Source organism: Enoplosus armatus, chromosome 10, assembly GCF_043641665.1.
Source record: "Enoplosus armatus isolate fEnoArm2 chromosome 10, fEnoArm2.hap1, whole genome shotgun sequence".
Classification (NCBI taxonomy): Eukaryota; Metazoa; Chordata; class Actinopteri; order Centrarchiformes; family Enoplosidae; genus Enoplosus; species Enoplosus armatus.
In genome coordinates, this window is record NC_092189.1 from 16,076,027 (window position 1) to 16,220,205 (window position 144,179).

The window sequence follows — 144,179 nt, forward strand, 5'->3', positions numbered from 1 at the left end:
TCAACAGCAGAGATTACAATGATAATGTGAAAAAATTACAATCAAGCATGATGGAAGAGACACCAGGCTCTACGTAGTTTAGATAAGGTTCCCCACATTTTATAAAATTGAATGTAGTATACATGAACAGTTGGTACTTTCGTGAATCCACTGCCATAAAATGTTCTTCCTCGCAACATAAGTACAATACAGTACAATCTCGTATTGTTTTTTGATGTTACATATCTGCTCGGGAGGCCCGGGATGAGGGACACTCCACATTGGACCCGTACCTCTGCATCTTATGGCATGACCAAAGACAGTGAGTCAGAGTACCAATTTCTGTCTTGCATTTAAGGCACATGGGTGAAAAAGTAGGGCTGAAATGATGTCTACGGTGGGAGGAAATGTGTGTATGATCTTAAGCTGTATTGCTTTGGTACGATTGCAAACTGAAACTGATTTCGCATGTCTCAAGATATCTTTCCACTCTCGTTCATCAGTTGTGACAGATAGCTCCTTCTCACATGTGCCCTTAACGCATAACCTGATAGAATACACTGACAGACATCTGTCCAGAAATAACAATTTCTCAACAGGACATCAGGGTTGTCAATTAACGTTGTGCTGTGCAATATATATTGCCTTATCTGCAAATAACAAAAGAAGTCCTGCCTATGGATACCATATTTCTCAATCATTTGTTCAAATGTCGTTACCGCATTATCAGAAAATAAGTCCCTCAGTCTACTAATGCCACTATTACCCCTCTTTCTGAAACCAGCAGCAAACAACCCAAATCAGGATTGTTCACAATTGGGGTGTCAGCTTTGACCTTCCATCGAGTCGACACACTAATCGCCAGGCCTTAAGTGTATTAAGTGTATTGAGTGTAACAGGGTTGTCACAGCTCAACTTAATAGTTTTAAATTTCTTAAAAGTCATGAAGTGTTTTTGATGCCAGTCATGCCCTCTCGTCTATTTGTTTGCTCTGTTTTTAAGAGACTTTCTGTTATGGAAATGTTTTTTTTCGACACAGCTGATTACCCTCAATTAACAGATCACTGGCATGCAGCGCAGTCTCATTACTGTTTTCTTTTCTTTTCAAATTTGGAAAGAATATGCAGAATTTGTGCCTACAGTCAAAGCTTAGTGCTGCAGCTCTCAAACGTTTCCTCAGTTCATCGAGAACGTTTCTTTTTTTTTTTATGTCTTTTTCTCGTGTGTGAATATATAAATGAAATTTCAATCTCTAATTTATAAGAACTAGAACGAATGAAAGGGTAAAATAAAGACCAAGAAAATCATTAAGATAAGAAAGAATTCTGTTGATAGTGGAAACTCACAGCATGATTTACAACTTATTCATTACATCCCTAATATTGACAGGAATGTGCTGAATGTATGCAGTTCTCCTTCAGAGATTCAAATGATCTGTGAGGCTTACATAAGGGGAGCAAGATAGGAATTAAATTTTCTTGTGTACATTCATGTGTGTGTTTTTGTATGTTTACACAGTTGTCTGGGAGCGCTTATAGCAGCGCTGCAGTGCATTAGCCTCAAGAGTTTATATCACAAGAAGTGAGCAGTTTCCTCTGAGGCTTCTTTGTCGCGGACAGCATTTCCAAAGGCGGTGATAAATGGAGCTTGTTTGGTGTAACTTTTACTCACAGCAAGGCTATCAATTTGCTGTGAAGCAAACAGCTGCTTTCTACTCTGAGCTGAGCTGTACTGAATGAAGGCCAGGAAGAATTAACGTGATGGTGAGAGCACTCGATGGAGACTGAGAGGGTGATTTGGGGGTCCGTGACAAACAGACTCTGCTGCAGTTTCAATTGAGTTTAATGGGTTCATTTTTAAAATATCAATCTCCAAGTCCTGTGTTAGTTTATGTTCTTTCCCAACAATCCCAATTTAAGTTTTATTTGAATATTTAACTTTGGCTTCTGTGAAATACCACATTAAGTGCCACATGGGGCTTTTCAGTGGAAAACATGTAAAAATTGGTGCACAGACAAGAGTGTGAAGACAGAGTGCTCAACACTCACCGCAGACCACCACTTCCTGTTTGCTTGAGTGTCATATATGATAAAGATTCTTATCAAGTCTCAGCTATATCTGTGTACACCGAACCTGACAAGATATGTGTCAGTAAAATTGATCTGTGACACTTTCTGCATATTGTAATAACACCTTAAATGTAGAATTTAAGACTACAAATACCTAGTTGCTTGAGTTAAACTTGCGTGTGATGACTTAGGAGCTTTCCTGTGATCATGATCACTGAGGAGGAGGAGGAGGAGGAGGAGGAGGAGGGGGAGGAATAGAGGATTTTTGGGCCTCTGTGGTGAAGCACTTGCTCATACCTAAACTCAATCGACTTCACAGTTTCAGTTCTTTATACCTCCCACCGGTTGAAGTTGTTTTATGGGACTCTCTACTGCAGGGAGAACAACTCTCCCACAAGTCAGCAGCTTAACTGGCTCACTGACACGGCTAATAGACTCACAATTCACTGTAAATGTGTTAATGGGGCACAAAGAGATGTGAACTTTACTTCTGAACTGCCGTACAGATTTTAATCACCGTGCCAGGCCCATATTGTATGGTCAAAGTCTAAACTAAGTGCATACCTGTCCAACTGTTTACCTACACCTCCAGCACTCCTCCGCCGCTGCAGGAGAAACCCGTCTATCGTCTTTCATGCTGTTTGAGGTGTGGCCCTCTCTTCTCTCCCCTCCCCCCGCTGCAGCCCTGTCCAATCCTTGCCACACGTAGAGCTCACCTGAAAGGATTTGCATTTAGGGCCGATACTTGTCGCTGATTGGCCAGGTGAAAGCGCTCTGCCTCAGGGCTCCCCTACCAATGGCGACAGTGCTACGTGACTCATAGGGAGAGGACAAGTTGCTCCACTACACTTCTCCTTTTTCTGCTTCAAACAGCAGCCATTGCCATTGTCTTTTTTTTTCCTCCTCCTCCTCTCCAGTCTTGTTTTGTCGCTGTGAGAAAGAGGTGTGGGGTTGACCAGTAGTCCACACCTTCAGCCAGCTTTGTCCCCCTCTGAACACACCTTGGATTATTCCCCATTTTCACTTTTGTTGTATATTTTTCTCGATTTTCATTGGTTCCTGTGATCGACACTTGTTCAGTTGCTATTATGGACCTTGTCACCCGAATCCTGTGCCTTTGAGGTTAGTGATGAATAGTTCTCCTCCTCCTCTTCACACTTTACCTATTTTGATGGTTCTTGTTAGTAGAAAAAAATGGCTTGAAATGGGTTTCTGTTAAAGAAGTCTAAATCTACATTACCGTATTTTGTATATTTGGGAGTTGTATTTGTAAGTGGACAGGCAGCTAGGTAGTTCAGTCGCCATAATGTGCACAGTTGGCTTTATTTTAGCGTTTTCATTAGCACACTTGGCATGTTAAGGTTTTCTTAAGGGGGCTTTAACAAGTCACGCAAGTTCAATTGATATTTAGGTACATGTTCTTTTCCCCATCTAACGTCTCCCAAGCCTACTTCTGTATCACATTTCTTTCAAGGAAACAGCAAAACAGTATTCACCGTACTATGAATGCGGGAGTTTTATATATCAAGCTTCTATGTTGGATTGCACGCATCAAACCAGTTTCCTCAAACTCGGGTGACACTTTCTGTGGCTTGACAATGTGTGAGATCAAGTAATAGGTTTAAGTTTCTGTGTTTGTCATTTTAAGAACTAAGACAAATGATCTTTTGCTAATATGTCTGATTGTTGCTTTTCTTATATGAATTGTTGCCTTATATGGTGTGCTGAAGCAAGGGCGGGAACAGTGTTTTGCAAGCCCCTGGACCAAGCCCACATGTATTTTTCATGGTGTAGTATTCAGTAATTACACATCGTGGTGATTTTGATCCATGATGGCTTTCCAAATGTAATACAGTTGTTATTTAAAGTGGTAAATGCTGCATTAATGGACAAAAAACTGTTGTGGCTTTGCAGTTGTTGCTCTCCACGGTCCTGTGCATGGAGGCAGTCATGCAGTGCTTCATGCATCAAAATCTTCACTTCATCAGACCAGAATGTTGCTCATCTTGTAACGTAGTGACACAAACGGTCTTCATTTCAATTCAAAGGGAAGTTTGATCTCACAGCATTTTGTTTCCTCTTTTATGCCCATATTAGTTGACCTTCCCTAAAGAATTTTTCCCATCAATCAGTTAAAAATTATTCTGCTAAATGTTGTTGAGAATCTGTTTCTAAAAGTTGCTCAGTGCAGCAGAGATAAAAGCGCACTTCCTGTTTCACCAGAAATCTACTCTGCACTTTGTGGACCACGCAAGACATTGTGCACATACTATATCATATAGTTTGAGCAACATCAGATTTCACACCCACTTTATTTTACTGAAGCTGTCTTCAAATGCTGTTGCAGTATACTGCACAGAGCACTGTAGCTATCCTAGAAAAGCCCTGAACTAGTGCAGACCTAACATTTTCATCCAATTTTGGTCAGACTTATTTATGTAGTTATATTCATAATACCTAAGCGTGTGATTGTTTCATCGGTTTGGCATTCAGAATTGATTTTGTTGATGTAATGTCTGACGTAACTTGCAGTTGGGGCCCAACACAGGCAACTGAGAACAGATCACTTCAGAGATACCAAATAAATATCTGAATACTGAACTATTATTAGGTTTGGATCAATTGGCCTTGCAGTGGAAGAGCGAGTGTTTGTGTTTAACACCGGCTGTAGATTCAGCACATGACCCGGTGAGTGAATAGCTCTGTTGTGTCGAGCAGGCACGAGTTTGCATTTGACCTAACTTTTTCATCATACTCTGTGCCCACCCTGATTTGGATTGTAAATGAGGCCTCAGAGAATGAACTCATACTGGAGGTGCTGTTTAGTGAAGCTTTATGTGTGTGTGTGTGTGTGTGTGTGTGTGTGTGTGTGTGTGTTTGTCTCATTCAGAGGACATAGAGGCTGATAAAGAAAGGGGAGAGGGGCTAGACAGTCGTGTCAGGTTGGCTCTTCTTTCAATACAAAGTCAACAAGTCTTAGCCTGTAATTAGATCATTAAGCTTGGGCAAGATGACGGAGGCGGTGCAAGAGTAGAGCATGACGAGAGGAGGAGGAGGTAGGGTGGAGATTATTACTACAGTCCCAGCATGAAGAGATATGTAAAAAAAAGCAGGAGGAGGATTTATTCAGTTTCAAGTTACAGGTACATACTTTGAATAGAACAAACTTTATATGGTCAGGTACAAACATTTATTTAACACAAAAAAGGATCAAAAGTATTTCTTTCTCTATATACATTATCTGTTATTATCTGGCAGCTATAACACAAATATAATGCATTTGCACAGGCCAAATATGGATGGAAAGTTAGTGGCACTGACTAGCTTTAGCTCACCCTGTTTGTGGAGAAATGGAGAAATAAGTGACTATTTTAGAAGTTGTAACTGATAAAACAACAAATTAAACCAAAAGGAGACCAGAAAATCATGGTTATCTATAATGGATTTTAAATTGCTATAGCAAGAATAATTTATTTCTCTCTAAGGAGATTTATGATTTTGCTTGAAATATCAGCTTATTCGTTCACTTCTTTTTGTCAGGTGACCATCATTTCTACCACCACCTCTGATTAACTGTCCCATTTATGGAGGGGGATGCGGGAAACCAGTGGACTCACAGTGAAACTAGTGGTATCTTGTTTACTCGTGGCCATTATCTTTTCATAAATCTGGCTGGAAAATGTTAATATGAGAGTTCAAGGATGGATTTGCGTCATGTTTCCATGTCAGTTTCTCCATTTCTTCTTTGCCATTAGAATTTCCATAGCACTCTCTTTTTCTGGAGTGGATGGAGGCCTACACGTTGAAGAAGTTGTGGCTTGTGACGGGAAGTTTGAATTCCTGTGACCAGCTGGGAAAAACTGGGTGGGGAAAGTTAATGTGTAACACTCTCCTCTGCCCTAACGGCTACTGTCAAGGTGCCACTGAGCAAGGCACACATTGTATCTCCAGGTGCAGCAGGCATAGCTCAGCAGGTCAAAGCCACTCAGGAAACCCTCCCTTGATGAATAAAGTTAAATTGATTGAGCAACTGTCTCCCCATGTTGCAACTGTCTCATACTCGGAGCATGCTGGGACTGGCAGCCCGTTGTTCTGAAGTACATGTCGAACCAGAGCTGTGATCAACATCTGAACACAGAGCCCAGAGTCTTTCTCTATCCAGACAGATTTCATTTCAGTCCTGAAAAATGTATCTTGATTTGAAGTGATGTTTTTTTTTCTTCTTGCATCTCTCTCTTCAGACTTCCCGAGAACTGAAAAGGAGGTGATGTAATGCTGGACTTGTGATTATAAAACCCTTAATGTTCCAAAACATTCAAAGGTTGGCTTCGGCCTTTCAGAGATTTTTGTTTTTGCCTTAGTGGGCAAAGAAAGACTTTGAATGCACTCTACAGAGTTTCACATATCACATATAAACTCATTTGCAAATTTTCTCTCTACGTTATCACATCAACACCACCTTAAATACACCAGAAACTGTGAAACACTTGAGCTCCCACCCTCTACTTGTTAACCACTTTGGGGTCACAGAAGGCTCCAGAAGTGTCCAGGTGTCACCCACCTGGCAGGAATGGGTGAAAGACAAGAACGCCATGTTTTCGGGCACAGAGAGCGAGAAAGAAAGAGAGTTTGTGTGTGTGAGAGATGATATGTGGAATATCAGGTCACACCTTTTGATAACACCCCTGGTTATGCAACACACCGTGCTGGTCAGGGCACAGGTTCTGTGCTAGTAAAAGCAAAAGTCTCCTCGTATAATGGCTGCAAATAGGTCCACTTACTGCAGAGTCCAGCCACAACACAGTGTATCATGCTCAGTAGAGGAAAGTAACTAGGTACATGAACTTAACTACTGTATTTAAGTACAGTTTTGAGGTACATTTACCGTACTTGATTTTTATGCTTATATACTTACTTTTATGCTTCTACTCTATAACTTTTCAGAGGGAGTCTTGTAATTTCTTTGAGAGTTTACACACAGAATCAACTACCAAACAGTGTGTAAAATAGTTCAAATTAACTCCATGTTGACCATTTTCAACATTAAAATGCTGCTTACACGTTAATGCATCAGTAATAATAAGCTAATAATATAAAATGTAATGCAACAACACTGACAAGGGCCATTCTGCTGCCTAATGAGTACTTAAGTAAAATGTTGAATGCAGAACCTTTACTTATAATTATACATTTTTACATTATGGTTATAATACTTTCATTCAAGTTAACACTCTGAGTACTTCTTCCACCAATGATCATGCTGGATTTACCAAAAAAAGTACTTCCCATACATTTCTAAAGAAATAGTTGACTCTCCTTGGATAGCGTAAAGGTGAAAAATAAATATACTAATCATGAATTATGGACTACTAGAGAGTCAGCTACAAAGGCAAATACTGTTGAGATTGTATTTTTGGCGATGCCTTTAAGTAGCATGCAGTTCTTGTAAGTAACTTTAAAGCTTATTACTATACTTTCTCTAGTGAACGAGACTGTATCATGGAAATCGTGATATTGCATGTGATATTGCATCTTGATAATAGTTAATCTGTTGCGGAGCTTGTTAGGGTGGAGGCAGGTTTGAGGTGTGAAGTTTATTTTGTGCTAGATAAAAGCAGCATGCTCATAGAAATTTCCATTACAGCTTTCTGTTGGCTCTGTCTCTGTTTGAAGAATGGTCATTTTATAACTGTGTGGTCATTCTTAAATATGCTACAGCTAGCTGACAGCTATAAATTGCGAGCACATCACTATATAATGCAGTGGCCTGGAAACACATTCACATTGCTACGTTTTTCTCTCCAATTATATGGGTTCCACCCTGCATGAGGCAACATGGCTCAACAAATAAGCTCCCAACTGTGAGATGCATGTGCACATAAAACTGACATCCTCAGTGTAAATAAGTTTTAGCTGGTGTCTGTTGTCACCTCCCTCATGCTAATTTAAACATCATGTTGGCTTTAATGCAGTATCACTTGGTACAAAGAGGCATTCTGACCCAGGCACAGAGGGAAATTGATTTCCCACATGGAGGCTTTGGTCCCAGACACCCAGCTGCAGTGGTGTCTGTGTCTGGAAGCCTCAGCAGCAGGCTGTCAAATGGAAAACTGGCCATGCCCATAATGACTCCAGCACTCAAATGATCTGTTGAACTCCTGTCTGAGTGGAAAGGTCTTAGTTATGGAGGCCGGAGTTAAAGTTCATTCATTTCCTCCTTTATTTATTTTTGTCTTGAAACCTTGCCTCCTTTTCATTTTAATGCTTTGCTTTCATGTTATTTAAATGTCACCCCCCCCCCCCCACCTCATCACCTTCTCCTGCGTGTTTGTGAAATGCTCAATGACCAGAAATGAGAGGGCTGTGGCAGAGACTCAGGCATTTCATTTAGGTTAAATTGAGCCTCAAAGAGCCACATTTACAAGCACGAAGGTGTTCACCACAGGTTTGACAGACTAAAATTTAACCCTGTTTTAACATTAACTCTTACATCTAGTGTAAGCTTTAGTGCATAGCCTTCTCGTCAGTGCACGTACAGCTGCATGCAGAGATGACAGATTTTGGGGATAGTAACCACAGTGACATTTTAATTTCTGTACAAAACTTGCCCATCAAGCAGATCCCAATAGAGACTGAAACTACATTGTAAGTCATTGTTGCATTTTGGCTTAATGGCTGCTGAGAGTGCTGCTCATCTGTGCAGCCCCATTCACATCATAAAAACATTTCACTTTACTCTCACTTAATGCAAATGTGCTCATTTGCTTTCTTGCCAGGAATTGGATGAGAAGATTTATACCTTTCTCATGTCTCTCCATTAAATGGAAAGCTACAGCCAGCAGCCAGTTAGCTTAGCTTAGCATAAAGACTGGAAATGGGGGGGCAGCTAGCCTGGCAGCTAGCCTGGCTCTGTCCAAATGTAACAAAATCTGCCTACATGCACCTCTAAAGTGTCTCCTGGCTCCAGCTTCATGTATACCGTACAGACATAAGAGTGACAGAAGCTGTTTGAAAATCCATTCAGTTGTGTGCTTGTGCTTGTCTGGTCTTCACGTGTGTCCTTGCAAACACACCTTTGCCTTTGCTGAGCTGAATGAGGCCCACCGCCTTTCTTGTACCACAGAGCCTAATTTACAAGCCCTCTCCCTCTGCTTGTTCCTAAGCAACAGCCGCTCCTTGTTTACCTTTGCGTTTTTGCATTATGATTCTCGTCAGAACAACATACCCCCAGCCCCTCGGGAGACTGATTGTCAGGCCTCTTTATTCAAAGTAGCGTTGAAGCAAAGGTTACCATGTACATAAGCCTGTCGTTGATGTATGTATCATCCTGAAAAAGTAAAGGATTTAGGATTTAGAGACATTTTTATCAAACTCATACTTACTTTTATCGACATCCCACTAATAGTTATTACAGATCCTTAATGAAGTTATACAATAACGCCATGTAAATATTTAGTTATTTAACCTGATGAAGCATGTCTGTCTCTTTAACCAGGTAGTTTATTGTCCTCATCTCCTGCACCCATGCTGCGCCTTCCTCATCACCTGACCATCATAAATGAGTGTATTTCATAAAGCCTTCTCAAATATTGACCATGCTGGGCAGTCTGTCCTTCCGCTTTCTACACAGGCTCAAACAAATCTCCAATTAGGCGAAATGAACCTTTGATTGATGTTTGCAGCAGCTGAAATAAATGATGTAAATGAAAGTTGTTGGTATTAGTACAGTAGTCCTAACGTTTACGTTATTAGAAGTGTGGTACAGCTCAGACATAGTTGTAGAAATACCTAAAGCATGTCATCCAAACATCTGTCATGACTGCATGAGTTGCAGTTTAGGCTTGTTAGTTCAGTCACACAGCTTAACAGTTTTTGTCCATATTTGAAGAATGCAAATGACATCAATGCAATGACTTGGCACTTCTGTCCTGAGACGTTTTCTGGCTTCAAGATTAGATAGAAACATTGGCCAGTGATACCTAATACCACACTGACCTAGTATCCAATTGTGTGAAATCAGATAAGCTCTCTTGAAGGGGCTAAGCTGTCTCAGTGTGAGTGGTCCTATCTGCGAGGCTTTACGGGGGATCAGATGAGAGGAGCTGATTTAGTCGTTATTAGCTGTTTAAACGGAGCTTGATCTGCAGGAATCTTAAAAACAACTTTGCTAAAGCTGCAAATTAGCATGTTTCATAGTGTTTTAACCTTTCCAATGGAGGAAACAATGTTATACATAATAGATATAAATCTACTGTAGTGTGACATACTGTGAGCAGACAGAAGTTGCATTTCTTTGTGTCATTCTTGCTTCTGTTTCAGAAAACAATGTTTGACAGTGGACTCAAAGGAATAGTTTGACGTTTTGGGAAGTATACTTATTTGCTTTCTTGCCATGAGTTAATTGAAAAGATTGATTGAGCTTAGTTTAGCATAAAGACTGGAAGCAGGGGGAAACATGCTATGCTGGCTCTGTCCAACAAGAACAAAATCGACGTATCAGCACCTCTAAAGCTTGTTTACTTCCTATAAAAACCAAAATGTGAAATCAACAAGCTGCAGTTTTACAGGGATTTTGTTACCTTTGGACAGAGCCAGGCTAGCTGTTGACTCTGTCTTTATGCTAAGCTATGCTAACCAGCTGCTAGATCTATCTACATATTTGCTGCACAGACATGAAGGTTTTATAGATTTTGTCATCCCCAAAATGTTAAACTATACGTTTTAAGAAGAGCTTGACCCCAAAGTGTGTGACAAGACAGAGAAAAATTCGATTATTTCATCTGTTTGATTTTCTTCCCTCTCTAGGCGTGTTGTCTGCTACATACTGCTGCATGCCTGACTATGGGTGGACACATCAGTCTGCTTGTGTCCAGACCTGTTTGGTATGCAGCCTCCTCTGTAACAGCCGGGTCCCCTGCTCCCAGCCTTGACTCAGACTTGGAGCCCTGAGATTTCAGTGCTCCATCTGAACATGTAGTTATTAGTATGCTGCAAGGCTGGTGTGGAAAGTATCTTGGCAAAGTTCATACAGTATATAAGCTCCAAATGGAATTTCTCCCCTCGAGAAAATTAGCTGTTGTGGGAAGTTACATAATCTGATGGCTGCTATCAGTGGTAAAATTGCCCCGGTGGTTGTAGTTTAAGAAAGAATCAGGAATGTCATCGTTCACCTTGTTGGTTTGCTGCTGGTATTTTTCTGGGTATGATATCCTCTCTTGCTGCTGCCAGTATACCTGTGCTGTGACATGTTAGCATTGGTATGAATGTAAACACATCAGAGATGGGCGTGTTAATAAGCTATGTCAGAAGCAGGTACAGTATTTCTGTCTTTTTTCTTTTACAGCGAGGTGATTCTACTCACTAGCCTCCTGTACATGTGTGATGTCTGTGGGAGACTTGCTTACTGTATAAAAAGGAGAGACTTTAGCTTTTACAGTCTAGTCATGCATCAAATAGCTCTCACACAGCAGCCAAAACAACAGCAGAGTCGGCATGAAGCATTTCAAATATGTCTGCAAGAAAGGAATTAACAGGGCAGTGTGAGGCAACTGACACACACGTACAGACCTGCACGTTTTTTTATCCTTGCCTTTTGTGTTTATTTACTTGGAATCATTGTGATTTTGAAATTGTATAAATTACATGACTGAGAGGCTGTAGGGAGCAGTACTAACTACTTCTACCTGGCAGGTTCATATTGTTTTCAGATATCATTTCAGATCTCCAGAACTTCACAAATTCACAAACGTTTTTCTATCCTCTTGAGCCAGATGCATCGGATGCTATGTGATTTGGTAAAAGAGTTAAGTGGACATGGTCGTGGCAGGTTATAGAAAGTAAAGCAGTTCAAACTGCCGTCTTACTTTCCAGACATCATTAACATGTCCTTCACACCTGAACAGTGTCAACATATTGTTGCTGCTTGACCTCATGTTGTAAAACAAGAAGTGTCCATTCAAAATCTGGTTCTAATGTGATCAAATATCCAAACCAGATCTTTAAGAAGCAACAGATGCTCAACATTTACTGTACTGTTCTCCACATGTGCCAGCTCTGACTGTGGCCTGCATAGAACACATTTGAAAGAATAGTGTTTCGCGGAGCAGACAAACCTGCAAACTCGATAAAATATATTGAGCGTTGCTTGACAAAGAGTTGTGTCTTTGTATGTTAAGATACACCTTTAAACATCTTTTCTGGGATTTTTAGAGGAAGTGTTGTTATTTTTTTGTGGTTAGGCCAATGCTATGACCTTGACTAGACTGGCAAGGCTCAAACATTCTCAACATTAAACCCTGCAGTGGATAGGGTTGGGCTCTTATCGCCAGTTCTGGTTAGCAAAATACCCTGATTTTCCAAGCTCCAATGCTAATCTAGTCTCTTATCAAACCTTTAATGCCTCCTTCTTTTTAATTAGCAAAGCGTAATGTAGAAAACATTTTGGTGGCGTGATTCTCATTTTGTAAAACATCACTGGTGGTAGATTATATCAGCTAAAAGATCCGGCTTCAGATTAATTTCAACACCACTGCTGTTTTTAAACAGTGGTAATTTTGAAAAGATGACTCTTTCCCCACCATTGATGCACCTTGCTGGACCTGTCTTACTTACTCTGCAGCTTACTGATGTTGGGATGCTTTGATGAAACCTTACAACCTTGTGGACATTACAGAAGCACACAGCACATCAAACTCTGATGTTTGAAGGTGCAGCTGTCTTTTCTAAAACTTTGCTGCAATTTCCTGTCCTGTTTTCACAACTTCAATGGTTCTTCCTATCTGTCACATGTGGCCTGTTGCCACATAATAGAAATAGGCCGCTGGGGGTAGTTTTTGACAAATGGGCTGCATCTGTTAGGTTGAAATGTGCTTCTCTGTAGCAAAACCTCGTTTTGGATTCATCTGGTAAGACAGCAGTAATATATAGTCAAGATGGAAATTAATGACACCTGTGCAGTTTTGAAGGATTTATTGTGATTTGGATTTGTGAGGGTACATTTCCAGGCCTTTAGTTTGTTCATATTAACAAGAAGCAGAAGTAAAATCAGCAGATGGACTTGAATGGCTTGTTATGTGCTTTAGGGCAGTTATTCTCAGTGGCTCATAAAAAGTTTGCAGGGTGCTTCTAGTTGCACTGCACAGCACGGTATAGTGCACTGATATACTTGTCTCGCGTTCCGACCTATAAGTGAAAACTGTGTGGCAGGAACCATGTAGTTTGTTCTGAGAATTTCTGTAAAACCGACTCATGGGGCCAAGTAAGGGATGTGTGTGTGTGTGTGTGTGTGTGTGTGTGTGGAGGGTGGGGGGGGGTTAGTAATGCTTGTCTGTGTTTGCACGCCTTGTGTCAGCATTGTGGGGAAGAGATGTCTGCAAATGGCAGGTGTGGCTTTGTGAGCCCTATTGTGATCCTTTTAATTCGCCATCACTGCCATTGAACAACCTGAGTGTAGCAGGTTTGAAAATGTCAGAGTGTGAGAGAGTCTAATCTAATGCTGTCTCATTTTCTGACCATATTTTAGAAATACATTTTCAGCCTGCTCTTCTAATATATTGTATTTATGGGTCTTTGCAAAACCAATTATCTGTGACTCTTGCGTGCAAAACATATTTTCCTGCGAGTTTACCAACTAAAACACAATGCAATTCTGTGTTAAGGTACCAGGCTTTGTCATTTTATAAAAACAGTACAATTGAAAGTGAATCATTTTTGTCTGTTACGTCGCTCGTGGAGATATTTCTAGTAAATATATTATTCATGTAGGAAATGCTACCTGTGTCACAAGACTCATATCTACGAGAGTAATAGCATGTTGTTTGAGAAGGAAGGAGGGGGAGTTGAGAACTTTCCGCTCTTACACAGAGGAAGAAATTTTCTTCTGAGTGTGGTTTAACAGACAGGAAGCAGCAGAAACCCACTGCTCAGTGATGCTGTTCCTGTGAGTGCAAGATTCACAGGTCAGTTTGTGGGTGTTTTTTATACCCGGTTTTAAAATATGTCACTTCTGTTTCTGCATGTCATTATTTCTCTTGTATGCCCTGAACGAGAAAGTCCAGTACGCCGTGCTATCATAAAGGGCATGTTAGAAGAGTATATATAGGACAGAGAACAGCCTGTTAGGTCTCAGCAGGAAACGTGCGTCTTGCATATTTGAATGAAATTTGACCAAAACAGAAGTGGAATCTGGTCTTTGGAGACGTTTCTGAACTTTTGTCACTGGGGACATTACTGAGCTTTCATCCCTGTTCCCCAGACCACATTATCCTTCTGAAGCTAATGTCTAATCTTCCAAAAACATGCTAAATGTTATAACTGATAGTGTGTTAGTTGGCACAAACAACTCTTGTCACAGGAAGGCATGGGTCCTTCTCCTAGAACCTCGAGCCCGAGTGGAAAAGTACAAGGTTCGCAGGAGATGAGATTAAATTCCATTCTCTTTCTGAAAGCCTGTGCTCGGGGTGACGTTTTTCTTTCAGTCTTCATTTGGCTCTGGCACGACAGAGCCAAGTGCCTCCTACTATAAGGCAGACACAGTGAGTGCTGGCTCGGACACAGTGCCCAGTGCAGTGTCTATGTTTCTGATGCCTTGTGTTCTGCAGCTGCATGCTATTAGCCAGTGTCTGTGCCTGCCTCTGTGCCCGTTTCTGCCATTTTATCGCCACACGCATGGCGTGGCCTCAGGATTGCAGTGAAAGCACTCCTTTATTCAACTCAATAAAGTGGAGTGGAGTTTGAAACATGGTGAGACATGCTGTATTGTGCAACGCTGGGTGGTGAGTAAAATGTAGAATGCACAGAAAATACTGTAAACAAAACAGTTTTTATGGTACTGACATAGTGCTGTAGCAGTGGTGGAAACCACCTCTGTGTGTTTTTTGTCTGTTGTTGATGCAACTTCTTAATTACTGTCTACTTTGCTGAATTTGCAAACACTTTTCCAACACTATAACTCTGCTGCTATAACTCAATCAAGACTTTTTTGTTATCTTGAGATATAGATGAAAATGAATATACATACGTTGTCATTACTTTCTTTAATATTTCTCTCACTGCACTGAGAAATGTTTTTACTTTGCCAAAATGGTTATGTTTAAGCTTTTTCCTTGGCGCTAAAAGTGCTATTGTTTCATACTGCCATGTAGTTTAATGACTGTACTAAAACATGCCCAAAAAGGAAATTCTGTCCAGAAATGATGACCAGGATCCTCTGATGCCCATATGGGCTATCACAGGGCTTCAGGAATGAGCTCGAGCCTCATATCACTGAGTCATTTCCTTTACAGGAACCCAGAGGATCCTGCAAAAACAGCATGTCTGTGCTGACAACCACTCAATAACATGGTAGTGGTAAGCCCACGCATTTTCTGCCATCTTGCACATCAGTGCTTCACTGCACAGCTGAGTTGGCAAAACTAAACCATTGTAGGGCTCATATATGGTTGAGATTTCTCTCTGTTAGTACTGAAATGTGTCTCCCAGCACCGCAGGATGAAGGGAAAAATCACTGCCTCTGTCAGTTTAGAAACCTTTGCAGGTGTTAAGTGAGTGCAGAGAAGACTCTTGATTTATGTCCATCTCAGTTTTTACCAGTGCCTATACCTGTGTGGGAAAAAGATTTCACATACCAGGAATGCCGCCCTCTCTCTGACACCAGCAGCAGCCATCTTTAAGTACTGTGACTGCTGTATCGCCACCACCCCAGTACACTGCTGAACATGTCACCTGAAGAAATCTGCATATTTGTAACCTGAGCTGAAAATGGCTGATAAGTGAAGTTTGCCCTGGTCCTTTTCTCGCATCTCTCAATGTTTGCACTCACCACATGCAGGGTGAGTCATTGCATAGTCATTCAATTGGCTTAAATTACCTCCTTTCATGGTCAACAATGAGCTCAGCTGAAGAGACTAAAGCGGGGGAAGTAGGGCCTTCTGGGAATGCTCCATTTGTTCATGAATCCTGACTCTAATTGGTTGTTATTGCGACTGGCAGTCACCATGCTGTAGGGGTGGAGTAGACCAGTGTTTGCTTCATACTCCTGCTCAGTCTGCTGTTCACCAGGCGGCCATATATTACAGACAGTTGTGATCGCCGGAGGAGAGGAGATTGATAGACAGAAACACATCACAGACAAGGGCCATGATGGAGCCATACTGTCAGCCGTTCATATTAATGATTCTCTGTAGGGCTGCTACTCATGATTATTTATAGTCAATCAACGAATGCCTATCACAAGTTTGCAGACCCCAAGGAGTTAACAACCAACTTCTTGTTTTTATTTAAAGTTAAAAAACTCATATGGATTCAGTTTATTATACGAGACAGAAAAGAAACTTTAAATTCTCGCATTGCACAAACTGTTTAGAGATTTTTGCTCAAGAAATTTCTTAAAGCTGCCCTTATCTGTATTTTTATATTAGCAATGGATCGAATGACAACGTGTAATGTGAACGGAGTCGAAACCACAGAGAATTATCACCAACTCTGCAGTTCACCTCAGCTTTATGGAGTTTTAGCATTTTTCAGCACGTTGTTTTGGTTTTCCGGCCAGCAACATGAATGCTTTGGTTCCCTCTCATTAGAGTTTTTTTTTCCTGTTTTCAGCTCTAAAAACTGACTGTATGCTACCTGTCCAGGACCAAACAGTTGATAGACAAAGTTAGCGACCAGCTTGTGAACAAAGTAGAGCGTTTAGCAGCTAAAGAGTCAGATATTTCCCTCAGGAGTTGGTGGAGACCAAAACAGAGCTAACATGCGAGTGAATATTACATACACTCATCAGGTGGTCAAAAACATGTCTTCAAATGGATGCTAACGTTGCTCCGTGTCTGCTGGCTGTGTGCAAAGACGTTCACACCATAACAACTTCATGTGGTAATAATATGTCAGTATTGCTTCTTTTGCTCATCCAAAGTGGCCAAAAATGTATTTAATGCTGCTTTAAAATGATTTATTAAGATAATTGTCAATTTATTTACAATTACTGTCTATTGATTAGTTGACTAATAGTAGTGACTGACTAGTTTTCAACAGCTGAAAGCAATAGGTATTACAACTAGAGAGAGAGGGGGATTACATGAGACACATGTGTTTGGTTGGATCCAAACCACCACAGTTACACATTTCGTGCTCTAGACCTCTGGGTCACCAGGATACCCCGCCTGGTAACCACACTAAAATGTTCAAGTCTGTCAAAAGAAGGCTCCACCCAGAGCAAGTCACAGGCAGTCTATTTGCTCTGTGGACTATTATGCATTGACTAACATCCCAGTAAAATCCCTCCCTTCGCTGTTCTCCTCCTCTTCTCCTCTTCATGACGTAGCGAGTGCAGTTACAACCCTGCCCCTGTGCTGGGACAAGGCAGCTGTTGTCATGTGCTCTGGGATAATGTGCAGGCTGCGTCTGGCTAATGGCTGGCTCTCTTGTATCCCTGTCTTCTGTTAGCACGGTGCCAACTGGGCCATCCAGACCAACGATGCACTGACAGGAGGGATATAGAAGATACATACACACTGATACAGTCATACAGTACATTGTAGTATGAATACAGCAGACAACACACATGCACATAAAATCAATTATACACACAAATACAAAATACAGGAAAGGAGATTAAAAGATTTACTGTTTACTTCTATCTTGATTCCCGCTGATCTTGCCGAGTCTGTTTCCTGTTATCTGACAACCCATTAATGATTAGATGCTGATGATTTGATCATCATTTACCCCCATAAACTGAAATATTTACACTAACAGCTCCATACATTTCTATAAATCTAAAACAAACTGTACAGCTACAAAGGAGGAACCAAGACGCTCTGTTACAGAAAACGAAGGCAGCGAGGCCGGGCAGGGCAACTTCAGAGTGGTCCCATATGATACAGGCCGTTACACTTCTACCTCATCCCACATGGAGTGTCTTGGTCCAGATTCACAGAGGGCAGATGGGGGCATCTGCTGTAAATATGTGGGTGTGTGTGGTCCATGTGAAATTACAACCGTCCACTGATGTTTTTTCTTTTGTTTTTTCTTTTGTTTTTCCTTTTTTTATATGATTTATACATCTTCCTCCATTTGGAAGCCTCATAGAGTGTATACCCTCTTTTCTGCTTGTGTCTGGTAATGGCTTGTCACACTCTCCCGGCGCTAACATGCCAAGAAGACCAGGGCACTGAAGAGCTCCAGACAGATGGCAGCAGCGTCCTGCTCTGGCAGAGGTGGGCATGGACGCTGCCCAGCAGAGACAGCAAGAGGGACGAACTGGAGTGAAACACTAGCCCACTTCCCCGTCTCTCTTCTGCCTCCCAAAAGGATGCTTTCCAGACCACAGCCACATGGTACTACTGTCTGGGTGCTTAGCAGAAAGATAAACTAAATCGCAAAATGAGTTTGGCCCCTGTGCCCCACAAGCTGCAGAAGTTCAGTCCTCCTCTATCACCTCCTCTCCTGTTACCCCCCTTTCCCTTCAAAATACAATTGGGCCTGGTATGCAACTTCGTCAGTCACACAGGCATTTCAAAGCAAATAAGCTCCACCCTGCAGTGGAAAAAGCAGTGTGTGTGTGTGTTGGGTGGGTGTACTAAACATTGCCATCTCCGGCTTTTTTACTGCTGCCAGCTCTTTGGTCTCTGGGAAAGAGGAGGTTGGGGGTTTGTTGCCCTGGGGTATCCGTTTATTCTTCAACCCAACACATCATCAGCCCCACCCGTCCTTCAGCCTTGAAACCTGCCTGTGGGTATCGGGTTGTTGGGACACCCCTCACACACACACACACACACTAACAAGCACACGACCACCGGTTTCCCTCCCCCGCTGAATGTGATCATAGTTTCTCCCCGAGGGTCAGCACAGAGGGGCTTCCAGAGCATCATCAGACGAGTGATCTCTCGTCTGTGTGTGTGTGTGTGTGTGTGTGTTTGTGTTTCTATGTAGAGGGAGGGTCTGTTGAGACCCTCTCCGCCCAAGCACTTGCTCATGTGATTACAATATGAGCCCCCTGGGCCTTATGAGCTAGGGTGGTGTGCTGAGGGGTGTCTTCACTTGAGAGGCGTTAGTGATCAAATCAGAATGACTTGCGCACTGAGATCCTCCTGACTGTACGGTCATATGTTGTTGTGCTTATTTTGGAGCTGCAAACATTGACTGATTGGTCGATAGGAAGAAAATTAATCGACAAGCATTGTGGTAATTGAGTTAAAATTTATTTTTCAAGCAGTAATGCCAAACATTTGATGGTTCCAGGTTTTCAAATGTGTGAATTTGCTGGTTTTCTTGCTCTTACATTATAGTAAATTGAATATTGTTGGGGGTCTGGATTGTTTATCGGACAAAACAAGCTATTTGAAGATGTCACATTGTGCTAGGATAGTGTGATCTGCATTTTTCATTGTTTTAAGAGTTTTTTTTTAGATCATATGATTAATCAATTACTCCAGAAAATACTTAGTTGCAGCCCTAGCTTATTTAAAAGATCACTTTAGTAACACCCACATATAGTTTCACCTTTTAAGCCTGAGAACCTGAAATGGGTGGACAAAAGAGGCTTTTTAAATATTTTGGTGACACTCTGATATTTGGATATAAATGAAGGTATGTTGAGTTAAAGTAACTGTATAAGATTAAAAATAGCTCTCTGATGCGTGCAGGAATACATTTACATTATCATTAAGCCTGACACCTGTTGCAAACTATTTTTCTGGTGAGCACAAAAGACTTTTGCTCCTGACTCACTCTGTGAGTTCATTCGAGGGTTTGTCAGGCAGGGAGGCAGGAATCAGCCAGTGATCTGATTTCTCTGCTGAAACTTGTGGCTTTTTCAGCTTTGAACGTCAGTTCTAGATTTAGCACAGATTCGTATGTCCTGCCTGAAACTGTGTTGGTCTGTTATTATTTGAATGGTGAGTTTTTAGGCCTTTCCATCCCCTCACACAAGGACTCTCTGTACTGTCTCTGCTCCTCCCTGCCTCTCTTGTCTCTCAGTGAAATTTAACTGATCTAATATGTCTCCTGACCTTAGCCCCTATCTCTTTCTCTCTCTGCCAGGTGTAGATGCTCCAGGCGCAGCGGGACCCAGCCTCCGTGTCAGAGAGGGACGAGGCTGCTCCCACCTGGGCCACAGCACTCCTCTGAAACTCGGCTCGTGGTCTCTCTCTCGGAGCGCTAACCACCCAGATTAGAGGACAGAACAGGAGGACGACAGGGAAGCCATTTTGTGAGGTGAAGCCGAGTCTCTGACCGTGCAGACGAGGAGCCAGGAGTAGTCGTAGCCAGGATATTTTAGGCTCCTTTCTGCCCTCTGAACTCCACTGCCATGACGACTGCAGTACAGCCCAGTGAACTGGTGTTTGAGTTTGCCAGCAACGGGATGGACGAAATCAATCAGGTAAGTATCGCACTGGAGAAACCACATTTTCAACTTTTTTAATCCAACTGTTTGTCGCTTTTATGCATGACTGCGCTTATAGATCAAAAGACCTTTGGACCAGTGTTTGACCATCCATCTTTTTCAACTAGATGTACTGTATGCGATCTTGTTGATAAATGTAAGACTTTTCATAGCAGAGCAAACAAAACTTGTGTAAACAGCCTGGTCACTGGGAGTAGGATTAGCTGTGGCTCAGAGCCTGTGATCTTTAACTCTGACAACATGTTGGGGAACGAGGCAGGCGGAGGGGAGGATGGAGCAGAGAGGAGGTCTGGGAAGAGAGGAGTATGGGCTGCTGGGAGCACAGAAATGGAAAGATTGAAAAACCTGCAGCGAACGTTAGGGTGCGTGGGAGGGAAAGGGTGGGGCTTGGCCATGAATGTGTTTATGGCACAAAGGTTACTGTGTGTGTGCATACGATGTGAACCTGTGCCTATGTGTCTTTTCATTGTCCGGTCAGGTGTCCAGTTATCTCATCCCCACACCCGTGTCTGAATCCTGTGGAGCAGGCTTGATTGTAAGTGTGGTTGTATGTGTGTTTATGTATACTGGTATCTTTATGTGTATCTAGAGTGACATGTTGTCACTGGATCCCTGAATAGCACCGGTTCAGGCCTAACCTGACAGACCAGTTACAAGGCTGCTTGGAACGGACGGCATAATTCCACTAGAAGGTCTTGCATTGTTCCAGTGCTACAGTTTTGTTCCTTGCTGCACCCACTCAGCCTGTTATGCAAGCAGTATGCCCCTATTTACCAAGTCCTGGAAATACCCCCGAAAAGGAACAGCATACTAACATACTGCTGCAGTGGCCATTTTGTTTCTGCTGGCTGTCGTAAAGATTTATTTTGGCCACAATAAAGCTGAGTGAAATCATGGAGTAGGGTCTGTAATGATTAGCCATGCTATATTGGTTTTTAAGTCAATAAGTAGCTCCCTGAGGTGTATCATGACTGCAGGATGATACTTCTGATCCAACAAGGTAGCCATAAAATATTTGAAATAAGAATAAAAAGGAAAAGTTTCTACGTGGTCGAGCTGCAGAAACAAAGCAAGACAAAACACATTTTTAAACATGATAGTATCTCTCATGCTATGAGCTGTTACGCTCAAATATCATGACTATGAGGATATTGAAAGTGTACAGACCATTCCATTGTGGCTGGGCAGGTAAAGCAGAAGAGAGTGGGGTGTGGGGGGAACAGCTTGCACAGATGCTGTTGCTTTCAAAGGCAGAATGGGGAACTCAGAAATGCAAATCGGCCTGATTCTTATCGCTCCTGTTTCCCTACTTGAAACACTATTCAACAAAGAGGAAGAAGCAGTTAAAACCTTTTAGGATGTTCAATATTATTTGTCAGACTGTGTTACATGCCTTTAAAACAACAGTCTCTCTCTTCCATAGTTATTCTATCTTGCACATTGCAACACTCTGTTTGCATGACAATACAAGACTAGTTTGAAGGTGTTCCCATCAAAAAACAGAATCCAGTTAGCATCAAAACAACAGCAGAGACAGCAGCCTCAGACGTCTCATGCTCTGTCAGCAAACTGTGTGAGATTCAGGCTTTCTGTGTGACGGGAGGGGTGTGAAGGTGCTGCTGTTTCAGGAGCTCAGCAGACCAATAGTCACAATGCCTTTGTCTACACACATGATTGACTCTCTCTCAAGGACAGCAAACATAATTTAAACCCAGAAGAGGAGACGTGCTGGCCGCAATGTCTAGCTATCCGATAATATGTCTACCAACGACCCCGATTAACGGGAAACATTCAGTGTATGTCAGTGAGACATTGATAGCATCTGTAGTCAAAGCAGAACTCTGAGTTTTTATTAGCCCCAGGAGGCCTCGAGGTTTTGAGATGACATAAGCTATTTGTTGTTGATATTCAAAGTTACGATAGACGTCTTGTGGAGCCATCTTGCTCTAGAATCACAGGCACCTACATTATATACAGTGTGTTCAATTACTAATAAACAATCCTTGGGTTGTCACTGCTGATCCTGCTCGGGAGGCCTAACCGTTTAATGCCGTGTCCAAATAATGAGCCGGTCTGTTAGTTTCCTGGTTAAAGTGTAGCCGAAATGGGAGTGTATCCATGGACTCCATTGCCCCCTCTTCTCACCCCCACGGCTCAAAGCCCAGACACCTGGTATGCCCCAGAGGTCCAAACCAACAATGGACACTTGTCCAAAGAGACAGATAAGCCTTTATTCGTGTTTCTCCTACTGCACCTTTTTCTTTATGCTGTTCCTCATTTATTCAGGTCATGACTGTAAGAATGTGGTCTTAATTGATCTACATTGTTTGGTTATACATTTTAAAAACTACCACATAATACTCATATGTAGATTTAAGGAGACGAGAGGCCGCCACTTCACATTTTGTAAACTACTTTTCTGTTGAGTGTCTGTCTGGCAGCATTGTAAGTTACTCTGACTACAGGCAGTTTGGTATTAAGAAGGTGTTTGTCCAGTTATGCATACATTCAATTTCACTAATCTTTTAACTGCATAAAAAATCTTCAAAGACGGAATGTACTCTCTCCTGTCCCTGGTGGGCTGAAACAGTGCTGATTCTCTTTTATCTGTTTCTGTGTATTTCAAATGTATAAAAATACATTTAGAAACCATTCCTCAAATCCCTAAAGCAGTTGCATTAGCTGCTTGGCATTGACATGGCAGAAGAAATTATTTCAGTATATTTTTGAAGTGTAGTCTGCTGCCATCTGCTGGTGGTCAGTTGACTCAGAATTGTTTTGCATCAAAGTACTTGAGGTGGCCTTTTCATTTAAAACAAAAGCAGAGATTATGACGGTTTCTTTTGATGGTTTCTGATTCAGATCTGTCTCTCATGTTGTTTGTTTTTCAAACTGTGAAATAAACAATAAAGATTGTCAGCTGTCACTTCAGGCTACTAGAACCTGAAAAACAGAAAATAAGAGTTTTAGAGGACCTCATGACTGACTTACTGAAAGGACTGAGTTAGTCCCCATGTTCCTCCCATTGACACGAACCAAGCGCCCAATGAGCACTCTTGACACAGTCTGTGTTTCCCTCTGTCCCCTCGCTGCTTCCTACATCAGGCTTTGAAGTGCCTGAAATGAGACGGCAGGGTTAGAATTCCCAAAACACGTTCAGGACATGATGAAGGGGGCGCTTGCCTGCAATTCATGATTGATCCATTAACATTCATTTTGGCTTATATAATTTCTGAGCACAAGATTAACTTCTCAGGAGAAGTAGGCCAAATCAAACAGCTGGTTCCTGTCTTCTTCAGGGGGTCCCTGTGGGCCGCTGCAACACCACAGAAATTAACTCTCCTCCATGCTATGTGCCTTCACATTAGCTGAAATTGACTATGAATCTACAATATTTTACAAGGCAATAAAAATAAGAGACCAAATCTGGTTATGGCATTAATCTGATGTCATCTGGGGGTTTTATATTGCATTTATGATGTGTAGTGGAGGAATTAATGGTGTTTTTATTGCATATACACACGCGTATGTGCAAAGACCGGCAGTCCCCGGCCTCCCAGTGATAGCTCCTGCGTTACAACATCTCATACCTTTTCTCTGTATGTGTCCTCTCTCTCTGTCCAGCTGGACGACCCGTCAGTATTCCCAGCGGTGATTGTTGAGCAGGTGCCTGCAGCCGATCTGCTGCAGGTCTATTCAGGCCTGGAGTCCGATGAGGTGACCAACGGCATCATGGTGGACACCACTCTTCATGTTGTGGAGGAACCTTCCATCTTAGTGGGAGGGGTGGACCTCTCAGGTAAAGATGTTTCACTTTGCTATCATTTAAAGGGAACTGTGAAAATGCAAAAACATTGGAGACAAACTCTCCAATGATAAATGATTGAAGAATAAATAATTTGCATTATTCTTTGAAACACATTGATATTTTCCTGAAAATAAAGCATAAAGATTTCTTACTTACTTACTCATTAAACTTTTACCAGATCAAGAGCCCTGTTTTTTCTGAAATGTTTAATATACCTAGCAAAAATGTCTCGTTTATGCAAACTTCTTTCAGCACAAGTGAACCCGATCATGATGTTACCTTTAAACTCAATTCATGCCAGCAGACATAAAAAGGAGCCTGGTAGTCATGCTAGCCCAAATACAGCCCAAATCAGAAACTGTTTATTGCCAAGTAACATACATTACAAGGAATTTTCTGTGGTCTGAAGGTGCTATTGTTTTGATAACAAATAAGTAGAATATAAAAGCTAAAATAAGAATAAGAATAAAAATAAAAATAAAAATACCACAATATACAAAGACGTTACCTACAAGGATTTCTAATTAATGGATTTGTTGTCGTCTGGTGGACAGAAACAACAGTCTCAGGTGCAGAGGACAGCATGGAGACGAATGAAGCTGCAGCAGCTCTTCTTAACATGGAGTCTCCAAACAACATTTTGGACGAGAAGCGCATGAGTAAGTTATTTTGCATATTCTACAATTTAAAAAATGGTGACAAACATTTCAACTTTGATCTAACATTATTCATATTTTGAGCATGAGATACATTCTTTATGGTCTATTCATGGTTTGTCTGTGTTTCTGTATCTCTTGTTTATGTATAGTTCACACCTACGGCACTCTGCTGGAGTCAGACTTGACATATGCCCCTCTGAGGCCTGACCAGATGGATAACAGTGCCCTTGACATGTCTCTAGACGAGGACACTTCATCCATGGACGAGATACCCCAAAAGTGTCCCTTAAAACCGCAGAAAAAAAACAAAGGTAATACTGTGATCCTCCTCCTCCTCAGAACGCAGGAATTATCTCTTGTACATTTCTCTTGTACACACAAACATTTCAGTTTTGTAGATAATTGGATGATTTCACTGCGATCTCTCACCTTGTAACACACTACCCCTCAATTTGAATCATAGTGCGGAAGCCGCGGGCGGTGCGTCCCTGCTCCCCTATCACCACCCCTAACCTGCCACTCAGGAAGAAGAGCAAAGAGGGCAAAGGTAAGCCTCACTAACTAGCCCATTTCTCTGTAATGAGCCAATAAGAATCAAGGTCTCTCCTCCTCTTGTGTGCGCTCTGTTTCCTCCTGTGGAGCGTGCAAACAGCAGTCCTCAACCCCTGTAGTCCGGCAGGGGTTGAATCTGGGCGAGTTAATGGATGAGGGGATCTCAGAGTGCTGTGTTTCACAGGGAAACAGAAGTGATTGCCGGCTGGAGGGCACATTGATGCTCTACCGATAGAAGCAGGCTAGCGCTGCTCGATGTGAACCCTCATTGCACCATACAGTGTGACACAACAAGGAGGGGGGCGGGGGGCTGGGGACGGCAGGTTCAGCTGCACACATATACATCACCCTGTCATGGTGTCTGGGATTCAAGTGACTACTGGGAGCGTTGCTGTTTTTAACCACTTCTGGCCAAAGCATCTCACAAATGAGAGTAATCTACTCCCAGCCTTGGTACAATTAATTCCCTTCCATGGCACACACACACACACACACACACACACACACACACACAACGGACCCAACAATGGTTAAAAGAAAAGAGTAGTTTCTCCTGTAACCTCATAGCTGCCATTTTAAGTAAAACTGTAAATTACTAAATTTATTATAGGTGTCTACAGCACAGCATAGCAAGGTCCCACCATGAGTGCACAATGTGCTTGAATGTTAAACATGACTTAATGTATCCCCCCCCCCAATTTGCAGGCAACACAATCTACCTGTGGGAATTCCTTCTGGCTTTACTGCAGGATAAAAACACCTGTCCCAAATACATCAAGTGGACACAGCGGGAGAAAGGCATCTTTAAGCTGGTGGACTCCAAAGCTGTTTCAAAGCTGTGGGGCAAACACAAGAACAAGCCTGACATGAACTATGAGACCATGGGAAGAGCTCTCAGGTAAGGGGGAACATAGGAATGAGCACCATGTTTTTTTAAAGCTTTGTTGTCACGCACGTTAGCTCACATTTTGCTCTGACCACTGCAGACATGATCCCACAGATGTGTTCATAATAACACACTGGAATGACAGTTTAACAGTGACTAAGATCTCTGTATCTACTTTCTGCTCTAGGTACTACTATCAGAGAGGCATCCTGGCTAAAGTGGAGGGGCAGCGACTGGTCTATCAGTTTAAAGAGATGCCAGCTGATCTGGTGGTGATCGAGGATGAAGACACAGGCTCTGATGCCAATGCCGGGTACGGGAATCAGAGATCTACCAACGGGCGGTCTATGGTCCGTGGAGGGTCCAAAGGGCACGGGAGGGCTCACGGTCACCACCAAGTCTCAGTGAAGCAGATGAAGAAGGAGCGGAATGATGAATATCTGTACCAGGAAGCCAACTCTGGACACACTGAGCATCTCCTTCAGTCTGTCCATGTGTTTCAGACCAGCCAAGAGTCGGTTGTCCAAGATCCGGCTATGAGGTAGGAGATTGGCGAGAGGAACACACATTCTTTAGATTACACACAATTTTACCAGCGTTTTCCACACTGTGGATTATCCAGAGGCCTTCTGAGAGGGACAGTCTGCTAAATGAAGAATGGTTTCATTTTTCATTTTTATTTGAATATAGCACAGTGGGTGCTAGAAAACATTCATTTGTGATCAGAGGTTTCATGATCTTTCAAACTAGTGCCAGACTGATGAATCGGCCGGGGGGATATTAGCTCATGCCGGATATATCGACGCATAGGATAATGTTGAGAGAATTCAGTCCCTAATAAACGGTTTATCCATCAGAAAACACTGACATTTTTAGTTTTCAATCATAAAGTGTCCATCTTTGTACATACCTTGGTCACAATACTGGAATGTCAAAATATTCCTGGTGTGATTCCTTATCAAAAATGTTTGTGTATGTTATTGAAAAATTGATATCTCAATTTATTGTTATTGGATTTTTGTAACTGTCAAATATCAACGTCAGTACAGACCTCAAAAATGCAGCATTGGACAGGCTCTATTCCAAACTCACAGGATGCTTCGACAGCAAGTCTTTTCAGATGAGTTTTCAAGGTGTAAAACTTGTTTATTCGGTGGTCCTGGAAATTCAATAATTCGTGAACTCCCTGACACACAAAATGACTTGACTTGAATATGGTGCTCATACATGTATACACATGCACAGAAATGTACTTGTCCTTGAAATTCACTTAATATGACTGACTCAACCTTTTAATGGCTGCGACTTGTAAGAGACTTCAGCTCTGTCTTGAAACCTTGTATCTATGAAAAAGGCAGCTTTTCAGAAATTGAGATAAACTGTTAACTAAACTTCAGCACATACTCCATTTGTAAAGCTTATAATGTTCACTTTTTGTTGATGTCAGAGAGACGTGGATCCAACTCTTTGGTCCTCTTTGTTTTGCTGCACAGGTTAATTGTGTCATCTGGGTTTTCTCTAAGCTGTTGAACATTGTCTGCAGTTAGAATCAAGGAGAAGAAAGATTTCTGCAGTGCAGCTGACAGCGCCGTTTGTTATATTAATAAGGGCATTAGTTCTGCTGTTTAGGATCATAGCTGTGCACTGGGTAACTTTCTCAATGGGGTTCCATTAAAAAATAATCCTTGTCTTTATTTGCAAAGATACAAACTGAATATTCAATTACAACAGCTCTGTCAGAGAAGATGAAGAAACACAAGCACATATTCAGTTCCTTTTGTCTTCTCAGGACCATCTCTGCTCCTGCATCAGTTCCCATGGTCCTGACATCTCCTGGCTCTCTTCATTCTGTTCCCCTCACCACCGTTCTGGCCAACGGGGACTCGAGCCACTCCTCCCCACCTCGGGTTATCCTCCACACCATGCCCTCCGCAGGTGGTAAAGATGTGCTTACCCTCCATGCGGCTTCTCTAGCAGGTGGAGCCAACAGCCTGCAGGACGACCTCCCTCAGCAGCTCCTGGTCACCAGTCTGGGCTCCTCTGCTGTTTCCTGCTCCACCACCTCTTCCTGCGCTTCCTCTCCAGGAGTCATTAGCTCCACTGCTTCCAACCTTAACCTCCCTCGCCTGGTCACCATCAACACAACCTGTGGGCAGACCATGGTGGCACAGCAGCCGGGCACCGTAATTGCCACGGTGCTCAAATCCAGCGACCTCTCAGGGCTGCAAGTCAAAGAGGAGCTGCTGGACCCCAGCTACTTCCAGTCGATGGTGAATGGTGATCCATCACTGGCGGCACATACGTTTGAGAGAGAAGAGATTGAGGTAGGAGAAGCAGAGCTGCAGTACAGGACTGTGATCATTGATACCAGTCAAAGCCAGGGCCAGGAGGCTGCGAGTGGAACTATAATTAATGGACATTCCTCCCAGAGCAGCAGCCCTAGTGAGGGCCTGACCCCTGTGGAGGAGCTGGAAGTGCGTGGGGAGATGTCCCTGCAACCTGAGCAGGGAATCAAAGGCCTGCAGGAGCTGCCACTGTCTGTCCAATTGCCTGCAAACTTTATCCAGATAAAGACAGAGCCTGCAGAGGCTTAAGGCTGCAGGACTCCTCCACACAAGCTGAACCAAAAACAACCATTGAATCATTTTGACCACAGACTTGACTTTTTTTTTTTCCTACCACAGTGATCTGATCAAAGATCAGAGCGAGGGATGCGTGTTTCTCTTAAAGGTTGGTCACCTCAGCCTCAGGATTTATTGTTTACTCACATATTTTGTGACCATGTGCCTAATTTTAAAAATCAAGGGAGTGTTTAGTTTTTCTAAGAAGTCACTTTTCAGATTTGGGATTATTTTCCATAGACATGAACCCCAACACACACACACACACACACACACACACACACACACACACACACACACACACGCATACATAAAACAAGCTCCCCTATAGGAGAACAGCCATTGGATTAACCAGGGATCCCTGTCTACCAAATGTGCCAGTTAGTAATTTTCTTACCTTACATCTCATTGGACTATGTTTTAAGAGGAGAATGCAACAAACCAAAACTGGGGACTGAATGCCAAATGGTGCAATGAAATCAGACTTCTGAGAACATGCAGAGGGTTCCCGTGGATGAGGGATGGATGCTGTGTCACGGCGTCCAATCCGGTGAAATAAAAAGAAAAACACATCTCAGAGTTTAATTGAAGAGTGCCTTACAGGAAGTTCAAACAGCTCAAGACTCTTTCTTTGAAACGTCTGGGAAAAAGATGAAAAACGGACTAAATGGCTTTTCAGACTTTCAGACATCTAAGAACTAATTACTCATTTATTTTCATATAAACAAAAAAAGGTATGCATTCACTCTCTATTACTCCTGGCCTTAAAACACTGTGTTACTATGGAAATGGGCATTTTCTGTCCACCAAGGACAGTCCAACATCAAAACTGTTTGTATAGAGCTGCAGACCGGAGGCACAGCAAGATAGGGAGGCACAAATGGAGAGAAAGAATACGCAGGATAAAACAGATTTTATCAGCCTCTGCTTCAGAGGCTCCAAGGTTTAAATCCTGTTTATATGAAATGGAATTATATATATATATATATATACATATAATATACAATTGAGATTCAATTTTAAGGCCATAGCGAATTTATTTATTTTGTGAATTTCTAAATTCTGTATAAAAAAGGCACATTTGTCTTCTATTTACATGTGTAAACATGAGGGAAAATACAAAGAATATGAACATTAATACCAGGAAGCTTATTTGGTATTTCTTTTTTAAGACCAACATTTTTCATTTGTATAGCATTCCATATAATCAGCTTTGGTATTTTCTTGAGTTTTGGACTCGAGTGCTCAGTTCAGCATCATTATTCCACTGTTATATTCTTTTATTGTAGATATCCCCTGTTGTGTGTCTGATTTAAACATGTACTGAATGTGCTTTCGTTCCTTCTTTTCAGCAGACATACCTCTTTACCTTTTTCAACAGTCAAGCCGTAGGGACTATGCTCTCAAAACCGTTATGTTCTGTGTTCTGCATAAAGTATCAATGTAATCAATCAGTATGTCTTTGAAATCATATCTCAAGTTTGTTTAGTTATGTGGTACAAAAACGTACCACTTCTGACTTTAAAGCTCCTCTCCTCTTCCTGTAATCTCATCTCATCTCGCCTTGTCTCCTCTCCTTTCCTCTTGTCTCCTCTTGTCTCGTTTCCTTCTTCCTCTTGTCTCCTCTTGTCTCGTTTCCTTCTTCCTCTTGTCTCCTCTCCTCTCCTCCTGCTCTCGGGTCAGTCGAGACTGTGCCTTCTTTATTTGCTGCCCCACTTTGTTAAGGACCTCTCAGGCCAGCCATCCGATCGGCCCCTCGGTTCTGCCGGGGATGAACCCATATTGATCCTGAGCGGTATCACAGCTAAATTGGTTGTATTTTCCTCCTGTACTGTAGCTGCTGAGTGAGGACATTCAGACATACTGACCTCCATCAGCACTGGCACCTAAGGACAGGAGTCAAACGCTGCTTTACAACCCCACATCAGCCAAAGGGCTCTGGGTCTGCAAAGACACTCTGAATGTATACTTATTGTTATAGTGCATGCTTATGCAACTTTTCGACAATACAATCAATAATTACACTGGGTTACATTTGCATTGAATTCTGTCAGTCTTTGAGTGGGGATTTGCTTTTGGGTTTTTTTGGCGTTGTATGTATTCCTGTATATGCCGTGCGTTTTCCTTAAAGCACTGTTTGTGAGATGTTGAGGTATGTCCGCTGCTTATGTTTTGTTGCTTCTCTTGTCTTGGGTTGTCATTTGCCTCCCTTATGCTGAATATAGAATAGATTTTTAAGAAAAAGTCAATGTACTAATTAAAAACAAAATCTTCTTCACCGAATATCCTCTTTATTTGTTGTTTTCTTGCAGACCAAGTGGCTCTTAAATCGTGTGAGGCACAGATAAAATGTCACACAAAAAAACAACACAATTAAACTTGGAAACAAATAGCTGGAGTCACTTAATTTCTACTGTCGAGATGATGACAATGAAGTATTTCTGCCTTGAAAACTCAAAGTGGTGTTGTTGGGCTGCTGCAGCTTTGAGGGACGTTCGACCACATGGCATTTGAAGAGAAAGAAAAAGCTACTGTAAGAAACTGGATCGGAGCCATTAGCAGACCAGAGACTGATTGGACTGTACTTAAGCGCACTGCTTCTCCAGTTGCTGTGGGTGGATGAATGCATTAGCATGTGACATGCCCAGAGCTGAAGACAGCCGAGTCTGTCACCACAGCTTGCAGAGAGTGTGTGTATATGTGTGTGTGTGTGTGTGTGTGTGTGTGTGGAAGGGTTCCACTGACTTGGATTGATTCTCTTAGAGCATGTGTTATGTTGATGTGTTTGTGTGTGTGAGGACGGGAGTGTGTGTGTGTGTGTGTGTGTGTTGGGGGTTTGCATTGGCTTGGATTGACTGTGTGTGTGTATGTGTGTGTTCAGGGTCGGGGGGGGGGTCAGTGTTGAGGAAGCTGTCTGGCAGCATGGCTTGCCTACTGTGCCTAGCTCTGTCTACACCCACATGCACAGCTGTGTACCACACAATCCAATCTTGCCATGGGGTTAACACACACACACACACACACACACACACACAAAGCAAGGCCAGAGGTTCAGACACAGCCACCAATACAATCTTCACTCCAGCAAACATCTTCCTGAGCTGTTTGCAGATGGGAAAATAGTTTGAAAGGAGTCTGAAATCATTGCATGGGCTCCATATTCAGCTACAAAGAACCCTCCATTACATCTAAACAGACACTTTGCTTTTCTGTTCAGTGGTTCATCGATCGCCTGCCATATGGTAAGCGGAGGTTGTTATGGATTACTAAAATAATGAAAGGCTACTAGCAGCCGTTACGTCTGTGCTATTCCTTTGGTTAGTGAGTCAGAGACCCTGAAGATGGAGCGAGAGCCAGGTCCTGGGAGAGGAGGACTATTTCTGTGTCGCCTGCAGCCACTGACACAGCGCGAGTGTTTACTGCTGTGCCATGCTGCCTCTCACAGTGGGAGCAGTTGAAGGATGACGGCTGACATTATTGTGCCTCCAGCCTGTAGCAGGAACAGTACAGGGAGAGCTTATTTAACCATCAGGTCACCAGACTGACTGCAACATTACAGAGAAAAGGAGTTGATGACTGCAATCTCATGGCCATTGCAGCTATATGCAGTCTGTTAACTTGACAACCTGCAGCCAAGGTTAGATTTAAATAGACCACTTTAAAATATGAGGGTTTCCATAGAAGCAAGTATTTAAGGACAGCAGGTGTAGCAGGGTTTCAAAATCTCTAACAATCATAGAAATTGTGGAAAAAAACAACGTCTGGTTTGATTTTGCAGCAGTGCACCTCTCTCTACACAAGATGGCACTGGTAATACACGTGTCCTCAGCAGAGCCCGAGCCTCAGTCTGGATTGGAGAGAAGTATTCCTTCAGGTCACTAATCTAAATACAGACACTCCTCATACATTGGTTTTCTCTCTCCTCCGCCCCAGAATAGCAACTCATGGATCTAAATGAACAAGCGATTATTTGAAATGAAAATAAGCAGCTGGGAGTGAAGTTTTTTCCCTGCATTTTTTTGATAAGTAACAAAAGGAATTCATTCGCTTGTGAGCCTCGATGATAGTGGCCATTCCTCAGGGCAGGTAGGCAAAATCCTTTGAACTGTGCTAACCTGGTAGATGTTCGGTATCTCTGTTTATCCTGCAGAGTAGTCGATCTTGTTTCCTCTCCTCATCAAAACAGTGATAAACAAGTGCTGGAGGGCTTCTTTTTTTTTCCTAGACAGTTTATGAAATGCATGAGAACAATTGTGCATGGCTTCATTTGAAATGATATGTTCTTTCATTCTGGTCTATAAGGGAGGAGTTCAGTTCACTGTCACAGACTCATAGATCTGCCTCACGTAGACAGTACTGAACCACACTCTACATGGTAGGAATGCAAATTAACCCTTCATGTATATGGATGTAGGGGTATCAAAAAGCCCTATACTAATAATCAAAGATCATTTGATTTCGTGTAGTTCATGTTTTTGCATTTTCAGAGGAAAAATGCCACCGACTAGCTCTTGTTTTCCAGTCCTCTCTACATATTTGCAGTGGTCTTTAAATGCTCTGAATATCCTTGTGTGGCATAGTTAACACATTCATTTACTCAACATCAGGAGAGACATCATGAGACACTGTATATTTGAAAAGGAAATCATGCACACTGAAAGCTTGTAGATTAGATTCAACTAGTTTCCACAAGATGCTTTCAATGACCTCTGGAGATTTGTATATTGGATACCAAGACATGGATGTCAGCTGGTCTGTGATTTTTTATTTTTTTTTGCTCTCATGTAGGTGCAACTGCAGTATCGCCACCATCCAGTGTCTTTCTGGGTCTCCTCCATGATGATTTTTAATTGTGAGACGGTCTGTACTTTAAAGTTTGACTTTCATGGTTAATATTGGACTTTTGTCCCAACAGGCATGAGGAGCTCTCAGGGAGCCAGCTGTAATATCTGTATCAGCCTCTCCAGTCAGGGTGAGCCATCCCATTCAGAACGACTCTCAGGGCTTCCATGGCAATTTACTCTCACAACTACACAAAAGAGTCCTCAGAGTCCTCAGAGACCTCGCCAGATAGACAACTAACAGCATCTTACGAAAAATAACACTTAACACTATTTCCCAATGTTGGTGAGTGCAAAAGCTCTACAACAACAACAACAACAACAACAGCAGCTGCAACACCAGCAGCAAGCTGAATGTATCTGTTTTTAATAAACACTCGACTATTTGATGTGATAAGCAGGAAATAGTGAGAAATGAATTATATTAACAGTGATTTTATGAACTTTTCAGAAATGCCTCGGGGGCTTTGTGGTACACTTGTCAGTTTATTTGAAGTATGTTTGCAATTATTGCATTTGTTAACTCATGCCACAATTCTTTACTTGACATGTTGCTTTGGGCTATTGACATTATTGATTTAAAAATAGCAATATAGTTGCCGTCTGAACTCCATTCATGAGTATATCCATGAAACATTTACATACAGTAATATGTTTCGCCCTGTCTTTTTTTTTCCCACAAAAATCATTTCACTGCCAAATATTATGGATATCACTGACATTATTATCACACTGAGCCAACGTGAGTCAACATCAAGATTTACTTAGCAGGCATAAATAATGCATTACTATGCATCAGATACACAAGAGGTTTTTAAAATAGAAACAATAAAAGCATAAATGTCTATTTTTTCTCGTCAAAGACACTTTTAATTTGATGCTAAATGTTTTGTGCTAACGAGCAACGGGACTAATGGAGAAGAGAGAAGGAGGTCTATGGATTGCATTCAAATCCACACCACTGAACTCAGCTTACACACAAACACTGTTAAGTTTCTTTCAAGGAAATCACATTGTTTCATATGATAGGACAGCTGAGACTATTCATACAATGAAATTTTAATTGGAAAAAAATAAGGAAAGACATAGAAACATACAGAAGGCTTTGACAACAATGGCAACAAGAATGTTCCATTTATGTCTCTCTGTTTAACTTTTGAATATCTCACATAGCTTGAATACTCTTGGGCATTCGTGCACCTTGTTATTCTGATGACAGAACATCAATTACAAATGCCTATCTCGCTTGCTTATCTGTTAGTTGCAGATGAGAGTTGTTTCAGCTCGACAGATTGAGATGTGCTGTTACAGATTAAAAAATCGCCTCAGCAAAGAAGAAAAGTGTTTGAACAGTCGCACTATTTAAAGCATTTTGTGGATTGCAACAATGGAGGATAACACAACAATAACTGCATAACAAAAAGACAGCTGAGGTCTGTGTGTCTTTAGTTATACTGTACCTCCTTAGTTTAACATGATACCAAAAAACAGAAAAAAGAGTTGTCATGATACATGCAGCCAGTCCTCAGCAGCTTCTTCTCATTTTGAACTGGCATGTTAGTATTTTTAACTTTGCATATTTGTTTCTTTCCCTCATTTTGCCTTCATTTGAATATATTGCAGATCGTGTTGTAAATGTATGTGAATATCATATTTTGCATTTGGTGTCTGGAGTCTTTACATGCTGTATTCTAGTTTTACATCATTTCTAACGTGGATTGTGTGTGCGTGCATCTGAAAAGTGGTGCTGTATGACAGCAAGTTTATTTATTGTTGACTTAATTTTTTGGAGATCTTGTGGTGGGTATGGAGAGGGGTTTTTTTTATCTGCTAGTTATATCAGCAATAACAAAGAAACTGATCACAAAAGACTGAGGCAAAGTAACACCACTCAGATTGTTATATATATATATATATATGTATATTGGTATACTGTATGTACATTTTTGTACATTACAGTATTAGTAGAACAAGTGTTTTTAAGCCATGTAGTAAACGTGAGGACAGACTGTGCTGAAGTACTTTTTTTAAATTTTTTTTAGAGCAGATTAGTTTCTGGTGACATCTTCCAAACTAAATTGCAGCCATTCACCAGGAGCAAATAGCAAGGATACTTAATGGGTAGATAAGCAAAGAAAATTAGACATCTGTAAACGACCAATTCCTTTTAAGAAAGAATCAGAACACTTCAAATGCCATTTAGACTGTTTAGACTGACTAATACTCAATGGGCAAAGTTTCAGATTGGATAATGATTGTGTGCAATGGACTGCTTTGGTCTCACAAGTGGTCTGGAATATTTATCAAAGGGAAAATTTGCAGCTACAACGACATCAACAGTTTAAAACCCAGACAGCACACACGCCCTCCTCAGATCCTCCCCAGCATACGGGCGATCCACCAGTTGCACGGCATGACAACCTGACAGATGATCCGGCCTCCTTGGTAGTAGTATGGCCATGGGTTGAAGCCACCCAGGGGCTCGTGGTAGCGGCGGCAGTAGCGGTAACCACGGCGACAGTGCTGGCAGCAGTAGCCGTTGTCATCCAGGCGGTTGTCCAGCTCGATTCCAACGTCTCTCTGCAGAGGACACAGGAGTGAGCAGGATTACAATCACACACATGACAAATGCCAGTCCTCCCAAAGGCAAGGGCAGGAGGAGAAGAAGAAGAAGAAGAAGAAGAAGAAGAAGAAGATGAAGAAGAGGAGGATGAGGTGGCGTGAATAGATGAGCCTGCTTCCCTTGTAGGTCAGCAGAATATATGTAAAAACCAAACAAAGAGTGAAAAGATCAGAATTGATGTCCGTGAAAATGTAAAGTTGTGCCATGCTTGATGACTGTGACAAAGAGATCAAGATAGCGGAGGGAGTGAGCGAGCCTGATTTAAGCTCTGGGAGCATAAAACATGATATAATACCCTTGACCTTTCTATTTTACCAGAGGTAGCACGACTGCCGGCTGCACAATGCCCTGTCTCTGAATCCAGCATTCATGGCCTCTCTGCTATCTTCAATCAAAGGGACTCTAACGTTGGTAGTTACCAGCATAATTACACTATTTCTTTCATCTCTGACCTCTTAACTCCCTCGGCCGAAGCCCACACTCTGCACCAAAATGACAGCCTCTCCTCCAATAGAGCATTCAAATTAGAGCTCCCCACATCTTGGCGCCCTCCCCCTGACCTTGACTTTAAGTGCATGGCACATTCCTAAAGCAATTAGCAGAGTAATGATCGCCTAACAAGGATTCTTTCATTTGCTCTTGCTGGCTGCCTCTGAATTTATAGAGGGGCCAAATGAAACCCAAACGAAAGGTAAATTGGGTAGAATTAATGGCCCTTGGATTTTTCCATTGTGCTGGTTGGTTCATGCCCTCGTAGACTCGTGGGGGCTGAGTGCCATGCCTTTGATCAAGAGCAACTCCAAATGGGGTTCGGAGAAGTGCCACTTAACTCACCACACAAGTTGAGGCAGCAACTGCCCTCAGTATGCATTTGACCACATTTCAATCTCTTTTAGTAAATGAATCCTCGGAGACAATCCGGCGCTGTCTTGTTAAACTGCTCGGATCCAGGAGTCGATGACTTCACATTCAGAACAAACTGGCATAATTCTTTTGCAAGCGCTCACAATGACTCAGCTACATGCAACAGTGCAGAACAAAACACATCCACTGTAGGGAATAGAAAGTGTGTGGGAATTGTTTAAGAGGACAGGACCCGCAGGAACACATGGCTGAGTCCCTTTACTCCCCTGCTACATTAAGTATGGGAATTAGGAGTTTTCTTGAATCTACTAGGTGGGTAGTCAAGCGCACTGGTTTTACACACATTTTATTTGGTTTCAGACTACAATCACATAGCAATAAATCCCCCATAAGCATGACTCACAAAAAAAGGGCGCCATGCATTTGATAAATGGAGTAAAATTACACACTCGTGAGACACACTTAAAACACATAGAAAGGGTGCGACAGATGATATCTAGGATAGCTGGGTTTGATTTATTACTATGACAAGCGCAGGTAGGCTTTTAATGATTTATCGTTTCAGTCAAGTTTCAGGTCATCAGCTTCCAGGCAACAATCTGTTATGGAAACAACACGAAAGCTGTCAATGGACCAACGATAATCTTATCTGCTCCTCACAGCCCAAACTGGGATGTTACGGGGAAAAAAGGGAGCTCTGGCACGGAAAATGAGGAAAATATTTTATTCAAATGATGCCGCGTTTATCAAAACAAACAGCCAATAGGCAGCATTGTACCTTAAAGACAATTAATCAGAGCTATCCTTTTAAAACGGGGGGTGCGTATTAATCACTCTGAGTTGTCGTCTCCAGTGGGATGCTGCTGTGATAAGAATGGTTCACCTTGGGAAATCTGAGGCAGTCACTCAAAAACAAGCAGCATTAATGAAGAGTAAAAGCCATTACCCCCTTGCTGCATCTGATTTCATCACACACTCACGTATACACATGCAAACACACAGTCACACAGTCACACAGACACCTCTGCGCATAATATGAGGCGCGGATATGAACGAGTCTGCGGCGTAGAAAACTGCGTCAGTCATTCAATAAGATGTAATGAATCAAAGCACGACTCCTCTAATCTCCACACTTGTTGGTGTTATTTCACACACGCTGATCACCGCTCTTCATGAGCTTGAAGCACATGCCTGGACGTGTTATTAAATCTCATTGCAGAGCTCATCACATTCATTCTGGGATCAAAACAGCAGAGATAACATTTCTGTTTCATACCCTGCTTTGTATTTCAAAAGGTTTTTTTTTTGTTTTGTTAATGTAGAAGCACAGGACAGTGCAACATATGAGAATGCCTCGCCGCTTGTCCTGATCTCAGATTTTCATCTCACTGTCCTCTACAGTGAGGTGGAATGACAATGAAATTGTAATTGAATAAAGAGATAGTCATGTATTTCAGTAAACTCTGCCGGTTTACCAAACCGATAAGGAGCTTTAGCTTCAGTGTAAAGATTTCTCTGGAGGCACAAACAGCTCCTGCATTCATGGATTTGAATTCCTGCAGCTTTTTTGCACCTCTGTTAGGCACGGGCAGCCATCCAGCCTGACCCTTAGTACGGCTCTCAGAGGTTTGTAAGGATGGTCTGACTTTAACACACAGCACAAGCACACACACCAAACATGTTTACACGTGTATGTGTGAGGTCAATTCATATTGGAAGCCCATCCTTGCTATATGGGTCAAGGACAGTGGTACCATCTCTTCAGCCTTGTCAGATGGTAGTTATTCAGTTTGAAATTTCCAGGGCCACCTCTGATACACACTGCACTCTGACATGGCAGCCGTGGCAAAGGTCAGTTTCATATATCTGTCAGCCTCTATCACAAGGACCCAAACAATTATTCTGCTTTACAAAGAGAGATGTGGTGCTGAAATCCAGACTTATGAAACGCAGATGAAGTGAATGCATGTTTTTTATGTTGTGTGTGTGTGTGTGTGTGTGTGTGTGTGTGTGTGAGTATGACAGATGAAACGCTGTAGGTAGAAAGAGAAATAGTGTGAGTAGCAGACTGTGTGTGTGTGTGTGTGTGTGCGCTTGTTTTTTTCCTGACTGTGTGCACATTTACATGAGTTCTGGATGAAGCAAAAAAGGTTTGGCTAACACATGTGGCATCCCACTGGAATGAGCAAGAGTTCAGACTCCCAATTACAGACTGCCGCCTGCCCTCTGCTTGGCCACAAAGGCCTTTGTTATCGCCGGACCCACAAACAGAGCCTGGATGTGCTGCTGGAATGGATTGCAGTGGTATGCATATAACTCTAGCTGATAGAGGCAGAACGTTTCAAAAGGGGAGCCGAGTTTTTCATCCCCTGGTATGTTTTAATTGCATGGCACTGCATCTCCTGTCGCAGGCGATGAGGGAGAAGACAGAGAAGCTTGGGGGGGGGGGGGGGGGGGGGGGGGGGGGGTTGAGGAGTTGAGCGGGAGGTGTTTCTGGGACAGGCCTGATAAATGTCAACAATATAGGACGTCTCATTTCTCTGCGTGTCTCTCACAGCTCTGAGGAGGAGACCGAGCCCGACTCATTATCCTTGAATTTAGCTTTAGTGGCTATTCACCTGCAAGTGTGTGTGTGTGTGTGTGTGTGTGTGTGTGTATGTGTGTCGGATATCTTTGCACCTGCTTCCTGGTATCTTCAGTGTGCAACCGCTATGTTATTTGTGTCAGTATGAGGGAATAGTTCCTGTGTAATATACTGCTTTATATGGTCTTCCATATTCCATTACCATACAGCATTGAGTGGTTTACATGCAGTGCACCAAAATATGCTGCTTGGCCTTTCCATTCATTTTATACGCTTTGATAATTAAAGCATTATTAATAAATGTAACTTATCTGTGCGGCAATGAGTGACCTTGAGAGGGCTCCTTTGTGCAGTGCTTTCTACTGCCTCAGACAAAAAGGAAGTGAAAAAAGGCGCTAACGGGTGCTGTAAGGCACAAGTTGCTGCCTTTGAAAGGCTGGATATTCCTCTCAATTAATGGAGAGACATTAAGGGAGTCTTCAATGAACTGGCCTTACTTAAACAGATATATAGAGCAATTGCTATGCCCTCTGGTGCACAAAGTCAGTTTTAACATCAATTAGTGAGCGATTTATATGCAGAAAGAGTCGAGGCAGAGCTGGAGCTGATTGAAGTGGCTCTACTGTATCTCGTGGTGTGGTCCCTGATTGACGGGGCCCCCGCTTACATAGTCGTTTACGGCAACGTGGTCCAGGACGTCGCGGGTGAAGCGCTGACCTGTGACCTCTGCGTCGGGTGTGTCCACGTTGTCCACCTCAGCATCTGAATACACACACACACACACACACACACACACACACACACACACACACACAGAAAGAGCAGTAATGGGAGGAGATTTTCACACACTTGCAACAGTTTTTTCTATTGTTCGAAGTAAAATGAGAAAGCTCTTAGGTTACATTTTTGGCTTGTAGGCTCTATTTTCCCAGTGGCTTGATGTTAATTACTAACATTCAGGAGAAATACGCTGGAATTCATTCCAAGCTTTTTCATGCTTCTGTCAAACAATGATGTTGTTGCTGTTGTGATACTAACACATAAATCACTTCCCACAGATCCTAATTAGCAAAGGAAAAAAAGAGAAATCCCTAAAAAGCAAATCTCCAGATGAACATCAGCAGTGATGGAATGCACATTTACTCGAGTACTGCACTTAAGTACAGTTTTGAGGTACTTTACTTGAGTCTTTCCATTCTCTGCTACTTTATACTTATCATATATTACTCGCACCGCTTCTCAACACTAGCCAATACTTTCAACGACCTTTAATAAGACACATCAAAACACACACAAACACAACCAATGACAGAATATTACACATCATATCGTGTTCATATTGTTTCTCTGTACGTTTTCTGAAGTTGAATAACAGATTTGAAAACATTCGCCAGAGAATTCAGACCCAGTGTAACTCCTCACACACGTCTGCTTTAATATAGTTTGTGCAAACATGTGAGTTTTAAAATAAAACTTCCTTCTGTGATCATCATCAGCTGATTTTAACACAAACAACTTAATCTGTATCAACAATAATTTGTTTTGGCTCTAAAGTTTTTCAGTGTGTTTCAGTTTTATTACCTTTGACTTGATAAACAGTCTGTTGGTGCGTGTTCCCTTGAATCCGCCTTATTTAACTCATATTGCTCTTTTCTGTGTTTTTGAAGTGCCCCATACTCCGAAATATACTTTGCTTTGTTCAGAATTGCAACACTTTTGGACACTTCTTTATAAAAGCTATGTGAGATTTCCAAAAGATTTGAATACGCTTTCAATTTTAACCCCATCTATTGATATTATATTAATATATATTATATTATTATTACTTCTTCCTTCGTTTTTCCATTTCCAAAAACCATAAATTGTGTAAAATGTTAATTTTTATCGGAACAGGTTGAAGTAATCAAACTAAACTGGCAGACTCTTTGGATCAACATAACTACATAATTAATACTTTTCGCAGTACTTTTTAAAACAGCTCCACCTCAACCTGCTACAACATTAAAATTATGTTTACATGTTAATGCACAGGTGATAATAATACAGTTATGTGTTATGTATTAAAACACTCTGAGAGAACTTGTTCTGCATAATGAGTATTTTTTACTTTAGATACTTTAAGTACATTTTGCTAATAACACTGTTGTACTGACACTTTTATCTAAGTGGAGGATCTGAATGCTTCTTCCACCACTGACCATCAGTCTCTCAACTTTCCAAACACAGAGAGACTTGCCCGGGCTGGAAGCACATATGGTTGGGAAATCACGTGGTCCCTACGGACCTACACATGGCCTGTGGGGATGCCCTCCAGCGGGTGTGTTAATAGTCTGCGTTTAGAGGCAGAGATGCCCCCGGCTCTCACCGCTCAGAAGGGAGGGATGGATCCAGTGGATGGGCAGCTCCTGGCAAATCTCCCAGATCTTGGAGTCGAAGAGGAAGGCCGGGTTAACAATGGGCTCCTCGGCAGGAACCCACACTTGGGAGTCCTCCACTTTCATATCCATGGCCTCGGCCTCATCCACCTGCTAGAAAACACGAAACACACACACACATAATATAGCATGTCAGAGGCTGTAAAAATGTCCAGGCTTCATACAAAGTATTGTCCTGCATTTGCACTCTCCTCCCTTGAGCCATGCAGCAGCTCCAGCCTCATCGTTTTATTCTGTCCGCTGAGAGGGCGGCAACTTCCTGACTCCTGACTCCCACTGCCCTCTCTCTCTCTCTCTGTCTCTCTCTCTCTCTCTCTGTCTCTCACCCTCTTCTCAAGCCTCCGGCATGCTCCTTCTATTATACATCATTGAAATTCACAGACAGTGATGATTTGACTTTTAAATGACTTTAGAAGTGGTCTTCATTACTCTGAGTGTGGCTGCAATATCGTTTAATGTGACAGACACAATAAAGCCTTGCATTCTCCTCTCCCCCTCCCTCCTCTCCCCCTCCCTCCCTCCCCCTCCACCACAATGCTTCGCTTGGCACCCAGCACTATCAGTGGGCTTAATTTGTTGATACTGTAGTTCATGAGCTGTAAAGTAAACTATTATTGCTTAATGATAGGGACTACATGTCAGTGTTGTCTAATAGAGACATATGAAGGGGATTTGGTAATGCTCTCCCCTAACAGTGCAGATATTTATTTTCTTCATGTATATGTAAATACACACACAAACAAACCCCTCTTCCCATCCCCTTGTTAATTAGCAACCCAGAACAGAAAAACAGTTCACTTGACAAATGTTTTTACAAGGTGATTTTCTCCCAGTCTAAAGCTTAATTGCACATTAGTTAAGCTTGACGTAGAATCCTGGGGCTATAGTGGGAGCAAGAATCATTTATATTGGGTCGTGCCCCCTCCCTCAGGTTCACCCCTGTCACTCTCACTCGAATTACACTTTCGCTTTGCCTGCTGCTTCTTGTTTGTCATCGAGCGACACAGTTGTGACCTGCAGAGAAGTGAAAAAAAAAAAAAGAAGACTTAAGCACATTCTTTCACATCAAAGATTGTGTTTGGGGCGCTGGAGGTGTTTAGCCCAAGCTTTTGACACACTTTTCCCCACACTTTTTAAGCGCCGGCCAGTAGACTAATGATGACTCGGAGGACTGGTGTAGCGGGGTTGTGGTGGTTCGGTGGAGGGGGGTGCTCTGGCATTGAGCTGGTGCACTCGCCATTCCTGTGGCTGCAGAAATTAAAATCAAACTGGAGGAACACAAACAGCACTCTCTAATTGGACCTCTTAACCACTGAAGCCAAGTGAGTCTTCTCCGAAAAGTAAATGGAGGTCACGACATGGGGCTCACAACATGACATTGACTTCACAGTTGAGAAACGACTCCAATAACTTGTAGGAGAGGGCCCCGGGGGGAAGTGGTAAAGGTCAGCATTTTAGCATGGGGCAGGGATTTCTAAATGCCAGTTGACGTGCACAAAGACAACATGATTGCAGTCCTCCAGTTTACACACACTTCTGAAAGGCTTTTCCATTTTGCTATTGACAAATGATATATTATTAGGACACAAGCAACTTTTTATCAAGTATCGGACCTTGGGAATGATGGTAATTTGTTTTGTGCGGCCTGCTCCTGGTGTATGTGTGCTTTTCGCCTACAGTGCACAACTTAATTATACACCAGTTGTGCTGTAGTTAATGAATTTACCCTCTCCTGCCACTGTGTCCCAAGGGTGGGGAGAAACACTGTCTACATGACACATTGTTAAAGTGGTGCTATGTTTGCCAGAGATCAACAAAGATTTTCTCATGATACCCAAGAGCCTTCACATACTGCACATAACACAGGCAGGAGGTTTCATTATGCAGTCTACCAGGTGGTCAATTTCAGTTTACACCCATATTCAAGCACCTTACAATGAGAGTGCTGGCCTGCTTACGGGCACTAAAGGCCTGATCAGACCAGCATTTAAAACAGGGGAATATAACGGCAAAAATCAATTATTCACGATGGATTGATAAATGCATTTGCTAGCGGGGTGGAAAGTAAATCTGTGCTAAATTTTCAGTTCAACTTTGGTGACCTTTGACATGCAAATGTTCGCCGTTGACAAACTGTCTTGATAGTGCTGACCTTTGAGGGAACAGACAGTCATAGAGTCCAAAACAGAGTAAGCTGTTAGCCGTTTTGGCTCGTCCACTTGTATTTAACACTACTCTGTGGAAGTATAAACTTCCCCGCAATAAAAGGCCTGGTTAACAGACAAATATGAGACAGGAGTTGGTTGTACTAATACATCTTTTGAATAAACTGTGAACTTATTGTCCCGTTGGCAACCATGTTAGCTTGCTAACGCTTAGCAAGCATGCTAGCTTTGGATAGAATAGAAACAGAAAGAAGCTTTGAGAGTTTTTATGATTACCAGTGCTAGCATGTTCCTGGCTGTCTAGCATATTAGCGGTTAGCTCACCAGCCTCACTAGTTTATTAACTAGCCCTATGAGTAGTTGCTACTTTGCAAAGACAAGATGAATTTTGCTGTGCCGTTTTCTGGTGTGACCAGGCCTGATGACTGAAAACCAACTGCAGGAACTGAACTTTTCAGTGTTTTGTTGTGGTCTCACTGGTCACCCTGTTATTAATTGAGCTCATATCTTCAAGCAGACAAATATGAGACAAAACAAACTGTATTGTGGTGTATTCACATCCTCTGCTGTGGTGTTGTTCCTCAGCGCACTGTTTCTCTGTTTGCAGTTGTTGTCGGAGTGGGAGGTTTTGGGTTGCTGGGTGAGCTTTGGTCATCCATATTAAGTGGCTGTTTAATGGAGCAAGCAGCATCCGTTGACAATGTTAAGGAGTGTGAGGGAGGCAGATGGCAGTTTCTGTGTCAGACTGGGGGAACTGGAATGAAGCTCAGGGATTACTCCCTCAGACATTTCATAGAGGAGGCAAATTGAAAAGGGAGGAAAAAATCCTGGCAAACAATTCATGTTTGTCACCTGGTTCTCCCTCGTAGGGGCTGCATTTCCTTATCAGCCGCTTGCAGTTTTTCCACAATTTTTGCCATTGTTTTTCACTTCGGCTCTAAAGCCTGCCGCGGCTGCTCTGAGCCCTCTTTCCTAAAAGCCTGTGGCTGGGTTAAGCTAGGAACCATTAGTGCTTGGCTTTAACCCCTGTGAGCTTCATGTGTTCACCACCTGAGGAGGATCTTCTCCAGGGTCACATGTGGGTGGATGCTCACAGAGGACGGATCAGGCGCCGCTGTCTAATGTGAGGACAGACCTTGGTGAGGTCAGGCCATGGTCACTGGTGTAACTACAAGGAGTTACAAAAATAAACGTTCCTTCTTTATACACGGCATTGGTGGGAGAATAATGTATGGCATTTTAAACATAGGAATTGAATAATTAGTTTGACATTTTGGGAAATACGTTTATGTGGTTTCTTGCTGAGAGTTAGATGAGAAGATCAATTCCACTCTCATGTCTACCAACAGATGATGGCCCTGTGCACAGCTATAAGCACAGAAATTACAGTGCACATGAGAAATGTCTAGATCAATAGTTCATTTGTTAGTTCAGTCATAGATCATTACAAATTGGCAAGCGAAAAAATGTGTTTCGCATTGTGACTTCCAGGAAGTTACTATCCCCTGCCAAAAAAATAGTCTGGCAGATAACCCCCGTAAAACCACAACACGTCATTTGTACAATTGAGTTTGTGTACGTATTAAACAGAAGAAATTATATTAATTAATTCAGGAGCTTTAGAGGTGCCGGTAGACAGATTTTGTTACCTTTGGACAGAGCCAGGCTAGCTGTTTCCCCCTGTTTCCAATCTTTATGCTAAGCTAAGCTAATTTAGCTGCTGGCTGTAGCATCACATTTACATGAGAGTGTTATCAATCTCCTCATCTTTCGGCATGAAAGTGAATAAATGTATTTCCCAAAATGTCAAGCTATTCCTGTAAACACTAGATATTTTTAGAAACGGTGAACTCCACATTCCTAGAAATGATGTTGATATATTATTTTGCAACAGCAGATAAGTTTCCACTTGAATTATATTCTTTTAATGAACATATCTCCCAAGTTGCAAAATGTATCTGCAAAACGTTCAGTAACAACGTATTTAATTTGTTTTCCTACAATATCCTTCTTTGAAACACAAAATCTGCTTGCAATAACTAAAGCATTATTACTTATAATTGTAGTAGTGCTTGTGTTGCCTAAACCTAATCACACATGTGATGTGGGATGCAAACTCCCTGCGACTGGCGTGCGGTACAAAAACACAAAAGAACGTTGCCTGTGAATATAATCCTGGCAGCAATTATGTTTTCCCCAAAACCTGGATCTGTAGCAGTGTATGACTATTCATAGTGATTGATTAGAACAACTTAATGTAAACCACATCTTAAAAACACCTTTCTAATCTTTATTTTATTGAACATGGTGTAGAACCATCTATTTTGCAAATGGCAGTCATAATAAGGGCTTCCCTACCTACTGGTATAAGCTCCAGCCACTTTCCTGGCCCTAGATGACTTAGATCACTTTGGAGCTGTGAATTAAGCCAATTAGGCTTCACAGTGCACAAAAAAAGACAGAAATGGCATGGACATATGGTGCTGCATGCGCAATTAGTATCTGTAAACGTGGATCAGACATTATGAAGATGAGAGGAAAACAAAAAAACAAACCAGCGTTTGGTTTTTGGCTGTAACAGCTTGTGTTCTTAAAGTTAAAGCTGAGGCTGGCTTTTGCTTGGTCTGACAATTGGCTTATTCTGTTTTTAAAATGAAGCCGTGAGCGGGGAGCATCAGATATTTGCCAGCTACTTTGCTTCTTCCCAGCCGCAATGTGAAATGTAAATGAGAGCATGCAAGCAGTAGAGACATTCGAGAGAGGGATTTTCTCTTTGAACACACGGCCCACTCAGTGAATTGCACTGTGACACTGAAAAATTCAGAATTTTGATTGATTGAATTTCCTCAATTCCTTTTGCTGAAGTTCACACACACGAGTACAAGAACCCGGAGAAGTAAAATGAATCACTGTAAACTTGGAGAGGGAGCCTTGTGAATTTTACAAAGAAATCATCTTTAAAAAAAAAAAACACCATTTTAATGGCTTACCTCTCACTCAGACCTCTCTTGCACCCTTCTCCCTTTAGGCTATTTGGGTAGAGCCTTTGGAGGAGATTATTAAAAATTAATATTGGCTCAAGATTGACAGCAAACACCATTTGATGTGAGCCACAAAGAGGCTATGGGTTTGTGGGCAGCTTTCTGACGGTTTCACAGGCACCGCAAACCCCAGTTTATTCTTCAGCGAAAGGGGTGGGGGAGATAGGATAAGATGGACAGGCTGAGGATTTGTGTGGTGCTCACAGTGCTCTGCTCTGGTTATCTCCCTACAATATGCATGACAGCCTCTGTAGGACTACAGAGAGTCTGAGGTACAGACAGCCGAGGGAGGAGGTGTACCAGTAACTCTGTGTCCTCAGCCTCCACCTCTGCCGCTGCGGGTAGTTTCCGAGTTTGGGTCCTGATGTAGCACCTCTGATGTTCAGCAAACCGGATCCCAGTGATTCCCTTCGAAAAAAGAAAAAGAAATGAAAGGGATACTCAAGAATTCAGATATATGTATCATTCATTAGCTTTCTGTGATGTGGATATCCCATAAGCATTGGGGCGATCATTTTAAAATGCTCAGCTTTTTGCTGATAATCAAAGCTCTTAAAAAAGTCAAAGAAGTTAAAACCAAATGAGTGAGAAGAGGTGTGTTTTGATCTTTTTTTTCTCTTTTCGCCTGGTATAAAATTGATGACTGCTTGGCCCTTGCAACGCAGCTCTTGCTTTCAAGCTGAATAGAAGTAAAAAGGCGTGGGTGTTCCACCTTGGCTGTATAATACTTTATAGCGGATATTATCACACAGGAGAGCCAAGTGACATTGTCGAGTATGAAGTGTTTTCTACAGAGAGTGCCCCCATTGAATTAGGCAGTCATAGGTCCCTGTCACTCTCTTAATCTGCGCAGTCAAGTGTGGAGTCACTCTCTTCAGCTCCACTGATGATCCTCCACCATGTGGACTGTAGTTCTATTCAGTCTGACACACAGAGCCTCAATAGGCAAGAAAGATCTGTTAATTCTCTCTCGCTGCCATTATATGTTAATCTAAGATATTCAGCTGGAATAAGTCTGAAAGACTTTCAATAGATCAGATTGTATCCAATTTATTTTCTGCAGAGTAGAGCTGCTCATTCAGCTGACTGTATTAGAACAGACGGCAGGATCTACATCTGCCACGGCTGCTTTAAAATTGTATCAACTGAAAATTGTATGAGCGGTACCATGAAAATGGACTTGATTCAATCTAAATTTAATTACAGTAACATGGTGATTGCTATGACATCTCCTTTGAATTGGTTAACTTGACCATGTGGGTGCTGTTTCTGTATTTTCTGCGGCGCTGTCACTCGGAAAACCAGATACCAGTCGCACAAGACATGATACAAAGTGATGCCTGTCATAATCTACTGCGTGTAATTTCATCTGTGCGGCAAAAAAGGATGGGGCAATAATGGTCTCAAGCACAAAAGCATAATGTTCATTCATTGTGATGAGCTGCAGCAGAAGGGAGAGCAATGTTGTGATGAGATGCAATAATTAGTGGGGTTGGTCAATCAGAAAATGAAGAAAGACACATTAACACAGGGATGAGAAATGGAAAAGCGATGTCATTTTAACAGACAATGTTAAAATATTCACTTGGCGTATCCATGTGCAAGACGCTCATCTGTGTCTATTCAAGAGAATAGAGAACATGTAACTGCATGCATTATTCACTTCCAAGAACTAAAGGCATGACAGCAGGTATTAGTTTGGTCGATGCCTCAATATTATCAACAGAATTTTATGTATTTAAGGGATTTCTTACACATGAAATATCTAACTTATAATCCAAATCTTTGTGCTTGAAACCACAGCAGAAAAATGGTTTCATGAGTAAAATCACAGTTTTCTTTTAAACGTTTTATTAAATACATAGCAACATATCACATATAATTAGCATGCCTGTGGCTGTGTCTAACCTTGTGTTTAGCTCCTTAAATCTTCCTATAAATTGCATAAATCATAGTAACATTGTTCAAACCTGTACATTGGTAATAGCCCTTTCCACAATATCTGGACATCACTGTAGATCACCAAAATCAAAGTAGGATGTAATGTTACCGAAGGCAATATGGGGCTTATTTCCTATCTTTATTCAAGAGCGAGCGTGGTCTTTCAATTTGAGAGCATGACTTATAGATTTCACATTCAGATTTTGTAATGCTTTTCCTTAAAACCCTGCCCTCGCACTCGCAATAGGCCCTGCTTGCTCTTAGCTTTGCTTGCCCTCAAATATATTGTTGCTTGCACAGACATCCTGCACTCCAGCTTCAGCCCTTCTCCTTGCACTCGGGCTGCTTCTGTGCGCTTGTCAAACGTCTGCTCTCAGATTTCTGCTCTGCTCTTGGATTTTTGGTGCAACAACCCTGTCAAAATTCCCAGAGATGCTCTATAACAGAAGATGACGCATTACAAACTGCGCCAATGGTATGAAATGGTACGCACTTCCTGTCTTCTGCCGCTCGTTTTATCAGTCTAATAATATAATTCTTTCCCCTCCAAAACCTGTTAAATAATAATAACAATAAAAGTATTAAGCAAGTTTTATTTCAGTTTTATTTCAGCACTGAGAAGTGAGATCTGTGTTGCTGAGACGGAGACAGGTCTCAAACAAAATTAATAAAAGTTAATTTTCTCCTGATTTGTCCGTCAGAGAAATTACATTTCATAGTGTCAGAACTTTCAGAAGTATGCGGCTTCACTTCTCCCATTGGAGTGAAAGTAAACTAAATCCACTGAGAAACCAAGCCTGTTTAATAACACTACATCGACATTAATATTGCATATTACAGATTGGCTGCATTCCCCAGCTGTTTCTTCCAACATCTGTGGTGATTTATGGACGTTGGTTATCTCGAGCTTCAGGCGAGATCCCATCTGAAGGTAAGCTGCTAAAACACCAGTAGTTGTAATTGTGAGTGTGATAGTGTAATCCTATATGTCTCCAGTATTTGTATTAGCCCTGTGATAGACCTGTCCAGGATGCATCCTGCCTCTTGCCCAATGTGAGCTAGGATAAGCTCCAGACCTAAGGATAAGCAGGTATAGATATTGGATGGATGTTTACATACATAAGGGACATAATATTAGAAACATCTCTGACTATACATGCATTTAAATCTATAAAAATATATGCAAAAGTGCAAATATGCTGTATGTAAAACAGATGTGTGTTTCACAATAAGTCTATGAGGCCTCAGGGCTGTCACACTGTGAAATTGGCTTGAGGGCACCACAGACCTCAGTTCTTAAGGGCTTGTTGAACCCCCTAAACACACAAACACACACACATGCACACACTCTGTACAGTAGGTCTGAAATGCTGCACTCTTGGCTTTAAGGAATTACCCAAACTGTTTTTAATGTTAAAAAAAATGGGATGACAGCTGATGTTGGAAATGATCTGTTAAATGCCTGAAAAAAAAATAACTGATAGAGTTGGCTGGATTAAATATACATGTAAATATCAACAAGCATGGAGTCCAGTTCTTTGTTCTGTAAAGGATCATGTTTGTTTATAGCCACAGTGTGTAGAGAAGGGAAATTTATGACTGTGGCACACCCTAGTGGCACAGTGTCTTATGCATATTTTTGAGACATTTTGTTCTTGAGTCTGAAAAAGGCAACTATACGCTTCATGTGCAAACTGAGAGAAGTGACTGAATCACAGCACCAGAAAGTAATGTCATGGTGGATCAGCTGAATCAGTTAAAATGACCTTTATTCCAAAGTTTTTATGTTAGACTGTCTGAAGTTTTCTACTGTGAACAACAACACTCACCAAAACATTATCTTGTCTGACTAAACATTAACCAAAGTTTTACCTGATGTTCTTACTGTATTCTGATTGTATCAAAGGTTTTGGTGTTTACACTAATTTGTGCCGTAACACCAACGCAGTTTGTCATTTTATTGAACTAAAAATTCAGAACAAGTTTAAGGCCAATTTTCCTATATGTGCTTTTGTTTAGTTGTCAAGAATATTTATTATGAGTTTGTTTTTCTCTCTCAGGATGGCTCTTTCCCCATCGCCCCCCCCTCATCTCTCCGGTTAAAATGAGTGCAGTATTGGCCTGAAACAATCGCGAGTGGATTTCGCTTGTGGTCCATGGTCCTGGTGGCATAATCCCCTCATTTCCCATTCCTCACACAGCCCTCAGGCCTGTTGGAGAATGGTTTAGAGGTGGCTTTGGTCTGTGTAACAACATGCATCATCCCCCCCTTTTAAAAAAATCTATTCTAACATCAGTGCACAAGCTACCACTTTGTATAACCTATTGTAAGTTTTCTGTGGGGTTCCTTCCCCCTTGTTTTTTTCTTTTATCGCAATAAGGTTTGAATTACTCTGCTCACTCGCTTGTTTCGTAGTCTTCCATGGTGGAGCACAGAATCAAACAAATCTCCTCAGGGGATGTGCTTCACTAACAGGAAGTGGAACAAGCAACAGGCACATGTGTTAATGCATGTACACACACACACACACACACACACACACACACACACACACACACACACACACACTTGGTGAGGAAGAGAGAAAGAAATAGAGAGATTGATTGCAGAGGTTAAAGTTTTCTGGTGCTGTGCTTGGTTTCCATCATATAGCCATTTTAGATTCACAAAGACCATTGTTACAAAAACAATAACAGCTCAATGTAGGTTTTTTGTTTGGGATGAGGTGTATCCTGTAACGTTCAGCCTTACAGCCCAACATTTCACTGTAAATAATGGTGTGAGAATGAGAACATTCATTATCCACTCGAGCAGCATGCTCCCTTCTCCGAGGTGCAGCACGTGTAACTTCCTAAACACTCGAGCAGGATTTAGGAATGAAAGGTAAGTTAATGAGTTCTCCTGGAGACAAAATTGCAGTTGAAAAAGGTGTGAGAAACAAATGGAGATGGGCTTGTTAATGGTGTTTGTCTCCGTAATGGGGAGAAGTTACTGTATAAAATTAGCGTGAAGAAAACAGTCTTTTATTAAAAGACCAATATTTCTTTCTGGGCTTTCTGTGTGTGCACTTAAAGACTCAAGGAGTACAGTTACCGATCTAGATTCAATTACTGATTTTAAGTGTAGGCAATTTTTCAAAATGTATTTCTGATCCCTGTGTACACCTCACTGAGTATAATTTCCATTGCTTTGTTTCTCAGATGTTTCAAAGGTTTGTCACACCTTGTTTCTTTCATTGAGAGTGACAAAGGAGGAGAAAATATTGCTGAAGAAGAAAATATGATTTCAACAAAGGATAAATGTTGTCAACCGCCTCTTTGAAAAGGGCACTATGTGAACATAATCCTTTCTCCGCTGAAGAGAAGTCACAATTACAGCTTTCAGCTTACAGTTTTCAGCAAAAGAAGAATAGCTTACATGGCCCTTGTTTAACCTTTTACTTACATTTTTGAAGTCGTGCACCTCAAGTATCTCGTTGCTCCCGTTTCCCATTCTGAAGACCTCAATGCGCTGACCTGGGTCAATTTCCATCACACTGTCTGTCTCTACGCCATCCAACACAGCTTTGTACTGATGGTCATAAACCTGCAATGACACAAACAACCATAAACACATGTGACTAATCATCAATGCGACAGCGGAGTATTTATCTTTGGCTGTATCATTACTTTGTGCCAAAGAATAGTAAAAGGTCGGTAAAAACCCAGACAGACCCTCCAAACTGTTCATTGTTTAACAACTCTGTGGTGAATATTCAAAAAGGTCTGGTGTTGAGAGCTGTTTCACAAGTTGGAAAAAAGACAAACAGGCAAATAAGAGTTTTGTAGAATGGGGGACATTGTCTTCCTGTTCCAGATCCGGAAAAACAGCACGTTCATGAGATTGATGCATACGAGTCAACTCACAGAAATAACAACCCTTAAATCAACATATTTATTCCAATCGATGTGAAAACGTTAATTGCTCCTAGCAAACACTACCGCAGCTTGACTGGAAATGACGACGGCTGGACAGATATGTCACTTGCTTCTGACATGAACACAATGTCAGACTGAATACAAGTGAAATGAAACGGCAATTCAGTCTGAGTATCGGGCTGACTTAAGAGAGAGATGATAAAATTGGTCCTAGGAGTTTAAAAACCTGCATTAACAAGTCGACATACTATCACTTTATACCATTTTTATGGAAAACATGTTATCAAACAGTCTAGCCACCTGACTAATCTACGTCCAGTATTCACTCTCTATGTTCACCAGCTGTTTGGTGCCAAGCAGGACATTATCAGACGTTTTAGCATTTTGCTAAAAACAACCTGCCTGCTGCTGGAAACGAGGCTGAAGTTAAAGTTAAAGTTGTGGACTGTAAAACCAAAACAATGAGCTGAAAGCCGCTAAAATGCTCCGTAGAGCTGAGATGAGTCAGGTGATAATTATGTGTGTTTGTCACTACAAGACACCCCTTGAACATTACACATAGTCACTTGACCCATTGTGAATATACAAATACTGATTATAGCAGCTTTAAAATACAAAAGGCAGGATATTCCCTATAACTCCCCATATTAGCCCATTCTGATCTGAAACATCACATTGACAGAGTGTCTTAAAAAATAATACAGCATCTAACTGATGCAGTCACAATGACAGCTGTTGAAACTGCTATAAACTAACACCCGTTGTAACAATCACTTGTGCAATTAAGATATTTGTGTTGACAAGCTGTAAAGTTAAATAAGAAAATGTATTGATAGAAGGCGCCTGAAGAAAGTAAAATAAAGACATTCTGAATCTCCCGTACAGTTAAAGCCTTCTCTTCACTGTTGCCTTAAGGCAGTGTTGTTTATCACAACTGCTTGCTTATGTACTGTTCTCGGACATGCATGGATAGCTCTTAAAATTCCCTGTCTGAAAAATGATTCATGCCCACCAGCTGAAAATATGCTATTAATATTTATGTGAGGGTTGTGTTATGATGAGAAATATATTGCTGAGTTCATCTTCATCTGTCTCAGTGGCAAATCAGAGCTTCGCCAATGAGACGCATGATTAATGAATATACTCGGATGGGAGTCCATCAGGATTTATAACCCTCATCTGAAACATCTGAATGTCCTCGAATGCTCTAACACAAAATTAGCTTTCACTTTACGCTCTTTCACATGATCTGGATCAAACGTGTTTTCAGTCTGCTTGCTTATACGCAGCATCCAGGGCATTTAAACACACTGCATCACATACAGTGAGGACTTTTCTTTTTTTAGGTGGGAGAACAGAGTAATAAGGAACAAATGGGATATAATTCCTAATAGAAGATCACTGTTAGAATGGCACTAGCCTATAAATCTCCATTAACATGGGTCACTGTAGCCTTGGCTCCAAAGGGAAGTAGAACTTAAAATCGTCAGGAGAAGCCAAATTAAGATGGGCTTGAAATTTAAGTGTCAATTGAGCAGTTATGGATAAAATTGGGGCTATTAAACAGTCTGAAAGTCTGTGTGGTGAATTAAAGCTCTATTTGAGCATTTCTTTTATATTAACATAAAGGTGGAATGGGGGAATAGATTCTGGAGGCTTATTGATTTATACTAAAACAGTGAATTACATTTTCAGCAGGCTATCAGTTTTGATGAAGACCCAGTGGTGAGAATCTCCCCACCACACCAGGTTGAAATAGATAATAATGTATTACAACAGTTTGACTTCAACTGGTTCAACATCCAAAGCTGCTGTGCACCATAATTGGCATTCTGAAAATAGAAATGAAGCTTCTGTATGGCCTCTTTTGATACTTATAGATGCTTCAGTGCTTTGGGAAACTTGCAGGGTGATTTATGCTGCAATAAGGGCAAGAGTTTAGAACACAACACAATATTTTGGCTCATTGTAATGACGATGATCGTTACAATTTGTTTTTGTGCTGATTCTCATTATTTCCAATGAAATATATGCAATGGGGAGATTTAAAGAGGACTATGTACGTATCTTGCACTATTTCTCAGTAGCAATTCACAGAAACTGTCACTTGGCTGCAAAACCTAAAAAATACGTTGGAAGTTAATTAGCTTCCTGTTTGACAGGCAGATGAAAGACCAGCACATAGGAAAGCCTCCAATTTATGTTACACTCTCGGTACAAGGACTTTGAAAGGCTACTAAGTGACTACTTTGGTCACAAAGTATAAATACATTTCTTGAGACTACTGTGACATTAAAGCTGCAGTAGGCAAGATTTATTAAAAAATACACCTGGCATGTAATTTAACTGAAAGTCCACTTACACATCACTCTTTGTGATTCACTCTTCGTTTAGCTCTGTTTTGATCTCCACCAACTCCTGAGGGAAATATGTGGCTCTTTAGCTGCTAAATGCTCCACTATGTTCACCAGCTAGTCGCAAACTGTGTCCGCCTGCTGTTCGGTGGTGGGCAGGTTTTGTACAGTGGATTTATCAGAGCTTTTTTGCTGGAAAAGCTGCTTGTAAAACTGTAAGACCAAAACAATGAGCTGACAGATGCTAAAACGCTCCGTAGAGCTGAGGGAAACCGTGCAGTCGACTGATAATTATCTGTGGGCTCGTTGTTTTTTTCATTGCTAATATGAAAACACTGATAACTGCGGCTTTAACTGCAGACATGCACTTTAACCTATTCGTGATTAGGACAAATCTTATATTTACTCTACACCTTCTTCAAAAAGCTATCCTTAAGTATAACGTCTCTACTCTTAGCCTGTCTACTAATAACCACTATTTCGGAAGAAACTGTCTTTGCTAAAGAATCTGGCTTCTTTGAAAGACTGCACTGCTCTCTGAAATCGCAAATCGTGATTTGTGAGGTTTGACATTCTCTAGATTCAAAAGAGTTTCCTGTCAGCGTGTGAAGTTTCCCTCAGCTGCTATAAGCAACAGCCTCTAATCTGAAGTTCAGCGTCCACTGCTCGTTTAACTCACCAGTGTAACAACTTCCAACAGCGCGTTGAAGAGCAAAAACAACTCGCAGGAATAAGAGCAGTTAGTTGATAAGACAGCAAAATCATCTTTGGATGTTATTGTTATTTTTCAAAACTGAACAGTGTATTTGAACACTTAAAGGTTACATAGCAAACAACCTGAACTGAATTGCACATTGATTACCGCAGAAACATTACTGCAAACCAAACCTCGTTATTTTTTTGAAAAACTGCCTTCCACTATGTCCGATAAAGAATTCAGATCTCCACAGCTAGGAAAACATTCAAACTCAGGAGTGTGAGGCGATCTGTGCTGAAGCCTTCACAGACAATGCCTTGTTTATTTCCTCTGTTCAAGGTTTCTGTCTGAAGTGGTTCTTAACAACCTCCACCTAGATGGTTTCAAACACAGACTCACAGTTAACGGGGTGAATGAGAAGCGGCAGGCACAGCTAAGCCTGCGGGTTGTTTGTGCGAATGGGTTTTGGTGTGGCACCCGAGGACATTAAGCAAAGGTCACGTAGCTGTTGTTACAGGTGAGTGGGTCGCAGTTGGTTTGTGTGTGTGTGTGTGTGTGTGGAGAGAGAGAGAGAGAGAGAGAGAGAGAGAGAGAGAGAGAGAGAGAGAGAGAGAGAGAGAGAGAGAGAGCGTGTACATATGTGCATCTATGGAGGCGGTGGCCGTGGGAATGAGAGAGATGAGCTGATGACAATATGTCCTCTTAGTTGTCCTTGAGGGTTAGGAGATAGAGGCTCCAGTCAGGCGGAACTGGATGCCTGTCACTCACGGCGGGGTGGTGATGGCGGTGGAGGCATGGGGTGGGAGGGGGGTGGTGGGAGGCGTGGGTGGGGAAGGTGGCGCGGGGGTTGCACAGTGCACCGGCCTCCTGGGAGCCATAGGCAGCCCTGTGATAGATCGAGGTGGGCAGCAGCTTAGACAGTCACACTGCCGAACATTGTGTCCTTTTGGTTTTAGTCCTTTAAAAGTCCTCGCTGGTTTTTTAAACACGTCGAGACTTGGAGCTTCAAATTCTGTCAAACACATGTATTGTGGCATATTTATATGATACAGTTTATTTCAAATAAATCAGCAAGCATATCATACAGAAAAGTAGGTTGTTTATCGGTGTCCTCTTTGAGCCCTACGTATATATTAATATCCTCATGTATACAATATATTACTACTAATAATATCTGCTACTAATTTGCAACAGCAAGTATATTTTGTAAGAAACGTAATGTTGCCCAAATTAAAAAATGTTTCATTTGATTTTCCTACAACGTATGTTATGCAATACAATTTTCACTCATAAAAATGCATGATGAAACTTTTTAATTGTTAGATTTTGGGATCCGCAGCACTTACTTGAGGTCAGGAAAAGATGTCATGGTCTATAGAAAAAGTCAACAGTGACTTGAAGCACTTCGTTAACATTTAACCGAAACCACCATCTTTCCCTAAACCTTGGCCAAAGTGGTTTTGTTGCCCAAACCAAACGCCACCACAGGCCTGAGTCAGGATGTGAACCCCCCCGTCTCTGGTGTCAAAATCCTGTGGCTGCAATTTCTGCCTGAACACAATCAGGGCAGCAATTACATTCCTTAGCAAATCATAATTGGCAAAACAAATGAGTGTTTCGAACTTTGGTGGCGGGCCGAGTCGTTTGTTCACATTTGAATCACAGATTGTGCCTTCAGCTGGCTAGAAGTGACAGTGTGGTTTGCCTGCTTGAGAGCCGCTTTAAATAGACAGTGAATGGAACACTTTCACATTTCTTAAAGTGTTTTTTTTTAAGAAGATCCCTGAGTTGCACTGACAATGAAACTGCAGATAGTCATGCTGTCTGGGTGCTGAGTCACACAGAGTTTGATGTCTCTAGATCCTCTTTATTGTACTGTGCCAGCAGTTGCATTTGTTGTTTGTGTAATGTCAAACTCGTGGAGACTTCAGACATTTAAGGTTTGTTTTATAGCTTTTATCTGTGCCTCATTGTCCAGGATTTATATCTGCAAAGTATTATTCTTGGCCAATTTCTTTGCAGTGAAATCCAGCTCTAGCACAAGTGTCAAGTCTCTTCTAAATGAATTACAGAACCAAAAATGAGAAAAGGTTCGTCTTCCAGGTATAAAAGAAATCATCTGATTCTGACTTTTTTTTTTTACTGGGGAGCTTAAACTCAAAACAGCTGTGCATGGAAAAGCAGAGTCAGTTGATCACCTCAGCTTTCCTGCCAGTGATGCAGAGGAAGCTTTCTTTCTCTTCTGCTGGCTCCTTGTCCTCGAGCAGCCTGCACCAGACCTGATTCTTCAGTCTCTTCACATGTGCCATCACATATCTAATGTCTACTAATTTCTACCAAGTACTCTTGGCAATGTTGTTTTTTATTAGAGTTTGTCATTTTCTCAGAAGTCAAAATGGAACATCTCTGTCAGACACACTGGAAATTGCCACTGCAGAGGTGTAACCTTTACAAATAAAAGCAAACACAGTTACCGCCAGAATAATTAATCCTCCCCTATCATAATGACAATTAAAGAGACACGCACACACACTGAAGCTTCACCAGAAACATGAGAAAATTACAGGTAATGAAAACAAAAATGGGAGGAAAATTCTTGGAAACATAATACAATAAGCTGAGAGGAGAGCAGGAGCTGGTTCCTACGGAGATATTACTTGTAAATGAGGAATGGCAAGGGAAATAATTACAGCTGCTATAGATTTCCCACCCTGAAACACTGGTGCAGATGGCCTTCATACATGTGAACACATGTTCCATACATACTGTCAGACACTATGTGGTGTGCGTAATGGTGCTTTGTTTCCTTCCAAGGTGATTTTAACAGATTTTCAATATAAAATCTGAGAGAAAGAGAGGTAGAGAGAAAAGAGAGAGAGAGAGAGAGAGAGAGAGAGAGAGAGAGAGAGAGAGAGATCTGATTGTGTGGTGTCTTGAGACCATGGGGATTATGCTTGTGGACACTGATTACCAAGCCTGTCAACTCCCAAGGCCTGGAGAATTCGGATAAATGAAGTAGGAATGCTCTCCGGCTGCCAAACACATGCAGGCTGTTGTTTGGTGATGCCTGCTGAATACAGGCAGCTGCTTCTGGACAGGCGCCAGCTCGGAAAATTCAATTTAAAAAATACTGGTCAGTCACTAATGCGTCATCAACTTAGTTGGTACAGGGTAAAATGAGCCCATTGGCAGTGCATGACATCAATCTCACTGAAGACAACCTGACAGTGAGCAGTGTACAACACAGTGCAACATGTTGCAAACAGAGGAAATACAGTATGTGGCTGTACACAAATGCACAACATTTTAGCATATACCTACCATGCTAATGTCAACATGTAAAACTGATCATAACATTTTATATTTGTTCATAACATGTTATAAACTTAACGTGCTACATATCTGTAGTTTCTCTCTACAACTGTTATACACCTGATTAATTCCCCTCTTTAACTGAAATTCTCCCCTTTAACATTCACATGTGTAATGATAATTAGAGCATAAGCCCAAAAGTATTACCGCAACTGTTGTATTGTCATTCCAAAACCTTTGTTATAATCTTCAATAGAAAACAGGGATTTAATAAGTGTATTAATAGACATATTTGAAATGAAGACACTGAACGTATGACAACGTATTTCACTTGTTTTCCCTCCATTATCCACTCTTGTGATACAATATCCACTCATAGTAACTAAAGCATGTAAGCCTTTTTATGGTTTGCATGTTTAGGTACTCACAGCTCCTGTGGTCTTTGTGTAGCACAAGAAAGGACATGTTTTTTTTTTTTTTTTTTATCATTATGTATCAATATGTAAACTTGAGTCTTTTCTTGACCTTAAGTGTTTGTGTTGTCCTAACCTAAACAAACACAGCACTCAGGATACAAACCACGGGCTCCGGTGTCAAACTCCTGTGCTTTGAATGCCCACCATCCACCCACTCAACTTAATACTACTTTCACTTTACTGCCTTTGTACTTGTACTTGTGCTTTCTATTTTTCATTGTGTCTGCTCTCCTCGTGTTCACTGCAGCACTGAAGGAATGCAATTTCATATACTGAGAGTTGTCTAAGGACAGAATGAAAATAAATTCTTCTTCTCTAACTCAGCCACCTTCAAAATACATGACAGTAAATTAATAGTCATTTACAGATATTATTTAGAAGTTTGTAGAAAGTTATATTAGCAACATATTAGTCTCAGACAGCTAGTATAATATAATCTTTTTAGCTTTAAACTGATCACAGAAAAAAATAATTCGCGATAAAACAGTAAACAGTTACAAAAAGCTATAAGAAATTAGATTTGGTTGGTTGAAAGATTTGGCAGAGAACTGACAAAATGGTGGATGCAACATGAGATGGGTTTCCATCCACCTGAGTGGAAACATCTTTTACATTTGCCTGAGGTTTATTGATAAAAGCAAAATGGAAACCGAATTAACTGAAGCTTCTGCTCCACTGGAGAGATGAAAAATCTGCTCTGCAACACCAGCCGATGAACCGACTCCTAATATTCACATAACGGTAGTGGATTCTCTTGCTGATTTTCTTGAAATTCGGTTTAAATTTGCGTCACATTTGGATGGAAACCTGGCTAACGTCAGTTAAAACTTAAACTGCAGAGGAACTGTGTCAGTGACGGTTGCTATTAGCAACAGAATGTCCAAATGAAACCAACTGCCGGCGACAGAACACTTCCTGTTTAGCCCTCAGACCACAGAAAAAACCTGTGCTAAGAGACAAGAACAAGTGTTTATTTCAATGTTGTTCTCTGTCCGCGTTTATTTTTAGTCACTAAAATACGCTTAACATTCAGATCAACAACCACGCTGCGTTTTCTCGGAAGCAGATTCAGAGGGATTTTCCAAAATATAAAGCCAAAGCATGTAGTCTCGACTTTTGTTTGGAAGCCGTTTGCATGTGCCCAGTCAGTGTGTAATGAAAGGACGCAAAGTCAGACTCTAAATATAAACATTTGTAAAGGCACTCTTAACATTTCTGCATTGTAATTAGCACCAGCCTGTTCTGTGGTTTTAGTTATATATGGAGGTAAATAACTGCATGCAAGCAATTCAGAAACAGCGCCCAAGTTTGCCCTCTTTTTATCTTCAGGAAGTTCTATAAATAGCTCCAACAACCACTAATGGATGTTATAACTCAAACATCTACTGAACCTTTAATACTTACCCCTCGCTACATTAACGTAAAGTATACTGTCAACTTATTTTCCTGCTGAAATGTATGACATTGTTGCATACTTGAGCTTGAACTCTTGCATGTTTGTGGGATCTTAATATGTTTTTGGAAGCCACACAAAAATCACAATCTGAGTATGTAGCATTAAATGGAAAACTAAAACTAGGTTGGCGTGGGGTTAAAGTGCTTTTGGGAATTCACCCAAGCAATTACTTTAAGCATCAATTTGATGTTAAAATGTTTTACAGCTGCCAATGCCAAAGGCCAGTTAAGGAAAATGCTAAGGTCATTAGCCTTTCAAAGCATAAGCTAGAACGTGTCAAGATGCAAAAGCTTAATGGAGCCATCTTCCTAAAGCACATTAACACTGTTAAAACAAACAGCTACTGGCAATGTACCTCCCTTCAGAGCCAATTTTGTTGTTTGATAGTGTATTTTTCTCATTTTAGCAGACAACTTGCCAACACAGTGCGATGCCACTCTCAGATATTTCCAGCAGAGCTACGGTGGAGTTTAACCGCAGAAACATGTACATAACCACCTAAAACATCAGCGATGTAGGTCAGATTTTGAGGTCAGTCTCACAGGAACAAAGAGCAAAAGCTTCTTTCTAGTCTCACCATTTTCAATAATCACACAAATCCACTGCAGAAGAAGAAAAGGTGTAAAATTCCCTATTGACAGTAATCTCAATAGAGCTGAATGTAATGCAGCCGCTGGTTAAAAGAAAGTGCATTTACCAAAAAGTGAATTATAACATTTCATCAAAAAAAACACTGCTGAAGCGCATTAAACGTCATAAATTCATGATACTTAACAGCGTAAGAGTATCCGAGGGTGGATTTTTCCTTTAATGTGCAGCAGACTGGAAAACCATATTACTGTAAGTCTATCGACAACCCCCTCGAAAAAAAGTTGTTTACATAGGCATAGTGCTAGTGAAAATGCTTGAGCTTCACAAGGTAATGGGTTTGAGTCTTCTGCCCCTAATCCGATTGGTATCAGATAGGTGTCGGGTGGCGCAGATGACCATCGGTCTTATGAAAATCCACTATGAGATATATGAACTGCTCCATCTGAGTTCTTTCCAGAAGTACAGCAGATCTCGCAGACAGTCATTTGTCCAAAGTTTTAGAGGAGCAACATTTTGGGAAATACACTTATTTCCTTTCTTGCCGACAGTTAGATGAGAAGATCGATACCACTCACATTTTTGTACTCTAAATATGAAGCTAGGAGACGATTAGCACAGCATAAAGACTGGAAGAAGTGGGAAACAGCTAGCGTGGTTCTCTCCAATGTTAAAAAATATGACTGCCACCACCTTTACAGCTCACTTATTAACACGTTATGTCTTGTTTGTTTCATCCACATAGACTGTTGCCAAGAAATAGTGACAGCAAGTAAATCACACATTTTTGCTTTTACATTGCTGTTGTGTAAGGCATAAACAAATAAGATACAAAGCGTTAATCAGTGAGCTTTACAGGTGCTGGTAGGCGTATTCTTGAACTTTGCAATGAGCCATGCTCGCTGTTCCCCTCTGCTTCAAGTCATTGTGCTAAGCTAAGCCAATTGTCTCCTAGATGGTATCGGTCTTCTCATTTAACTGCTGGAAAGAAATCAAATAATCAAAGCTGTCGAGTGTCAAGTGTCGAACTATTCATTTAAAGAGCCTCAGATAAACACCACAAACACATTGAAAATCATTGCTTGGCTGTTCTCTGTTGGTTCAATGTAAAGCCAACTAGATGTTGAGTAAAAATGTTTTCTGTAGAGCAGTGGAGATAATACTTAAAAAAACAGCCACCAAATAAAAAGGTTCTTCCAGGAGCACCGTTTTGTCAGGAATAATGGAGCGTGGAGAAATCTGTGGAATATATGGAGCATATTTGTGCAGTGTGGAATTTTGGCAGAGCTTACAGACTATCATACTTCTCCTGCTTTATTTGCATTGCTGAAATCAATTCATCGCGGAGCCTCTGAATCTTGAACGTAGCCAACCTTTCTCTTCTGTCTACCTACTCATACCTGAAAGGGGTGTAATGACCCACTTTCTCTCCTTGTCCCCCAGCGACTCTGCCGCTTACCACATTTGACCACCTTGCTGTGGTCGACTACAGTCTGCAGCTGCTGGTAATTTACAGGAGCACTGTGCACCCCTTTTCCAGCTCTGAAGCATATATGACTAATCACACCAGTCATTTTAAACAACTTGAGCTCTCTCTGGCAATAAATCACCTTGATACGTGCTACTGTGCCCATAATAGAGCTGCGTTCAGGAGGGACGAGTGCAGGGGGAACTTTGGGAGCTATTCAGTAATTTTGGTCAACACACTATTGTGAAACAAACTCGGGGACTGGGACATATTGTTGTTCGATGTGTTGTTTGTTTCTATGATCTCAATAAAAGTCAAAGTGAAAACAACAAAGGGTTGTAGTTTCTTTGTACAACAGCTTGGGGAATATGATGTATCCACGAGCTTTTTGCTTAAAAAGTACATATTTTCCTTTCTTTTTATCTTTTTTTGTTGGTTATAACTTTTACAAAATCCATAACACACAATCTTAGTGCTGTAAAATACGCCATAGAGGTTTTTCCAAGACACAAAGTGTGTACTTCAAGCAAATGTGACACCGACCCTACCCAGGCTGAAAATGAAATGTTGCTAACTTACATTTAACCAATGCTTGATCTACTTTCAACAGTTTTCTCTTGAGTTTTAGCCAAACCCCAGATAAACTAGAAAGAGGAAATAGTGGCTTTTTTCTTAACCTCAATAACATGGAGAAAAAAGCGCCTCCCGAAATGGCCAAGAATACCTTTTTTAATCTTCACCTGCCTACCGTACGAGGGAACAGAGGGACCTCACAAGGCCTTTAAAGATAGTGTTAAACCACCTTTTTGGGACATGACAAATGATGTAACATCCCCGAAATTCTGCAAGCCAACATGAGACAGATACGGCCTTCACAGTATCAACAACCACTAAAAAGCAGTAAAAAAACTAAATGAAGGTCAATGACACAAAGGCCTGGGCTATGACTGAGTCGTGCCATTTCTCTTTTTTCCCCTGTCATCGTATTGCTCCTCGTTCCCTTTGTGCCTTTCCCTGCCTAGTAACCACTGTGCCGAGCTGGAGAACAACCGGCTCCTTGTCGGGAGTGCTGAATGAATCCTGTTGCTTATTGCTATCTCTGAATCTGAAGCGGACTCACACAGACAAAAGATTGCAAGCAGCGAGTGTAAGCTTCTGAACTGTGAGGCAGACAGTAACAAGGTGAGTGACCTCTATAGTGGATGCGTCTCCTTGTCGCTCTGCTGGTTTTCAGCCATTCCACCTCGTAATAAATCAACAAGAGCACACTCTGGGATCCAGCAGCTAAGTGGCATTTAAGAAACAGCTTGTGAGAGCTGTAAGGCTGCAATTTGGATCATTTAGACACAAGGCAATAATTTGGCCAGATGAGTGGCATTAACAGCAACCGGAAAGTTTTTAAGCCACTAAAGAAATAAAAGTCCAAGTAGCATTTTATTAAAAGTCAATGACGGCTGAACTTCTTGTGATTCAGAAGGGCAAAAATGCTTTCCATTTGCTCAGGTTCAATCAATATTGGGGGATGTGACACATTTAAATTCACTGGCAATTTACCAACAGATGACAATAGATAGTTGCTTTGCTATTTATCAGTAGTGCATTTATCTGTGTGCCAACTTATGCATACAAAAAATGTGCATGGAAAGCAATAAAAGCCTCTCTACATTCAGCTTACTGCAAAAAAATGCAACGATACCGTTTCTTCTACAAAAGCCAATAACAGCAGCTTCAGCAGACATCCACCGTTTAGTCAGGATGATCAAAGTTGGAATCACGGCTCAAAGAGCGCGACCACCTCTCGTCTTTTATCACCACACAGCTGATATTCCCAGTACAGCAAAGGGGGGTATTTGCTGTTCCACCACCACCACCACCACCACCTCATCTGTGCCTTATAACATATAGAACAAGCCAACTAGGCCTCTAACAAGGTAGACTGTTAGAACAATTCCTAACAGAGCTGCTGGGAGATATACAGGCTCATAATTGTTCAAACATTGTTTACACCATGCTTCTGCCTTGAAGACACAATAAAAGAGGGAGTGATAGTCCTATGCAGAGACACTGGGCTATCACACTGGGACTATGGGTACTGATGAGAAGCTCTTGGTCTGTTGCCATGGCCCCTGTGTGGGTTGCATGTCAGTGCTGGTCTTCTTCTTTTTAATAACACTGAAAAATACTTTTAAGCCCCACTGGGAGAACACATTAAGCTCCCAATGGTCTGGGTTTGCCTTTACAGCTTAACATTGTCTCATGCTATTAAAAAGAATCACAAATCATCCTTATTTGACAATTTTTTTCAGCACAATTATCAAACCTACATGGTCCATCATGGTCAGCCACTGATGATAGACATGCAAATTAAGCACTTTGAAAGAGCAAATGAGTGTGTTTCGGTATTTTTTGCCACTGGTTGGGAGTAGAAAATTAGGAGGGGGAACAGCCAATATGATTTTTTTTTTCTCTGAATGAGGTAAATGAGCAGGTTTTCTCATGTCGGGTGAAAAGGTTGCTTTGGATCAAGTATAAACATATCGAGCCCCTCCTCGACTATTAGCCAGTGTCACTTCCATTAACAACCTGTTTGTGTCCAGTTTAGGTCGAGTGTTGGAAACTGAAGACACTTTACCCAGAGGCTAATTGAGTCGTTTTAGCAATGATTAGAGTTGACAACATATTAATTACCAAGAGATTTACTGTATTTGTCTAATAGGGTAGATGTAGGGTGGACTTTTGACTACATAAGATCTTAATCATAGATATCTTGTCTGGTGTCTATTTGCTGCACAGAAACTGTACAAATTGTTTAAAAAAGACAGAAGTACAAGATATTTCTAAGCAAAATGCTTTGGCTCAGATACCACTGTTATGTTGCGTATTAAGTGTAGGTGTTTATCACAGTTCCAGTCACTGCACTTTGTCATTTTTAAAGATCACAGGGGATCACAGGGTTAATTTAGGAAAGAACCAGCCTCAAGCGAGATTTGGCAGAGGATGGGATTACTAGCAACGATTCATCTTCACAAGTCTAAAATGACTTTTTTTTCTTTCCATTATTAATGAATGCTCATTGCAGGTTTATAACACACCTGAAAACACAATTACCACCTTCAGCTCGACACCTTGTGTCACAAATATGTGAAACATGTTATTATGACAAATAAAATAAATTAAATTAGACTTTTTTTCTTTTGTAACCTTATTAAAAATGACTGTACAGTGTAATTACCCAGTGATTAAAGTGATGCTGCTTTAGAGGTGTAAGCTGGTAAAGTCATGCAGTATACCTCATGTGTTGGGATGTTCAAACTCCAGTCCTGAAAATCTCAGCAGGAATGAATTTTGATATTAATATGTAGTGTATGACAGCATTGTTGTTAATTAAACCCTGAAACATTTCACCCAGGCTATTATTTGTTCCTGCCAGACAGCTAATGAGCCCCACATTATCTCAGCGAGAGACAAAAGCCCAGAGGACACACTGTACTTTAAGGAGTCTGAGACCCCCGGTGTAACTGGTTAGAAGAAAGCCACGTTTCCAAAACAGCGCGTCTGTCTGCGCTCACACTGGGGAGAGGAACAGAAAAATCAAAAGAACCATCATCCTCTTCCAACATTTAACATGAATTGGACTTTCCACTTCATCCAGTTACGTTGTAGCTGATTATGCAGGTCAGTGGGTCAGTCACGCTGCCACCGTGAATACCAGAAAAAGGATCTTGACAGGCTCTATCACCATCAGCTGACAAAGTGAAGTACATTTTCTGGGAAAATGAGACACAGCAGCCGAGCAGCAGCTGTCATCCATCATACTCGTGGTGATGAGAGCTGGATAACTACACATCCAGTATGGGAAAAAAAATCAGAAATACTTCAGAGCATTCACAAGCTTCAAAATATAATGCATCCTACATATTAAGTGGCTTTTTGGGCAACTGGACCATTGAAAATCACGACCACATCCTATATGTCAAACACACAGAGACACAGACAAAGAGGGACAACTTGAACGTAGTCACATATACGTAGTTATATCTGTTAGATATATATATGAGGATATATCTATATCTATATCTATATCTATATATCTATAACACTGCTAATTAGCATGGTACATTAGTATTCTCAAACTGCTTTTGCCATGCCCCTCTTTGAAAGAAGAAAATATTTTACGCCCCCTGATGTGTAAATCGACTGAATATTTATCCACCAGTTACAAAAGGGACACTAGTAAAAAAAAGAAAAAAAGAGGCAGAGTTGAATTTATTGAAATAACTCTATTTCCGAGGTCATTTTCTTTTTCATACATGTTTCTCATGAGTTTCTGTTGTACAAATGAAAGATGCTAGTCAAACTTTGCCCAAACGTCCAGAGTTTAAAAGGCACAAGACTTTCCTGCCGTACCAACAGTGAACTAGAGAGAAAGACAGGCTTCTTCATCCTTCGGATTTGACTGAAATGCTTGCTTAATGAGCTTCACCGGTTTTTCCATTCTTCGCTATCTGAGATCCGTTCATGTTGGACTTAACATGAGCTTTTATTTTCTGAATAAATCTAGCAAAATCTTGATCCTTGCCAACATCGGACCTCTATTGTTTCTTTATCGTTCCAGATGAATCAAATTCAGAGACGAATCAATCACTTAAAGGTTCCCGGTGGAGTTTTTGAGCACTAGTGGTGCTATGGAGCAATTTTTCACGAGTGGGTTCCTGTTTTGTTTATATCTCGTGTTCTGCTTGCACATGTACAGGTGTGGGTGACACGATACACATTCATATGTCAATATAAACGGTGTTTGTCTCCACAGGGTACTTTTAATGCCATGTTTAAGCTATTTCGTCTACCCTCCTCAAGTGACACGTTCTTTCCTTTTCCTTTTTCTAAACACGAGTAAAACTGAAGTGATATCAGAATTAAGTCACAGTGGGTCAGGCCACTAGCTGCAATATCCACTATGTTATCATATCATTTTTTATTCTGTGACTTATGGATTCATAACTTCTGGAATGAATATCTCATCATTAATGAGGTTCATTACAGCTCTAAAAATTGAGCTGTCTGGCTTACTTCACTCATTTCCTGAGTAAACACTTGAAGTTTCACTGGATGAAAGATCTCCCTTTAAAAGTGTGCTGATTTTTCATGTTTATTTCATAAGCTAAAAAAAAGCCTCAACAACCCTGGCAGGTCTGGATGCATGTCATTCAAATTAGCAAACATTCCAACTTTTAGAGCAGCTATTTTTATATGAAGTGTTAGACAGAGACCTGCAGGGATGATTTAGATGCTGCTTCTCTACTCACATATTGAGCAAGGTGACTAATGGGGCAAACTTGCAAGAAGTCAATGCAACCTTTTAATTGCTGACAGATATATAGCAGAGAGCAGTGATATTGCCATTTTGTCAGAATAGAGATTTACTCACGATTCATCAGAGTATATCGCAAAATTTCTGATCTGCAACCTCAAATACGCTGAGAAAGGACAGATGAACAGAGTATTTCCAGTTTGCTGTTCACTTCTCAGCCTCAGCATTGTGGCTGTGGACGCACGTCAAGGCTATAAGCGGTGCAGACTTACTGGGAGAGTGAAAGTGGATGTGAAAGCTCAATCACATTCTAAATTGTACAACAGAGCAGAGGAGTCTACTTGGCAGTCACACTGGTGAGACGGAGAGGAGAGAGGAACAAGAGTCTGGAAAAAATAAGAAAGAAAAAAAAAAGGCAAGCATTTGTGTCTGTTTACCCACCGCACTGTACATACAACATGCTGCACATGAGCTGCTGGTGGATTGGCAAAATGAAGTACTGGCAATTAAGATGCAGATTTCTCCTACACTCGTATTATTCCAGCTTCTAAAAAGAGAATCACAGACGCACTAAAATGCTGTATGGCACAATAAATAACTCCCGTTGGGCTTTGCAGTGCTGTCACGCTCTCTGTAGCAGTCACCGTCCCAGAAGAAGGCAATGTGCCACAACCGCCATGAAGCCTTCCTACCTCAGGCACTCCACTGGTAACAATTTAAAACAACTCTCTTTTGTTTCTCGTCCCCCTCCCTCCTCCTCCTGTCTGTAGAAGGCATAATGCATCATCTTAGGAGGGAGCCTGTAGCGGCCTAATTTAACAGCCAGGGAGAAACACCAGTGGACACTGGACCTGCTAATGAATGAATGAGCCTGACGTGTAAAATCAGAAAAGATTACAGACTAAGGGGCAGGCCTCCCAAAAGGTCTTTACAAACCAGCTGTTTAGATAAGCCCTGTTGCCTCCCCAGAATAATAATTCCTCCACATGAGACTCTGTAAACAAACAGAGTGTGAGGAGAAGTTAGCACTGTCTTGTGTTATTCCTCTAGACAAACTAAGGAAAAAAACCCCAGAAGGAAGATAAAATCATATCATGATCAAACCTGTGTCTCCCTCCCCTGTTGCATGTTGACATCTGGACATTGAGGGGACTGTTGGGTATACACAGCCTACGAGCAATAAATAAACAAAGGGGGGCCCGGCCTTGAAAAGCCACACACCTGTGACCAGTGGAAAAGCAGCAGGCGCAGCAGTGTTCATTAAAGAAGCCGGTCCTGACAGTGAGGCATTTAAGAGGCCATCAGGAGCGACAACTCACCAGCTACCTTGGGACCGGAGAGGGAAAGGCATCAAGGTGAGCAATGCAATTTCAGCTTGAATAATGGAGCACTTTCCACAGTTCTGACATTCATGTATTTCTCAGGCAGTTTTGCCATACAGCCCAACAGCACCTGTAAGTTATTCAATGTTCCCCAGGAAAAACTGGTATACAATGTCTACAGGTCCACAATAACTCTGTGCCTGGCTGCTGGTCTGCAGATAATCTCACTCCAAGTGGTTCATGAATTAAAAATAGCACCAAATATATCAAATCTAATGATATGAAAATGTTGATTTCTGATGCTGTGCACTACAGACATAACACGAAGCAGACATCAGCATCTAGATTTTTACTCTTCTTCCCTGAAACGATTTTTAAAAATAACATTTGTCGAGGCAAATTATTCTCACTTTTCTGTTGGATTCACCAGCCAGATTTCATTTTCACGGAGTTGCTGATGTAAACTGGTAATAACAGAGGATTAATTTACAAGGAGGCCAAATCCCCTGGTGAGACTTGTGGCCCAGAACAATAATGAGCACATAGTAAACAGAAATTCGCCGTAAGCCAAAAGAGAATGCAGAGGCACCTAATCTACACACTGAAACACACAATGCACACTGATGCATACACAAGCACAACCACGCCCTCACACACACACATACACATACACATACACACACACACACACACACACACACACACACACACACACACACACAAACAAACACACATGCAGAGGAAATGATGGCAAAGTATCTACCCCAGGCCTCTGTAACAACATATGTTTTCAGGTAATTAAAAGAAGATCCCAAGCGGTTATCATGTCATATTGAAATACAAGGCACAGAGCAAATTACCATTGTGTGGTTATTTGTACAAAGCCGGGTGCACGAGGTCATGTAGCTTTGGTGAACTGCGAGGATAGACGAGAAGTGTCCGTGGCTGTAGTCGTGCTGTGGTTTCCACTTCTAATTAGAAAGGTCAACGCGCTGAGTAATGTGTGATATGTAGTATGTAATATGTGTGTATGTTAGTGTTTGTTTGAGTGAGAGTTATTAGTAATTGTTTTTAATGCAAGTACATAAGTTAAAGTGAGCACAAAACAAATTCAAGCAGTAGCCAATTTGAGTTGAGCAAGTTGAGAGCGTGCAAAAAAGGATTTTATAATCAATGTTTTTAGTGATTTGATCTAAGGCGGCATTAGTGCTTCCTCTGCTTGTTATCTTCAAAGCTGTGGATTCTCAGATTTGTCAGTTTTGATCCTTCACTTGAAATAAAAAAACAACTGAGAGCCGAGAATCCATCCCATTAAACCTGGAAGTAAAGCGCCATACTGTTCAACACAACCCTCTAAGTCATGTTAGACGACTTCCTAGTGTGCTCCAGCGCCTCTGTCATTCGACTAAGACTTTAACTGTGAAAAGGATGTGACTCTAACAGCTAGTTTGCACCTCTCACATTCTCAGGTGCTCAGAATTTGTCGAAGCAGCTGGAGGAAACAGTGAGAACAGGTTTCAAACCGAGAGGGGACCACGGCAGGAACTTTCTCTACAAACTTTGTTTTGCACTCGTGAATCTGTTCCTGCTCACTTTCAAAGCTTTTCTCTCTCGATGATTACCACTTTAATATGTCTCGTGCTCACCATATAGTGTGGCCATTAATAGACTAGCATATGTAACCATGGTTCTCTGAGTGAAGACACTACCTCTCCACCCTACGTATTCCGCATGTGTCTTGGACATGGACATGTGGAATATGTATGGAGTATGTATGGAACTTGCTCCATGCAGCCGTTGAGCAATATGAGCATTCATTCAGGGACACGTTTCTGTCCACCCGCCAATGTAAGTCCAATATTCACTCTCCTTTTTGCTCTGTTTTGGTCTCCATCAACTCCTGAGGGAAATGTCTTGCTCATTGTCTGTGGGTTTGTCACTACAATGACGCCTTTCACATTACACATAGTCTTTTGATGCAATGTTAATATATGAATATTGATTAGTGCAGCTTTAAAAAGGATCCAAGTCAACTGGGGGAGTTCGGCAGTTAATGTAGCTACTCTTTACATTATATGATACATCATGGTTATATAAGGACCATGCATACGTGGACTCTTCATTTGAATATGTCTTCAGGCAGCCTAGAGCTGGAGGGAAATAATTAAACTCAGAGAACCGTGGTTACATATGTATGTCTCTGTATGTCTCTGTTGTATCAAAACGGATATATTCCATATGTTCGAGGACTCTGTCGGAAGCTGTATACTTTAGTTGAATGAGAATTTGAGTTGTCACCAGAACACTCATCTTTGTGCTCAAAGAAAAAAACAACCCCCACACAACTGTTTCCTAAAATAAATGATGTACACTACTTTGGCTTCAGACGCTGTGCTCTGCTGCCCAGAATCTATACATGAAGGTGCCAGACGCTGCTCAGGATTAGCTGGTGTGACAAGAAGTGTCCTGCTGTGATGCACCCAACACCCGTTCATCAAACAAGTTGCTGGCTGCCACAGAGATCCTGCAATACTGCTGTAAAGAAGACCCGCCATTACGTCGGCTTTGCTTTTTTATACTGAACCATGCAAAGGGAAGCAAAAGAGGTGCGACGTGTAACACAACAGCGGAGGCGTCTACTGTGCCGTATAATGTATGTATCGGGTTAGGTTGATCTCGTCCTCTGCTTCGAAGGTAAGGACCTTGTTGTCTCCCCATTTTGCAAACATTTTTACAGACATCGATTTGGCTCTGTTACCACCTCCGCAACGGAACAACAATGCCCCCCCCATCCTGTGTTCGGACATTTTATACAGATGGCGAGACGGAATAACGGCGTAACGCTCCCGCCTTGAACAAGCTGAACAGGCTGTATAAAAGGTTCTATGCAGGAGAACTAATCCATCCATCTGTCCATCTACTTTATCAATCCATCTCTTTACCTTCAGAGTAGTCCTCAGATAGTTTTGCTGAGGATACATACCTGAGTTTTACTGACCTACTGTGTCTGAGGGAGCTTCCTTCCCATCTGACGGACAGCTGATTCTCCTTTGAAGTGGCTCCATCTCGCTCACTGATGTGGAGGCCAGAGAAAGAGCCTCCCCCTCAAGACCCCATTAAAGCAAAACCCAGGGTCTGCAGGTTTGATATTCATCGCCTGGGCAACCTCTGCCATCAACACATTTTGAGCCACGTGAGAATGATCACAGCTTATTAAAGAGGAAATAATGACTGCTCTACCTCCGGCATGAAATATTTAACAAGGACAAAGGAGATTGCTCAAAGGTGATTCATATCTATGTTGAAAGGAGAGAACGTGGACAATACGGACTACACAGGAAGTAAAGATGAACCTTGGTTAACCTGAGCTTAGAGGGGGCTGTCGGCAATTGAAATGTGTATCTTAATGGAAGCCGAAATAGAAGAATAGTGGCACTGTGCTTTTTGAATGAGTGTTTATTGGCCAGCAAGCAACATCCTGCATGGTACATTGCCTGCTGTTCACCTCATGGCATTTACAGTACACACTAAGCAGACTTATGCATTCAGGTTAGAAATATATGTCCTCATTTCGAACCATCATTTCACTGTAATCATTTTCTCTCATTTGCAACTGTGCTCAGAACGTATAGAGCTTCCAATTTCTGGATGTAAAATTATTGATGTATTTTTCCCTCTAGCTTGGGTAAATTAGCTTTTTTGGCCCCTTGGGAAGATTGGGGGAAAAAGGAGCAGAGTGAAAATGTTCTCCATCAAGTGTGATTGAATTGGATTTTACAAGATGAATTGCCAGGACAAGAGTTTATCCCAATTACATTGCCAAGAGGTTTCAGTCCTGCTGCAGCCACTGTGGTCAACAGCAATTAGGGTCTGCTTTGAGTTATCAGGATCGGCCATTGTGAGAAGATGTTTACAATGTGAGCAGAAAGTAGATAAATGCAGCAGGCCAAACCTTTGTAACAGTAAAAAGGCGATTTGTGGTTTGGGCCAAGAATTCGCGAAATTACAGATCTGACAGCCAAAACACGAGCAGAGCAAAACACAGCTGTCTTTTCCATAGCCCACACATCTTTTAATCTAGCAGAATACAATACAGCCTGCAGAGACTGCCTTTGGCTCTTTGTGTGGTCGTCCATTTTCCTTACTCAAATATTTTTTTCTTTGATGTATGAACCTGTATGATTTTCTGTGTGAAACTCTGTGTGTCTTTCTGTGTCTGTCTCTCATCGAGACCACACTTACTACAGACAGTGGCAATAAGGCTGATGACCTGCAAACAATGAGGGGTTGTTTAGTCTTACCTTCCCCAGACTAGGGCTCCACAGATATCTCAGGCTGAAAACACAGAGAGCCAAAACAAGGAAGACCAGAGCCAGTACCAGAGCCACTCGCTGGTAGGTATGGTACTTGGCCTTCTTCTCTTTGCCCACCTCAACCTGCAAACAATGAAGGTTGAATTTTACATATGTTACATGCAGTATATGGACCAAATAACCATAACAATATACCTCACAGCCTAAGTGATGAGCACTCTCATATCTGTTATTACATCTGCTAGCTTAGCATAAAGACTGGAAACAGCTAGCCTGGTTCTGTCCAAAGGTAACTGGTAAAGCGAATAAGAGCTGTTACAGATTTTTAAGCTACGTGATTGGATGCTTCTTGCTGAAATGCACCTTGGGAGTCGAAGTTGACTACTCTCTCAAAGTTTTTATTTACACAGACATGCATTTTTGATTTTTTTTTTATCACAGAAGCAGACATTGTCTTATGCAGTTGTTCCTCTTTTGTACTGATGATTGGACCGGGAGAGTTTCATGTCCATCCTCGAACTGTGATTCACTGTGTATCAATGTCTATGGTATAAATTAATGGGGATTTTACATTTGGAGTGGTATCAATCTTCTCATGTAACTCTAAATGTCCAACTATTGCTTTAATTTATAATTTTTGTGTTTAAATTAATATTTTCTTTTTTATCAGTATTGCATTTAATCCAAAGAGATGCCATTTGATTTGGTCACTCTGCAAGCTGTATCCACCAAATGAGGCTACTGATGACAAAAATCTAACCATCCCCGTGCAAAGTGCAGGCTGCAGACAGACGGCTACAAGTGCCACAGAAAGGTTACGTTTATTAAACTTTTCCTCAAATTAAAACTCTGCCTGCTGTAGTCAATTCCCCAAGCTTAAGGCCACAAATTAATAAAGACGAGCTTTTGTTCCACCACAGCTCCAGCAGGCAGAAAATGAAAGCTTCTCATTCACACTGGACCACTTTTGAAGGTCTCAGAGGACAACAGAAAAGCAGATATGTGTAAAAAAAAAAAAAACGGAACCAACTTCAATTAGCAAAATTGCTGTTGCTTATCTCTGTGTCTCTTAAAATGATGATAAAGCAGCTTTGGTTTTCTATTGTGGCCGAGGTTGTTACAGGAGTTAAGCCGCAGTAGATTGGACAGCAATTTAACATGCGGACTTCTTTAAATAATTTGTAGTAATTATTTTTTTTGTGTGATTTTTGTGCCCTTTGGACTTCTATACTGTTATGACCTAAAAATTGTCCTGAATAATATGATTTATATAGCTTTTGTAATGATTTAAAAAAGAAATAACAGTATGTAGGTGGCATGACGTGCAGGAGGAAATATGATTTAGCAATAATGGCATACAGTTACTCTGTGAGCTTGTTGAATATGGATTGAATTTCTGATTGGTAAATACATTAGCAGCACGACTTTGGGGAAAGACAGAGGACGCTTTATTCAAGATCGCCCACTTTAAAACTTTAAAGCTAAACCATATGCCATAAATGAATCCTACATTTTTTTTTTACCATTCTTTATTTGATATATTAGAGACAGTAGCCACAAAAACATGAATGTACAATACTTTGACACATCAAAGTATTGTACATTCCTAAGGCATGATGAAAAACAGAGGGCTACTATCAGAGAGCCAGAAATTCTTTACATTGTGAATTTCTCAGAGTGAAGGGAAAAAAAGAAAGGAAGAAAAAGAAACGGTGGCTGAAATCTTCTGCTCTCCTGTGGCAGGTTGCATAAGCAGTGGAAACTTAACTAGAGGACAAACCGCTCTCTGCCTGTGCTTTGAATATCGAATACACAGAGGAAGAAGGTGGGATTGTGAGACAGACAGACAGAGAGACAGAAATAAAGGCAGGGATGGAGGCAGAGTGAGCAGTCTGAGTGCGCAGTGCCCGCCAACTACTGTTTAAAGGTTTAGGAGTTCAGAATCAGCCAGGCAATTGCTCTTGAGTTTTGTGAGGAAGAGTGCCCGGAGCCCCCTACTGTTATCGTGCAAAGAAGGAGCACTTCCTTGAGAAAACAACAGAAAAAAGAGAAGTAGCCTACAAAACCAACAGGCAGAGGCTTATCACAATGGGACATTTGAATTCTTGTGAAAACTGTTCCTAAATAAGAAGCCACAGGTGATTTATTAATCATTATCTACAGTGCATTTATGATGAATATCTGCTGGATGGACAGTAAAATAAAATTGTGTTATTTCATATACATATAAAAAGATAATAGAATTGTGCTGCGAAGGTACTTTCCCTTATGGCTCTATTGTTAACAAGTTCTGCAACAAGTGAAATATGAGAGGTAGAAGAAGGATTTCAGAGCCAAAAGTCCTTCTTCCTCAATAATGAAGACTCAAATAAAGACAGTTCTTGGGGTATATTTGAAGGCTGCTTGCTTGTGAGAAGCATGGATATTCTAGATATAAAGCAAACACAATGGTTCAGGTGAGACTGAATATAAGAGTGGAAATAAAGAGAGAAAGCCAAGGCGAAAAGCCAGAAGGAATTAGATGGAAAAATTACTATTCTGAGAAAGCTCTGCAAGAGATCAAGCAGCACTCCTTTTTGATTTCAAAGAAGGCAGACTTCTGACATATTTCACTTAAAGCTTACACTCTAATATCACAGGACCCCCACCCCCATTTTAAACCACCACTGCTGCCACCTGCACTTTATATATTGAGCTGTAAAAGTTTAAGGGTGCTCCCATTTTCTTGACACTGTAGTGACCTAAAAGTCTACACACATAATGTTGGAATGTACTTTAAATTGTTTTTGCAATTAATATAAGTGCAATAAATCAAAAATAAAATGAACAAAACTGGACTCACATCTTTCCACAGAATCTGTTGACTGCTAGATTGACTGCCAGCCTCCATGATGCAAGCCCGCAGGAGGAATCTTTCCGATCGTCTTAGCTGGGGAAAATACCAACGCTCTGCAAGGCAAGGACTCCCAGCTTCATTCCATAGCTGTAATTTGGGAGTGTGCTGAAGGGGAGGGAAGTTTCAGATGGAGTGGAATTACTGAAACATTTGTGATACCCATTAAAAGCAAGGCAGATGTCTCTCCTGCCTGCCTGCCTGCCTGCCTGCCTGCAAGCTCCCATTTCAAAGGTGGACAGACACGAATGGATTTACACTGAAAGTCAGACCCTTTGTTGAAAGAATGACATACTATAGTGACTCACTACTTCACTTTCTACACACATTCCTGCTTGGAGGACACACACAGCAGTTTGCTTGGGAAAAAATAAATAAATTGTACCTTCATTGTGCAGAAGTTGACCATCTCAATTATATTTTTTGAAGTATCAAAAAGAGTTAGCAAGTAAATTCGTTCTGCTTTTGTTCCCCAGTCAGCCAGCACACTCTACTACAAACAGGTACCCTAAGCAAGAGTTGGGATGACTGAATAGCAGCATAAGGCAAAAATCAACCTTATGAAATGAAAAGAAGTTGCACCTGTGCACATACAGAAGTAAAAGAGGATTGAAGCAAAAAACCTGTAATCTGAGGACAGAACTTTAAAGATCCCCTCTTCCCACTCTGTGTCTGAAATTATTGTTCCATTGAAAAAAGGTTAATTAAAAAGTCCAGACTTTCCTTCTTCAGTAGATGATTGTGAAAACTGCCTTCTAGTGTCAAACTCTGCACACACATCATTCTGCACAGTGAAGCTCAAACATACAAGTGAAGTAACAATAAGCAAAAGACATTTTCAGAAGCATCTAGAGGCCATCGGAGGAGCTGCTGCCCATCACAAACTGCTATGAAACTGTTTGATAATGCCGTTGTGTAAATAAAATCTACTTTAATCAAGGGGGTGAAGTAAAAACACAAGTTGATGATTAGAAAGTCAAATGTTCAAACCCAGCGACGCATGTTTTTCTTTATGTTTTGTGTTGTGCAAGCTGAGACTTCATTGTGGAAAGCCTCTCAATTGTTTTTATCTTTTTTAAATGCAATTAGTATTGAACCTTTTTAAGTGACTCACAAGGGAGGGGTTAAATAACACATGCAATAGCTGAAGCTTCTCAAATATTGGCACCCTAGGAACTTTATACAGCTCTTGGCAAGCTTAATAATGTCATTCGATGGTACCCAGCTATTTTTCTCATCCATACAGTGCATCATTAATAGTTTTTGAAAATGTCACTGTGACTCAGGGAAGGGGTGATTGCACCTGCAGTTACTTTTCCCTTCGGTCAGAGGGAAAGTTAACCGTGTTACATTTTTTGTTTGGTTTGTTTAGGTTCATATTATTCAGCTTTGGGTGAAGCATGACTTGTAAACAAAAGTGGCAGGGAGTTGCAAATTGCTTTTTTGGTTTTTAGTAACCTGCCATTCTGCAAGTCAAGGTTTGTTTCCAGCATCTCTACGTTTAGCTGCAAACAGCACAGAATAATGGACGACTCTGCGCTCTGTACTGGAAGTAAATAAAGTCAGACAGCAAAGACGGGGAGAGAGGGATTATGATAATGACATATGATGAAGGTCATGGGTAGGATTCAGATCCAGGAAGTAGTGCTGGTACAGTAGCAGCACGATATCCTGCTGTTTTCTATAAGTGACCTTCTCAGGTGCTCATACCAGTAAGATGCACATACGTAAGAAATAAAAACGCACCAGCCAGGGTCGTATTTTTCTAACTCCTTTGTTAGACAAGTACCTCGATATTTGTTCAATGCCAGCTGGATTTTGCAGTCTAGGTTAGGGATAGTACAAATAAATTATGGTTAAGGTATGGTTAGGGTTAGGAAACTACAACACTTGACATCACTTGTTGGTTTGTGGACTACCGTTTTGAAGCCTCAAGTTTGACGCTTTGGCCATTGCCATTGGTTTTTTTTTAAAGCCAGAAGTGACCATATTTGGATGAGAGGGTGCAGCTGGGGATCTGAGAACCAGAGGGCAGTATGCACGCCCACCTATACTGGAAACCTGACGGCATCTGGCTCCTGGCTACGTCGGGTGACGTAGCAGCTAACAAAGTTAGCTTGTAAATGTATTGTACCGGAAAAAATGATTAGCCAACTTCTTTGAGTGTCCTTTAGTGCAACCTCTATCCTGACTGACAGGTCGCCATAAATCATGAGGTGGAAAATCCTCCAATATGGACGTAATCCCCAGGATACTGGTCTGATTCTTCTATTGTTTCTTTCTGTGGTGCTGGGCTACTGCTGGTTTTCTAATGTCAACAACCGAAGCCTTGTAAAACCTTTGAGTTTTATATTATTTACTCATCACAGTCTCATTTCTGGGACTACTACACACAATTTCAGATGCTCTATTAGGTATAGTTATGATTATGATACTACTTAAGATACTACTGAAGTTCAAATGCGCCACCCTCCCTCACGGATCAAAGTAAATGAGCAAACATCCCCAAGAAAACTGATGCCTAGTAGAGGGAACAATCAATGAAACAATTCAAAAACAAGGGGGTTTCTCATTTATAGTGACTTAATAGACTGCAAAATACTAGAGAATACTAGATTTAACTGATGAACTGATCTAACCGAACCAACAAGTAGCTACTGACTGTTTACTGGGAATTCCTAATTAATCCCTTACTGACAAACCAGGAACAGCAGGATTCTTAAAAAACCCAAAACATTTTTAATCATCATATCATAAAAGGTAATCTTCATGTATGTGGAATGAGTGAATCTTCATTCAGATGGAATAAACTGCAGCAGGCATTGAAATTCCCCATTGATCTGAGTGTAGAGTAGATATTTAAGCTTAACTAGGCCATATTACTGTGTTCAGACTTTATTAAATGTTGGCTTGAGGCTCTTCTTTACCTGTTCGCCTTTTTATCCTCATCTTTTTATTATTTGTAAGATTTGTAAGTATTAATGTTCATCTAAGAGTTGCATTTTTGGTCTTGCTTCTATTGTCCTGCTTACAAAGGGCGCCCATGCAAAAGAAGGTGAACTGCCCTCATTGAATCACTCAGTATAAATGAAGGTTGAATGAATTTCACAAAAATGGCAACCAATTTTTGAGTGATGAAATAAATAATGAGCGGTTATTAGTTTTGTGCTGCTCATGAGCTGATTGAGAGTGGACCAATAACTGGTCAGTTGTTGATTCACACATGCCTGGGGATGAATCATCACATAATGTTTCATTAACACAGAATCGCAAGGTCTCTTCTCAAGTAACTTATCTATATAGATGGCTCTAATTCAGAGTTATCCAGGAACCACTTATTAGGGATTCATCAATTCACATTTAGTTCCTGATTTGTTCCTCACTCATTCCTTGGAACCTGCTCAGAATTTTTTTTCTACCTTATTGCAGTAAGTACTGTACTTAAGTACAATTTTGAGGTACTTGCTTCTTTATACTTCTACTCCACTACATTTCAACTATAGTTACTATTTACTATAAACTTTTCAGATTAAGATTTTATGTTAAAAAACTCGGTTTATATATTAAGGCTTTTTGTCTTAAGGCCTCTTACACAAAACCTACTTGCCTACTTGGGGCCCCTTGTCACATTTCAGTTGTTAGCCGTTCCACCAAACAGACATTTACCCCTCTAAACTTGTAACTGGTAACAGTCCAATATTTCACAAAAAAAGAGCAAAACTTTTAAAAATTAATACAAATTTGTATCAGAAATCTCTTTTCCTGGCACATTAATCATCTCACGACCCTTCAGATTTATCTTGTGACCCTTTGGAATGGACCCAGTCCCTAAATTGGGAACCACTGGACTCTAACTAACTATACTAACTGTGTATACAGTAGTTAAAACTAGCTCCACCTCCAGCAGCTACAAATGCTGATTATACATTGATGCATCAGGATTAACAATCTAATTATGTAATATTGTGTAATATTCCACCTCTTTTGAGGCTGGCTGCTTGTCTTTGTGTTTTATGTTACAGATGCCCAGTTGGTGTGGTCGTGTCATTGTTTATTGGGAACACCTGGGCCCAGTGTTCCCAGTACTATAACAGCACACCACATGTATTCCATGATGGAGAGAGAGAGAGAGAAAGGGGAAACTCTGCTCCCTTTTTCTTTTACCATGCAGCACTTCACTCACTATTTTATCATTCATGCATACATGCTATCACTACTGACTTACTGCCACAACGCATAACATTTGATATTTTTAGCTGTTTGTGTTAGTTCCAGATAAATGAATGGATTCTTTACTTTAACTCCTTACTCTTTAACCTCCTGTTATTTGTCATGGTACTTGAGCCGGTCGTGACAATAAATTACAGTATATCAGTCACAGGAGACATTTTACTTAAGTAAAATTTTGAATGCAAGACTTTTACTTGTAACGGAGTACATTGTTGTTCTGGTACTTTTACTTAAGTAAATCTGAATGTTTTCCTTATTGTAAAGTTTTACCCATCATGGCAACCTTATCATTATATTATTATTATCATTAATCATTATGAACCACACCGCTGTTTCGGACATACTGCACTGCACAGCTGACAGTATCTTTACAGCATGCCACCTGTTCACTTGTTTTAAGACGTTAAAAAATACACAATGCACATTTAATTTGATCTGTACATATCTTGTGACAGGTAGCGAAGGATACAATATCGAAGAACACCTGTGTTCAGCCTATTTATGCAAACCACCTCTCAGTCTGTTTTTCTTTTCATATCATCTGAGATGGCACACAAAGCAAAAGCTAAATGGTGTGATGAAATGTCTTTGAAGCGATTCCAGTTTATTAAAAACACAATTTCACAACCTAAAACTTCCACTTCACACTCGATTTACAGGAGTTAAAAAAAAGAAGAAAAAAAAACGGCAGCTCGGTCAATACCGTCTGAGGTGGAACATTCCAGGTAAAATTGGTCAACCTGCAAGCCTTTAGTGTGGCGGGCAACATTTGAGCACATATTAAGTCTGTCAGATCTGATAGCTGTGGGACCCCGTCAGCTCTTTTCCCATTGATATAAATCTTCACAATTACTGTGACATTTTGCTTGGCTAAATCAAGCGGCGGGTCTTTCAGGAATAGTGTTGTGTCAGCAGCAGAGTTGAGCATCCTGGGACCCTCATTCCCCCGATAGCATTCAGCGGTAGGCTGGGGCTTTGACACCCACTGAATAGAATAAACAGCAATTTAGCTTGGAGTGCATACCAGATACTCACAGATTAGAGCAGAGGTTGATGGGAGCAGCCTTAGCAAACCAGGAAGAATCACAAAATAAACATTTACTCTATCCTGTTCATGCTTCAGGCCTGATAGCTTTGATAGGAATTTTTCTCTTTTGTATTTGTCACTTTTGCAAACACAGATTGAGCACTGTGACCAACAGCGAGGCCCATTACAAACCCAACAGACCGAGTTGGATCCAGTGACTTTTGTTTATTTTATAGACCGTTTTCTATCAGACAATAGTCGTTCTGCTCAAAAATGACTTGTAGTATTCAGGCAGGCGCTGCCTCCACAAACTTGCAGAGTATATTTTCTTCTATTTTGCAGTGGCCATCTGGAAAAAAGCTGTTCCTTGTTTGGTGTTTTTTTTCTTCCTCAACTCGTAAGCCAGCCTCTAAAGCCTTGTCGAGCTTCTGTCACTCAGAGAGAAAGCTGTGGAGGAAACCCACACATTTCCCACGTGCTCATCCACATTCATTAACAGTCCCTTCCCACATGAAGGGAGACTGTCACAGCTAAAGAAAGAGAAAAAGCTGCAGGAAGAATATGTGTAAGAGAGATAGAAATACAGAAAAATAGAAAAATCTCTTGTTCTCTTTTTCTCTCCCTCTCACACACAGAGAGAAAAAGGTCCTCCGTGGATTGAATCCCACTTTCGAGCACAGAAACTGGGTCCATACAGGTCAAATGTGACACGCAATCCTGTGTGATCTGATTATCCGCCTCCTGCCTCGACGCAGCTACACCACCTCGGTCTTTCATTACGGGGGAAGGAGAGGTGGGACAGAACGGGCTCATCATGAAGAGGCAAGGCAGTCACAGATCCCGACTTGGTCGAGACGAAAGATCTGATAGCCTCCATCCGTCATCTTTCAGGATCCTCCTCATGCTTCAGTGGCGGCAGGAAGGAAGTACACCCCCGTACAGGAAGTTTACTCAGTGCTCTGTTTCCCAGGAGTCCAGTGGCTGTTCAACAGACTGTAGCGAAGGCCTGACACATCGTGTTGATATACTACTGCAACTTCCTAAGTGCAAAATACTCAGTGAGGCCCAGTAAAGTAACAACATTCACATGTGAAACTCAGATGCTGCTCTTACGCTGTTAATTGGCAAATTCCATCCATTTTTCCATCAAAATTAAAACACTTCATCAGGGTGGCGTCAGAGGTTTTTATGGTTACCTACCGACAGTGAACTGAATCGATTGACTTATAAATCACCATGGATACTAACTTTACAAAACCACATTCTCATCATCTTTTTGAAATACTTTTATTATCACATTTACTCCTGGTGGATAAAAACATTCACAAAGAGAAACAAATACAAAAGAAACAATATTACAAACAACTTTTCAGACATTTTTTTGCAAATGCATCTTAACCCATCAATCTTAAGCCATCAATCTTAAACCATCAATGGGCAAAATGCTTGAAATTCCATCTTTCAATACAATGCAGCCAATTCATTACTCTCTCAACCTCATTTTTCAACCTCATTTTTTAAGACACGATATACTCAGATCTCTTCCATCAAAGTCAATCTGTGGTTGATGTTTACAAATCCATCTTTTAATTAAATTCTCCACTTTTCTCAAAAATAACTCCTTTTCTCTGAGACCAAATACAAACCAGTGGTTCCAACTCCTCATTTAACCCTTTCCTATTTAAAAGATTCATAACGCCTCCCTCTTAAACTCCAATAGCTAATGTTTTGGCTACTTGGGGGCAGTGGTAAAGCTGTAAACACAACTATGGCATATTATCACCTTTTAAGCTGATGTGGAAAACCTGAATACCTGTTAGCTGAAAACTTGTTAGCTGAAAACAGCTGCCTGCTGCAGCTCACACGATGCCATCAGAGCGGTGAGACTGAAACAAAATCAGTAAAGCTGAAAGTCGCTTTGAAGCTCCCCTGAGCTCAGAGGAACTGCAAAGATGGATGATAATTCATAACTACGAGCGTCATGCGATCCATTGCTGATATAATAATATTGATTATCATATTCTTCTCTAAATCTCCCCCTCTCTTTGACAAAGATACCCTCTGGATTCCTACTTAAATAGACTGCACTTATATCATGCTTTTCAACCTTAACGGTTCCCAAAGCCCCTTACAGATTAGGTCTCATTCACCCGTTCACACACTGATGGCGACAGAGCTCGAACCCCCTACGCGCTCTACGCTTCTCTACCTCCCATGTGACAGTGCTAACCACTGCACCACCGTGCCGCTTCTTAAGAGAAGAGATGTGCGAGGTGTTTTAATTTTTTAGGACTTGAAGCTCACACTGGTCTGCACCTTGCTGTGAGTGCATTCTTATAGTTTAAATGAGCATTTTACACACATTTATTCATCAATAAATCCAGATGTTCACCTCCAAGATGCAAATGTAAATAAAATTAAATTTGAAAATGTGGTAATTTCGTATAATAATGCATAATCACTCAAAAATTGGTTCCTACTAAATGATGTTAAAGGAGAGGGCTAAAAAAGGAGTTTGAGAGATAACTATGGAGCATCTCTAAGGAGTTCCTTTGACATACTGAGGAACTAGATGAATAGGAATGTGGATTACTGTGCTGCAAATCTTCCCCAAGTTTATACATTCATTTCCCAAATCTCACCTTGAGAGTAAAGCTACTTGCTGGGGGATTTTCTCAATTTCTTGCTTGATGGGACAGGTGTATTTACTTACATAATTGTATTCCTCATCCAATTTATAATGCGATTAAATATTAATACAATTCTGAGTTTGAAGAGAGGCAGATCTGTGAAAAATATCTCGACAGCAATATTGTGAAATTGTTCTTCTTGCTTTGCAACTTTTTCAATCACCCATAAATGGAACAGAAGCAGTGAAAGAGAAAATATCCTTGCGTCTTAGGATGCATAGAAAACAGTATTTCAACAAATAAAGTGCTCTGAGAAGAAGATAAAAATAGGCACAGATATTTTTCACTGTGATCTTGACTCATCTTGGCTGAGCTTTGTTTAGTTAGTCGCAGGGCTCTCTGGGGGAACAATGAGTGGTGTAGTCAAAGTGGAACTCTCCTGAATGAGCTTTGAGCTTCAAGTCCCCAATATCCCAGCATGTGCGCCACAAAGTCAGACAATAGAGCCAAACGCAAGTCATAGCCAAATCGTAATTACCTCTGCACCCTGCAGAAGCAGACCAATTGACTCCTCTAGATGAATGACAACAGGTAAAGGGCAGTGATTAGCCGCAGGCCTCAGACGCTTTGTTTGGTGTAGAGGGAGAGGAAATTCTCTATATAGGGCAGAAGATATGCTTCACTTATTACGCTCTTATTATTCTGTGGACTTATTATGGGCACAATTCTGCTCGGTGCTGGAAACTTTGCTTGTCACGGTCGGCTGGTGGTGCACATACAGTCTTGTACATCCAGATATCAAATTGTTTTTGTGTTGTTTGTTACAGTTGTAGCATCATGACCATTTATCCAATGATTAATTGTTGATTGAGAATACCTATAATTGATACATTTTGAATTAGTTACCATAATATTTAATTTTCTCGGCCCATAGTCTGTCATTAGCGATTTAAGAAGTCATTCACAATTATTAAAGGGACATTCTATTTGTTTTTTTTATTCATAAAAGAGAAGATAAAGGACATTTTGTGTTCGCACAGTGACGTGATAAACAACCACTGGATGATGTTATTCTGCAGTCAGTCTGTGCTTCAGGTAAAAAGTCCAATATTAAAGGTAAAAGCTACAAATTCCTCTCACAGTCTATATTTCTTCCAAAAACTTCCATTTTTTACACATTAATTTAGTCAAACTGACCTTTCAAATGTGGAGCTGTGAAAACAAATACACTCATTCACTGCAGCGTGATGAACTGGTGAGAGACAGCAGCCTAATTACAAACACCTGGGTGATAAAAAATAGTCAAAAATGATTAAATAGTGCACAAACGATCTGCGCCCCATGTAATGAAATACTACCTAAACTCATTAAATTTGGGAATATTGATTATACTTTCATTAATAAATCAGTAGTTAATTGTTTGCCCCTGATGTGTTATTGGAAACAAAGGAGTAATCAATCTGAATAGTTATAAATTTGACCGAGTTCTGCTTTACAAGTTGAACCCTTTAAACTAAAACTTGTTTTCAAATTTCCATCCTTTCCCTGCTTAAAGCCGCGTGAGACCATTTTCTTGTCAGTCATCATATATTAATAAAATTAATTACTATCAATAGGGGTGTAATGATTCATTCGTTGCACAGATCCATTAATTATGAATTATGCTGATTCAACTGCATCCATCTGGTGAAATAAAGAAACAGAATGAATCCCTTCAGCAACAATCAATATGAAATTATTCAAACTGAACTATTCATGACTCTTTTTAAACGTTGTTGAATATTTCTATGAAATGCGGCACAGTAACAGTGTCATTGGGTCCATTTATAAGGATACATATGTGTAGTAGCATGTGGCAGTTTTGCTCTTTGACCAAACACTCTGACCCCCCATACAACCGGCATTGCACATACTTAAAGCATCTACAAATCATATTTTTACAGTGGATCAAATGACTGTGACCCAGTGCTTTAAATGCTCTTTTTACCCGTCTCACTGACATTTGGATGAGTAAGAATTTTCTAAAAAGAAATGAGCAGAAAACTTCTACTTGTTGGTTCAAAAGCAGAACCGCAGAGACTAGAGTTCGTGTTTGCTAACCTGTCCAAGCAAATTAAAGCACACGATACAGATCAGGGAGTGATTTTAGACTCTTTTATCGTGTTGCAAAAACATATTTTTTTCTTCTGAGGAAAATTAGACCATTTTTAAGTGAGAACAATGCTGAAATCCTGATCCATGCTTTTATTACAAGCCGCCTAGATTATTGCAGCTATCTTTTTACTGGTCTCCCTAAAAAGTCTTTTTTAGATTACAGTTAATTCAGAACGCTGCAGCCATTATCGCTTTACTGGCTACTTGTATCGCTTAGAATTGATTTTAAAGTCTACAAAGCCTTACATAATCTAGCACCTTCAGACATCAGTGACTGCGTTTCATTTTATGTCCCAACAAGAACTCTCACATCTTCCACTTTCTTTTTGAAGTTCCAAAAGTGTCCCTCAAGAAATCCGGTGAGCCTGCTTTCGGTTTTTAAGGCCCTAAACTGTGGAGCAGCTGTGGATTTTAGAACGTCAAACTCCATTTATTTAAAAAGAAATTAAAGACATGTCTTTTTAATTCGGCTTTTAATTTTGGTCAACTTTGACGGTATCATTGTTAATGTTTTATTGTATTGTGATCCAACTGTTTTTGTTTGTTTGTTGCTGTTACTTTTTTAAAAAACGTATTGTTATTATTTGTTTTCATCTGATCTCACCTTGTGACGCACATGTGAAAGGGGTCGCTCACATTGACACAGATAACTATAACCTCTCAACTTTACGGAGCTCTATAGCACCTCATTAATTTTGATTATCTGGGTTTTGTTTCAACCTCATTGCTCTCATTTGGTTGTTTTCAACATGAAAAAGAGCGATCTTTTTGAAGCATAAACTGGTGTGACACAGCTGGCACAATGTGTGAAAGTGTACTGACGTGAACGAGTATTAAATGATGTGTGAAAACATCTTCTGCCATGATATCACCATTACACCTGTTAGACTGTGACCACAGACATGCACGGCATCTCTCAAACTGTGATCTTACATCTAGTGTTCAGGCAATGCAGTAATACCTGGATAATGTGATCTGAGATCAAACATGATAATACAGACAATGTAGAGAATGTGAGAAATCTGTTATCATTTGTTTTGAACAAAAGGCTCTATCATGAGATAATACAGTCAGAGAGTGCCTGTATGATCCTACAATGTGCATTCATTGGATTTTAACATGCAGCTATCACTACCTGTAATCTGAATCCCCATACAGAGGACCCATCTGGATCTCCAGTGACGGAAGTAAACAACTGTTAGCTAAATGCTGCCGATAATCTCCTGGAAACAAAAGTTAAAATGGTACGAGGTGAACAGTACACAGAACATTAAACCCTCCAGGGTTTAGAAAAGCAGAATAAGCAGAGATTGTGCGGACAGCCTCCTGCCAAGGGGCTGCATGAGAAGAGGAAAACTGGTTCCCAAGCAACTGTTGCTGATTTGCTGTGAGGAACTACAGAGGTCCTATCGAAAACTGGACTATCATAAGAATTACCCCCCACCATCACCAAAAAAGCTTTGTGTCTTGAGCAGTAAGTACATATTAACAAGCATGTTGGCTGAACTACTCAACTGAAGCAGATAATGCAGAAAAACTACAGCTTTTAAAGCTGTAGGAAGAAACAAGACGGTTATTACTGTTGAAGGGACAAGCCGTCTAAATGGGTCTGTCTTTAACCAGTAAAGGTAATGCTGAATGTTGAATCAGGTCTCTTGAGGTAGACTGATGTCAGCGAGACAAGGCAGAACAGTAAACAACAGTGGCAGAGATGGATTAACAATGTTGGCTCATGTTGATGAAGCTGTGTCTTCTGTTACTGCAGATTTCAAGGGTAAACACATGAGAGGAACAAACAACTACACTTAGAGCACCTTATTTGACCTTTCATCTGATCCATACACTGCCTTAATTTTACACGATTATATATTAATTTTATGTATTCATTAATTATTATTTGTTGTGTTGGTCAAGGTGAAGTAGTTTAATCTATAACAATGCATCATATTTTATAAACTCATCATATGTTTTGTCCATTAAATCTTGAACATTGCCGTCAGATGCATGTAGTGGAGTAAAAATATTTCCCACTGAAATGTGGTGACTTATAAGGATCATGAAATGGAAATACTCAGTTAAAGTTTAAATACAACACATCTGTACTTTAATACATTTTGAGTAAATGGCCATTTCATGAAGTTGGAGCGAAAACCAAACTATCAAACTACAACGAAACAAACAAACAACTCAACACTAACTAACTACAAAACACTGTAAAATCTTGGGGTTGTTAACGTTACTTTAGTTTGGATTTTGTGCTGAATGACTGTGGCACCACTTTTGGCAGCAAACTCCGGTTTCCCTGTGACGGTTTATGGGAGCATCTGTTGAAAGACTCCCTGCAACTGTGATTGAAAGCATCTGCAGAAAACTCTGATTTGTCCAACAAAGCGCTTATACACCAAGCCGAGTTTCGCCGAGTAATGCTGTCAATATAGAGACATATTATAAATGCACATTCATAAACTGGTTATGTGAATTACTTTAATGTATGCCATGCTTCTGTTAAATCCTGAAATAAATTGGAGACAACACACAAGAAAAATAGACGACAAACCTTCATTATCTTTGTGGTCATAAGCAGTGGGACAAAATAGACCTATTCATCACATATTAATTATCGTGATATTCTTCAATGGACAAGGTATTTTGGTGGCCATGGACTATCCAAATGAACCCTAATTCAAAGAAGGGCTCTAAATTATTTTAATGCAGTCATTTCTCTCTTCCTTTCATCAGAAAAAAGCCAGGGACAGCACACAACTATATTTTAATTTGCGGGAGAGGGATAATTCACCTCATCACTTTAAATTTGTCACTTAAAATTAAATAATGGCCCTTCTTGTAGTTATGTTCAGCTACTACCCAAGGTTGTGGAGTGCACTTAAGGGCTACTCTAGTAAAAAGAATAAAAGAAACTAGCTATAGTTATCAATCCAGTTTTCTTTATTTGAACCTGTAGTATCCACCTAAATCTCTAACAAAAGCAGTCATAATCACGCAGTAGAAGTTTTGAGACACAGTGAGAGGTGAACTTAAGATAGTTACATAGTTCGTAATAGCTTTTAGTCACCTGATTGCTGAATATCAGTATCAGACTCTTCAAGTGTTACCTGAACTTTTAATGCACATTGGTTATAAATATTTGATCAAAATGACATTTGTAGAGCTATTAGAAAGTTCAGAAGTGTCTGTAATGGCTGCAGTGCAGTAATAGTGGACTTTAGTGACGAAAGAGCAAATTCAGTGTTTCTCCAATATCGTATCTGATGCAACACTCAGAGGAAAGCACAAGCTAGAAAAGGCAGCTCACACTGACATAAAACATAACATATCTTTGTCTGCTGTATGTCCACTAAAGACTAAAAGGCTGAGTATATTGATCTCATTGCATCAAATCTCTAGCATGAAATGATCACATTATACCTAGCATTCATGAGCAGTATATAAACACTTACTTAGTGCTTATCTGCAATAATATTTAATGGTATATGATTACACACATGAACAAATCATTACCGTGTGTTCAAAACATTTATTCAACTGTTTAAATCATTCACAGGCAGGTTCACAACTGTTTCTAAATGTGTTGAGAACTCATGACGACATGTCGAGCTTGAAGATTCACTCTTGAAATTCTTAACTCAAGGTCAACTTATTAGATTTTCTTCAAGAGCTTTCAGCCACATCTGGTGTCCATCGTTTGTTTGCTCAGTTTTTGGTCAGAATGAAGTGTTTATGAATAAATAAATACCAAATGTAGTAAATAAATATTATAAAGTAAATCATATTTACTTCCCTTATAAACATAATTTACATTGTTTATGTTTACAACTGTGTTTTTTTTTTATTGTCAAACATAAGTTATTGTATTCATTATTTGATCATCTGTTTATGTACCAGTTATGGATGTTTCACAGGAAGACTTATTGTTAATTAAACACTTGACAAATGTCATTATGTATAGTGATAATTATGTAATTGAGTTGTAAACAATTTTAGCGCTGAAACTGTTAGTTTCGGTTAGTCCATTAGTTGATTGACAGAAAATTAATCTGCAACTATTTTGATTATTTCTTAATAGTTTAGTAGTTTTTCAAGCAAAAATGCCAAATGCTCTCTGGTTCCATCTTCTTTCATTTGTGAATATTTGCTGCTTTTCTCAGCTTCAGATGATAGTAACCTGAATATCTTTGGGTTTTTGACTGTTGGCTGGACAAAACAAGCTATTTAAAGACGTCACCTTGATCTCTGGGTGAAATCTAGGCAATTTCTATTATTTTAATGGACATTTACAAAATGAATGATCAGGACAAAAATCTACACATGTATCTAAAGTGAAAATAATCATTTGTCGCAACCCTAAACCATTTAATATTTTCATACATATAAATGTGAAATAATTGGGGTTAAAATAACACGTTTTTACACAGAAGGTTCCGGTTATACGGAAATCATGTTGTAAAAGCTTGTCAAATGTCTCAAAGCTATAATGGCAGAGTTTTGCCTTGAGGCAGGAAGTGCATTGTTAGTCTTGCCGTGCTTCTCCTCTGTTGGAAAAGTTCCCAACTAACACACAAGGCTCTGGCCAGAGGCTGCGGCACTGGGCGTCCATAAAGCACACTCGGAAATAAAGAAAACGCTAATGCTGGTGTTAAGTATGTTTTTGAACAAGGTCACTTTATGCTGTACTTGGAGCTCTGACATTAATTTGTTTCTTCCTGCTCTCCCTCTTTGTAGTTGTTGCTATGACTTCCCAGCTGACTGCATGCCATGCCTACAGCAGATTGTATAGACCATCACAGAAATCACTGAAAACACAATTTCAGGCCAAGGCTTTTATGCTTATATGCACAGAATGATAATGTATAGTAAATAGGCATCTGAAAAACCTTGAGGGGCTGTGCTCGTGCTGCAGTAGCAGGTAGTCCATTGCTGCTGAAGCAGTTAATTTCCTACAGCTGTGCAGCAATGGCACAAAGACAGAGTGGGAACATGGGAGAAGTAACATGTTACCAATTTATCAGTGAATTTAATCAAATGGAACTAAACTGATTAAACTATATTTCATGCAAAGGGACAAAGTGATTCACTTTATAACATTTCCTCACTGAATCACCTAATGTATAATTTTAATCAACTCATATGTATTCTCTCTTTTAAATGTGCTCATTCAGAAATAATAGGAGCTATAATTGCTGTGTAATTACTTTGTGATATAATTAGACCATGATTAGCACGACACTGGCAACATTTATTGGAGCTTTTTTTTTTTCTTTTACCATATTCTCAGATATTTTTCCACAACAAACGTAGTGGTATGTCCAAAGACTCTAAACATCACAGCTGAAGCCAATTAAAGCTCAACCTGTTTTCTGTTTTCTTACTCTTAATCTCGTCAATACTCGGCAGCTGTTAGTTGGATTATTTGTTTGCCTATAAGTCTATAAAAAGGAACAAACTCTTTAATCAGAATTATTAAAGTGAAGGTGAAACACACGTAAGATCTCCTGAACAGAAAGCTTTAACTGAGGTTTCTTTAAAGGACAGCATGTTAATGAAGCTGTTCTCCCTTTTAAGTGGCTGGCAATGTCTTATGAGGTTTATAACCAACTGCCTGCAACTTCACTCCCATCCATTACCTTGTCAGAAACTTTGGATTGAGATTAACTTATCTAGTGACTCCCAATTCTTCCACAATACATCTAAAATACTCTCCTGAGACCCAATTTCCTACCTGTATCCCTACACTTCCTCGTTTGAGTTATTTCCTCTGTGAGCACAAGTAAGCCATCATGCTGGACAATACTGAAGACAAAAGTTCTTACAATGATGAAACACCCACACAGACACAAACCAAAAGAGTCTTGAGGGTGTTTTTGATACAGTTTTTAAAAAAAAATGTATTGGCATTTGTGAGCCAAGAGACATGAACAACGTTACCATTTAATGATATGTTGGTTGGCTGACATTTTGCAGAAAACCTGAGCTAGTTTAAGGAAAATTGAAATACATGGTAAGTGAGGAAAATGATATACAGTGCATGCAGATAAGCTTCATTAGGCATTTGACATTTCACCAGGCTGGAGATTTACTTTGCAAAATTGAATTGAAGGAATTCACTTTGCACAAGCCTACGTGTTTTTCCTCTCAAGCAACGTATCATTTTGGCTCGGGTCATGTGTTAATACTCAGGCCAACAAAATAATGATGAAAATTTAGACAAGTATTGCACAGTGGAAAAATACTCATATTCCTAGAGCTACTATAATTAGCTACTATACTCCTTGCTCGATGTTTACTCTCTGGGGCACGACTGGAATGAATTACAGTAATTGATTAGATGCACAGAGGAGGATCGAGCACGGAGCTGTCCACATTTCTGAATGATCTCCTTGTTACAGTACTTCTCCCTCCTCCCTCTTCCTCTCCGCATTCCTGTCTCTCAGCTTCACAGAGGCCGTCCTAATGTATGACCATTGTCTAGAGGTCACTGTGGATGTCCGAGTCATGTGGAGGTAGCTCGTCATGCAGAGCGCTGCATGCTTCAGGGAGTAATCACAAGCCTCCAGCTTCCCCCATCAACATTCTTTGCTGCCCTTAGGCCAACAAACCAGATTTTTCATGTCAGCTGGCATGCACCTTCAACTCATAAGTAGCTGTTTGACTTTCACAAGTCTCGCATCATCCAAGCATACACACTCCCAGGCAAGGTTGCAATATCCTTGGTCCATAATTATATGCCAGTTATAAGTGTCCACTTGCGCATGCAGATGGGCTGGGCTCCTTAAAAATCCAGGTAGTAGGTCGAACCTATCTACACAGGCTATTTATCATTCCCTAAGGGGGGAGCCCTCACATCGTAATAACAATTTCAAATATTTCTAATTACTTTTGTTCTCAGCTCCACACACACGAGCCCCACCAACCACACCACAGAGCGGAAAACTGTGAATAATGACAACTTTTTGATTTATTTTCCATGACTTCCTGCGTTGTTGAGTCTGTATTAAATAATCCTATTATTTGTTTTCAAGGGATTTGTTTTATGTTGACAACCCAACATAAAAAGATTAAGTCAAACTGTAACAAGAAGGACAGAGAAGCACATTTCACTGGTTGGCATTAAGTTCATAAAATGCCACAAACAGGCAGCCTTGCCACTTGACTTACCTTTTCTACAAAGTTATTTTAGATTTGCTTTGATGGACAAACACATAACACACATTACATAACGAGTAATGCTGTTCAACAATGTTACATTTTATGCAAAAGGCTAACTGATTGCATCAAACTCTGATTGTTATCTCTGATTACTGCCCACTTCATCTGACGTGACAATGAAGTAAAAAAGAAAGAAGAAATATATAAACTGGAGGATCGTATATATATATTTTTTTTTATATATATATTTTTTTTAATGGTCTATACTGATAAAGAAGGTCAGTACTTCTTGTACTGTACATGCACTGTGAGTGTGGTCTGTCTGTCACACCTCTGCACAAGCTGCAAATTGCAGAGGCTTAGAGGGCATCTGTGAGGGTCAGCCTTGAATGCTGACAGAGGAGCAAGAAAACACATCCAGCCACCAGTTATTTCTTACTTTCCTGAAACAGCACATACTTTGAATGCCCGTGCTTTGCTTGCAGCCATACATTCAGGCCTCCCTCTTTATTGCGTGTCGGGTAGGCGTTCCACATGCTGTTAATGTATTCAGCAAGTTTAAGTAGCTATGATGGTTTGTGATAGACTTTCTGTGTGATATGAACATTGGAGGACGCAGAGAGAGTGTTGTCTGCGCTCATTACAACCACCAAGGCCCAGCTGCAGAGACAGCTGCGGCACACGTCAACACCTGCCAGTGGAGGAGCAGGATATATCACTCCATCGTCAGGCTCGATCTCAGCTTGATCTCAGCGCCGAACCAAACTTTATGTTGATAACTTATGAGTGTCACAGCAAATAAACATGTAAACACCTGCAAATGTCAACAGTTCAGACCAATTTGGAGTCTGTTAATTAAAAGATGCTGATTGTTGATTTTCTCACATTCTGGAGGAATTGCCGACTTAATGAACGCATGGTTTAACACGATGAGGAACAACTGCTACACCATCGTGAAAAATCTTAATTGAAAATGTGCTCTGATGGTGAGATTGGCAGCTCTGTGTATGTGTCCTGACACCGGTGTTACTGCAGAGCAGACTGTGGGTCCATGAGGTAATTTCCGTGCACAGTTGAGATCCAGTCAGAGACTTCTTCCAATGGGACAGGTCGGCATACAACCCTCGCACTCGGAAGCCCTACAAAATAGTCATTACAGAGTTCAGCACTGTCAGCAGATTTCAGCAGAACTTTGTAGCGCGGTCTTGGCAGCCAACTTGATACTCATACTCAGAGGAGGTTAACCATTGGTTTCCCTTGATAAACTACAAGCAATACAGTTTGGCCCTGCCACAGCTGGAAGTTGAAGTTGGTTAACTTTGATCCATTTAGTCCTGTAGGTCCTGGAAACACTTCACAAGCTCTTGTTGTCTGATTTTAGGTTGGGTTTTTATGAAATGTTTCTACCATTTTTGCCTTTATTAGATAGTGGCAGTAGATATACAGACAGGCATTATGTAGAAGAAAGAAAAAAAGGTAAGACATGCAACAAGAGTCCCCAGCCAGAGTCCAACAAATAAAATCAAACATTGAGGTTATACGCAGTGGTGGAAGAAGATTTAAGATCTTTTACTTAAGTAAAAGTATGTATTGTCAAGAAAATGTACTTAAAGTTGTACTGTAATGTACTTTAAGTAGCATGAAATTAAAACACTCAAGTAACAAGGATTGTACTAGAGTTCATGTACTTAGCTACTTTCCACCACTGGTTATATAGTATGCATCTTTAACAATAAGGCTGGCAATATTCTATATTTTTATTACTGTCTGCAAATCCCAGCAAATGTCATCCTTACTGAAGATCTAATGCTTCAAAAACAGGTTACAAATAAATATAATATATATCTTTATAAAATGCAAAATCATTTTCAGAAGCAGCTTGACACTTTAGTTACAGCTCGCAGTTTATAGCTATTGTTGTTTGTGTGCGATTGACTTAAAATAAAAATACTGTGGCACAGAAGAAACAGCTATATCTGGCTTCACAAGCAATACTCATTAGCAGGGTCAATGTGTTGTGTATTCATTGTTATTGTATTGTTTTGTCTTTTGATGGGATTTGTTGACAATAAGAAAAATATGTAGCAGAAGATCAACAGACCACCAGGACTCTTAAATAAGTTCTTAATGAATAATGGTGTGAATGTGATTATTACTAAATAAACCATAAATGCAACATCCCAATTATCGGTTCAGGTGTCAAAATAATGTAGTTTGTATGTAGGCAATAATGTTTGACTATGGACCAGGTGCAGGTGGAATCAATCATGTCCGTCCATTTGGTTTTCTGGGTCATGCTGGGTGTGACTAGGATGAGGAAATATCTTCCCCTGAGTGCAGCTGAGTTTTATAGGAAGCAGAAGCTGTATAAACTGAACTGGAGCAGACTTTGGCCTCCCCCTCATGAGGTTGTCACACAGGACAAACATCATCTCTGCTGCATCACTGCTATGATCCTTCATGTAATAATGACTATCTGAAGGGTAGTTTAAAGCTCAACACTCGTTATCTGGAGAAGTTTCGTTCTAGTTGCATCACTCCTGATCTCACTTTGGAGCAGAACCACGCGGCGTAGTGTGTTTTGTGATACTTACAGCCCACCTTTGACAGTTGGCACCTTTTTCATCCCCTATAATGAATGGAAATAAAGCTGGATATATTTGAAATGAGGATTTGTTCCCTGAAAGTAATTAGGAGGTGATGTCCACAGAACTCATAAAAGGTATTGGTACAATGGTGGTAACCATAGAAACCTGTGGCTGGAGTGGTCTTCTGGGAGACGTGCTTTAATAATATACTGGCCAAGCAGAGAAGGCAAATATAATATCACTCTATAGAAATGCCAGTCAATGATTAGATATGACTGCGTTCCTTTTGAGGCACTAGATGTATAAGGGCACATGGCTGGTAAAAATGAATTGACCACTGGTTTTTTGGAGGAAAATACCCACAGGTGAAAGGCAAAATCATATTACCTGTAGTACATTAACTTTAAAGCAACATTATGCAAGTGCAATTCACCCTCATGGACAGCTGCACATGTGCATTTGTTGACAAGCTCAAGGATTTGGTCGACAACTTTGCTAACACAGCCAAACATTAAGCAAGTGAAACAACAGAAGACAGAGCCAGCCAGCTAACATTACTTACTAGTCCAACAGCAAGAAGGCAGGCTCGACGTCTGTCTCGTCTAGCCTTTTATTTCACCAAGCTCTCGCCAACGACTAAAAGCCAGAGATTTACTCTTGTCCGAACCTTTGTGTGGACACTCTCTCTTTTTCTCTTCTTAGTTTCCTCCGTCAAGGTCCTCTCTGGTCTCTTCGCATCTGCCATGATGTCCATACTGAGAATACTGAGCTAGACCCAAGTTACATAGTGCAAAAACAGGCGTTTTGGGGGCGCGGAGTGGCAACGAAAGAAGCGCCTTTCTCTTTACTACAAGTCGGTGTACCATCAGAATTATTTTGAAGCTGTCATTTTAAGGTAAAACAGTTGCATAATGTTGCTTTAAGGTGATGCAAATATGTTGTAAAACCAATCTGTTCCAGAAATTAGAACTGAAATGAGAAATTAGAATTGTGAAAATGGCATGAAAGTCCTATTTTCACAATTGTGGCTAGAAACACAACACTATTTCTGTGTGTGCAGTGATAGCTGCAGGACATGAAATTGGTATTACAACCAGCAGAATATGTTGTGTATTTTGTATTTGGCATGCATACCTAACCATGTACAAACTCCTCCTTAAAATCTGCATTATTTATCAAACACATATTTAACCCTTGACACATAAATGTCATTTTATTAGTGAACCATATCTACACTACATGCCTTTATATTAATATTTCAAATAATCGCAAAGTAATTGTGCACCTTTTTAACCAGCCGCCATTATTGTTGTCAGCTGGATTTGAAGCTCTCTTTAAATGTGCAGATTTTCTGCCCGACATATATAAATGATTTGTGTCAGCACATGACAGCACAAGAGAACAAGAACAGTGGCAACGCAGTGTTTCCACACACTGCTTTGTTCAACAGTTTTACTGCAAACAAGGTATACCTGAGAAATATGGATAGAAGGAAAAACTCCACGAAAGGCAATAATGCCGAAGTCTTGTTATATTGTCTGTCGTAATTTGATAAGATACCTGATTCTAAGCATATGACTTTGTAAAGATTGTAGTATGCTGTAGTTTGACCTTCAAAATTAGACACGCACAACACTTAAAGATGTGCTCAAAGATCTTGTACAGCTTCCAGTCACTTATTATTCAAATCACTTGTATGGCTGATATTGCCCTTATGCAGTACATTGCCACTTCTTGTTTTATCCTACTGTATTTCTCACTTCATTAAAGTGGAATCTGTCAAAGAATTGGCAATGATACACCTCTAAAGTTATATATTTTTCCACTTGTATTCTCTTTGCCAGTTACCTTTGTGCACTCACAGTGCTTGTCTTTGCTTTCTTTTCCTTACTTTTTAACTTTTGACACCTGAGAGTTTTCTGAAATGTGTATCGTATTAAAAGCTGTGCCTTTCTCCCTCTGTTCCTGAGGATTAAAGTGACAATGTGGAATTAATTTGAAAATGTAACGTCATATTTTGCAAACAATAGATCTTGATGAAGGATTTTTTCATTTGCTAATGCAATATTATAATAGAACACATTTTAAAGGGCTCATATGGGTTTCTTCAGACTTGGCTTTCTCAAGAGTTCAATTTGATTTGAATTTGAAATCCATGTTACTTTTTTACTGTGGAATTGATTGTCATTATGTGTCTTTGTCCATAGTAACATTGAATTCTCAGCATAACTCTTGGGTACAGACACTCTAAGTTGTTACACAATTAGCCTTGGAGTAGTTCAATTTTAGCCTGACACTATAAGAAGCACTGAGCCGAGTGAAAAGACACTCCAATTTGTCCAATTCCACACTTCTGTGGATTTGAGTAATCATCCAGCTATACTTGCTGATTGGCTCTGAACAGCGGCTGGTATTGAACAGACACGCTTTGCAGAAAATATGCTATTTCTTCTCATGTCTTTTTGTCCTTACTTAAGTCAGACCTGGACATTATATTATAAGCCAAATGTCTTTAAGAACAAAGACCTGTATGTACAGAAAAGGAATCCAGAGGAATACAAGAGGAGTACATCATTAGCGTCACCGCCTCTTTAAACAGTTCTGAACTGACCATCATGAGTTAGCGTTAGCGTCTATGAGATCCCAGTGGATCTCAACCACTGACAAGTAAACTGTCATACACTCAGATTTGGATTTTATCATTATTTCGCCTGTAGAAAAATGACCATTGAGAGAAATTTGCATATGAATCTATAAATGCTCCTCTATTAGCTACACTAGAGAGATAGTCTTCATGCACCACTGACAACTACATTTAAGGGATTCACTTTAAGGGGTACAAAGGAACTCCCTTGATAGTCAGACATCATTTGACTATCCCTTCACCCCTCAATTAAATATTAGTGGAAATAAAAGCTGTCTGTTTAAATAAAACACGGCAAAGGTCCTTGTTTATCTATTGTAACCCCTAACTGGTGAGCATTACAGCTACAGAAAGAGCTAAAAATATTTTGCTGGCCATCTCCACCAGCAGTCTTGCTGTAATCACTCCCCATGTTCATACTGGCCGTTTAAAGATCCCCTCCTCGAGCACTTTCAATTTAAGAGATGGGGGACAAAATCAACAGTCCCTCTTCCCTGCAAAAATATATTCCAAAATGTATTTAAAGTTAACATGAGGTTTCCTGCAGTCTGTGTTTGTCAAATCAAGCCAGTATCTTCCAAAGTTACAGCCTTGTTAGTATAAAATGTCCTCTTAATGTTTCCCCGGACAGCGTTTCCCTGTTGAGCTGCAGTGGAAGGACAGAAACAAAAAGAGGGAATTTTGTATTCAAATGATGTTGGAAGATATCCGCTTGATTTAGACTTCTGTAGCCTCATGTTAACTTCAGATAAACTTCAGAATACATTTGTTCACAGAACGAGGACTGTGGATTTTGTCCCCCGTCACTTACGTTGGAATCACATTAAGAAGGGATTACAGCAAGGAAAGTCTGACTGTTGTTATAAGACAGACAGAAAAAGTGTAACCTATCCTTTATATGTACTTAACACATCTTTTCACAAGTGTAATCTAAGCTGAGTTTCAGTCTGTATTACTGATGTGCATAAATGTAGCTGTAATGCTCTGCTCTTCAGTCATTTGTCACTCTATACAGATTTTACTTTGCAAGACATGACAATACACTGTAAGACGTAATACCAATATACATGAATATAGAGTATACTGCATAGGTATATCTGTGTTGCAGGGGGGTGCATACAGTCATCTATATTCAAAGTTGATAGTAAAAATAGTTTTGGTTGTCGTTTTTACGCTCTTCAACTGGCTGCCGAAGTTTCTATTAAAGTTTTTAAGAAGGCCAACTGCTCTCAAATTGAGGTAGCCTTTCAACCATCAATTCATTGCAAACCAAGATGGTTCTGAACTATTTCCAGTTCATCAGTATCACTCTTTTGGCTGAGAGGCAGCCCAAGGTAAGAGACACTTAACAGTCAATGAACACATTACTTCAGGTTTGTGACCTAGCGATCACACAACAGTGTAAACAGGAAAATTGACATGATGAATTTCACCCTTGAAATGATCTCAGACCAAAAGGCTCCCACCTTTGGGCACTCCCATAATGAATTTAATAAGGAGTTACTGCTGCCACAAAATGATTGTCAGCCATTTTAGAGAGTTTGACAGCAGTAATGTCTGCGCTACACAAAATTTTGTATCACTCTATATCCAGCCCATGTAGAGGACATTATTGCTGAATTCTGATTTCTCTACTCAGTGCTGGTGAGAGGAATATTTAAATCTTGTTTCCATGCAAACAAGGTGGTGTAGGTTATTATGCCACACAAGTAAGTAGCCTATATATAAAGGACTGTGCCTCTACAAGCAGAATCTATTAAAGGCCCCCTCCACTCAAAAACATGTTTTTCTTCTTGTTCCTACAGTTGAATGTTTGAGCTTCACTGTACAGAATGATTTATGTGCAGAGTTTGACACTAGAAAGATGTTTTCACTTTCATCTGCCGAAAGTGGAAAGTTTCTATGTGCTCACTGAAAATCTCATTTTCTCGGGGGCGGGCCTACAAGCAGGATTTGTGATGTCACAACAAGTTTGGAAGCCAATCCTGGTCCAACATACAACTTATACAAATAAATATGAGGCTCAGCGTAAGTTCAATCAGGAAGTCCACTCCTCATCTCATCCAGATATTCAACCTCATTTCACCACCACCACCAGTGTCTAGACTCCATCGGGGGGTGTCCTATACCACTCAAGGCTTCACTACCCCCTTAAAATATGACGTCACGATGGGGTCTAATCACCAAACACACATTCACATTTCATGTTTCATAACTTTATTGTGCACGTGCCAATAAGATATTTGTTCACTCATTTAAGTCTCTCCTGATTGAAATATATACAATGCACATACACTAAGTATGGACAGTGAAGCAGGGCACACCTCTAGTCCAGCAGTGCAACATATATTTATAGATTCAGGATTTTTAATGAAGGAGGAGTAGATGCCATTTCAAAGATCAAGAACATATCAGATACAGATTATTATTCAAAGTAGAGCAATTTATATACGTGTTAAAACAAAGACGCAGGAGATGCATCATCAGTTATATCAAATTCTTCCATGACTTGATACCCTTGCCAATAATTATAATATATTTGCAAGATTAAATGGGTTGGCTAAATTAATAACCATAAACATTCACAAATGTTATATCTTGCTTAGCACACATTGCACAGGATAAAAGTTCAAGAGCTAGAATAAAAAGTAGATCTAAGGAGTATAGGTACATATACCAAGACATTTGTTTTGACTGATGAGAGGGGGATGCTGTATAGAGCTGTTACTCTGTGCCTGAGTATAAAATCAAAGCCAAATTTGCTTCGTGTATGAAAGAGACAGATGCTGTCAAATGCTTTATTTTTTCTGCTTTTTTATGATAGTGACAGCCAGAGAGAGGGGGGGGACGACATGCAGCAATGGGCCCAGACAGGAATCGAACCCGGGCTGCTGCAGTAAGGACTCAGCCATAATGGTACGTGTTGTACCAGGTGAGCCACCGGGGCCCCTGCTTTCTTGGCATTTGAGAAATGAATGAGTGAGCCAGCTCCTAACTTGACTTTGAGCTTTCAGTGGTCTATGAGCCCACGCAGAAATATGTAAATGAATAGTTTATGTTGGCTTCGTTCCAATTGTAAAGTAGTTCAAATGAGCCTCACCTTTACCAGCTGCAACATTAAAGTGATTCTTATACATCACCATGTCAATAATTAACATCCAATAACAAAATATATTAGATCTGAAATATATTTTGATGATTGTATTTTTACTTAAGTTAAATTTTGTATGCATGACTTTGATTTGTAACTGAGTATTTCTATGCAGTTTTTAGTACTTTTGCCATCTGTGTGTATGTTTTCTTTTAAACACAAGACTGAGCACCTTCTGTCAGGAGACGGGTTGCTAATTAGTGAAGTCAGGTGGGGGTTGCAAGTAGTTGTAATGACAACCTGCAGCCCTGTGGGCCTCAATGTCACACGGACAGAATCCACAGAGCGGTAGTGTTAAGAAATAATTACATTGTGTGTGAGAACCTGACAGAAACATACACTTTGGTGAAAGACAGATCGAAACAGGAAAAACTGCAAGATCAAGCTCTGCGATAACACCATCAAGAAGACAGGTAACTGAAAGATATCCACCGTGCTTTATGTTGGAGTAGTGCTCTGATGTTGTCAACTCTATTGGACAAAGGATCTCTTACACAATCGTGCTGCTGCCGTTATTGAGTTTTTTAATCTTCTCAGTGTCTACAGGGATCATTTTACATTGGCCCTGACAACTTAAGTTCCTTCCACTTCCTTCTCAGAATCCATGAATTGAAATTGACCTGACTCATCATCTCCCAATGGGCACCTGAATCACTCTCAAAAGATTTTTTTCTGTCTATATTATTTATCAGTCATCTGTCAATTTTTTGACATACTTGGATATTGTTTTTTGAATTAAGATTCAGACATAGAAAAATGTCCCAAAATGGTATCAGGGGTCAACGTTTTTATTTCTGTTTCACGAGTCTGAACAGAAGCTGAATTCAAATTAAATCCCATGAAAACACCAAAACCATTGCATTAGTCCATCTGTTAATACGTTCTAACTTGCAACCTCTCAGCCCATTGGTTCCTACTGACGTAGATCTTTAACAACAGCCCACAAATACAAAATTTCATTTTTTCATTGACTAAAACATTTGTGTACTGTAATGTTTTGGCATAAGTAGCTCAAATATGTCTAAATACTGCATTTTTTTGGAAACTATTTTCAGTGGCAGATACACATTTGGTGCACATTTCACCAAGTGTAACAGTGTGGCTCACTGATGTGTTTTTATAGGTTTATAAACAACATTGGAGCTCTATGGCACAGAGGAATAAGATGTATCAAGCTACACAGACACGACTTGTAAGTATCATGATGGCTACTCTTTAACTTCTCCTGACACTGTATTTATAGAGGAACATTTGTACAAGAGCCTTGTTGTAAACAAAAACAGTACGTATTTTGCTACCTTGAATTTGTGCATGCTGTATGTTACTTTAATTTAAGCCTAACGACTACTATTGGTTTGTTGACTTAGACTCAGTACATTGAGTACCTCAGTGGGCGTGTCACTGTCACATACACGACAGGTAAAGAAAAAGACCACCATGATGCCAAATGGAGCTGGAAGACACTTGTGTCAGGAAGCAAGTTAGTTTCCAAGTGGCACGAGATGTGCTCATCAGGAGACAATTTCAGCTCAGTTCGTCTCTCAGTCTGTCTTTCAGTGCTCTTACCTTACAATGAAGGAGTCTCTACAGTCATAGTAAGCTTTGCCGCTGCAGAGGCTATGTTATTAATACCATTTATTAAAGCAGTGTGCTTTAAATGGCCACAATGTACGTATGTGCATTCATATTTATTCATGCTGTAGTTCCTGTATTTATGTAAAGTGGAATACTAATGAAGCGGTTACGTCAGAGCCATGCAGCGAACTGAACTGGTCTGAACTTATTATGAGAGCTATGGAATGAAAGCGTATGAAATAATGGAGTATAATCTAAAGCAAGAACACAATAGCAACATGTACAAGAGCTGCGCCAGTAGAACGCAAACGTCAAAGGTGAAAAGTATGCCGATAAATTGCTCTAATATATTGCTTTGAGTGGATGTTGCTGCGGCTTGATGTTAGCCCAATTTGCTTAAACTCACACTGTTAGTGAAGTCAATGAATCTGATGCCACTGGAGAGATAAAACTCTTTTTCTACTCTTGTAGAAAATGCCTGTGTTAAAAGCAGACAGAGAGGAGAACATTTATATGAAAAATCCGTTTATTTTCCTGATAGAAACAACTCATTAGAGCCATTACACCCCACTTGTATGTATTTTCAGGAGTTTTGGCCTATATCCACTGTCATGCATGATTTTTGATGCTTTGAAGCCAGATTTTGCTCGTAGATGCTTCCACTGCTAAGACGCTGACCTCTGACTCATACAGTATATCTGGTGATGACAGGCCATCACTTCTATATCTGGTTAAAACATTGTGGAGACAGGTCTGATTAGCTTGGAGCTATAGAGTAATAGCATGGTTCTGAAGAGCCAGACCATTTATCTGAAGGATTGTTAAAGGTTCCCCTTAACATTTAGCTTTTCCATGTGGAAGCAGCATGTCTGTGCTTTATAAAAGGGTCTATTTGTGGAATCACAAATGGGTTTTCAAGGAACAGACATGATGGCTTTTTTTTTAATGAGACTGAGGTGGCTCTTGTGGAGTAAAAAGTGAAACATCATTTTAGCAATCTCCAAAATGCAGCAGGCTGTATGTATGAGGCTAACGATTTTTCCACATTCTTGAATCATGCTTAATTAGCTTGAAATCAACAGTATGAACCAGGATTGTTTCTTAAAATACAGAGATCCGTGTTGATGAAACATGACAAGGTGATGGGACAGTTGTTGGAGAGGCCTGTGCAACTGACATATTCAGCTTAACTGCTTAGGGGCAGTAAATATGGAGCCTGTTCCAAAACTGATAAACTCTGTCCACTGGTAGTGTTTACACCAGGCTTAAGCCTTGACATATGTTTTGGAAATGAACATCTGCTGAGGCTAGCGATAATCCTATAGGCAGCCCATTAAACACCCGAGGTTCACAGATAAGATATACAGTATCCCTATATTCCCTCTCAGCCACTATCATCTTGAAACTGATTTCCAATAACAGGCATGGGTCTGAACCCTTAAGCTGTCTCAGGCTAATGCTACTTATCTGGTCTAAAATATTAAGCAAGGTCTTTTCAGAGGTTTTAATTCACACCGACCACCCCAATGAAAGCGTTAATCATTTCACTTAGTGTCAGAGGCGGTTTCCCCATTTATCTGCAAAATCCAGTCGATGGATTTGGGATGGGGGGGGTACAAGCATACTTTGCGGGAACAGTAGAGTATACATCACTTATCTCATCTCTGGATTTCACAGAATGATAATACCAGCCAATGTTTTTCATTCTGTCATCTTTTATGCGCTCTTATACAGTAAAGCTGCCACTAACTCAATGATTATCATTTACTGTGAATATCATCGCACTAAATCGTTCTTGCGACTGACCTCACATCATTTATATGTTGACATAAAAAATACCAGCTGCTGGGAAATGTGGGTATGATTTACATTTTTTTATCATTTCAAATGAAGTACCTGAAATGCCTTTCAATATGAAACACCTATGAGGCCACTATATACAGTATGCTACTGACATTTTCTTTTTTTTTATTAAAGTTTGAGCATAAAATCACAATCACAAGCATTAAATAGTCTCAGGCGACTAGGTCATTAAGAGATAACCAATCCAAGCTAATGTTTTGAAACCTTTTGATGTCTCTCCAGGCACTAGGAGAGTCTTATAACACACACAACTATTTTAAGGTTTAATACACACATCTGTGAGTGATGTATTGAGTAATAATATTGTGTCTGCAGTACTGTTCTCCAGCGACAAGTGTACTTTAGACGTGCTTCATGACTCTGACATTTCCATGTGGACTTTAGAAATGTTAAAACATGAAAGCACACATGAACAAGATTATTAACTGTGGGTGGTAAAAAAAGAATGATGACAGGAGAGAGGTCCCACTTGGTGACAAGAAGGCTCTTTATTTACAGAAGAAAATGTCGTTGGCTGTCCAGCATCCATCAGTGTCATAACTATGCCATGCTGATGCCACTAACACAGAAACATGAGTGCATCCATTTAAAATAATGGGTATTGCACCTTGCAAATAAGAATACATTTGCATATAGCAACCAATCATTATCTAGCACTCAAAACAAGGAAAAATATGAGTGTGGGTTATAATAAATCTCAGACAAACACATAAAACCCTGTAGTGGTTCTGGAGGGTGTGGATCCAGGGTATCCAGTGGTGGAAAGTAACTAAGTGCATTTACTCAAGTACTGTACTATTTTGAGGTATTTAAGTGTTTCCATTCTATGTTCCTGTATACTTCTACTCCATTACATTTTTCTGACAGCTGGAGTTGCTTTACAGATTAAGATTTCACAAACAAAACATGTAATCAATGTATATAATATGATAGTTATAGATTAAAAAATGAATAGTAAGTAAGTAAGTAGTTCCACCTCCACTAGCTGTAACATTAAAATGCTGCTGTGTAAGTGCTTCAGTAATAATATGCAAATAATATTATATATATGATATTATAACACTCTGAAAGTAGAATACTTTTACTTTTGATACTACCTATATTTTACTGATAATAGCTTTGTACTTTTACTTAAGTAAAGTATTTTTACATAGTGGTACTGCTACTTTTAGTAACCTTTAGTTAGTATTTCAGTAAGTAAAATATATAGTACTATATATAGTATTTCAGGATTCACTCACTATTCTAAATAGCTATTGCTGTCATTTTAATAAAAAGATGTAATAATTTTCTTTGTCACATTATGGACAATTATTATTTCTTTGTTGTGGCCATCTCTTCCTCAGTTCTCTCAAATGAGTGAAACAGCGCCGCCTGTGGGTTGTGGTCAAACATGTCATTGCAATCACGTCGAGTCCACCAAACGGAAGCCAGGTGAAGTTGATTAAGATAGAAGAAATAGAAGCAAAATATCAAACAAATTGAATCGTGAAGCTAGAAGTTATTCTCTGGACTCTCAACAAACAGTAAGAACGTTAACAACATCATTTAAATGAAACAACCTGTGAGAGTTAGTTTGTTTTTCCAGAGTTGCTAATAATATAAGCCACTGTGTTGGAGGAGTAGCTAGCTAGCTAAGGTGGAGAAGAGTTGTGACGACTAGCAACAGCAACAAGTGCAGCGGGTTATTATAGGACCTGGATAACTACCTCTGCACCTCCTTAAAAGAAAGGAGAAAGAGCTTCAACGTCAAATAACGTGAGTCAAATACACCCTCTGACTGTCAGTGTCTCTGCCAGCTGGTTTCTTTCCTGTTTCATGTGGCTGCATGTGCGTATTTAACTCCTTGCTGTGTGGTTGTTGATGTTATGGGGGCTGTATGATGTACTGTGCGTTGTTTGTCTGGTCACTTAAGCTGTTGTGCTAAAGCGTGCAGAGACTTAATTTAAGGGACAGAGCCTGCCATGGCTTTCAATGATTTTTAATTTCCCCAATTTGGCATTATTGGTTGTTCAGTCACCTGCTGATGGTCTGTGATTTGTGATTGAGCCTGTCTGTCAGGTTTGTTAGTTGCTTGGGAACATTTTTTTCACTCTTGTTTTGTCTTTAAGCCGTGTTGCATAATGAATAATGAGAATTAATAAGTATAAAAGGAGCTAATACTGCAGGCCTTGTAGGCTGTCTTGTGTGTAGAGCATGTAGATAATACAGTCAGTGTATGATACATGCATGTGGTAATTTTCGAAGAGAATATTGCATTTGAAATCTAAAATTTTCAATCTTTTCCACTGTATATATCTCAAATACTTAAATATACATCTTTAATACTGAAAGAATGAACTGAAAAGGCAGAAATTACAGAAAGTCCACCAAACTGTTTATTCAAGCTATCAGATTGTAAGGTTATGGGGTAAATATCCAAAAAATATTTCAAAAGAGCTTTTTCAATGTCACCGCCTTTACAACTAATCTCTATTCTTTCAATACCAATGTATTAAAATTTGTTCTATGAAAAGTGTTGTCACTGGAGGGGTTATATCCCCTCTACTGATACAACAAGAAAACAAGAAATGAGTTTTTGTGTGTAATATTTTCGAATAAAAGAGTTTATTCCATCTATGGCGCTGCATGTTATCACAACATGCATTTCAGATAACATGCAATACCAACAAAGCCAAAATTACACACAAAACATGTAAGAAATGTAAGACACAATCACTTATTTGATCTATTTTTATTACATCAAAGACTTGTAACTAGTGCTTGTATAATAACCTATATATTTTCTGGGACTTCATTATTCACAGCCCTCTTCTCTGTGATTTACCATCTTGGAAATATATTCATACCTCGCTCCTTTCTGTACTTTTTATGATTTGAACAGAGTTGAGAGTCAAGTTGAAATTTTTCTATATTCATGAGACCAAAATAACAGTCTATTGCACAGTGAGCCTGTGGGGGGAAAATGGGAAAGAATAACATAACAAATCCAGACAGAGAGAGCCACATAGCTGTGCCACCACCACTTCCAATCTGTAGCCGGAGATGAGTATCAGTCTGGTCAAAGAGCCTTCCTGCGTGCCGGAGCCGTCCTTGGAACTATTTAATCATAACATGGAACTCTGTGGCAAATTGTTGCTTTCTGATTGGCCCGCGCTTGACAGCCATGACCATATGGTGGGAAGTGATATACCTACCTGCTATCTTCCCGTGAGTGATGTCTCCAGTAAAAATGATTACTTCATTTAACCACGCATTATTCGGTTGGCTAGGGGTTGGAGCAAAATAAAAAATTATTAGCCCATCGGGTGGTAAAGCGCAGCAGACCAGCTGAGTCTTTGGAGTGTTTCGTGTGTTTCTTTCAAATGTCACTATTTTGTTAAAATAAATCAGTTGCTGAAATATTGAACAAAATATATATATAATGTGATCAATCCTTAAAACAATGCACAACACATAGCTGTTTGTAATGTCTTTTTTTTTTTATAGTCTCGGTTTCTTGTCTTGATGATTTCTAATATATTTTAGGCCAGTGGTTCTCAATGATTACTGTTTATCTGCTTTTTTTCTTGTGAAATACTGTATAGTTTTGCCTCTTCAGGTCTCTATAAGTTAACTCAGATATAAGCATTTATTAATGTATTTGTCAACAACTATAACTCCTCCTGTGGACAGTAAGTGGAAGCTGGTGTATAAACCAATAATGATTAACAATATAGTAAAACACAGTTGTAATAATATAAAGTATGTCTTCACTGTCGACAGTGTACACTAATGAACATTTAAAATGTCCCAATATCAACTACATTATAGTATCTTATAAATCATTTATTAATGTTTATGTACTGCTTATAAATGCAAAATTAGGAGGGTTAAAGTAAAGTGTTACAACCTGTAATGATTGGTCAAAAGTAGTATCAATCATTTGTATCAACCTAAAAAGGTTGGGAGCCACTGATGTAGTTTAGAGGGCTGCTTTAAACAAAATGCCTGCTTGTGGTCAATTCCACAATGGCAAGTGAAAAACCTCATAATTGAGAAAGTGTCCTGTTTAGTGATATTTGCCAGACAATTGTACAGTGATACGGAAATTACATTTACATACCGCACGTCTCATGGAAGAAGCAGCGCAGACATGTGGCATTTAGGTAAATGTCACCCAAAGGAATAAACAATCTCATTTCATTTCACATCCTCAAAACATTGTTCATCAGTGCTGACTGACATGCACTGCAATTAGGTCAAATAATATATTTCAACCTCACAAAGCCACAAATAAATGCCAATAAATGATCTTTGGCGCTGGGAATCTTGTGTTAAATGATGGCAATAAGGGATGTGATTTAGCAATTACCGTTACGCGTGCCACATGAATTTGAACATACTACGTCATTGCCTAGTTCAGCCATTAAACCAACAAATGTAATAACGTGCTCATTATGGATGTGCTTGAGGAAAGTGTGTGCTTTTAATGTCTCCAAAAGAAGGGATTTTTATGAGACCCCGTTGTGTGTGAGTACGGAGACAATATTAAGTTACACAATTGAGTTATCCTCTCAGCTAAGTGAATCCCAAAGACTCTTATTACATTACCCAATGACATGCAGATATATACGGCAGTAAACTGAATATTAAGAAGAGCATGTGATTGTATCAATCTGCTATGGTAATGAGAGAGAAATAATTCAAGGCTTGCAAAGGCTCAATGGAAAGATCTCGTGTGTATCCAATGTTTGTGGTACAATTATACAAGAGGCGAAGATTATTAAAATTAAATATTCAGTACTGAGTACAGGGGCTTTAGCTGTAACAGTGAGCCACTCTGCGACTGACATGGCAGCCCGCTGGTTTTTCATTGTCTCCTTACTCAATACTGAGCGTTATCGTAGTTGTTGACCTCGTTAGTGGAAGTGACAGTCTGCTGTAGAATTTATAAAATGCCATGGAAATCTCCTCCTACCCTCAATTGAAAGGTACATTCTACAAACAAGCTTCTAATTCACTGTCAAGGTGCTCTGATAAGTGCCGAGGAGAACTGACATGTTTGCTGATAGAGTGGAAAAACACAAAGCATGCTGTATGTGGGATTCTGCACTGCCGCTCTTGATTCCCCTTATCACACAGCTATAAATCAGTCATAACCAGCTGCTGAGCTGTGACAGACACTCTTGTTCTGGACACCTTCATTTATTTACCCTTCTTTGTTTACACTTGACATTTACACTCATTGTTTCACTTTCACTTAACCACCTACATCACTCACAGACACGCTTTCATGAAGGAATAGATGGAGTTTTGTTGCGAATAGACTTGCATGCTCCTATTTTCTGAAATCATGACTTTTTTTTGCTTTATTTCTTCTTACGTGATGTTTACAAGATTGGGCAATTTACCTTGTACTATAGGCTTTGTCGCGTTCTTCACCAAGTTGAGTTTATAAAGGAATATGTTTGTGAAAACCGCCCAAGAAAAACATCAATATGATGTTTACTCAAAGTTTAGATGACTGTTTTTACTATAGAAAATAGATTTTTCTCTCAATCTACTTGCAAATTCTGTATTCCATACTGTTTGTTTGACCTTAATATCTCCCAGAAGCAATTTAGTCACTTCAAAAAGGTAGAACATCGACAACCTGTTGGCAAATAAAACCTTTTATTCATCCTTTTACTGCCTCCTGTTTGTTACAATCCATTAAGACTGATGATGACCATTTTCGTCAGCTACAGATAAGACATTCCCCTTGTCAGAAGCTATCAGCAAAACCGTTCTCTGTGACAAGCAGATTAAATTCACCGCCTGATAGCCTCCTTGAACGATCTGACAAAATAGAGAAATTAAGCATATTTTGTTCCCGGTCAAAATTCTGCGAAACACATCTTCATGACCCGATAATTGCACTGAGATTTCTGGTGCCAGTAGTAGCCTAAAGCATATAGAAATAGGTCCATGATTGGAAGGTTATTGGTTTAAACCCCTGACACCCGCAACACCTCGAAGGGGAGAATGAACAAGTAGTGCTCTCCCCTTCTCACCAGCTAATGTTGGGGTGCCCTTGAGCAAGGCAATTAACCACTATGTGCTCAAATGAAATGACTCAGTGGCTGATATCAGGAGACTGTCTTTGTGCATGGCAGCTCCCAGATATGAATGTACGTCATGACATGGCTGTGAAGCAGGCTGGGTCTGAAAAAGGTTGTGCATGTGCAAGAGGACTTTTACCCGAAAAAGTAAAGGACTTAACTGCGTTCATCAGTTGGAATACTGCATGAAGCCGATTGGGCCTCTCTCCTTTATGACAGCCTACAGTGCAAGCATTTTGCTGAATATATGATTGAAAGCACCGGTACGAGTGACTCTGAGTTCAGATTGGCAAAATACATGGATTTGTTAAGCTCTAATGCTAATGAATCTGTTATCAAATCTTTTATCTCTCCTCTCTCTCTTTCTTATTAGAAAAGAGCAGCGCATCGTTGAGGTAGCAGCTTCTCACTTTCAGCCGACGCTGATCGCTGCTTACGGCGGTTAAAATGACAAACATCACCGGCAGCAGGTGATATCAGCTGTCACTAATTAACGCTATTTCCATGAGTAACTAGATTGTAGACCAAAATAAAACGTGGCTGTTGTTGAGTTTGTGTGCTCTCTGCAAGCAAGTGACAAAGATTGCTTATGAGGTAAATAAAACCCAACAGAATGACATTCTGTCTTCTCTCTAGCTGATCACTTCATGTCAGTTTCAGGAGCTGCATTTTCCCAGTTAAACATTGTAGTTTAACTGTAGTGAAGTGTCAGATGCACAAGTCAACATTTAGGTAAATATGATTATCGGATTTGACTTATTATCTGCAGATACCCAATATTAAAAGACCCAAAACTTGACTGAGACATCCCTTGTAACAGGGTTTAGCTGCTGATCTTGTCTGAGAGAAATGTGTCGAGAACCAGTGAAGTGTTGGCTGTTTATTGTCAAGGCTGTTGATCATGTTTTGCTCTTGTTTGGGGTACGTTCACCCACATTAAATTATCTTTCTTCCTATTGGGCAGTAGTGGAAAGTAACAGTAAGTGCACTCACTCAAGTCCTGTATTTAAGTATTAAGCATTTTTGAGGTACTCATACTTTATATTTGTAGTATTTCTATTTTTGCTTTTTAATTTACTCCAGTACATTTCAAGAGGACATATTGTACTTTTTAACAAACAAGTACTTTTACAGTACATTTTTACAGTATATTTTGCTGTTAATATTTCTGTACTGCAGTATTTTTACTTTGTGTATTACTACTTTTAATAGGTTAAAAAACTAACACATCGTTTGATGTGTTATCAATCTATTTTTTTTATATTAGTTTGTTTTTTTAGGTTTGTTTGTCTGTTGACATGTTCATCTGTTGGTTTTATATATTTACAAGTTGTGAAATCATCAATAAAAACTGAAGTGGAAAAGAAAAGTGCATAAAAGGAATTACCCAATGATCTAAAATAAATAAACTGCATGCACAATAACATTACTGGCATGCTTTAATATTAAAGTTCTTTAAATTCTAGTCCAACTAGCACAGACTGGAAAGTTTAGGTAGTGATAAATAGCAAGCAGCTGCTATTTCCCCCCAAATAATTTGCACTCTTTCTGTCTCAAAAATCATTTGTATTCTGGACTGTGCAAAGTTATTTGTTTGTTTTCAGTCCTTTGGTTTAATAAGTCTGCTAATATCAATTACACTAAAGATTGCCTTGTGTCTGTGCCTCTGCTGCTGGGGTTGTGCACCCAGGAGAGATCAGCGGCAGGAAGAGATCTAACCTCTAAACATAGGATTTCTAATTGCTCTGACATTGCTCACGCCATTGGGCCTCATTTGTATGTTCAGGTGAAGGAGCAATTTGGTCTAATGCATTGACACAGATCATTTCCCTCCACCTCTTCTTTCGCTCCTCACCTCACTTCATCAGCCGAAGGTGGACGGGCAGAGAGAGTAATATACTGAACCCATCTGTTCATCTGTCAGACCTTTTCTCCTCACAATTTATGGCACGTCTATTTGTTGAAGTGCCTTCCCTCCCACAGAGGCCCCAGAGAGAAACTGCAGAAGTGAACAATTCTCACACTGGTTTCACAACCTGTGAAGCTGATGTGATGACTCGACCTGGATCATTTGTGATGGAGGCTTCAGATGCATTCTAGACTAATGGCAGTCAAGGCTACAAATTGCACCCACTTAAACCCATATCTTGGTAAGCCCACTGTCTGATCCTAAGAGCAGTCTGCCTGACTCCACCGAGACAGGTGTGCTTTTGGCAGCTCTCTCTGAAGTATTGTCAGGCGTCTTTTAGCTGTTCCGCCCCTATCAAAAGCAGCTAGAGAGACAGGGAGCGGGTGATCCTGCATCCCCTAAACCAGCTGCTTCCTTTGATCTACTTGCTAGGTTCACTTGGTTTGGATCATGAAGCCATCTTTATATGCACACTCACATATTTTATCCAGCAGGAAGCCAGAATCTGTGCCATCTGATACAACCTCTAAAACAACTGCTGATTAACAACAGAAGGCCAATCAATTCCCTCTGTGAGCAAGCTCAGGATTCACCATTGCTCTTATGGCAGACATATGGTAATTTTTTCACTTAGCATAAATTATAGTCTAGTACACTTCTGTGCCTGCGCTGGAGGTCTCCTACTAGTGTTGTCACATCGCATTAATGCTCGACATCAGGTTTCAGATATTTATTTACTGAGCAATTTGGAGACATGGCAAAGATGCCATTTCGATGTTTGAATCTTGATCAACATTAGTAATCATCCTTGACCTGCATTACTTCTCAGATAAAACCAATTATATAAAAAGCAGAAGACTTTTTCTGTATTCGCTACCTGCGGCATGAATCATGTCACACCTGAGTATTTAGTTGAGCGTTTAGTTGAAGTGGACTTGTAACTAGAAGGTTGTGAATCTGTATTTTCACACGGGCTGAGTAAAATGCTACATGAGTGGGGAAAGTCAACAGTCACACTCAACCCTCCCACAACAGCCGCTGTCAAGGTGTGCTGACTACTCCACTGGACCTTCCCACTGGCTAATTGTGGAGAATGTAGCTGTGTGAGGATACTGCCAGGTGTGAATGGTAATCAGCAGCACATGCACACCTCCTCGTCTCCGGGATTAAAGCTCTGATTGTCTGAACATTTAAGTGATCACTGTGAAATTGCCAAGTCTCTCTCTCTCTCTCTCTCTCTCTCTCTCTCTCTCTCTCTCTCTCTCCTCTTCTCTGTCTCGGTCTCTGGCCCTTTTCCAAACCAGTCCGCCCCTACTTGAACTTCACTACAGAGTGTCACTCCACATGAAGTCACACTTGCAGGACGAGGGTATAAATAAACAGACTTCGTTTGGGTGGTACGGTGGCTCACTGTCGCCTCACAGCAAGAAGATCCTGTGTTGTGTGTGTGTTGTGTGTGTGGAGTTTGTGGGCTCCATTCAGACTGTGTCCTCCCACCCCAAAAGACATGTTGGATTTTGGGAACGCTTGTGCCAAGACACTGGCCTGTGTCTTGGCACAGGACCTGCAGTTGGTCCCCCTGGTGTTGAGCTGTGGCTACCCACTGCTGCTAAATAATTAGGATGGGAAAATGTTTGCTAATTTTCACTTTCCTTGTGCACAGTTCTGCGAGGTGCATCCACTTCAACTCGGTGTGAATCAGCCCTCTCTTCAATGCCACAGCTCACTTGACAGCAGTTTACATTTTTCAGGTGCCTTAAATTCCTATTTTTAACCATATTACGTGGGTAAAAAATGCGTCATGATAACTGTTCCAACATTTTTTGTTCTTTCCTTTTTTATTTTGACAATTGAGGTGTGATATACAAGTTCAGGCTCCCAAAATATGTATCACTTGTAGCTTTAACGCCTTCGCTCAGCTCAGGACACTTGGTGCCCCGAATGTATGAGGGGTTTAACGCATAAATTCAATGATAAAAACTGAGTTGATAAAGGTGTAATTAAATTGACAAATTTGCTCTTACATTTTAAAAAAGTATATGAGAAGGATACATTTGAAATGTGATTTGAAAAGCCAGGAATAAGTTGATTAAAAACAAGCTTAATTTGAAAATATATATATTATTTATGATAGCTCTGTACTGCATTTATCATTAAACATCTACACTGATCAATATGTAAAACATAGTCCATTCCTGCCACCCACCAGTGATCTGTTTGACTCTCATCTTGCAACAAGTTTTGCATCCAAACTTAAAGGTGCCCCGATGGACAAACCAACAAAAGATATGTTTACATTCAGTGTTTCTCACCAAAACACATTGTGTGCATCCTTGAGGTCGAACAAACATGATTAATGCATTCCCTGCCTCATGAAACATTTGTTAAGCTGATTTATCTGAAATGTTTAAAACCTGCATTGTCTACCTCCATGTTTACAAGCAAGTCATTCTGGCCTTGAGAAATGCAGCAATGCACAAAGCCTGTGCATTGCTGCATTTCTTGGTCAGTAGTGTGACACCATTGGCAGGTCAGTGGGTGCCACTAGTGCCTGTGAGTCCTCGTGAGCGTGCATGACACGAACAAAACAAAGCGTGGACCCACTCATAGAAAACCTTCTCCATGGTGCTACTAGAGGTCAAAAAATCCACGTTACCTTGAAGTTAAGCTTCCCACAATAATCCATCATTTGATGTACAAATGTTTTGAAACATAAGCGATGGAGCAATGAGCAGCAAACGTTTTGTCGGGAAATTGAACAAAACTCTCAAGAGTTCATGAAGGTATAATTTAATTGATACATTTGCTCTTAAGTTCAATAAAAAAAAAAGTGCATGAAAGGTGCATTTGCTTGCACATCTTCACTTGATTTAAAGTGACTATAGTGAACAGTCAGTTATTATTTGATAAAAGCGTCCTTGGATCCCCTGAAAGGTGCTATAAAAATTCAAGTTATTAATATTATTATAAAAACAGGCTTGATTTGATGAATACATTTATTATTTGTGACTGCTTTATCATTCAGTTGTTTGCTGTTGATTTGTTTAGCATCTACACTGACTACATTGAAGAGGTTTATCAATTCATGTCTGCTTCAATCAGTTCACTGTGTGTATTTATTAAAACAAGCCAAATTTAAGTGCAATTTTATAATTTCAATTATATTTTCATCAGCCTTGTTATATGATTCACAAGACAATTCATCAATTTAACTATAATTAAATGAACTCTGTTTTAATCATTTACATTTTGTGAGTTTCATCTCTGATACAAATGTGTTTGATCATTCTATCCAACACTAATGATCTCTGCTGAAAGGCTTCCCTACCCTCAGTAAGTGAAGTGTAGCACGTCTTTACAGATGTATGGCCAAGCCGCAGCCTTCCATGGCACATCTGTTTGGAGTGACAGGCTGCCGTTCTGCTTTAAGCTAATAAAAAATAACCTCCACTTTGCCTCCAGAGCTGACATATTGCATATGCGGATGCAGGAGGAGCAGCAATTTATTTCTTCACAAGGGGTCACTTGTATTTTTAATAATTCATCCAGCATATGTTGAGATGTCAGTTGCCGCGCTTTGATCAAAAGCTAGCCTGTCTCTCGCTGAGCCATCAATTTCCAATTAAAGTATTTGGTCTTCAACTCACACCTGCCATGAATTCGGCACAGGTATCTTCCTCCATATTCCCTTGCACAACTCTCTGAGATGATTGGAAAAATATAAAATGAATAAAATGTTATCGTTGTAGTAATTAGATGGCAAAGTAGTTGAGCAGTGCAGAGAGCAGCGCTGCCTGCAGAGAACATGGCTGCAGAAGTTGAATTTTCAGGCATATTGCCTTCTGCTGCCCTCTTGGGACGTCCATGCACGTCTGGCTCTTCTCTCTTGGTCTGTCTTGTTTCTTCTCACTACCTGCCAATGAGCTTTAATAAGAAGACTGTTTTGCTGTTGCTTGGTCAAATTAGGCCCACTACTATGCTCCTCCATGTTTTTTATGCACACTTCTCTTTTGGATATTTACTGCATTTCTGGATTGGAGTGCATTCCTGTTACTTTCAACACTTTCAGCATGTGTTTTTTCCTCAGGGGCCACCGTACTCGATAGATAACAGTCGCTGTGTCTGCTCCGCTAGCTGTTGTTTCAGACAGTTTGCTGCTACAGGTGAGACAGTTTGTTGCTACAGGTGAGAAATGGTTGCAGTGTTCAGAAAGCAGGCAGCTGAAACACCACCACAAAAATAGGATAAGTACAATAGGGTAAAATCAAAATGATAAACTCCCTAGGGAAGAGGAGATGAAGACACAAGTGTCTGTCCATATACTAAACACACACACACACACACACACACACACTAGGCTACACCCTGTTTTTTGTTTTTTTGTTTGTAGTTTTATGAGGAGTTGGGATATTGTTGTCTGACACCTTGTAGTTATTCAAGAGCCAGCTTAGTATTCATACAAACATAATTAGAGTGTAAGTGGACAAAGATATTTCCCACAAGGTAGTAAAGGGTCGTTGGATAATAAAGTTACGTTTCCATGGCAACTGCCTGCACAGATATAATATCAAGGAAGAGTGAAGAGCAGAGGAGGGGATAGACAAATTCATGAGACTTTGAGTGTGCCTGTGTTCCCTCTCTAAAAATGGTCGTCTTGTACAACTGCATACTGAGTAATCTTAGAGGTCCACTGAGCACATATGCTTTCTATCTATCTATCAACTATCCATCTATCCATCAATCTATCTGTCCGTCAATCCATCTATGAAACCTTTTAGATGTCAGATGGAATTCTTTTTAGTATTACGGTTTATTTGTTTGAAACTGATGGCCAGAAGATGATTAATTCTCAGTTTAGTGGCAGATCCAGACGGTAGCTAACAAAATAATACAATACAGATTCGATTTTCAGCATGAGGACGTGTAAGGTTATAACATGTATATTGTAGATCTTTGTGTTAAAATGAAAAATATGATTTTTATGATCAGCTGTGATGAATCACATTTTTTATTATTATTTTTTTTTTTTTACAATTTTCTTATAAACTAAGTAATTAAAAAAGAATATTTCTAAATGAAGCTTTAAGTAGGCTACAGGTAGGATACAGTAATATTGTGGCACCTTCCGCAATGATGAGTGTTACGGACCAGACATTTCACTGGGTGAATATATTCATAGATTTTACAGCCACACTGTGCAGGTATCTAACTGTACTTTACAGGCTGCTGTTTCATGACTTGCCAAAAGGGCCTCTGTAGGATGTATACTAAATATGTTCAGCATACTTACATAAGAAGTAGAGTTGGGTTAAATTCCTAGTTTTTAGAAGAAAGTGTCATAGAGATATGAAAGAAATTGAATGTAAATAATTATGCTGTGCATTAAATTAGGACTGCAACTAAAGATTAATTTCATTATCAATTAATCTGCCAATTACTTTTTTGATTAATCAGTTAATTGAGCTTTATAGGAGTTCACTGTGACACCTACAAATGTATTGTTTTGCTGACCAACAGTCTGAAACTCAATTTACCAGGTTTACAATAATATAAAACAGATCCTCACATTGGAGAAGCTGAAACCTGAGAATGTTTATCTTTTAATTTATTTTTAATTTTTCCTTGAAATACGGCTAAAATGATTAATGATTATCAAAATAGATAATCGATTGACTAATCGATCTATTCTTTCAGCTCTACATACTCTGCATGTAAAGTAATAAGGGTATGTAAAATATAGTTTTGTGTTTTGAAAAATGGAAGCTGTGTATTTATCCATATTTTGGCATTATCTAGGAAAAACATTCATAAATGGAACATATTGAGCCTTTTAGACGGCCAATGAAGACGTGGAGTATGCTTCAGGAGTGGATTGAGGATTTCGGTGGATTTCTGTTGATATTTAGATATTGTTTTCACCGCGACTTTTTAAAAAATCTTTATTATAACCGCTGTAAGTCCAAACTGACTTTAGTTGCCGTCCTTTAAAAATTAACAAGCTGCAAACTTTTTATAGCCACCTTTCAAGCCAGCAGATGGTGAGCTTTTGGTATTAAAAAACAGGTTGTAGGTGGAGTAGTCCTTTTTAAGTGGTTTTCATTTAACACAGCTGTTTATTGCTACCGTGCATAAAAAGTATACTCATTCAATACTAACTGAAATATATCTTTTTACTTGGGGAGTCTTGGGCAGTTCAAACTTCTGGCTGGGCCGTTGTACCTTCATGACACACAGCCACACATAGGGCTGCAAATAGGTGACTGCCAGTGAATGCAGAGACAGAGTATCACCTTGCCAGTAGCTTTTTTTAAAGTTTTTATTGAACATCCCCGTCATCTGTCCCTCACCACCAATTTATGAATATTGTCTGGACGGAAAAAATTTACATACTCACAAACCCTCTGCAGATCTAGTTATAAGACATTAGCTAAGGGCTGGTACTTTGTAATCTCCGTGAGCCACTAAACTGTGGTCGAAAGTACAGCTCACTTCCAAAACAAACACCTGTCTGCTGCTGTCATAACAACATCTGGTCTATTACCGTAAATTTGAGATTTGAAAACACATCAAATTGCCTTTTGAACATTTTGCACATGGAAGGCAACAACACACGGATGTTTATACATTCACACAGATGACGTCTATGACCTTATGTCCTTGACTGGGAAGTCAACGTTTCTGTCACATTGAACTATATGAATTGATTTGTACATTCAGTAAATCCTCCATTTCCACTAAGTAGTTTTACTCTGTACTTCTGCACAACTTTGAGTATTTTCATTTTAATGCTTCTTTATATGGCATTTCAGAGGGAAATATTGTATTTTTCTTCCTTTGCTGATTAATAATTTACATAAAAAACATATGATCTTTTAAAATACAATGCACTTTTAACAACCCAGCAGTAATTGAAATAGCTCAAGCCAGCTCCACTCTGACTTTTACTTGTAATTGAGTATTTGAGTATTTCAACACTGTTGTATTGCTGTTTGTACTTACTGTGAGTTAAGGATCTGTGTGCTTTTTCCACCACTGGATGGACCTGTCGCCTTGCTTTATGTAACTGTCACAATAATCATGTCCTAATCAGTTGTTCTTAATTACACTAAATTCGATGATGTCATGAGCAGTTTTCCCAGTTTGAACCAGTCCAGCATTGTTGTTGTTGTTTTCATCTAGGTGCTTCCATGCATTATCAGATGTTCATTGATCTTGACTGCTATTTGCAGTGACACGCTGACCCTCACACTGTACCTAATTAACCTAAAGAGAAGCTGAATTTCGTGTGTTTGCACATTGATGAATGAAATCACGTATTTAGTTGTACTTCTGATTGTTTTGTGTCCCTCTGTGCCATCCCTCCCTCATCCCGTCTCACTCAGCAGCTTTTACAGTAGTAGAAATGTTCAGGATCACAGTTAAGCAGTTCTCTTTTGGTTATTTAGGGGTTGGTGTTGCATGGGTGTCATCTAAAAACTACTTGTGTTAACTGGCTTGCTTGATCAATTGGCTGATGTAGCTCATATTGTTGTTAAAGGTCCCACATTATGCTCATTTCAGCTCTATAGTTTTATTTTGGGTTTCCACGAGAGTAGCTTTGCATGATTCACAGTTCAAAAAAGTCCTTATTACTTAGCGGTCGAATAGCTAAGATAGACTGAGCCGGTGGATGCATGTGTCCCTGTGCTTAGGGGTGTGTGCTGTGCCTGGAGCAGGTGGCCTGCTGGGGGTGTGGCTGAGTATGGCGACTGAGCGTTTTGATACTTTGATAGTATTTATATAACACAAGATATAACAAGACCTGCTTTATGATCAAAAAAAGACATGGGAATTTCAATTTATTACAATATGGTAGCTTTAAATAGGAAGACACTGTAACTTGTTCTTTTTTATATGCTATTGTGTTTGTTATCTCAAACAAACAAATATGAATATCTTTTATTATAGTATTCTGCTGATGATAGAACAGCATGTGAATTTGTCCCCTATTTTTTACCTCAGGTGAGAAAACACACATTGCAGTAATTACCTAATGGTAAAAATCTAAATACTACAAAAACAGTTGTTTTAGAAGACTGGATTGAGTTGAGACAACATGTCACACAAAATCGTGCATTCATGCAAGAATATTTTACTGTACGTAACAAATGGAGGCTGAAGGCAAATCAAAAGCTTAAGATAATGAGTAAACATGAAAAACACTGGAGAATTACAGTGCCTGATGAGAAAAACACAATTACAACAAACCTGTTGAACTGAAGAAGCCTTTAACGCTGCAACATGTTTGTTGTGACTGCTGAATATACACTTTGTCGATTTGACCAGAGTGCTGCATGGCTGATTTTCTAGTTCTGGCGTTTATCTTTCGCAGGTCTGATTTCATTCACATAAATAACAGGAGCCATCGCTTTCATAGTCTGACTGCACAAAACGATTTTTCCTCCTCTGCTCTTACTGTAATAGACGAATTGATGACTACAGAGAAAATTATCTCCATGAGTCTGTTTCTGTGTGAAAGTAGCTATTACTGTCTGATCCTGCACTAGTCCCTTTGGTTAAATATCCATGAGAGATTACACGCATGTCTCCGGTTTTGGGTGAAATGTGAAGTAAACATTTCCTGATTTGACTGTCTGGCATGAGGCGCTGTAGATTTCATGGTCCTAAATGACTCCACTTTCATTTTCATTTTAAATTAGCGAAATTTAATGCAAATTAGTCTGCAGCTACTTTGTGATAATTACTAATGATATGAAATCTATCATATTATTATTATCTCTGCAATTATATGATCGTAAAAATGTCTTTGCAGGTTTAACAAAATTCACTTTTCAAGGAATTTCTCATTTTATTGTAATTGCTGTGTGCAACGAGCAAAATGTTTACCAGGTAAATCTAATCACAGTTAACCAAGAAACATAGTACATTAATTGAGAATTCAACAACACATGTCAGCTTGTACCACCCATTACTTTCATGGGCCATATAAGACCCTCTGTCAGTTTTGATTAATTAGCAGGTTGTCCCACTTATCACAGTAGAGCTTAATTAAACTCCCTATTTGCATTAGCGCTCAGTGGACCTTTGATTAATACAAGCTTTTGTGGATAATTTAGTTGATATGTACCATGAAAAGGAGAAAATTACATTTGTTCTGAAACATGAATCTGAAATTTTGAGTGATCTTTGAGCTGAGTCGGCAGGATTTCCAGCACAGTCTGATCATCGGGGCACTAATGGGTAAATTTTAGTTGCTCTGATCAGCGAGGGCTTGATCTAAATCAACTTGTGCAAATGACAAAAATGTCCCAAAGCTTCAGTGTTGAGGTTAATAAAACATGAACTGCAAAGGGAAAACCCTCACAACACTGACATCTGAGCTCACAGTGAAGTTTGACACTGTATACAAAGTGCTAAATTACCTGCCAAACACCCTGATATCCCACCTTCTATTTTCCACAGTACATGAGGTACCACTCACCCCTGTGAAGTGTATTTATTTTCCCACTGTGTCTTTCTGAGTTATGAGTCCCATTCGGTCTGAGAACAGTGAAGAAATGCAGCATAACCTCGAGCAGAAAGACAACAAGAGCCTTGAGATGTTGCTAGAATTTTTGTTCTCACTGAGTCCGGCATATTTTCTTTTTTTAAATAAACTTTTTCCTTCCTTGATGATTTTCTGCATGCCATAGCCATTTATTTACTCACAGTTTAATAAGCCATGATTTCCATAAGAGCAAACTAAGAGCACTTAATGTCACCATGAAACTGCTACGTTTTATACATGAGGCGCAGTCACCATGTTGTCCCTAAGCCTTCTCTATGCAATCCTGTGGTGGCTGTTAAGTAGCTTGCATTAAAGCTGGTCAAACATACGTAGAAACAAAAAAACAAGTTAGCGGGAAAATGTTTTAGGATTCTAACAAACTTATTAAGATGCAATACAGTTTATGTAGTGCGTTTTATATTAATACTTAATAATAATACAATTTATAGCATTTACTAATCCTTGGTAAGCTTTGAGTACAATCATAGTTGATAAAGATAAATAATAAGTTTAGCAATTGATATATGTATGTTTATAGCTGAAACAATTAGTTTATTAATCCATTAGTTGTTCAGAAAATTAACCAGAAACTAAAGTTGATTAATAGTTTATTAAGCAAAAGTGCCAATCATTTGTTACTTCTAGCTGTTCCAATGTCTTTGCTTTATATAGGCTAATTGTTAACTGAATACTTTTGTGTTTTGGTCTGTTGTTTGGACAAGACATTTGAAGACATCACTAGAAAATTGGTTTATTAGCATTTTATATATAGCAATAGATTAATTGATAATGAAAATAGCCCAGCCCTATATGTGTTAACAAATATTAATCACTTTTCCTTTCAGTTCAGTGTTTATAATGTACATTACAAATGAAGAAACACATTTCTGTTTCAAGAGTGATGTTAAAACAGAGTAATGAAAAAACCACCGCCTTCAGCTGAGAGCAGTGGTAACAGATGAATTAATTGTTGTAATATGAGCCGATAATGCAACCAATAAATATGCTTATCTCATAAAGGTTGCTCAATTATATCTAATTACTGGATGGACAGGAAATAATTAGTCAAGGCAATGATGCTTAATCTTGAGAAAAGGATAAGTGCACTCTGTAAAGTGTCCATGTGTTATCATCACCCCTCTGTTAAGGATTAAAGCAATGTTAATATATGCATTTACCAAGGGAGGTGATGCTAAGCCAGCGCCTGGCTAAATGCAGGGAATTACGAGAACAGGAAAATAACTCGAGGTCCTTTGATCGGATTACTGTATTTACCCAGCAAGGGTTTGTAACTCAGGTGCCTCCGCCACAGCGTCTGAAGCCTAGGCTATTATTTCCTCTGATTAGGACATTGTTAGTTTACTCTTTCAGCCAATCAAGAAACACTCTGGTGACAAAGTGAAGCAAAACTTTTTAACTCTCAACTTCATAATATAGCCAGATTAACGTTGCAAATTCTGTGAGACTGCACATGACACAAGCATTGTTCCAGGCAGCGCTCTCCGCAATCCACCCCTTACTTCAGAAACTCCCCCCATTTCAGAAATTTATTAGGGGATTTGTATTTCTAATGACACCTGCGCCCTGCCACCAGAGCAATGTAAATAATCCCATCACAGAGCCCCGACTCATCAGCGACAGGCTAATCCCTTGTTTAAGGCAGTTACACCGACCCCACCCATTAATACTGCCTTCATAAAGACACAGCTTAGCATACATTATAGAGTTATAATGTGGCGAATGCTTACAGCCAACTTAAGAAATCTCCCTCTCTGCTCCAGGAAGAACATGTCACCTCTGCTGGTTTCATAAAGGGTTCTGCCACGCTGCATCACAGCTCCCTTTTTCAAATGCAGAGAAAATAAAAAATAAAACTCTGATCTCTGTGATGTATTGGGACAGAGTTAGTACAGTAATAAATTAGACCAAGCCAAAAGGATTTAGTCCTTGGAGAGAAATGTTAAGAGAAGTGGTGGAGTCAGGCACAGGAACTAATATCTTGTGACGACCCCTCTCCTCAAGTAGTTGCAGCAGTTTTTAAACTTATGCAGCTTCATGGTACATGACTCAGTAAAGCAGCAGAGGAAAAATCATCCAGTGTGTTCTCTCTTGTTAGCTGTACATATGTGCAAAAGTGAATTGTAATTTGCATAACTTTTGTCTTCATGTCAACTAATTTTGTCTAAAAATAAGGTAATATATGTTTCTGTTGCACCTTCATACTAGCAAAGATATTCAGGAAAAAATATATATCATAATGTGTGAAATACGTGGTTTCATGATATAACCGTATGTGTATCTCACATAGATATGTTCACATAGTCATAAGTAAACTGTGTTGTGACAAGCCCGGGGACTAATTCATTAAATGCCACTGAGCTCTATTGATAAAAATACTGTATGTGTGTACTTAAGACTTCTGTATTTTAATTTGTCATGTGCTTATGATCAATTCTTTCTCTGATCTATAGATATTTTTAGTTTTTTTATAAATACTTTTAATAATACACTATTACAAGAAATACAGTATTCTCTCCTCCGCCCAGTTACAGCACAGTCCAGCGCACCTGCATAGAAACCACCCTACACTAAACTCCTATAACAACCTAGATGAGTCTCATATTTTACCTGTAAGACTCACACTTGTGTGAAAACATCATTTTTCCACACAACTGGAGAAATACAAAGTGTAAGTCCTGGTCATAGTTCGCTCCGTAGCACGGATGCTGATAGCACTGTCGAAAGAGTCAGTCACACTGGACGACAGTAGAGGAGGTTGTACCAGCATCTGGTTCAAAAGTAGTTTAGCCGACTTCGCTAACTTTCTGCACCGGAGCTGAGAGCGTCGGAGCAGCCAACAGAAACGAGTCACGCTGCCCTGGGTCTCTCTACCCTCAGATTCCATTACCCCTCTCTGTTTCCATCACAGTTAGTTTTGTAGTAATTTTGAGACAAGGCTCGTGTTAAAACTAAACTGCGACTTGACTGATGATAAGAATCATCGACGTTTAGGGGGATTTATCAAACAGTTATGTTCATTTGATGCACGAAAAACAATTTCAGTTAATTATTCTGTGTTTGAATACATTATTTGCAATGTATTAGATAGATTCGTAAAATGTTCACTGTTGACTCACTGTGTGAAAATATAACATTAAAAGAGGAATAGAAGATAGTATTGTTGATTAGTGATGAGATGACTGGTTCTTTTAGGTTCCTTTCGATTAGCCGCCACTAGCGAACCGTCTCATGAACTTCTCTTTTGGTTCTGTATTTTTTAATACCACCCCCACTGTCACTCTCTCCATTGCAGATTACTTGTTGTGCACACACGTGATGCGAACATCACGTTCCTCTGTCGTAAATTAGATTATATGTCAATAGATCTTCCATCACAGAGCTGTGCAGTCGTCTGAGAGCATAAACAAAAAGATACAGCATGTTATTGACGAAACCTACATTGTGCTTTACACCACACACAAGTTGGTAATTATACCTCATAAAATCAGTGACATAGGTGACAGAAAGATGGCTTATTGACGTCAACAACAACAAGAGGACACATCTGTGCAGCTGTGATGAAGTGGAAGTACATAAGTACAAAAATGCAATAAATTAAGGATATGGATTTTCAGTGAATGACAGATTGTATTCTGTAAAAAGAACAGAGGCCTTGGTCTAAGGAAGGTGTGAGAAGTACAAATTATTTGTACACTGTCTGCGCCGATGTGTTGGAGACGCTCTAGCAGTTTCACTCACTGCCATGCCACTGCTGTACTCACACTGCAGTTAAATCAGCCTTGAATCTTATGGTGTTGAAAGGGTTTATTTTAATAGCTTTTTGGGTTTATCTGTTGGGAGTTTGCATTGACCCTGTCGTTGTGTATTGGAGAGCAGCACTCCCTGCAGCTGAGTGCTGCTGCACAGTGAAACGAAAACAATCATGATGGTGAAAACTATGAAAGTATGGCAGAGGTTGAAATGCACAAGAATTATCCAAGGAAAGAAAGTATAAAGAAAATGTTCTGTGTTTTTGTGTATTCTATTTGATTTATTATTTCTTAGGGTTGTTGCACATTCCTACACTACTTCAGTGTTTGCCCAAACTTTATACTATGGCACTTTAACCTGCAGGCATTTCCATTACAGTACTCAGCATTACTATTTAATGGTATATTATTCCATGGCATTACTACACTCCCATCTCCGACTACAATCTGTGCATGCTGCATATGCCTGAATGCACATCTAATGCTTTTCACAAATGTTGGTTGATATTGTATGTACAGTATAATGTATATTGTATAGCCTGCTCTGACCCTTAGCACAGAATCTGAGGTACTGATGCTTCAACCAGAGGGGGCAAGTAGCTAATAAGTATTTTATTACTTAGAGTAATTGCTTTTTCATGTACATGTGTTCTGAGTACATTTAATAATCCTACTGTACTAAGACATCACACATTTTCTGTAGATACGGAGCTACTGTGTTAAAATCAGGTATTAAAAGATAATACCATCTGCAACTGTGCATCATTGGAATAAAAAACTTGTAGCTCAGGTGCCTCAGCCACAGCGTCTGGAGCCTAGGCTATTCTTTCCTCTGATAAGGACATTGTTAATTCGCTCTTTCAGCCGATCAAGAAACGCTCTGGTGACAAAGTGAAGCAAAAAAAGACAACACTGAATATTTTCAGAATATATCGACATGAAATCCTACCATTCAGTTACCAAGGTGCTCCAGAATTAGTCATATTAACCTGACTCACGATGTTTAATATGACATCAGAGAGGAGTGTTAACGTTACCAACAATGTGTGAACTTTTAAATAAATATTAGTCTTTACAGCCTAGAACACAAGAAAATAGTGAAATACCTTTTTAGCAGTTCTGTTAGATAATTATTAAGCAACAAAACAATCCCTGAGAAAATACATGGAAATGTGTAAGTACATCAATTTGTCATGTCAACGTTTCATTTTATTTATTAGGATCCCCATTAGCTTGATCAAATAGGTTATTCTTCCTATTACACAGGACATTAACAAACAATGTAATATAAAATTGCAACTCACCATAACACCAATTCATCCAAACCAGATATTTGCTACCAGTGGTGTGAATAAAGCATCGACTGGTCAGAAGAGAGAAACTTATCAAAGACTCAGTGTGGAGGTCTTTGATGGATGATGAGCTCAGTTTGTAGAAAGTAGTTTTTAACTAATTTAGTTGGTTGTCACAAAGACAGTGTCAATTTTAGAATTCAAGTTTTTCACATATGCATGCTATAACCCATTCATTCTCACATCAGGACTATTTCCTCCGAACCATCAGAGTCAGTGCTTCACACTGGGGACTATCTATCTTCTGTCCTCACTCAGGTCAGGAGTTTATAAGGATCATGTGTGACCGAAGATGACGACATGCAGTAAAATCCTGCAGGGTATGTAAGCTCCCAAGATCCCCTTCAAGCAGAACTTTATATCTTCTTTGTAAAACCACTGTTGCCGCAGTCGCTTTGAACATGATCTGATGACATCAAGTCTTGTAGAGTTTGTTGAATTTTGTGTATGCAGACTGTATACCGTGGCCTTTGTTTACTGCTGCAGTAAAGGGTCTCAAGGACATAACTGATTCTTTGGTTGTGGACGTCTTCTGCATCTTATGAATATTTGAGTTACCTGAACTGTCTCATTCATTAGTCAGAGCAGTCATGAAAACACTGGAAGTGAAATAAGAGATAAGTCATTTTTTAAGGTTTTGTGAGAACATGATCAGTGGTGACTGAGATTTAATTTGTGCCTCAGAATAATTAACAACCACTCAGCACCTCAGTACAATTTTTAAAAATCTAATTAAGAGTGACACATTGTGCAGGTGCAATTGTATTTCTAGCTAACCAGCTAAATGGGTTTATGCTAGCAATGGGCTGTAAGAGGCCATAGTGCTTTCTGATTACATTAGAGAATGACAAAGTGAGACTGTTGCTGGCCAGGGATGATTTCCTATATTACACGTGCTTGTTGCCTGTGAACTATTGTACACCCCCATGAAGCAGAACTTGCTTTCATTCAAAGACAGCCACCTTTCATCTCGACCCAGACTCTCTACGGCTGTGCCTTTGGCCTCTAAATAGCTGGACCGGCTCCTGAGAGTTTGATAATCATATTGCAGTTGCTGCACTCTCTGCTGGATGACAATAGATCAGCCTCTACCTCGAAGGTACATGTGGCCACCATCATGGCCCACATGGTAGAGTGTGAAACCAAACTGCAGGGTCTCACAGACTTCTTATCTGTTTTCTAAAGGGGACTTGGTGGTGGAAGCCTTATGAGTTCCTCTGTGGGATTTGTACTGAAGCCAAGTTTTGAGTGCTAGAAGCGCTTTGTCTGCTCCCTTTTGAACCCTAGGGGAAGCCTTAGTCAAAGGGGCCGTCTGCCAAAACGGCCTTTCTTCTTGCTAAAGCCTCAGCAAAGAATGTGGGTAAGCTCCACACCTTGTTCACGAGCCAAGTGTGCATGTGCAGGAACTCCTCATTCCTCCCCAAACGACTGTCTGCCCTCCATGCCAATCAGGCCAATGAGTTGGCAGCATATGACCTTGCTCACCAACAATGTGAGCAGGATGAGATATCAAAACAGCTTCACCCAGCTTGGCTCAGCTCTATAAATGCAGGGAAAGACTCGGTTTTGCCAGTCTGTGAGTCTGTTTGTTTGGTTCATGGATCATGCCCTGTCCAAATAGAGGCTCTGCAAATTGACTGTACAGATGAGGCATAGACTAGAGGCATACAGTACAGGTCTGAAACAGTACCCATGCTTTGTTGAGGGTCTTTCTGTGTCTCCATGTCCCGGGCAGTGCTGATGGGTGTGCTGCTCCCACCAAGGGACCTAGAGGCAGCTCTGCTTGAAATGACCAAAAGAGACTTGTGGAGGAGTATGAAAACATCCAAGATGACATAGGCTTTGAATCAATGATTGACGCTACCAAGGCTGGATACATTTGCTCCACCTGCAGTAAAACTTGCAGTTCACAGCTTGGAGCAAACAAACTGCTAAGTAATGTATCTGTATGTGTTGTGGCTGCTCAGGCTTCACTGTGCACTGTTGACAGGTTCTTCAGTCAGCATCAGTGGTGGTGCTCTCCATACCATGGTAGCATCCGATGTGCTTATTTTCAGTCCTTGGATTGTGTGATTTCTTTCTCACCTTGCAGATGATAATCACTGTATCTGCTGTCAGGCAGGATGACAAAGAAGTTGATTTATAGATGTGGCTATGGTTTTATAGACTGTCACTTTTTTATTTTCCTGAAACAATAAGGTATGTTGCAAAGCACAGTAAAAGGTGTGAAGTGTACATCTTGTAGTGAATGTTTTAAATTCAGGGACTGAGGCCAATCACATGACTGGAGAAAAGGTTTGATCAGAGGAAAAACAACTTTAGTCGGTGACCTCACCTCTCAGGAGCAGATCCAGATTTTACTGATGGGTTCATATTAGTTATTTGGTGCGACTAGTGAATGCTACTGATATTTGCAAGTAAATGAGTTATTAGCAAGGCAAACTGTTTGTTTTGTAATTGCACATAGATAAGGTCCACAACTAAAACAATACTTCTTGGAACAAATCATTTCCATGGCTTAGAATAATTGCTTTTGAATAAATGAGAAACAAAATTATTCAAACATAACTGATACGGGATGAAAACGCTCGTCCTCTTGTTTTCCTTCAAACTTATGTATTGCATTACCAATTTGGTAATTTGTGAGTTTCTTTTTTTTGTTTTTATTTTGCACTTTCCAGAGATAGTCCTAATTAGACAGTGTTTAATATGGTGATGATCATTTCTTGAATTTGTGTTGATAAAGTTTGAGTTTCTGTAAATACCAGTGTTTTGCTTGTCTGTCAATTATTGTGGTTCATGCTAACTAAAACCTCTCCAGTTCCAAATACTGCTCTTGCCACTTAAGGTCACAAACACATTGCCTCCTGCATACCAAATGTACCTAAAAGCTTTCACATAGGCTGGATTGCAACTGTGTCATATCAATCAGAAACGCAGAGTAGCACGCAGGAAGTGCATGCATATGAAATTGTTAAAGATTTTTTCTGTGAAAAGTAATTTTGCACCCAATTTGTGCATCTCTGTGCCGACAGTAAGAACCAACAGAGAAGCAAGCAGGGAGCAGACATTAGGCGGCGAGTTTCCGGGTTTAAAGATGACATCCTGACAGCTCCTCCTTTGCCAGCATTAAAGTAGGCAAACAAAGTCAGTTTTCCAGCTGTAAAATCAATTGGTCGAAGAGTTAGGTCCTTCCAAGATCTGACTCGAACGCCCCTCCCTCTGGATCATACCTACCTTTTAAGATCAAATCAAAAATTAAATACAAAGGAGTTGTTACTGATGGGGAACTGGGTAATCTTGTAAAACTGAATTACACACTATTGATGGTGAAAATGAGTCTGGACTAAGTGGATTAGTCTGCCTATTTCACTCATAGGGAGAGTTAATGTCATAAAGATGAATGTTATGTTAGGTCCTGATAATAAAGAGAAGCACCTTGGCATTGCCTTTTGAAAAGGGCTGCCCAGATTAGGCCGTATGTTACTGGTTTAAAGGGGAACAATGTCCCTCATAGACCCATATTGAAGCGCGTATTCTCTAGATACAAGACCTGTCCTACGTCCCTTACTCTTTCACGTCAAAGAATATTAAAGACATTCACAGCTAATCCCATTGTTAGTCACTCACTGAAGATTTGGGAGGATGTTCATAAATACTGTATATGAGACGACCAATTTCCCTCTCCCCCAAGACACCCATCACACTCATCTGCCCCTGCTGCAAACTGCAGACTGGTACATTTGAACATATGGTGTGGTCTTGTTTTAAGCTTAGAAGGTGGTGGCTGGAGATGGAGAATATTCTTGAAAAAGTTTTATTAAGGGAAATATCTTTATCTCCTGCGATTACAGTGTTGTTGTATAATTTCCCCCCGGGATCAATAAAGTATTTCTGATTCTGATTCTGATTCTGGGGGGCTTGACCAATCTGACTCTTCCCTTCCAAAGGATAAAGGGTTTTTGTTAGCTTAGCTATAACGACTGCCAAAAGATGCATCACATGTAAGTGAAATTTGTGTGGTCGCCCACGGCTGTTGTATAGGACTTGGCATCCATGGATGACTTGTATGGAATCTATTTAATTTACTATCTTTTATATATACATATATATTTTATCTCTCTATCTTTACTTTGTGGGGTGGGAGGGACATTGGACAACCTGTCTCTGTGTGGGAGGGAGAAGTGGTGTGTATGTATGTGATAAATGCAAGATATGATATTTATTATTATGGCAGTGTGTTATGTTTTCCATACTGTGAATATGGAAAATGAACAGAAAAAATGAATGCAAACAAATAAGAAAAAGAAATTGCAAGTTCATAATTTGTTCCTTTGGTTGTGATCTGCAATATTACCAGCAACATTTGGTGGCACTTTTATAGGTCCCATCATGAGGAACCGATATGTGACTGTAACTTCTCTGGACGTTAAGTAATCTGTTAATTATAGGAAAACAGTGTTTAATCAGAGCACCTTAAATGAATAATTCCAATTACTATGATTTCAGTGTAATATGGCAAGTGGCAAGTATACAATTCAACAAATGTTATGAATTGAGTTTCAAGTAATCCATTATCAGCAGCTGTTTCAATGAAATTCCTCTGGAAATTAGCAACTGCTCATAGACTCTACACAGCTGCCTCTACCTACTCTTTTCAGGAACAGCATTAGGAAATTATTAACATATAACACAACCCTTGAAATAAAACTTTACCCAACTTTCTCACCAAAAGTTTAAGCATGACGACTGTGGCAACTGACAACTTGATCAAACAGACAGGGACTGAGGAAATTCTTTTGATCTGTTTGAAAAGTTCCTCGATTCACCTATTAAATAGTTAAAGTGTTGCTCTGAGCACATGTAGAAACACTTGAAATGAGAAAAAAAACCATCAGGTAGTGTGTGTTGTGGTTTACTTAAAAACACATCTTACAGATAACTCTGTTCATCAAAATGTTTTGAAATTGTCATGATAGCATAGTGACAAGTCAGTACAAAAGAAGCACTGATTTAAAGATTAGTTTATTTGAATGTCTGACAGGAAATTACACATATGTTTTGTTAGAAGATGATGAAATAAGATAGGCTTTGAATATACAATTGAATAACATCTAAGACAAAAACATACAGTTGTGAAGATTTGAGTACAACAGGTCTGTCTTTTTATGGAAACAGAAGCAGCATGTGACCTATTAGGGGATTTATTTTCATCATATTAAACTGGATTTGCAGTAAATTTCCCAGTTTAGTAGCTTGTGGCTATGACCAATAACAGATAATGTCACAGAGCAATTATCATTTCAGAAAACATGTTTGATATGTAATTATGATGTAGATATTATCATCTCTGTAAACATGGTGTCTCTCTGCCACTGGCTTAAATTCTGCAGTTTTATTATTTTCGGTTGCTTCACTGGTCTCAGGCAAGAAGCCGATGCTGGTTTGTTTGGGAATGTGGCGAGTCACATCAAAGTACTGGCAATACTGTTGTGAAGCGACTGCTTTGAAGTCCAATACAAAACACTGCAGCAATGACTGCTTATCAGCAGTGACTGCTTATCATGGAAGACGTGATGAATCGATGGTGATTGATGAAATGAAGTGATGAATTGACAAATAGAATTGGAATGTGCGTTTGTATACAAAATATATTTGATCATGAATGATTCAGATGGATCCCTCAGCATGTGGGCATATCAAAGAAAGAATTTTTTTCTGGGCATTTTTTGGAACACTAAGCCCCTTTTTGGTTCAAGGAATTTTTTCATGTCATTAAATATGACAAAAATTCTACCGCTAGCAGCAAGTATTGACCCAGAATCATCTGATGACTCTGAATCCTAAAAGAATAAAGCTCTTCAGGAACTTGAATTAAACATTTACTGACTGAAGGATAGTTTTACATTTTAACATTCATGAGTCCCCCATTTAAATGGCCTTTTCACTACGTCACTGTGGTCCCAGTGGCTTCATGATAGGGTTAATGCAATCATTCTTTTATCCTCTCTTTCTTAGTATTAGTGTGCAAACTTTATATAAAGCATTTAAATTGAATTGTTAATCATCTCGGAAGAATTACACTGTAAACCAGTTTGAGAATCTGTCATAGTGATATGGTTCAAAGAACATGACAGTCAGTTTGGATTGCTGTGGTGCCTTCACAGTGTTGTATATACATTATAAAAGCCTCAAGGGACAATTCAGGAAAAGAGAGGAGAGACAGAGTTACAGAATGTATCACCATGAATGGTTTTATTGGTCTGCGGCATTTTTAGCCATTCTAGCGTGGCTCTCGGGATGGTAATGTTGGGCTTGGTAGACTTAAATATCTCTAAAAACTATTGGATGGATGGCCACATTTTGTACAGACACTGAGGCCCCCAGAGGAACATGCCTACTGACTATGGAGATCCTCTGACTTTTCCTCTAGCGCCACCATAAGGTCGACATTTGTGGTTTTGAGTGAAATGTCTCGACAACTATGGGATGCATTGCCATGACCTTTTGTACAGACATTCATGCCCCCCTCAGGATGAACTGTAATCACTTGGGCAACCCCTTAATTTTTCATCTGGCACTATCATCAGGACATTCCCATCAGCCTCAGTTGTGCTTTGTGTACAGTGCTAAATAGCAAACATTAGCATGCTAACATGAAACACAAACTGAGATGGTGAACATGGTAAATATTATACCTGCTAAAAATCAGCACGTTAGCATTGTCATCATGAGCATATTGCCATGCTAGCATTAGCATTTAGCTCCAAGGACGACTTAGAACAGTACAGGCTCACAGAGCCGTTAGCATGACGCTCTGTCTTGTTGACTACAGTAGAGACAGTAGAGATTAATAGAAAACTAGTAGTTTAAACTTAAAATCCTAACTATCACTTGGATGATATTTCTCCAACAGAATTCTGGCCACATACAGTATAATAGCACTTTTAGGTGAAAAGAAAACGTATTACTGCTGTTGTATGAAGCACACTTCACTTAAACCACATTATGAGACAAACATCAGGAAATGACTGTACATTCCCTCCATACTTGAAAGATGCATTCTCTGTGCTAGCTTTCATGAAAACCATAAAAAATATGCTACTTAGATAGTTGCAAATATCAGCTTTGAATTACTAGCCTAAAAAAGAGCTGTGGCATGATGGAGACCAACCCACCTGGAAAGGTGAATGATGCATTGCAAAATAAGGCAATGATTCATCCTCAAGTGGTACTTGTAACCAGAAAAGTTTTAGTGTGGTTGAATGACTGTTAAATCCCAGTTCAACACTTGTCAGCACTGGAGCAAAGGTAATATTCATACAAGTGACAAGGTCCAAGAGAGCAGAGGGACAGCCTCTATTGAATTTGTGTGCCAGAAACAGTGCAGTATGATCCTTGCACGACTTGCCTTCTAGATTTAAGGATAAGTCTGGCGATATTATATATTTTTCTTTTTCATAACAGATCCCATGAAAATACCAAAAACAGCAAGGATGTATTCTTACTACTTTTATTCCTCTGTGCTGTAGACATCCATGGTTGTCCAAAAACTATTAAAAACACACCAGTGAGCCACACTGTTGCACTGGGTGACACGTTCCTTCATTACCATGAACATGGGCACTGTATGTGTTTATTTTGAGTCAATCCCACAAACACAGTCCTGCTGCCATGAATATCAAATCTGCGTCTGAAAATAGTCCCCAACAAATGCACTATTTTCTCATGTTTGAGTAACATTTGCTAAAAACTACAGTGCCTATTTATCCTTTTTCAAAAATGAAAGTATATGTTTGTGACCCGTTGTTGGTTTTAGTCTGTACATAGGATTTGTTGACAATTATAGAAATATAGAATATTACGAGTCTTATCCTTATGATTTTTCTTACCTTAGTTGCCATAGTATAACAAGATTTAGTAATAGACTAAAGGACTTCAAATTCACTGCACTTGGGCGGTCAAAATTAATCTAGGCTGTTAGTTCTTACATCTGATGTGAAGGCCTTGATGGCTTCACATTTGTACCATATTCTCATTCTTTTACATGGTGACTCTACATGTGTTATGTGATCTCTTGATTCTTGCTTGATACTGTACCTTGATACATGCTTGAACAGTGAGACGTACACAAAGCAGTCCAGCTCTATTCCATTGTTCTTGGTACCAAAGCATAATTTCAGCCCAATGGAATCTGAACAGAATCAGGATCAGTGTAGGAGCTTCATTAAAGGCCCAGTGAAATAGCAGTTCAAGGAGCTTGAGCTTCTTTAACGTTGCAGGAAAACAGAATATATATATATATTTGAACAAATGGTTTAAGGATTTGTTTAGATAGCTCAAAAGTGGGTATGGCTTAGTGAGCGTGAAATGTCAACAGAGTTTTTGCCATCCGTTATCCAAACACACATCCATACCAAGACGCTGCTAGCTACTCAGACCCATGAGGAAGTGCAGTTTTATTTGATGCGGGGGGTTAGGTGGTCGCCCAAAATCACATTTGATTGGATACATTTACTTACATGTTACTGAGTGCAGAAGAAGTCTTTTTCATGGTTCAAAGGAAGATCATTTTTAGATACATAAATACATAAAAAGAAATTCTGATATATTAACCATATAGCAAGAGATAACACAGTATCAAGAACTTGTATTTTTTAATTCATTGGCTTTTTAAGATTTTTAAGATCCACAGGCAAAAGTACACATACAGCTATACAGATATAAAAGTGTATAGTTGAGCTGAAATCAAATAAAGAATCAAAAAAAAAAACAAATAACTCTTGTTTTTGGCAGGGTTACAGTTGGGTAGAAATTTCATTTACACACAATTGCAAAGGATTCGAAACCCTCCAAAGAAATATTGAGCGTTACTTTCATTATATACATCATTTTCTACCAGAATGCATTTCCCAGTAACACCATCCTGAATGTCTGTTAACAAACACGGTCCATGTTTGTAAGAATCACTTGGAAACCTGGATTTGGAGATTGCTTTCATCAGTAGCAGCAGGGAAAATAAGTGATAATTAATTAGCAATACTTTTTCACTGTCTATGAGGCAACTGACAAATCTTCTGTGCTGGTTTGTCCTTTGAGTACAAATGGAAAGCTCCAAGTAATTAAGCACCTCTGTGATAAAGTTCTACAGTGGAGCTATGAATCACATGATGTTAACTACCATTGATTTGGCTCCGAGTGAAGGGTGGTGGAGCATCAAGAACTCCATTTACAAAAATCAAAGTAAATAGACAGATAAAGGCCATGTTGATTGTGTGAGTTTTGAATGACTGTTGCATGCATAATGAAATCATGGGCGACGGTAAATCTCTATTGACTGAGAACTATCTCTTCAAATAGTGAGTCATTATGTGGGATGTAGAAAACCCTTACAATTTTCTAAATTAATTTGTGCCACTTTACCATTGTAGAGCATACAGAAGAAGATCACGGAAAGTATAATCTATTTTCCTTATGGATAACCAAGGCCTATAGCGCTATAAAATAAAATAAAATATTGTTTGTCAGGGCTCATCTAAATGCAAGTGGCTGCTCTGAATTACAAACCAGAGAATGTAGCTGTTTGGAGTGAGATAGATGAAGCAGTTGATAATCAACATGCACATCTTCCCAACACCTAAAGCTAATAAAGATCTGTCTGAGGGAGCCAGACAGTTTGGCGCAGAGCATATTTACAGGCAAGATTCTCCACTAATTGTTAGAGTGTAGTGAGTATCCCCATTAGACATACTGTTTGTGGTTAGTCTCAAAGCCACGTCAACGCCATTCACTGATCCTTTTACAATGTAATTGGATTTATTGCTCGTGCTTTCTGAACAATGTAGACGAAAGTAAAACTAATCAGGAAAACATTTATATTACAACTAATCAAAAGACCTGCACATACTGGACTTATATTCTGAAACAGCTGTTTCAGGCTCTTTCCCTTTTTATATTCCAGCTTCTGGTTGTTGTACAGCTACAGTACAGTAATTGTGATCAGAAATCACAAAAGCACACAGTGAGAAAAAAACTGAATCGTGACGGAGACCCACTGTTTCTGGCCAATGAACCAAGTATTGCACGGTTATAAAATCTCTCCACAGAATGCTAACAGTACTTGACTAAGTTTAAACATGTTAAACCGTTTCTTGCAGCATTATATGCTGGCTCAAGCACCCCAATTACAACTTGGCCTCACAGTCTGCCCTGACTGTCAGTGAGATCACACTAAAACTGCAAGGCAGACATTTCACTTTGAAAGGATTATTAATGAAATCTCGCTCTTTACACAGTGTTTCACTCTGACATTGGAAGAAGTTCTCTCTGCTCTGAGAGACTGTTAAAGTGGCTGAGTGGACTTGGGGAGGGAATTGGCTGTAATTGTCACAAGAGCTTGTGACTTCTATAGCGTCGCCTTGGAAAGCTTTGGTCACACTCTAAATCCTCTAGCTGTACACTGCACTTTGTTTTTTGGCATGCTCATTGGAAGATCATAGATGGTTGATATTGCTTTTCAAATTGTGGTTGAAGAGAGAATGAATCGCTGTGTAGCAGTAAGTATCACAGGCCCAAGAATTACAAGGTCAGATGTGTACTTTCAAACATTATCCTGATCTGAAAAACTGCTAATGTTTTCTGCAAAATTAATAGATTCATCAAAGATGCGAGAAACCTGCATTGCACCAAAACACAACATTAAGATGATCACATATTCACAGTCCAGCGTTTGTTCGCACATGCATGCGTAAACAATCATTTAAATCTGCTGTCATAAGCATGTTTCATACATGTATCCCCCTTCCTTTGCATGCTCAGAGGCAGAATGTCACTATATAGTATCACCAGCACAACTGTGTTTTCCTCAGATGCCCTTCAGTACAAATGCGTACAGAACATAAGCTTTGGTTGCAGGGGGAAATTTCCCCGATCCCTCAGCAGAGAGAAAGCATCAAAGTTAAATGATCCCAACCTTTCCATAGAATGTGCATATAAATGGTTCCCCATCCTTGAGCAAAGACGGACACACACACACACACACACAGACACACATAACCACATGGGCCAAACCACATGCTCTTGCCTCCTAATGTGGTGACACTGCAGAGGAGGGGCGAGAGGGATGACCCATAATTCATCACCCCGCACCTTGGACATCTGGTGCTGAGTACAACCTGAGCGAGGGGACGGCTTGGTATAACCATCACAGCGAACGGATGTCTCTCCAGGCTCTCTAAGCAATTGACTCATTAGCTCACTGCCGACTGTCTGATGATGCATTATTCATGCGGTGGAAGGGTGGGGCAGGAAGAAGTGTGTGTGTCTGTTTGTGTGTGTGAAGGGGGTTGTCACAGGTGGCCGGGGGTCTCCAGAGAGGTTGATGCAGGATGGACAAGGGAGAAGATGGTCTGTTCAGCAAGACATCAGGCAGATGTTGGGTGAATTTAGTGCATCCGCAGCTAGACACGCTTGTGTGTAAAAAGCTTATGGGTGGTTGAGCGTAGTAAAGCCATAGCTACTGCTTAAAGTCCTAGTTAGAAATGTACTTGGCCAGTGTAAGAAAATGTGTACAGATGTATACATAGAAAATAAGATTTTAGAATTGAGCTATTAGTATTTTAACCCATGATAAGTAAAAGTCATCCTGCTTAGTCATTAATCATTACCGCTTTTAAAGGAATAGGTCGACATTTTGGGAAATATTAAATAATATTTGTCCTTTCACTATGAAGCTACAGCCAGCAGCTGATATCCCTCATTGCTTTAATCTATACAAAACAAAAATGTAAAAACGACAGGTTGTGAAGTATTATTACTGAAGTAGGTTATGTGCTGCACTATTACTTGGCCAAGACAGGCGACTGTTCCTTAAAGCAAATGGGATCACTGGGATCTTTGAGGTCTTGGATAAGTCAGGATCCTGGATAAGTTTCAGTTTATGGGAAAAGTCTGGCAGGGTGATGGGGTAATCAGCCAGCCTGAAGTCTAGAGGAAGCAATGACAGATGATAATGCGACTCTCAAATGATTGAAGCAGGAATCAGAACTGAACACAGCACTAAAATCTGAACAATATACACTTTAAAAGCATTTGTTCTGGGACAACATGTGCTTGGTGTCTTGCCAATGGGCTTTGGTAAGAGTTGAATTTATCACCTAGAGCCCCTCCAGTACAGAAAGAGATGGATAGCAATAGACCGGTTGTTTCTCTCCTCGGCACTGAAAGTCTGGGATAGAAGAGAATGGATGTTGTTTCCTTGTATTTGGTAATCCTGAGGCATGGTGGCTGAACAATACTTGAATCAGAATCAGAAATACTTTATTGATCCTGGGGGGGGGGGTAGGTCCTTGTTATGTCTAGTAAGTAACATTAACAATATTCTGTTCACTAATATTAATGATAACGTTCTATGACAATGTCATTGGTCATTATTTGTATTACGATATGCTGTCAATCAAATATTCAGTCATTCAGTCAAGAAATTAAGACATACTAAACACAATCAGGATTGGAGTGTTTTTGACCCTGTTTTCTATAATTTTCTCTGTTTATGTCTTAGTTCTTCGGTATCCCAGTTCAGTCTAACAAGGCCAGTAGTAACTCAAGCTAGTCAACCCTGAAAGCACCCAAGGTGAGTCTTTTTCAACATAGTAATGGACACTTGACTGAGCATTATGTTTTGAGCTGCTGCATGGTAACGAGTAGACTGAGGGTCTAAGGATAGAGGGTGCTTTGTGCCCTTTGAGGAGAATTTCTGATTTGTTAATTTGAAGGCTATATAAATAACTTAACTGGATTTGGCCAACGTAGCATCGAAAAAGCATGAAAACTAGCAGTACCACCCGCTTGGTTGTGCATTCTCAACAAACACAACTGGCTGTGTTCGTGGGTTGGAAGTCTGCAAGAGTTCTTGTCCTTATTACTGCACTAGTGACTCCTACTGGTTGGTTGAGGTACCTACACAGTGGAGTGCAGAGTGGGTGCTATGCCGTCCCCGTGAACCTCGTCGCTGACAGGTGAAAAGAAGTTGTCACATGGCCAACAGTGAGGTTAGCAGTGACAAATATTGCATTGTAAAGGGAAGTGGAAAGTGTGGAAATCAGATGTAATTTAAAAAAAACAACCTGTCTGACAGAATCATCGATAACTGACTGAATTCTTCAAATATTCTGCCATATCATGCAAGATAATAGTCAAACGTGTGGCCTGTCCACTGTTCCCATAGTCAGTTCAGTCATGCCATCATTCTTTAGCACATTAAACATTTTATGCTCAGGTCTGTCGCCATTGTATAATTGCTAATCAATGTATTGATTGATTAAATTTATTTCGTCCCATTATAATTTCAAGACTACCGGACTTTTATTTGCTTTTGGAAAGACAGTGTACTGTGACCAATCTACTTTTATTGCAGTGATAAAATCTGCCATGATATATTGAAGACTACGTCACAATAGTGAAGGCTTGGGAGTTCAGTTTTGCTCTTCAATACACAATGTATTTTAAAAATACAACTCTCTTGTGAGAGTAAGGCCAATTAAGGTAGCCTAGCTGTCTGTCTGTTGTGTGTGTGTGTGTGTGTGTGCGGCTGAGTATTTTACTGTGCATCTGTACTATAATGGTACCCTTGGGCGGGGGGGGGGGGGGGGGGGTGTCTTAATGACAAGACACTGCAATCTCCACTAAAGATGCTCCCAGAATTACAATGGCTTTTTGTGTGTTTGTGTGTGTGCATTCCAGCACATGTAAACAAATCAATATGATGAAGGTTTCAAAGAGCAAACATAATTACCACTGAAATGAAAACAATTGTGTCTGAGCAGTGATTACAAGCTCTAAAACTGTAAATCTGATACTTTCCAAACAACATGCTAACATATCTGCCACTCTCTAAGAAACGCTTCTCTTATCATACATGCGCTTCACACAGAGAGGCGACTCGCACAGAGAGATTTTCCTGATTAACAACACCTCTTAGATTAGGGTGGATCATTGGCATTGAGTGGATGAGAAGACTATATAAGATAAAGCCTCTGTAGATGTTGGCTCTTACCCCAGGACTGGGAATCAGCTGTCGGAGTCTTTGTCCGGCAGATAACAACACCACACTGAGAGTCATGTTTTGGCCTCATGCAACCATATCCAGTCTTTGACATTTGCGGCATCGATTAGACTCTCAGGGAACTGCATTGTCTAACTTGACAGGGGCCGAACAGGCAAACAAAAGCTTACACAAAAGCCAAGAAATATCCTTCTCTCTTTCACCTCAGCATCTCATCCTTCTGCTGAATCCTAGCCTTGATATGTGCCGGCTGGCTCAACTTAGCTCAGGGGTTTTATTAGCTCCTAATAGGTATGTCATTTGAAAGTGACAAATTTGACAGCTATTTTACCCAGGGTGTATGGTGCCGCTGCTTTAATAGAGCCATCGGTCTGTTTCCTGCAGAAAAGACAGAAGGCACTGGAGGAGCCATGTCTTTTTGTTTGGTTTTTTTGCTGCTGACTTTATGTGAGCTGCAGTATAAAATCTTTGTTCCACCATGAAGGGGATTGAGAGGGATTCTGCAACAGTGTGTTGTAAGAAAGCAAGGGTTGACACTTCGGTTGCAAATCCCAAAGACAGACCCCACTCATCCTGCATTCTCCCCAAGTCACCCGTGATGGCTTGCATTATGCTGGAGCTGTGCAGACGATAGAAATTTCCTGTGATGAGCTTTACATAACAAGATGTTCTGATAAAGCCAGAAAAAAAGTCTGATGGCTGAAAGAATTGGGTACAAACTTTATAGATGGAAAAATAAGATGTCTTATCTGTCTTGCTCTTTGCTACTCTATCTCAAATGCAATGACGGCAACTTAAAGAATATTTGCATATGCATATTTGTTCTCTTGGACATACTGTTCTTCTTTGCA

General features: G+C 40.0%; 2 protein-coding genes across 3 annotated transcripts; one reads left to right on the forward strand and one right to left on the reverse strand.

Annotated features, from left to right (window-relative positions):
- The first annotated feature begins 2,947 nt into the window (after positions 1–2,947).
- elf1 (E74-like ETS transcription factor 1) lies at positions 2,948–30,082 on the forward strand. Of its 2 annotated transcripts, XM_070913499.1 has the most exons (10): positions 2,948–3,170; positions 20,088–20,427; positions 20,930–20,986; positions 24,076–24,250; positions 24,814–24,918; positions 25,068–25,229; positions 25,382–25,465; positions 26,176–26,368; positions 26,544–26,897; positions 28,146–30,082. In XM_070913499.1, the coding sequence occupies exons 2-10, from the start codon at positions 20,356–20,358 to the stop codon at positions 28,948–28,950; spliced, it is 2,007 nt and encodes a 668-aa protein (XP_070769600.1). In that variant the 5' UTR covers positions 2,948–3,170; positions 20,088–20,355; the 3' UTR covers positions 28,951–30,082. The 2 variants fall into 2 exon arrangements, with proteins under 2 accessions (XP_070769600.1, XP_070769601.1); XM_070913500.1 differs by lacking the exon at positions 20,930–20,986.
- Positions 30,083–36,188: 6,106 nt separating this feature from the next.
- On the reverse strand, positions 36,189–77,576 carry tnmd (tenomodulin). Its single transcript, XM_070913722.1, has 7 exons — positions 77,529–77,576; positions 74,675–74,809; positions 52,917–53,057; positions 47,831–47,938; positions 42,255–42,417; positions 40,557–40,651; positions 36,189–36,398 (listed from the first exon to the last, which is right to left on the reverse strand). The coding sequence occupies exons 1-7, from the start codon at positions 77,574–77,576 to the stop codon at positions 36,189–36,191; spliced, it is 900 nt and encodes a 299-aa protein (XP_070769823.1).
- Positions 77,577–144,179: the final 66,603 nt, after the last annotated feature.

Excerpts from the sequence above, each read along its gene's own strand:
- elf1 (XM_070913499.1), top strand. The coding sequence starts at position 20,356 with ATGACGACTGCAGTACAGCCCAGTGAACTGGTGTTTGAGTTTGCCAGC. Across the intron at positions 24,251-24,813 it reads GGGAGGGGTGGACCTCTCAG|AAACAACAGTCTCAGGTGCA; the intron begins GTAAAGATGTTT and ends TCTGGTGGACAG. Across the intron at positions 26,898-28,145 it reads GTCCAAGATCCGGCTATGAG|GACCATCTCTGCTCCTGCAT; the intron begins GTAGGAGATTGG and ends TTGTCTTCTCAG.
- tnmd (XM_070913722.1), bottom strand. The coding sequence starts at position 77,576 with ATGGAGGCTGGCAGTCAATCTAGCAGTCAACAGATTCTGTGGAAAGAT. Across the intron at positions 53,058-74,674 it reads GGAGCCCTAGTCTGGGGAAG|GTTTATGACCATCAGTACAA; the intron begins GTAAGACTAAAC and ends GTGTCATTGCAG. Across the intron at positions 36,399-40,556 it reads ACGTTGCCGTAAACGACTAT|AGAGACGTTGGAATCGAGCT; the intron begins GTAAGCGGGGGC and ends TGTCCTCTGCAG.